The sequence below is a fragment of the Lampetra planeri genome, chromosome 30 (genome assembly GCF_965212315.1).
Source record: "Lampetra planeri chromosome 30, kcLamPlan1.2.h2, whole genome shotgun sequence".
Lineage (NCBI taxonomy): Eukaryota > Metazoa > Chordata > Hyperoartia > Petromyzontiformes > Petromyzontidae > Lampetra > Lampetra planeri.
In genome coordinates this window covers 4,943,143-5,087,321 of record NC_136136.1, presented here as the reverse complement: position 1 = coordinate 5,087,321, position 144,179 = coordinate 4,943,143, and the positions used below count along the sequence as shown (strand labels likewise).

The following is a 144,179-nucleotide window of genomic DNA, read 5'->3' as shown; positions in this document are numbered from 1 at the left end:
AACAAAAAATGTTTCTGGCCTGGACTTTTGCAGCTGTTTTAGACTAATTTCAGGGTGCTGATTCCAAATCTGATCTCAGATTTGCTCTATCACATCTCATTTTTATGCTATCGGCATACCCAATTTTCATTGATTTTACCCGAAATTAACTCTGTCACTTATGAGTGCAAGTTGTTGCGAGTCAGTGACTGCTTTAGTGTTAAAAGATGGTGCTGTATTTTTAGGATAGTGTGTTTATAATATCATTTTATGTAGATATCCACATTTATTTAATATTTTTCTTCTGCAGTTTTTATTGAAAATGCAATATTTGATAACTCAAAAACCTGATGTGATAGACAAAACTGATGCCAGATTTGGAATCAGCACCCCAAAATTACATTAAAACCGTTGGAATACCTTATGCCAGAAAAAGTGTGTTATTCGTCCTCAGCTGACAGAAAACAGGAATTTTAACGTCCCAGGAAGACGTGCAGATTTCCTAGTACGGCAGCTATCTCAAAAAAGAGGACAATGTTGGGAAAACCAGGGTAGATGGTGACCCCAGCAGCTGGGCTGTACTGTGCCATTAACGCTACTACCAAGCCTTTGCACTGTTTTATGTTTAGTGTCTTGCTGTCTGATGGAAAATCTCCTAATTGAAGTGCGTTTGGCTTTTGCCAGGGATAGAATTCCCAGTGGCGTCATAAAATATATTTTTATTGGCGGTACGATGGCCTTTAAGGTAAAGGATGAAGACATGATGGCATAGTGCAGGCCGTGTTTCGAAAGGGGCCCATTCCAGTAAACGTACACGATTGTCCCAACGTTGGCATAAATGTTGGAACCGTTGGACCAACGTTGACTCAATGTTGCATGTTTACTGGGAAAACGGCTGCAAGACAAAGATCCTCCGTATAACCTGAACATACTTTTGGGGCAAGTGCTGTTAGCGAGCACCGGTACGGCACACGAGGGGGTAGGTGGCCAACACCACGCCTGGCCGCCTTGGTCTCCCTAGCGGCAATGTTTTACATACCACACCAGGTACTCGTTTGAGGCTGAGTCGACCTAGTGGAGGCCCAGGACCGGTTCAGATAATCGTCACTGGTGTTGGCCGTGAGCGGGAATCGAACTCGGGTCGCCGGGTTCGGAGTGCAACGTGCTCACCGCTACACCACCGCTGCAAAAACACACGCACAGGGTAGCCGAGTATGGAATAGGTGAGGGCAGTCCGTCTTACGGATGGGATGATCTGACGCCAATCACTCTCCTGACCGTCACCAACTCACCTGACGCCCACCACGCTATTTGTCATACACTCACCTGACCCTAAATTACGAGAAGTTCTCTCGAGTCTACATTACTTGACTACTATATATTCCACAAATGATAAGCCACTTCGATGTTTGGCCAGGTCGCCCTTGAAAAACCAGTTAACAGCTCAATGAGCTTGACGTGATAAATAAAATAAATAATTTAGTTGACATTTTTTTTAGACAGATTAGTTACTTATTATATCGATGAGTTCATGTCTATAGTGTGATTGACTTTTCTAATCGGTCAAAATGAGAAATACATAAAGTTTGAAAATAATTAAAATCAGATGCTAATTTAATGCCAATATTTAAATTAATGTAAACAAATATGTTTAATTTTCAATATCATAATTGTAGCTTGATTCATGTAGAGTCCTTTGTTATTATTCTGTTGGACCAAATCCTTCCAACTCTGGTCATTGTGGGTTGGTGAAGGGTGGGACCAGGATCAGTTCCAGATATCCTCCACTGATATTGTTCTGTTGCCGTGGCTGGAATTGAAACTCATATTGCTGAGTCCATAGCCCAGCGCACAAGCCACTGTGCCACCACTCTCCCAGCTTGATTATATTAGTTAATACGGTAATTAAATTCTATTTTTGGCATGCAATCACACGCATGCTGTTTAACTCAGTATAAATAATTAACTCTGACTTAGCCAAATCAAGTCTGTAATTGTGCATAAACCCACACTGCATGGGGTGAAAGCTTTACTCTTGCCGTAATGATTTACGCGTAAAACCTTAAAGACCCCGTATGATAGATTATATGTGGTGCGTGCTTATGAGGACATTTTTTCCCGTAAACGAGCTGGCACTGTTCGTTTTTAACATCCTAACCATCACAACACATGTCTCTGGCTTGTAACATCAGATAATTTATGTCCATCAACCCAGAGTCAAAGGCGGCTCCCCAAACATTCTCAAATGATGTCGTTACACCACTGCCGCCCCGCTGAGACTGTTGTGACGTTGAGGCTTGGCAGTTGTGTTATTTGTGGAAACACCATCTCTAGGAAGGGCTATCGGCTCGGTGGGGTCTCTGTTGTTATATCGGATGTTGGTTTGGAGTTTCTCTCGCGTTTAGTATTCGTGCCCAAGCCACTTGGCCCTGTGGAAAAAATCTCGTGCTCGATGTGACTGCCGTCCTAAAACGAGAGGGTCTTTACCCCTGGGGGGCAGAGGGCAGGCAGTAATTTTCAACCACAGCAGCTGGCCACCGCAAACAGCTCCCGCTCATTTGAAAAGTGCGGAGTGGGTATACGCAGGCACGGCGAGCTTCTTTAATTTGCGAGATGAGGTGGCCACTCTGGAACCAAAAATAAAGCACTTCAAGCGTCTAGGCCAGGATCGAATTTTAATTAGCAGCCTTGCCACGTAATACTGACAAATATTACAGCGTTACTGGTGAGGGCTCAGTTTAGTTTTGAACTTATGAATTTTATTTGTACACCGGTGTCATCCTTATTGGGGATCGTCAGCGTAGTGTGGCACTGCTATATAGCAACCGTTGTCTGATTTCACTCTGAGTAAAGATCATTATCATCCACTGATGTATGGAACTCCCACCCCGACCCCCCCCCCCCCCTTAATTGTTCACATGTTTGACTCCGCTTATGTTGACTGGAGTACAGCTTTGGCAAAGTGGTTCGCGCACTGTACGATGAACCGTTCAACATTACATTAAATAGATTATCTAGCCACGGTATAGCATCATGGTGTTAACTGCACCGTCCAGCTTAGACCCCTCCCTCACTAATCCGCACTGACTAGTATGGCGAAGTATGGTCAAACAAGTTCAAGTTCAAGTTCATTTATTAGGTATAGCCCTGTGAGCCATTCGGCTCTTGAATCGGGTGCAACCGCAACAAACAAAAAACAAAAACATGAACAAGAAAACATCTTAAAGTGAATATGTGACTAAGTGCAAACAGAAAATCCAAGAAAAGACGGCAAAATATTGCAGAAGAAAAACCGTACACCAACGCTGTGTGCAAAAATCCCAGTGGGATGCAAGTCTAACAACAACAACCACAAGACAACTTAGATTAAGGCCATCAGTCTATCTCTGTACTACAACAAACAAACATTGCTAAACCAATACACTTTTCGAAATCACCAAAATAAAGCTATGAAACAACCCCCCCCCCAACGGTGGATTGGCAAAGAGCTGTAGATTTCTTGAGAGTATTACGATTATCCGCATTGCAAACCAATTGATTTTTTAAGTGCCACCTTACTTTAGCATAGACAAACATACAGAGAGGTACTTATGGTTGTCACGTCCCATCCTTATTCTGAGTCTACAAGAAAAATCTACGAATAATTGTTCCCATTACTTTAGTGATATATACCTTGTGCTTTCTGATAAAGGCTATGTGTGGTTGTATAGAATGTGCTATCTTTAAAAAAATTCCCATCTTTCTCGTTCACTGAACTCTTTAAAATATATCTGACTTGGATATGTATTATAATTGTCACGATGCGCTCAACTCCATTGCCACACCATTCAGCTTTACAAATCTGAATTAATAATAATAAATCTTCTTGGTTCTTTCGGTAAAGTCACGTAGAAGGGAAGTAATAAAATAATAAAAATAAAACATAATAAAACAATTCTCACGACGTTTCGGCCACAACGCAAGCAGCCGTCCTCAGGCGCCTGAGGACGGCTGCTTGCGTTGTGGCCGAAACGTCGTGAGAATTGTTTTATTATGTTTTATTTTTATTATTTTATCACTTCCCTTCTACGTGACTTTACCGAAAGAACCAAGAAGATGAATCCCTGCAGTCACGAAAGCTTTAAATCGAAATAATAATAAATGTCCATTATTTACAAAATAAATCCCTACCACGTGTCAGGACTCTTTTTTTCAGGAGGGTCCTGCGTTGGTATGTTTAGCTAATTCCACCAATGAACGTTTTGAACTGTGGGAGGCAACTGACGAACCTGCCACACACTCAACAACTCCACACGAAAGATGTAAGAGTATATTTCCCTGCGGGCTGCCATCGCCTGGCGATCACGTGGCCCAAGCCTGCAATATTTGGTATTCCCAGGCAGTTTCCAATCTATGCCGTCCTAAACACTGCATCGTTTCCGAAATCTGGCAAGATTCAAGCCCAGTAAACATGAAGCGTTGGCCCAACTTTTCCAACCACACGCCAACGCTGTTTGAGGTTTGTACCGACAGCTAAATTATTAATTGTACTATTATTTTATATTTTGTAATTGCATCATCATTTTGGTTAAACCCTCCTAGATGACGACCGCTATGATTAGTTTCACCATTAGTAGGGCTCGTGCCATGAGTCACGATGCTATTACATTATTCATAACGCCCCACTGCGTCCGTACAGCACGTTTGACTGCAGAGCGATCGACTGCAGGGCTACAGCACTGTCGCCCCCTAGTGTCTGGATGACTTCATCGTGCCAATGAAGGGCAACAAGTGGCGATTCAGCTCGAAGTGATTCGCCAATTGCTATGAGAGTCGGTGAATTCCAGATTCTAATCGGAGATTTCTACCCCTGACGGGGGCCTCATCTCCTAGCTCCTGCAGAGGGCTCGAGGGCCTAACCCACGAAGCCTCGGACATGTCGTCAATGTTTGTAGCTTTAAAAGAAAAAAATATATAGGCGACGTTTCAGTCAACGGCCCTTCTTCAGTTTAAATATGCAATGAAGAAGGGGCATGGCCCAAACCTATTATATATTTTCCTGTAAATGCAGGTAATATGCACAGATTGAAAAAAGCGCCGTGTGTTAATATGAAGTAGTTTTTTTCTTCAGGCACATTGGTAAAATGGAGTGGCCTTCATCCAGCAGTGGATGGATCATTGATGATGATAATTAAAGATTCAAGGTTCCAGTGGATTGAGCTGTTAAGGATTGGTTCCATTCCCCAAGTCCACTCGACAAGGATCGATTCCTATGTAAGTGAGCCGATAATTTCGATTCCACATTGCATTGAATTAACAGGTCACTTAGGAATCGAAATAAGCGATTCGATTAGACGATTTGACTCGTGCAGTGAGTACGTAGGAATCGAATGGTAGTTTGGAATCGGAAGTTCAATCTCCAACTCCAGCTGACTTCAATGGGACCGGTTCGAGGCCTTGTTCAGAGCAGCAGTAGAAAGGGAGACAATGGCTTAATTAGCACGACAATTATTCGTAATTAACAGTGGATGCGGCTACACTGCCTCGCAGTGAACACACATTAATGCAATAGATGAGCGGCGAAAGAGAAAGCAGCCCCTTCTTGGACTCGCGGTTAGTGGGGGGACACCGCGTGGTCTTACTCCGCCGTCGGCCCTTGGCAGCCTCATTCCGCGGCAGGGCCGTCAGGAAACAAAGGCTTTTAATTGGGACTCGCGGCCTGCCGTGTGGTGAAACGAATGGGACGGCATTGTTATTCCGTTATAATGGCCTTTTCTCATAAGTTATAGATTTGAATTGGTGGTTGTGGTGGTTTAGGTGTTTTTTAGAGGTGATCGTTGGGTTATTCAGATTTTAGTGGCAGCGTTACGTAATTAATGGTTCTAGAGGTGTTGGTGGTTTAGTGGTGGTGGTTTGTGCGCGTGTGTGGGGGGTTCGAGTGGTAGTTTTGTTTGTGCTGCTCTGGATATTTAAGTGGTGATAAAGCGGTCGTGTTGATGGTGCTTTAGATGCAGTTTTGGAAGTAGTGCCGATGGTTTAAATGGCTTAGGTGGTAGTTATGGTGGAGGTTTAGGTAGGAACTCGAGTGGGATTGGTGGTAGTTGTGGTTGTTCGTTTCGTGGGTGGTGATCCCCGTGTCATATTGGTGGCGGCAGTGCCTCCTCCTTCGGCCTCTGGGAGATCTCGCCTGCGTTATGGCCGGTGGCAAGGTTTGCCAGAACTGCGGCTGCAGTGACATCGAGACAGACTCGGCTCGCGGGGATGCTGTCTGCACGGCGTGTGGTTCGGTGCTTGAGGACAACATCATCGTGTCCGAGGTGCAATTCCAGGAGGGCGGTGGAGGAGCTTCGTCGGTTGTCGGGCAGTTCGTCTCATCGGAAGGTTTGCCACTCCAGTTTTAATTGCGTGTGTTTTGCCATAATCCTGTTTTGCATTTATAGCGCGCCTCTAATAGTTGCTGTAAATTTGCCCATGTTAAATCATCATCATCATCACCACCTCGCCTTCAGTGACATACACCTCCGAGGGCTGTGATGGCACCGTGAAACTTCAGCAGCGGGTAGCGTGGATGGGGAGTGGCACAAGAAAATGCATCTCAGTTAGAGAACTTGTTATGCGTATCGCTCCAATGCTCGTTTGGACAGGAGGAGGCACCTTGGCTTGGGCGCCGCGGTGGCGAGATGTTAACTGCCTCGCCTGTGTATACAGGAGGTCGTGGGTTCGATCCCAACCCTGTGACGCCTGCTGTTTATTTGGAGTTTGCATGTTCTCCCCATGGTCGCGTGGATTTTTCTTTGGGTCCTCCGGGTTTTCCCTCCACAATTTAGAGAGTATTCAGCTGAAATTTCCATTTTGTAAACAAGTTCGTTGAGTTATGATTTATGGTCAGGTCGCTTCTGAAAAAGAGATATATTGCTCCGTGGCCTTACCTGGTAAAAAAAAAAAAATGTAGTTTAATCTCAAATAAAACCAAACATCACAAATGCAAGACCTTTCTGAAAAAAAAAACAATAGATTTCGATCTCTAATGACCATCCTGTCAACTGATTGAATATTGTGACAGCAATGGGTCGGTGTCTGACAGTAGATTTAATAATTGTACTTAAATTTGTGGGTAAGGGGCCGTCCATAAATGACGTCACGCGATTTTGGACGATTTTTGACCCCCCCTTTCTTCACAGAAAGTCAGACCCCCCTCAAATATGACGTCACAAAGCTTTGCCCCCCCCCCCCCAAAAAAAAATATAAACATGCTTCAAATCGCTTTAAAATAGTTTCATTGTAGTGCATATTTAATGTGGCACTGCACTGATGTTGTAGGAGAAAACATTTATTAAAAAGTGTATTTCATTAAGTAGAACGTGTTGTCTATTTATTTAAAGTTGCGCATTTTCATGTGACGTCACATTTCTCAAACCCCCCCACTTGTCACACATCACAAATGTCTGACCCCCCCCCCCCCAGGTGTGTGACGTCATTTATGGACGGCCCCTAATATGTAGTGGCTTTGAAATAAAACAATTATTTCCGTAATAATGACCAGGGTTGTCAAACCCTTTGTATTAAGAAAAAAAAACAGTGAAACCAGCAGCCCCATATGTAGATATTTCTCTCAATGAACAACAACTTTACCGTGGTGTAATGGTTGGCACACTGAACTTGTAATGCAGAGGTGGCCGGTTCGTATCTATTTCATCGCGGCAGTTGAATTAATACGTAATTTTTTTTAAAAATAATTCCGCTGCCTCTGTCCACCCAACAGTATAAACGAGTGCACCGCAGTTGACTGGCAGGTTGCGTGTGGTGGGGTAAAGTATGGGTATTCGGCCTTCTAATACGTCTGGTCAGTGAGGAAGAGTAGACCATACACCCTCCAGCAGTTTCACGAGCAAGCAATTGCAGGGCTTCACTTTTAGCTTTCAACGGAGTCACAGCTTGTAGTTTCAAGCGTGCAAATTGGTGCATTACTGTACTAATATTTCACTGGAAGCGGTTACCGGTTGCCGACTATTAGAATCGTTAAATCCACTTTGACAATAGTTATGAGTTACTGTTGAACAACCCAAACCAACTCCCTCTTATTTTAGTGGAGTATCTATGAGTGGATCACCCTATTGGGTGTAAATGTCATCATGTCAATATACAAAATATAAAACTGTGCACCCAACAAGAAAGAAGGGTACTCGAGTTTTATCAACAAAACCAAAATTTTGATAAGATCATTGCACAATATACACTGTTTGAGTTGCAAGGGATACCATTTTATTTACTCTTGTGATTAAAGTGAACCCAGCAGATATTTTATTGACCCTGGGTGCATGTTTTAACCGCAACGCTTTGCTTTGTAGGTCCAGGCAAAGCACCCTCATTTGGCACAGGTCTCTACACTGGCCTTGGAAAAGAGTCTCGTGCACTTACGCTACAGAATGGTGAGCTCCCCACCCAGCTGACACCCTTGTGCAAATTTACTTGTATTGTGTAATGTATTAACAAACCCTGAATTTTATTATTTTTGGATAGGGTATTTGCTTTGTATGTGGTACGTGTCTAACATGCTCATTAATCTTACATATGCAAATCGCAAAGATGTGGAAAACTGATTGTGTATGTTGAAAAACTGTTGTGGATTTGTGCCAAGGCATCAATTTTTGTGATAATATCTCAAGGGTAATTAAGATTGGAACTGATGTTAAATAGATTCTGATGTAAGACTTTTTATTTAAAGCATACTAGTTTGGCATTTGAAGCTAACTTTGTACCATTCGATATAAATAGATTCTTAAGCGGTTTTACTTATTTGGTTTGGACTTTATTATTTTATAGTTATGAATACAAACCTTTGTGTAACTGGAATATGTTATCTGTGGGTACAAAGGTGTGCTAGAGACATGCAAACTTTTTTTTTATGTCTCATTGCTTGAAACATATTGCTAGATTCAGAATATATGACTAATGTAGTGTAATGAATAATCTGTTGAACAGGTCGGAGGCACATAACCCAGCTGGGTAGCCAGCTGCAGCTGAATCAACACTGCCTGGACACGGCGTTCAACTTCTTCAAGATGGCAGTGAGCAAGCGGCTTACGCGTGGTCGCAAGATGACCCACGTGGTGGCAGCTTGCTTGTATCTGGTGTGCCGCACAGAGAGCACACCACGTATCCTGGACAGCAGCTGCACGACAATGAGCATTGTTTCTATTTAAATTATTCTGGTTTTTGCAGATATTCATTTTGCACGGCAATGGTGTGTAGATCAGCGGTTCCCCAACCTTTTTGACACCAGGGACCGGTTTCGTGGAAGACAATTTTTTCACGGACCGGGGGGGTGGGGGCGGTTATCATTGGGTCTTTCCCCCTTTTCAGAGAAGCTCTCCAGCGACGTTTGTTTTTTACTCATTTTAGCTAGGATTAGCTTATAGGCTTCCCAAAACTGTCACTGAGACAAGTGCGCAATGCGGGAAAGACGCATGGACGGAAGTGGTCAATAATAAAATGGGCGAGCCACGCGCGGACTCACCGCTCTCACCTCCTGCTGCTGTGCGGCCCGGTTCCTAACAGGCCACGGACCGGTACCGATCCGCGGCTCGGGGGTTGGGGACCCCTGGAGTAGATGATGGACTGGTGGAAAATCATGAGCGTGATTTTTTACAGCCCTTTTGTCAATCTCCTGCTGGATGAAGGCCTCTGCATGCCGTATTGGTCAAGGGGGTCGTTTGACGATGCTTCCTGGCCATTGTGGTTTAGTGACAAGGATAGACCTTTTACAGGTATTTGAAGCATACTCGTTTGGCTTTTAAAGCTGACTTTGTTCCATTCGATATGAATAGATTCTTAAGCGGTTTTACTTACTTAGTTTGGACTTTATTATTTTATAGTTATGAATACGAACCTTTGTGTAACTGGCATATATTATCTGTGGGTACAAAGGTTTGCTAGAGACATAGAAACTTTTTTTAATGTCTCATTGCTTGAAAGATTGCTAGGCCTCTGCATGCAGTATTGGTCAAGGGGGTCGTTTGACGATACTTCACCATCCTGGCCATTGTGGTTTCGTGACAAGGATAAACCTTTTACAGGTATCGCCACTGGTATTCGCCACTGGTATTCGCCATCGCCGCAATTTCAGTTCGGGATTCCTGGTTCACAACGTAGTGCATGAAAATAATAATGGAGCTGGAACAAGGGGAGTTATTTTGTGAACATACTTGCATTAGGTTATTAAATCATTGGCAGTTTTATAGTCGGTAAAAAGTTGTAAACATCTGTGTTTTCATACGTAGAAATATAGTTGTGACTGCTAGAAACAGTCTATTGTAAGTTGAATTAAGTTCTGTTCACAGCCTTTTTCAGTTTTATATTGAGTCCAATAATTGACACCCTGCAAGAGTTTAATGTTTTAGCAAAGTCTACTTTGATGCACCAAAACATTTTTCCCGAAAGGTTTCCTTAATTCATGTGACTTCCAGATATGTTGCTGGATTTCAGTGACCTCTTACAAGTAAGTACCAATCATTTTTATCGATCGCATTGTGTTTTCATAAAATGTAACCTGTAACAGTGCTTGATGTAAATGTAATCACTTTCAATTTGTTTTTGTGCTTCAGGTAAATGTTTATGTACTTGGAAAAACATTCCTTCTTTTGGCAAGATCTCTGTGCATCAATGCCCCGGCGATAGGTATGGCTGTTATTGTATACATATTATTGTTGATAAATACATCTTTCCCTAATATCGCCTGTAATTACCTTTGCACTTACCATTGTGGGTGGCGACTATGCGGTGGCATAGCATTGTTGGCATCATCCCTGGTACAAGGAATGAAATGGTTTGCCCTGTGCTGCTATTTCCTTTCTCTTTGTACCCCAAGTGCCTGGTCTCCAGTGGCTCGTGGTCCCTGGAGCAGAACCACTGCCTGTACACTCAGTGGCTGCGCCGTGTAATGCCGGCAATATTGTGATTGCGATCCTCTTGCACAGATTGACTCTAAATATACGACTGCAGTGTTTCCCAGACTCCGGTCCTTGTAAGGCCCTCCACAGTGCAGCTGTTCGTTTTTGCTGATAATCTTAATTCATACGTAAATCAAGCCGCGTCACGGTGCATGCACCAGATTGTGATTGCAGGATGTTGCACCGTTAGGGGTCACAACTACTAGAGTTGGATAAGCACTGAACTTAAGTGTATTAATAAAATACCAGACTAATTCGGGGGTGGGATGCCCCAGTATATAATTTTTTTTACCAAAACCCTTATTTCCATTAGCATAATTTTTTTTTCCAATTCAAGCTTGTAATGGTATTTATGCTGGTTTTATATATATATGAAATACCACCACTGAAACCACCAAAAAACACGGAATAATTCTAGAACACACATTTCAATTCTACAGTAGTTTTTTTGCAGTATTAAACTCTCGACTGCCTGGCATGTGATGTTTTTTATCGCAGCGTGGAGACGCAGCTAAAAAGTTATCATTACTTTTCATACTCTTCAATAAAAACAATTCTTGCAATCGTTTTTCAAATATTTGATAGCGCTCCAGAAAGCCCCATTATATGTGGGACACGGTATATACCCACATTTATTACGAGTACGTGCTGCACTGCAAATCCGTGCTGATGAGTGTGTGTGCGTGTGCGTACTTGCAGACCCTTGCCTGTACATTCCGCGGTTTGCCCACATGCTGGAGTTTGGAGACAAGACGCACGAGGTGTCCATGACGGCCATGCGCCTGGTCGCGCGAATGAAACGCGACTGGATGCACACAGGACGCCGCCCCTCCGGCCTCTGCGGAGCCGGTATTGCCTCTCAGTCCTTGTCGTCCGATACTGCGCATACCGCATTGCAGGCAGCGTGCAAGCAAAGGCATAACAATGATACTTTTAATAATCAACGTTTTTGGGTTTAGATCGCGTTATTTATAAATGTGTCGTAACCCTCCACCACCCGACACGGCCAATCAGTAAAAAAGTGTCACGTTGACAAAATAACTATTTGTCTTTTGTCTACGTGACACTTTTTTACTGATGGGCCGTGTCGGGTGGTGGAGGGTTACGACACATTTATAAATAACGCGATCTAAACCCAAAAACGTTGATTATGAATAATATTGGTCGCGAAAGCCTACGTGTTAAATAATACTTTTATAATTTCCTGTTTTTGATATTTGATCTATGCTCCTCATCAGCCACGATCAATCCACTGCTAGATAACAGCCTCCCAAGTTGTTGCTGTCATGATCCCGCTACGTGATATTCCACCCAGCGCTTGCACGTGGGCTATTTTCACCGATCCATCTGCCCGGTGGATGTCCTGTCTTGGCTGCCACTCCGTTATTAGTCTCAACCACAGGCCATCATCCTTTATCGTGATGTACCTGGCCCAATCCCACTTAACAGGCAATGTGATATGACTTTTGTGTGTTTTATAATCCACGTGTTTCTGTTTTTTAGTGTGATTCTAAACATGTACACTTTTGAGTTTTTGTTCCATTTTTAATGTCCACATTTCTGATCTATATATATAATAGCAGGTTCGATGCACTGGTCTGCTTATCTATGAATTTATTATTTGATTTGCGTTTTGCTTTTGCAGCATTGCTGGTCGCATCACGCATGCATGACTTCAGACGGACCGTAAAGGAAGTAATTCGCGTGGTGAAAGTGTGCGAGTCGACCTTAAGGAAAAGGTAAACTTTGCTTATTAAGATTGATCTGCTCTTGTCCGTTGTGAAATGTTTGCCAGTGACCCCAAAGCTTTGCCCCTCGGTTGAACTTTGCATTGGCTTGGCAAACCGGCTCGATGTCAGGCACATACTTTTCTGACCCATAACATTTGCTCATCGGATGCAAGAATAAACACATTTATATAGTATTATACAGCTCCTATATAATTTGTTCTTTTTAGTTGTGATAAATCCTGTTACTATACGGTATATTTCCATTTATTCCATGTGTTGTAGACACGACCAAAAATCTACACCTTTTTCTTGTAACATCACCCAGTTTGTCCTGTATCCTGCCAAAAAGCTTTATCATACCACATGATCTCAGTGCATACCCAGCTTGGAAGAAGATATCACCACTTTGTATTGATTGGTGGCTGCTGCTGTTACTGTAGTCACCAAAGCGGGAGGAATCGAGGATGTGGTGTGCTGAGTGCAGGGACGTATATACGTGGTTATTTTCTGAGTCAATGACTCGAACCCTACTGAGATATTAAGCCGTCGTCGTTACCCTGCTTTGCAGGCTCACAGAGTTTGAGGATACGCCCACAAGCCAGCTGACGATCGATGAGTTCATGCGCATTGACTTGGAGGCGGAGTGCGACCCACCCTCATTCATCAGCGGCAAACGCAAGGCCAAAGTGCAGCAGGTATGGCCACCTCTCCACCCAGCCTTGCCCGGACGTGCCGGGAGAACACGGCTGCTATGGTCGCCGCTTGCAGTAAATCTTCACTCGCGGATAAAACCGACCCGAGGGCTGTTACGCGTCGCACCAAGTGCACGCTGCTTGCATGTAGAGTCCTGCATCGCGTTGGATACCCGCAAGAGTGAGTCGGAACGAATTAGTTTTTTTTACTGCTTCACGCGGGAGACGTGACCCGACAGGCACCCGAACGGCAAGCCGTAAATAAGACTTAGTTGTGTGACCCACTTTTGTACCTCTCGGTTCCCACCCACGGGTACCAAACTCGATGCAGGATTCTACTTGCATGCTCTTGCTCGGCTGAAATGTCTGTGGCTAATCGGAAATAAATCTTGGGGTGTTTTGCTTTGTTGGCAGACTGGTATAGTAAAAAAAAAGAGTTTAGCCTGTAGATGAAACTTTAAACACTGTGTGTGGTGATCTCTTGAACTTGTGAAAACTGAAAATATTAAAGTGTTCGCTTCTGTGTTGTGAGGTAGCGATTCACCCGCTCGGCGATTTGATGAATTGTCCTAATTCGTGACCATGATTCAATTCAAGAATGATTTGTTTAAAATATTGCAGTGAAGATAACGCCTCGAGTGGCTGCAGAGATCACGTAAATCATTGCAACAAATATAGATTAAAAAAAAACTATTATTATTGCATATGCAAGACGATGCAAATATCACGATAATTAATCATTCCTCATTGTTGCATCTTGGAGGTTAACTGTCAAGTTGCACTCGGTTATTACTTCTGCGTACATCTGCTTATTTTTTCTTATTTTTATAATCGGTGTATATAAATTACTAACAATCTTGATTTGAAGCTTTCGTGACTGCAGGAATCCATACTTTTTGGTTCTTTCGGTAAAGTCACGTAGGTAGAAAATAAATCTCGACGTTTCGGGCGCAACACAAGCGTCCGTCATCGGGTGGGAGAGCATGGCCTGCTGCTGAGGCAGTCTGCCCGAAACGTCGTGATTTATTTTATACCTTCGTGACTTTACCGAAAGAACCAAAGAGTACGAGTTACTAATATCTTTGAACCCTGTACTTTTAAAGATGGACCTGGAAGTATCAAAGCAAGAACTCGATGAATATGAAGGTGGGGCCTTATCCGATTCATCGTACCCTTCAACTATCTTGTCTTTGTTTTCGGTTTCATACAAGACATACTTAAATAATTCATCAAATACATACATTCATACACCATTAATCCTGTGTGTGTGACTTTACTCACAGAGGAGATCAGCTCTTTCCAGCAGGAGATTGAGACCGAGCTTGAATCGCGGAGGCCCAAGCTGAGAGGACTTTATGCGAGCTTGCTCAAGGAAGGTACAGCTGTCTGACCTGGTATTGGAATGAGCAGACTCCTTCACTTGTTACTTTCACTCTGTACATGTACAGCCCCTTTTGTCAATCCATGGCTGGATGAGGACATCTCCCCATCACGCACCTCCGATTAACACGGTTGGCTATGTACGGTGCGATAGAAGTTCAACATACATACATACGTACATATTCATAATCAACGTTTTTGGGTTTAGATCGCGTTATTTATAAATGTGTTGTAACCCTCCACCACCCGACACGGCCAATCAGTAAAAAAGTGTCACGTTGACAAAAGACAAATAGTTCACTGCTTTAGCCCACCGGTGTGTTGAAGCGTGAAACCACAACATTTACAATTTGAGTTCGACGTTTCGCTGGTAATTGCATCCAGCATCATCGGGCGAAGCCTACGTGTTAAACATACGTACATATATCAGAATCAGAATATTTATACTGGAGGACTCCGATGAGCTGTAAAGTTCTATTTCACAGATGTCCTTTTAGACGCGGGTAAAAACGTTACAACAACAAACAGTACAAAAACATAATATGTATGCCGTACGGGTCTCCATGGTTATTTTACTATTTCACCACGTTGGTCCGTGTGGGTTGGTGAAGGCCGGGAGCATAGATGTGGGTGCATTGGACTACACTAATACTGGTAGGAACCTCCTGGTTACACCAGCCCACAGGGGATTATTCTGTCCGTCCGTCGTGCATACAAAAATGGGAGGGGTGGGGCTGGGTGGGGAGGGGCTGGGTGGGGAGGGTGGGAGGGGTGGGGCTGGGTGGGGAGGGGCTGGTCACCCCATGGTGCCCTTATAAAACTCAACGTTTAACCTACTCACGCCGGCTTGTGCCCGCCCTCACAGTCGGCCATATTTGCAGAATACACCACGCTGCCGTTGACCCTGGCCATTGACAGAGCAACCCAACGTTCCTACCAGCTCCCTCCGCAGGAATGCGTTTTATTGTGCAGCATTGTCTTCTGCTTCCCAGTGAGTAGCTTCACAGCAGCCTACAACATCTGTTTGATACATGGTGGGAACACGTTTAAGGTCTATCCAAGCTTAAATTCTGAGATCTGATGAGATTGGCACATTTCCGTGTGATTTGGTCACTCTTGGAAATTAGATTATCTTGGAGTCTTCAGTTCTCAACTGGTTAAAACAATACATTTGAATTTGATAGGCATGTATTTCCTTTCGTCATCATCATCATCAATCGTGATCTGTCTAGTCTGGATGAAGGCCTCCCCAAGCCAACCCTCAGTCCCACAATGTAACAGTCCACCCATCGCCTTCAATCGAGCCAATCTCATTCCTCCATCTCTGTGACGGACATCTCTCCTGGGCATTTCTCCTCCTTTGGCTTCAACTCAGTAATTTTCTGCCCCCCCCCCCCCCCCTGGCCATCATGGCCAGGTTGCTTTTGAATACCTCAGTGGGCTTTGCCTGGTAGGATGGGTATGGTTAGTTTCATTTGAATGTGTTTGGGTGATTTGTTTATCTTTCTTGTACGTTGAACGACTATCATGTGTTTGTACTGTTTGATGTTGTAGCAATCTTACACGCCCCCACTGGACATCTGTTAAAGAGAGCTTTATAGCTCATCGAATTCCTCCAGTATAAATATTCTGATTATTAACCCGTAGCAATGTGCAAATCATGTTGTTACCAAGAAAAGCTTCACATGAATTTCAACGGTAAAAATGCTGTCCTCATCCTCCGAATACCGATCGCGATTCTCCTGCCAGTGTGCAGCGACGGCAAGGACGACTTGATGCCTGACCTCGAGGAGGACAAAGAGGGCGACGGCCAGGACGCCCAGGACGAGGACGATCTCATGCTGATGGGCGCCAACTTGCCGCTGGGCACGGACGACATCGAGTCGGAGATACGCAGCGACCGCGAGCCCTCGGAGCCGCCGAGAGACTCGCCGTGTCCACCGCGCAGTCCCGTGGTGTGGCGCTCGCCCGGCCTGGAGGTGGACAACAGCCTGCGTGCGGTGCTGGGGCCCTTGCCCACCGCTGCCAGCCTGGGCCTCAAGGAGTCCATCGAGGAGTGCATGGCCATCAATGAGGCTGAGCCACGTAGGTGACACTCTGAACCGCTTGCCTACACCAGGGTTGCCGTGGTGTGGCGGGATCCTAAGGTGTGTTGTGGGACACAAGGTCAATGGGGCGGTGCAGTGGTTAGCGTGCTGTGCTGTGAACCCGGCGATCTGGTTCAGTTCCCAGCCATGGTTAACATCGGTGGCAAGTGATATCGGAATTGGTCCTGCCCTTTACCCATTCAGAAACCCGTACTGACCAGTGAAGTGAAGTAGGCTCAAAAAGCTTATATGAACGACTTGCTGTAAGCAGACCATTGGTGGATTGAGGATGGCTTAATTTTTCTTTATGTATAAGAGGTCAATGAGAATGATATTTATCGTTTTGCAAATGATCAGTTATTGTTAATTTAAGCGTCTTAATATAATAAAATATAATAATTATGTTTAGACCTTTGTCAATTCGCTGCTGGATGAAAAGCTCCCCACTCCAAGGGGAGTTATTTGACTATTTTACAATGCACGTCAGTGAGGGTTGGTGAAGGTGGCACCCAGGACCGGTTCAGATGTCACTCGCCATTTATGTTAACTGTGGCCAGGCATCGAACATGAGTGGCCGAGTTCATTGCGCGGTGCCCCAACCACTGTGTCACTGCTACCATAAATTTGTCAAAATAATGTTTTTTAACGCTTATTCGGTTTAGTCACACGGCATGCTACAACAGTTCAATTTGTACAACTTTTATATATATTTAAAAAAAGAGTGTTCACCGCTTGCAAAGGGACAACAGAGCAAGTTGATTCTGTTGTTATTTTTGCACGTGCAGTTGCGGAGGAGGAAGATGGGGACCTGGACCTCACCGACATTGATGACTTGGAAATTGAAGCTGTGAGTGTCGTTGGCCTGAAATTCTGTACATTGAAAGTGCAGCCTTGTAGATGGTGGAAGGGATCGTCTGCTGCAAAAATAAACAATACCATGAGGTCTAATATGACCGTCATCCCTGGGAATAGAAGTGTGTTCATTAAGGTTGTATGAGGATAGGGAATGAACAGCAATTCTGTTTTGTTAAGAATGAGCATGCAGCCAGAGAAAGTACATCAGCACTTCAGACGTTTTATTTGTTTGGCTTTTAATCAATTCTAAATAATGTAAGCTATATACAATGATCACATTTACCCCACAATTTTATGAAAAATAAATGACAGCTCTTTGTTAAACAATCAATAGATGAAGGCATCCCCTTATGAAGGTGCATGACCATACTTCACCATGCTGGTCAGTGTGAGTTTGAAAGTTCAGATACCTCACCGATGTTAGCCATTGCCAGGAATGGAATTAGCTAGGAATAAACTGACCACTGCACCAACAATGCACCTCGCACTGTTAATATTGTCACAGAGAATTATAGGCCACGATCTACTCCACAATTTCAAGGTAATTGTTTTCGGCAATACGTTAACCTTGAGCGACTATGTCAACACGGGTGGGCAATGAAATAGAATGACAGTTCTCCCGTCCCCAATCGAAGCAGGCATTGATGAAGAGTGTGTATACTGGACAATGATTGGTCGACAAACTGGATGTAAACCTGTTGATTAGGGATGGGTTAGGACAGGAATGTTGCAATTTACCCCCTGGCGATTTGAGTTCATTATTACAATTCTGGGTTGCAATAATTTTTATTGTGGCGACTGTGGTGACCTCTAGTGGCTGCATGGGTTATGTGCATTTATGTATAAAACATGAAAACTTTGTCTTATTTGATGCAATTATCGTGAGCTTAAATTTATATGATTGGATGATGTCTAATTTCACCTTCAATACAAATGTATTTGCTATTTATACCTTAAAGATTTTTCAGACGGGTGTAATGTATCGTGTTTTTTTTGCAGTACCTTTTAAGCAAGCAAGAAATTGACATCAAAACAGAACTTTGGATGAAAGAGAATGCAGCATTTCTCCAGGAACAACAAGGTATATATTTTTCCCACGTGCAGCTTGAAGGGTGTCTGCGGAGGATTTGTAAAATAACCACTTTAATATAATAAGGAAACTGTTTTAGATCAGTGCGGTAACATTTTGTCTGTCTTGCTCCTTCAAGAAAAAGCTGACCGAGAAGCCAAAGAGAAGGAACTTGGCATATACAAGGAGAAGAAGGTAGGTGATCCACGCAAGATTCTGGTGGGATTAAAAAAAATAATTCTGGTGGGGGTCTCATGATACTCGTGTCTACTTCCCGGTGATTCAATGTGTTTTCACGAGTCAGGGTCGCCATTCCACAATGTGATCGTTTTTAACATTGTGTAGTGCATTCTGCGGACACGACTGGCTGTATAAGGGTGGCCACCTGAATCCATGACCTACAATACATAAGAAGTAAAAATACTGATTCTCACTCACGCAAATTGATGTATGTATCATGAGCTTAAGACTCGATTCATCGATTAATCAGTGCATCGTTATACCTTTTCGAAAATACGATTTTTCCAATAAAATACAATCGGCGCTATTTGTTGGCACACAGTTCTACCAAACTGGTTTTCTTCAATTTGTGGTGGTCGTTTTGGGATAGGAGACCTCATGTGACAGCATCTCATCTCAAGACACTAGAAGCAATGGGTATATTTTGTGTAGGGAGAGGTAGTCCGTCATAGGTAGAAGGAAAAAGGAATGTTTTGAGCCCCAGATTTTAACAGGGGCAGGGAATCGACAGCACGCATGACTGAGGGGAAAGAGTTCCAGACGTCCGGCGCAGTAGAGGAGAATGAGCGCAGTGCAAAGAGTTGGAGGGACATGTGAGATATCTTTTAGATTTGTTATTATTATTTCCCAATCGTGTAAATAGCAAATATAAAATATATCCATCTCGGAGGAGAATGAGCGCAGTGCACGAGTTGGAGGGACATTTGCGATGCATTTTATATTCTTGATTACATTTTTCCAATCTTCAAAGTCGGACTGAATGCCCATACGACGGTTAACTTCGCATCCTCAGCCCAAGAAGTCGGGCAAGAGGCGAGAGCCGATCCGGGCCAGCACGGCAGGAGAGGCCATCGAGAAGATGCTGGCCCAGAAGAGGATCTCCAGCAAGATCAACTACGAGGTGCTCAAGGACCTGAACAACAAAGGGGGCGGCTCTGCGGCTTCGACGCCGCGTCGCGATGACATTGCGGCCACCACGGCCGTACCGGCATCGCCGCGTCCCGAGTCCCGGGACCGCATGAGGCTGACCTCGATCAACTCGCTGGGCAAGAGGTGAGCAAACATCGCGGCCTCGCGTCCAGGCTGGTGACGTAGAGATTTCTAAGAGCTCCCTTCCTCCCGTCGTTGTGCCGCCCCCGTCGTTAGACAGCTGTGCAGTAGAGGGATAGCTTTATACAGGTAGGAACAACAGTTCCACACTGCCCACCAGGGATTATTTGTCTGTCGTGCATAGCCCCTCCCAAACATGTACGCTCCCGGATTGGTTGAAGTGCGTCACGTGACCGCGAGCTTTCTGTCGTGCACGAATGCGCTGTCCAACCAAGTTCCTACCTGCCCACTCCGAAGGAACGTGTTGTCTACCAGACCCAGCAGCATGCTGTTAACACTCATAAGACAGAGATGCCCCCAGTATAGCCTTAACAGATTGTAAGGCCGAGTGCTGACCAATTCACATTGGACCGATTCAGATAGTCGTCACTGGTGTTGGCCGTGAGTGGAAATCTAACTCTGTTTGCTGGGTTCGTAGGGCAGCAAAGCGCTAATCGCTACGCTACCGCTCCCCACAACAGTGTGCACAAACATTACGCGTGTGTAAATTACACATACACTTATATACAATATTCATACACATTACACACAGTATGCATACACATTACAGGCTCTCCAAAACACGTCTTGTGTTTTCTATACTTAAAAGTATTTCGTGATTTTGCTAACATATCTATATCGGTGCACATGTATTAATGTTGCTGCGGTCTTGTGTTTAGGATAAAGCCTCTATTGTCATCTCAGTCGGCCAAGAAGTTAGTCCTGGACAAGGTAAGTGATTTTCATTTGTCTGATTGGCTGACGCATTGCTCTTTTTTAAAAATATACTTTGCCGTATTCCTGAATGTGTAAGGAACATAACTCCCTTCAGGTTAGCATTTCCCAACCTCTACACTCATTTGGTTTTATTGATAATTGTCAATGTTCCATGAAGAACACGTGTGGTTGTAATAGTTGGGCTACAGTTTTCATTGGGGTGAAGTGTTCAACCCAAAATACAAACAGCTGTTATCTTGTAGATATAGAAGTAGTTAAGGTCACTAATCCAGAATATAAACAACCCAAGATAAGTCGCCCTAATGTTCTGGGCTGTCGGATTTTTTGGTCCCAAGAGAAAAGGATTTAGAATTTGGTGCTCCATTCTAGCATTCAACAACGGGTGTCACTTCCATGACCACTGCGGCTACCATTAATTTGAAAGTCGTTTTCTTATTCAGGAAGCTTAAAACACAGAACAACTACACACATCCTCCTCCTAAACACCTATCAAAAAGAAAATGACAATTATTTTGGTTTGCATCCTCCTTCAAGCCACTGGCTTCTCGTATACAAAATCAGGACTTTCTCATCACCACCACTGCCCTATATCTGATGTGTTTTTTTTACACGACACAAGACTGCCAGCGTGCGCAAAGAACCACCGGCCGTCCCAGCACTGGGAGGTCCTGCCCTGGCCCTGACGGAAGCGTCGGGACCGGCAAGAGTCGCGGATCCAGCCCACGTGGCGGCGGCGGTGGTGGTGGAGAGCGGGCCCGTTCGCTTCCAGGCTGACGAGGAGGCGGTGGCGGCGGCGGAGGAGGAAGAGGAGGATGAGGAGGATGAGCCGTGCGTCAGCGCGCTCGCGCTCATGGGACAGGCTGGTGAGTGTTCGTCGGCATTCGGAGAAACGCGTGTTTCGGCTATACACGGTTTGCTTAATGAGGTACGTTTTCCGGAACACTGGTGATGTAATTTAGATCTAAATTACAAAGGTAATGAAATTATATTTAAGTTACATGTAATTGAGAGTGCCTGTCGATGAAAGTAATTTTATATTTCGTTTATTCGGGCGGTCTCTCTCGGTAGATGCTAAACATGGGTTCCACATGAGCCGGATTGTGATCGTAAATCTGTGTGCGTTCGTGTTTTTTTTTTTGTTGCAGACTACGGTTGCGATGACGATGAAGAATTTGACGACGCCTACTGAAGGAGGATGAAGAACTAATTTATTTACAAATCATGTAGCGAGGACTTTTTTTAAACCTGAGGATGGCTCGAGCACTGACTTTGTCTCTTTACAAAGGCGAGTGCCTGCTTTGTTTTAAAAGCGATGAGGATTCATGAATTTCCATTTGAGAAAATGCCGTTTTGGATTGATATATGCGGCGCAGTGAAAACGCCGCACAAGTTGTGCTTTTTACGTGTATAATTACAATCAAATGTTGTAAAGTGCATCAAAACTACAATACATTTTTGTTTAAACCAAACGTCTGCTGACTGCTTAAGCGTGCACAATTGCCTTAACAGTTTAACATCACACGTAGGCTTTTGCGACCAATATCCATAATACAGGGTTTTTTGGGTTACATCGTGTAAATATAAATGTGCCGTTAAACCCGCCAACACCCGACACAGCCAATTAGTAAAGTTTGTCACGTAAACAGAACGTGCCAATTCGTTACTAATACAGCTCACCAGTGTGTTGGAGAGTAAATCCACGAAAAACTGGCTGTAGCCTGATGATGTTCGTTGTAATTACGGGTGAAACGTCCTACTCGGATTGTAAATGTTGTGGATTTACTCTCCAACACACCGGTGTGTGCTGTACTAGTAACGAATTGGCATGTTCTGATTACGTGACAAACCTTACAAATTGGCTGTGTCCAGGTGGTGGCGGGTTTAACGACACATTTACGCGATCTAACCCACAAAAACCTGTATTGTGGATGCCTTAGTGTATAGAGTACACACATTATCCTCATAGTGTTATTGCTAATTTCATCCTCCTGATAAACTTGCAGGAAGCTTCATCGATTTAAAATCATCTTTCAGAGAGAACAATGTTCTTGGGTTGCCAGTTCTCTGCAGAACCAGCTTCCACACAGTTGGTAATCTGCTCACAAGAGATATTTTTCGATCATTGCGAGCCGATGTTCGAACCACAACTCAGAATGCTTCGACTATTTGCAAATTAATCCGACGTAACAACAAGCCAATGATAGCAACAATTAAGCCGTTTGGCCAAATCGCCCAGAATGCACTGAATCTCATCAGCCGTCAGAATCTAAGCCAGGATAGAGCCTGGATCGTGTGATCACGGTGCACAAAATGTTGCTCTGATTGGCTCTGGGGCTACGTGGTTGGGCAGCAGAGGTCAGAGCAGCAACAACGTTGGACAAAACGTTTATGATCGCAAGTCTGTGCACCGCGTCGGCACCAACCCGCACTGACCAACGTGGTGAAGTATGCTCTAATAAGGCTCGCTTATCCGCAACGGCGCAGGGAAGTCTTTCACCCACCAACCATTGTAATGAAAAAATGGCCGTACGTGTACCAGTATAACAAGTAACTTGTACCCAGGTATGGTTTGTCGAGGATTCGTTTAAAATCTGAACTACAACTTGCATGGACCCTTACCTGGTCAAATAAAATACACTGTGTGTGTTTAAATCGGGGTATGCAGTATACCAAGGATCTGAACGTACATTCATTTCAATTATGAATTGCCCATAAATGTGTGAGTGGCAGTCATTTAAGCTGGACTTGCATTCATCTTTAACGAGTAAATGTCCGGGAGCAGTAAACGTTATGCACACCAAGATCTCGGGCGTGTACGCCGTTTGGGCTGCGCCCGCGCATTCTGCAGCATGTTGCCCCCGACATTCTTGCTTGCGCCACGCGCTGCGAGAATCCAAACGGGAAGTTTATTTCCCCGAGTCAAACCCATTGAGAGCCTGTGAAGCTGTTTTATTCTTCTTCCAAAAGTGACTCGGCCGCGTGGCAGACAACAACAACAACAGCAGCGGCAGCAGCATCGGTAGCTTCTTCAGGAACTGAATTCAAGAGACGTCCCAAACACGTTGAACGAAACGTCGGACATCGTGCCCCACCAGAACACGTGGTAACAACACGAACCCCATCGGAGAACTGCGCAGCGCTGCCGTAATAAGACCGACGCCCTCTGAGCTATTTAAGTCTGCCCTGGAAAGTCGTCCAATTTAAATTTGCCGTTACCAATCTTAGTTCTGGCCGTTTGCCGTGGCTCTATTTTGTCTTTCTTTTCCATCTACGACGACGCTTTAGGATTTACGGATGGAATGCGCCCGACAAGTGGAGATTGTACTGGTAGGAACCTGCTGGTTACACCAGCCCACGGGATTATTGTGTCCGTCGTGCAGGGAGGGGCTGGGTGGGGGGTGGGAGGGGTGGGGCTGGGTGTGGAGGGGGTGGTCACCCTGTGGTGCCCTTATAAAACTCAACGTTTAACCTCACGCCGGCTTGTGCCCGCCCTCAGTCGGGCATATTTGCGGAATACACCACGCTGCCGTTGACCCTGGTAATTGACCGAGCAACCCAACGTTCCTACCAGCTCCCTCCAGCAGGAATGTGTTTATTACTGAGATGTTTCGATTTAAAGCTTTCGTGACTGCAGGGAATCATCTTCTTGGTTCTTTCGGTAAAGTCACGTAGACACGTAGAAGGGAAATTATAAAATAATAAAAATTTAACTTTGTTATTTTATTACTTCCCTTCTACTGAGATGTTGTTTGATGGCGTGAGCAGTAGGCGGCAGTAGAACGCCCAATTTCAATCCGTGTCTCGCGTGCGGTGAACGAATGAGGCTTTCAACTGATTTCCGCAAGCATTAAGTTGATTACGAGACGGGGAACAGCTGAGTAAAGCTTAATTCCTGTGATACCACTGCACACTGGGCACGCCACCATTCACACAGACCAAACCCGTACATTTCTCAGTCGGAACTATTACTTTGCAAAACTCTGCGGTGTTCTGGAAGAAAGCGCATGACAATTCTACAAAGCAGTGAGCCACACTCATTTATACTGGTAGGAACCTCCTGGTTACACCAGCCCACAGGGGATTATTGTGTCCGTCCGTCCGTCGTGCATCCAAAAATGGGAGGGGTGGGGCTGGGTGGGGAGGGTGGGGCTGGGTGGGGGTGGGAGGGGTGGGGCTGGGTAGGGAGGGGCTGGTCACCCCGTGGTGCCCTTATAAAACTCAACGTTTAACCTACTCACGCCGGCTTGCGCCCGCCCTCACAGTCGGCCATATTTGCGGAATACACCACGCCGCCGTTGACCCTGGCCATTGACCGAGCAGGAATGTGTTTATATCGCATACTTCACCGTTATTGGCCACGTGAAGGAATTGAAACCACTAAAAGGTAAGTCACCTCAGACGGTACCAGCAAGTGGAATATTCGGTCTAGGCTCCATGGACCGAGCGAACCGAGTTTGATTCCATCGGCACAGCTAACCCCCTTCACGAAGTCGACCTGACCAGCGTGGTGAAGGATGCATAAACAACCCTCATAACAGGCATTTTGTGTCGGGTCCTTCGTTCAGTAGTAGATTGACGGGCATGTATGCATTATATTTTTTTGGGTTTAAAACTACTATCCATCCGCCTATGGACCTATGTCAATATATTCCGGGAGCGTTTAATCAAAGGAAGCAGTACCTTGGGCCGCTTTTGATTTTATTGCCTCGTCAGCAGAGAGTGGCCTGTTGAACTCGGAGGCACATAATGAGCTCCACGTTTCCGCTACTTGGCAAGTCCAGTCAAATCTAATCACTTCCTTTGTTCCGGGCCAATATTTCCTCAACTGCTTTTTCTAAGTGCCACTAATGCATTCTGCCACATCCCTTTACTTAATTGTGCATTAAATGAATGAACAATTATTGCCCTCCGAATGTAAACCTCCGTTTGGGCTAAGTATAATCACGTCGGTTTTTTTAATGTTTTTTTTTCCTCTTTATTCGAGGTGAAAGAAGAGCATGTGATCACTTGCAGAGCAATGCTTCTCTCCGATTCCCATTGAAAACCGAGAACGTTTTCACATTTAACCAGCAACGTTTGTGAAGTTAAATCGGTACGTAAAAAATATTTTAAAAAAAGCGTCAGAAATTACAGAAAGCATCTACCCAAAAATCCGAGTTAAACTGCAACGAACAACTTGCATGCACAGCCCTCTTGTCAATCCACTGCTGGATGAGTGTTCCCCGACGCGCCGTACGCCTGTGTGGGTCTATCGTGGGGAATTATTGCGCCATGCTGCACGCTGATCAGTATGTGTTTGTGAAGGAGGGAAGGGTTTCGCTGTGGAACATGTTAAAACTATTAAACGTGGTTTTTTTTTTGACCAGGTAAGGCCCTCTGAGCTATGTAGCTCTTTTTCAAAAGCGGCGTGGCCTCAAATGATAGCTCAACGAATTGGCTTATCGCGTGGAAAATTTATAGCAGCCAAATACTCTAAACGCGTGTTGAAAAATCCACGCGACCACGGGGAGGACATGAAAACTCCAAATATATAGCAGGCGTCAGGGTCGGGAACGAACCCACGGCCTCCAGTATACCAGGCGAGGTAGTTAACGTCTCGCCACTGTATCGCCCGTGTATGTTGAACTTCTTTCGTATCGTACCTTGCCAACCGTGCTAATCGGAGACGGCACAGCAACAGCGTTTGAAGCACGCATGGCCTTTCTGCTTGGCAAAAAAAAATCGTCTCGCAAACGTATTTACGTCTGCCACTGCAGACGATTTGTGATCGACTTTTCTTGTCCAGTTCAGCGAGCGGATCTTGCTGTTGTCCCTCGACGTCAGGCACACGCGGTATTTTGAAAGGGCCTTGGTTTTTTTGTTTTATTGCGTGGTTTGGCTCCGCTATTGCTCGGTGGAATGCCGGGAGGGCTTATCACGAACACGTGGCGTGAGTGAACGTGCAAGTGTGCTAACCCATCCCCCGGCTCCAATCACCATCTAGTTCCAATCCCAGCGACGTGGGTCTCATTCCAGCCGTCACACCTGGCGTCGGGGCGGGGGGTACTGGGGGGGGGGGACTCCCCCTCCCCCGGCAGGAAGACTTGGCCCGAAATGAAGGCCGCAAGGGATAGAGATGTCCCGGTGTGACGCTGGCCGCCTGCCACGCCACCTGCCAAGACAGCGCCACAAAGTGTCCGCTGGCAGCCGTCGCCTCCTCGTGGCTTGAGTCGGGGCTTTGTTTCTGTTTTTTTTATATTTGGGGCCGCTGGTAGATTGGAGTGGGAAAACCCCCGGGGGGGGGGGGGAGGCATTTAGCCACAGTTATATATTGAAAGGTATTCTGGATGTGGTGTTCCGGACGTGGAAGGATTTTCCGGGTCGCTATCCCATCCTGGCTCGTGTCGCAGAAACGTTTGAGCAATGATGGGCTAAGTTTACCACCCGAGCAGTGTCAGAATAGGCAACCTTTCGATTGAGCTGGGCTCTACAACCATAGCCTCTTCACCAATTCACCAGGAATGCACCCAAACTAAGCGGATATTGGAGCCTGGATGGTATGAAGAAAACTATGGCTGTTGTAGCTAAACACAGGTTGCGTCTCGGGATAATTTTACACAAGTTTGAAGCTTCGTTATTCGTTGTTTTGGTAGTGAGAAAGATTGCTTTTCATTACCTTCAAAGATGGGGCCTCATCATATTCGTAAGTCCGTTTATAAATGCGCAACTGTTATAACCGAGGTTAAAACGAGTGCGCAGTATATTCATTCTCGTTGTCATTCCACAACACGTGTGCCAGTGATCTCTGAATGCACGTGAAGTTGTTACACATTGCTACATGCGGTGGATTGAGACTGAGCGAGGTTGGGAAAACGTAACATTGGCTTTAGAGTTTCCCTATTTCACGCTTTTCAGATAGATGCAATGTGCACGACTATTAATGTTCAATTTTAAAACAGGTACCGTATTGAATAGCAACAAGAAATATCAGCACGGTGGTTTTTTCTTTTTATAAGTTTTATAAATTTTTTGACAAGTTCTACACTGCAGCTCTGACAGGCGAGGTGGTCATTTAATAACCTTAAATGCCATCCGTAGTCGTTATTTCACAGAAGTGTGAATTCTATTATGAGCCTTTTTTAATGATCAATGTGCACCTTGAAAGGTGTGTTGTTTATAATTTTACATGAAATTTTTGTAATTGGCAGTTGTGATTTTACATTTATATATTTCTTTATGATAAACCACCTTTGGATGAATTGTTAAAGGTGCTATATAAACTTTATTGTATCATTAACTTATTGGAGTGGTGGCGACACCAGAGTTTAATTCCAGACCATGGCTAAGATCAGCAGTGCAGTTATATCAGAAGCAATCCTGAGTCTCTCCTTCACCAAACCATACAGTGCCGGGAAACATTAATCAAAGCAGTGAGTGGATTTTCAAATCGATTTGAATAAATCATTCATTATTCACTCGTATAATTATCAGGAAAGTTTGGCCCCGAGAGAGCTTGGCGCAAACATGGCCATGAAATACAAAGCTACAGTCGGGAATTTTTTTGCGAAATTGTCACTCGGAAATTATCTTTGCCCATAATTGCAGGTGTTGTTTTTTTTACGTGAAGATGCAGTACGTGCACCTTTAACCGTTCGCAGTTTCCCAAATCTGAACAACTCTGATTGCTGCTCCACCCAGAGGGGCAACTTGAATTTCAACTTCCAATCGGATCGCGGGCGGGCGGGCGAGCACATTCCGCCACGCGTCGAGGTCGCGTGCTCTGCAGACCAATCATCATCCACCAACGCCGACTTTGCGCAACTAACTCAGTTTCCGTTGGCTTTGACGGAACTCAGTCGCCTGTGTGTGCGGGACACAGTCGCCACGGGTGATGATGTGGCAGAGGTCGCAAACGGGTTTTGATTCCTTACCCGTACCCGGCCGCACCAGTGTCGCAAATGGGTACCCGTACCGGGTACGGGTACTCGTTCCCTACCCGTTCCCTACCCGTACCCTACCCGAAATGAGTGACAAACGGTTACTCACCAGTGACTCACGGCCTACCCGTACCCGGCCACACCAGGGTCGCAAACGGCTACCCGTACCCGGCCGGGTACGGGTAGCCGGGTATCGGGTAGGGTACGGGTATCGGGTACCCGGTTGCGACCTCTGTGATGTGGATGTGCCGACCTCCACCCACCACCCACCACCCCCCACAAAAAAACGAAGCGATTGGCCTACCCAACGCCGCCGTCGTGTGGGCTTCAGAGTGAGTGCGAGCGGCAGTTCACGGTAGGGCTCCGAAACCTCCCAAAAAAAAAAAGTCGGTGGCAGATTCCTCTGGGCCATGTCGCACCGTCCCACGAACACCGGCTTCTCATTAACGCCGCGGTGTGAGCGTGCCTGGCGCGTGCGGGTGGTGGAGGGGGTGTGGATGGGGGGGGGGAGAGAAAAATCGAGTAAATATTTACACTAACTGGCTTTCGATGTGTTTTTGCGATTGCTTAAACGATTTGGCGCTGTGAATTTGCGAGCTTTTTTTTGGGGGGGGGGGGGGGGCTACGAGTGGGGATGCGAAGCGGCGCGTGCGAGTGTCGTATTTATTCGGCACCTGCACTCAAAACGAGTGGAGCAAATGTTACGTTTAGCTGACATGTAAGTCTGGCTATTTATCACTTCGTGGATTTAATTAAACGTTTTAAGTTGCCCAGATGCGACCAGGTGTCACAGGCATGACAGCACCGAGGACGGCGCCGCTGAGATTCGTGGTTTTGAATCTGGGTTTCGGCCACCTATCACAGATAAACTTCAGTCTTAAGTGTGATTATATTCATGTGTATGGCAATACAGTACCTATAGCCCATTGGCTAGTGTACATATCAGTGGCGAATATCCACACGGGTCTTTTGCCGGCGCAGATAGCATTGGGGAGACAAAGGCGGACGGGCGGGCGGGCATGGCGACCCACCCCCTCGTGATGTGCTGGAATTAATTGGTGCTCACTAACAGCACTTGCTCCAACAGTCTATTGAAGGTTATACGGGGGGAGGGGGGTGCATACATTGTCAATATCGAGGTGTACTCGCCAGAAGAAGACTTCAGGAGAGTTCGTTCGTAGAATTTAGCTATTCCTCCGTTAAGGGAGAGTAGGCTCCGTGTTGAACTTCTTTTGCGCCGTACGTAGCCAACCGTGCTAATCGGAGGTCTGGAGGATGGACAACGAACTAAACACAAAACGCAGTTACATGGAAATTAGTTTTGAATCTCGATTTAAAAGTGCATTGCTCCAGTGGCTTCCTGATCAGAAGGAAGAGCGTTCCAGACGGCCGCAGAAGCGCATCTGAAAGCGCACGATGCAGTGGCCGTCCCTGGTCGCTGGCCAGCCAAAAGCCGCTGCTAGCGAGGATGAGTTCGCGTGATGATGGTTTATGCTCTTTGACGAGATCAGCAAGGTGTTGTGGTTTACGATATTGTCAGTAGTGAAGAGTCCACTGCACGAAAAATCCATGACAGATTTGGTTTTTCACTTCATTTGGCTATTTCCAGCTCGTTAGAATTATGAGATTGCCATGACATTTGTCACGTGATAAATATATCTCGTAGCAGAATGTGTGCAAGTGTGGGCCCCCTCCTGTGAATAGCATCAAAAAGGGCTTTTGAAGTCCTGTGCAGTTTTTTTTTAGTTGAAGTCCGGTGAAAGATCTCTTAGGCCAATCTTCTACACACGAGTCACACTGCTCAGTGAGATTTCCAAAATGATTCTCGGTTTCGCGGCATGATGCCATTAGCACAAATGGAACGAATTTGGAGGAATTTATCTCAAGCAATACTCGTTTCGTGTGATTTATTCTTATCGTGCAGTGGTGCTGAAAGCGCGGTCCCTGTCACCACCAGTGGTCCACGAAGGTTCTCCAGGTGGGTCTGCGGGGCCGAGATTCGAATGCAGATTGATCCGACAAAACAACAATGACCTCTTGTTACGGACTATAATTATTTAAAATAAAAAATGAACTTAGGTAAGCTACCCTGATTAATTCACTCTATCCCTAAGATCTAAATACAACCCCCTGGCCCCCTAAAAAACCTTATAGATGCGTAAAAAAATAAATGCTTTTTCTATGTTCCGGTAATATGAATCATTTTGTATTCCTGGTGTTTATAGAGAAGTGTGATTGCGTTTAGTGGCCAGGGGTGTGGGAGTTGTGTGCTCCGCAGAAATATTTGCATCGGTTGAGTGGTCCACGAGCGAAAATAACAAAACCCACTTGTGGTGGTATCACGTGTGCTTCTTGGACCACGGGCAGAGCACACGTCTGCGCGTAACCAAACGTACAACGCTCAAAGAGTCGAATGTTATGCCGCGTGCATACGCTTTGTGCGCCTTGCATATTTCGTAAGAGCCCCACGCATGCCTCGAGTAGCACGCGCCTGTCTGGAGATAAACACCTCCAGGATTCAACAAGTTAACTCGTGCTCATTTCAAACCGGTACGCTACATCACAAGTGAGCGTAAAGCATTCCCAGGTGACTCCTAGGGGCTTTCACATTTTTGAATTATTCAATTTATTTCCAACGCTTTATTGTGAAAGCCAAATTCCAAATTAAAGCACGTTCAAGTGAAAATATTTTTATGAATCCCAGAGGAGCATTTATTAATCACTATATCAAATAAAATGGAAGAAAGAAACAGGCATTTTTCAAACGTTAAGTTCATTGATAATGACCAATTGTTTGATAGTTTTTCAGCATAGTTTATTTTCAAGCTTTTAGATAATTTATCCCGAACCCAGAGCTTAAAAGATGATCCAAAACACATACAAACAATGCGATGCCCATGAATGTCCTGCCACGCGTCATCCGTTATGCGCTCGCACTTTGAAGGAAATAAAAACAATCTAATATAAGACCTCAAAACAGAAACCAAATGGGTGCAAAAAAATACGTTTCAACCAAATGCAGTTTCTGATCAAAGTGAATAATGGACGATGGACACCTCCCGCTGTTAGCGAACGTGTGGTTTTAAATGTAGATTCTGCCCATCGCCTCTGCACTTGGTATTTATGAAGGCAGCCAGGCAAGCAAGCGAGCAGGTGGGCAGGTGGTAGATGGGTGGGCAGGCTGGTGGGCAGTGCTTGGCCTCTGTTCAGACGCTGAACCGCAGTTGTGTTCTCGCCCTGGCGCACGTTCCAAGGCAGACGCGCCGTTGCGTTGAAGCGCTCCGCTTATAGGGGAGGCACGACAACCCTAGTGAATTGCGCGTGAGCATGTGAATTCAACATTCGTGTAAAGTTGTGGTGCGATAAGCGCCTTGTCCTGTTCTGTCGCTCTGCGCTTGCTTGGGAGAGGTGGATTTTAGCAAAGCAACTGGAAGAGGTGCTTCTCGTCTTCAGAGTTCAAGTTCATTTATTAGGTATAGCCCTGTGAGCCATTCGGCTCTTGAATCGGGTGCAACCGCAACAAACAAAAAACAAAAGCATGAACAAGAAAACATCTTAAGAGTACAGGCGCATGCAGAGAATGCCGGGAATTTTATGGCAGAGTAGGGCAAGCAACTTGGAAGTGTGGAACAAATATGTCAACCTTGGAAATGGTTGTGGATGTTGTCAGCAAGAGGGGATTGTTGGTTCGTTGTGTTGAGACACGTGTGCAGCGGGGAGAAGGGGAGGTTACCGAGACAGGCCTTGGTGACACCCAGAGGTCGGCCACCGAATGTGAAGCCTGAAGTCAAGTGGTGGTGATGATGAGACTGTAAGAGAGGTCCTTGAAGGATGTGTCAACCGTGTCACAAGGAGGGAAAGTTTTAAAACCAGGTGGCGGTGATGACATTGCAAGAGCAGAAAGATATTGGATGTCACGTGTCGACTTTGTAAAGGATCTGGCAGGAGGGAGAGATCGTGAGATGCGGTGGCATCAAGGACATTGGTCATGATGACCTCTTGACCTTGCATTGACCTACCCCACTGCTGATGAGCGGCTCTACTTTGACCTCGTCGCACAAGAAAGGAGCTTGTTTGCGCGTTGTTATTGCTTCAACCTATTTCGATTTAAAGCTTTCGTGACTGCAGGGATTCATCTTCTTGGTTCTTTCGGTAAAGTCACGTAGAATGGAAATAATAAAATAATAAAAATAAAACATAATAAAATAATTCTCACGACGTTTCGGCCACAACGCAGGCAGCCGTCCTCAGGTGAAGACAGAGTCTGTCTTATCGACAGACCTGTTCTTCACCTGTCTTATCGACAGACCTGTTTTTCACCTGAGGACGGCTGCTTGCGTTGTGGCCGAAACGTCGTGAGAATTATTTTATTATGTTTTATTTTAATTATTTTATTATTTCCATTCTACGTGACTTTACCGAAAGAACCAAGAAGATGCTTCAACCTAATTCAAAGTTTAGTGACTGGCGTTTTTATTACACGCTTTTATTTAACTCTGTTGTCGTATCCTCAAATCTTATAACTCAATTTTAACCCACTTCCCAATGTGCTATCGACTGCAAACTTGGTATACTTATGTCATACTGATGACAAGACTATATTCTATCATAAAAACATAAAAAACACATTGTAAAACATTGTTATACACGATTTTGATAAACTCACTCTGTCTGTTGTCGTATCCTGAAATCTTGTAACTCAATTTTAACCCACTTCCCAATGTCGTATCGACTGCAAACTTGGTATACTTATGTCATACTGATGACAATACCATATTCTATCATTAAAATAAAAAATAGATTTCTAAACAATCTTTTTTATATGTTATGTTTCGGCTTGGGTCTAGTTGTCCACGCTCAACTCACGTTGGCTGTAAATCACCGCGGTCCCTTAGGTCGTGGCAAGCTTCGGGGCCACTTCCTGGAGTTCTGCCATTACTCGTACGGTACGTTTCATTAAAGCGTTTTTAAAAAAAACGTATTTTAAATATGACTTTTTTTATTCACGCCAATTCGCTGCGTGTGTTCGTTGAAAATTCTTTTTTACCCCGAGTGGTGATTTGTTGCTCATTCTGCTGTTACGATTTACAGCCATGATAAATCAGCAATGCGTCGCTTTGGTTCCCACGAACCCGCGTTCTGAGTTCGATTCATGGCCACGGTTCTTTGATGGAGTCAGTCGATCGAGATATATAACAGAGCCACCTCTCTCTTGGTCGATTTTGAAATCCCCCATACAAACCACGGCCAACGCGATGCGGCTGATGAGGTCAATAACACTGGTCAACAAAAAAAGCATTTTTTTCTGGCCTGGACTCTTGCAGCTGTTTTAGACTAATTTCAGGGTGCCGATTCCAAATCTGATCTCAGATTTGCTCTATCACATCTCATTTTTATGCTATCGGTATACCCAATTTTCATTGATTTTACCCGAAATTAACTCTGTCACTTATGATTGCAAGTTGTTGCGAGTCAGTGACTGCTTTATTGTTAAATTGTGCTGTATTTTTAGGATAGTGTGTTTATAATATCATGTTATGTAGATATCCACATTTATTTAATATTTTTCTTCTGCAGTTTTTATTGAAAATGCAATATTTGATATCTCAAAAAACCTGATGTGATAAACAAAAACTGATGCCAGATGTGGAATCAGCACCCCAAAATTACCTTAAAACAGTTGGAATACCTTATGTCAGAAAAAGTGTGTTGACCATTGTTATATTTGATGTAACCAAGCCCCGCCCATCACCTCCCGTCCAGTAGCATGTGCAGGAACAAAGGTGAAGCCTTTTTGTCCAATTATTTCCGCGTTCTATCCGATCCGTCGAGCAATCCAACCGATTATTTGGCAATCAAATCAATAGTCGGGACACCACAGCTCTGCTAATGATTAATGTTTATATATCGGGAATTTTATTTATTCTTTATGACTGAGTGAGAGCCCATCAAGGGGTACGGAACGTATCCTGCCAGGGAAACGATCACATTCATGAGAGAGTGAGACCCTGTGGCGTGACACCGTTGAGTACAACATTTACAATGTGCTCATAACAATTATTTATAAGTGGCCACAGCACAAACATGCAGCCTTTGTCAAACATCATTGTTGTACTGCGTTGGCAGCGGTGCACGAACAAAAATAACTAATTTGTCAATAGCACTGCTCTCGAAGGAAAACAACGTATTTATAAATTGTGAACAATATAAAACAACGTGTATAAATATATATTAGACAACATTCAAGATAATGGCCCTTTTTTTATATATAGCAGAGACATCGTAAAGAAGGGACATTGCCCGGACTGGTCACCGGTTATGTTGTTTTTTCTTGGTCTTATTAGAGCAGCTGTATTGAGGACTGTGTTCGTTTATCGTGATTTGTGCCCTGCTCGAGGCCACTGAAGCCTTGCCTCTTATTGAGCGAGGCAGCGTGACGTCCGGCTATGCAGGAATGGAGTTGCAGCGGACACATTTCTCGGCTTTGTTCGTGAACAGCTTTTGGCAGCTTAACAGAGATCAAAAGGTGCAAAAACCGGCCTGCATGTCCGGACCCGAGCTCGATTCTCGGCTGCGGCTAACACCATTAGTGAGCGATATCTGAACAGGCCCTGTGGTTCCCTTGCACGTGCCTTGACAGTGCTGGTAACGGTTGACCAGTTTGTACTTCTGGTTGATATAGGCGGCTGTGGAGATGGTGCCGTGAGGTGGTCAGCAGAGGGCAGCACAGCAACAATCCGTTGTTGTGCTGTACTGCTACGGTCCCACAACGCTTTGTTCCCTGCCTTCAACAGACCCGCATCTACCAGTGTGGTGAAGTATGCTCAAACAACTGCCCCTCCCCACCCCCCGCTTTTGATCTAGCGGGGAATCGAAAATGGTGTGCAAAGAAAGATTGCAATTAATCTTGTGAGAAAAGCACGACTTGAACATTGGTGTTCGTGAGCCACACGTCACGGGTTCGGGCGCTAATTGTTGCTTTACTTGAGGTCTCCCACAAAAGTGTCGCTCGGGGCGAGAGTTGACGATGCATTCCCACGTTTGGTTACCATCTGCCCGCCGTCGCATTACGGACTATCTGTGATCTTTGTAAGATGTTTTATCCGTGTACACGCGAAGCGGACACACGAATTAAGAAAAGAGCGTTGTAGTTGTTTTTACGTTTTGTTATCCCACCGCTGCTGCCGAGCCAATGACAAGGATGTTAAATCAAACTTATGAAAGCACTGGATGCTGTCCATCCTGTCCCTAACAAGCTGCAAAGCCTGTACAACATTACTGGCCGTGGCATCTGAGCAGCTCTGCAACTCCGGTTCTGGAGCTTCTCACGAAGTTAAGTCCAACACATGTGCGTCAACTTAAGGCGACCAGCTCAGTCAAATGGGCCAAGTAAGGGCCCGTTCTTGTTACGGACAATTTATTAGAAAACAGAACACCAAGCAAGTGGGATTGAAAACAATATGTCAACTCGTGCAATGTACAGTGTCCGTTGCGCGTAATACATTCGGTGGGAATTTGGGTGTTCAATAAAAGCATCCGTTGTGTTTAGGTTGCGTTAGCTTTGATTTATTGGTGTTAATATTGCGGGAATATCGAATGGTGGGGGGGGGGGGTGTTTGCATGTTGGCGCATTATGTAACTGTGGCTCTGTGTCGTGCACAGTCATAACACTTTACAGTAAAAGCCAAGGTGAGTTGCTCACAGAGGCACTTCTTGGGGCTATCAGAAGCAGGTGGGCATTGGCAGCTTGGGCAAGCACAGTCTGAAATTTTAACCGACCGGAGTTGCTTGCCAACACCATGAACTGACTCATTGCTGTGTCAGCTGGAGCTGCCTGGGGCTGAGCTCCAGAAAATATTTCCCCCCCCCCCCCGCCCCCTTTCCCCATGCCTTCTGTTCGAGAAAGTTCGAGCTTGGCTGGCCCGGAAAACATCTCATGAGAAATTAAGCTCTGGTTTATATTCTTAGGTTTTTTCCGTAAAGTCACGTGACTTGACCGAAAAAACCTAAGAATATGAATCCTTGCAGTCACGAAAGCTTCAAATCTAGAATTAAGCTCTGGTTATGTCAGTGAAGAACGACCGATACCATCGAGTGGCTGATGAAATGCCTTCTCGCGCGTCGGTTGTTGAGGTGGCAGTGAGTTGAGTGAATTATGGCGAAAGGGGCTTGCCGGCTCTCAGAAGCTGAGCAGATTTGCACTTGAATGGGAGAAGACTTCTTGTGAATGCCGGGTGCGGCAGGCTTGGCCTCTTCAAGGTGCCCAGGAGTTGGCAATACGGCAGTTATATCCTCGTGTGCTCGAGTTTTCTCCATGCACCGCAGTTTTCGTCGACATTAATCCGAACGCTCATCACTGCGTCCTAACGTCCCAATGCAGGACCCTCTTGAAGAAGATTCCTGAGACTCAGCGAGGCTTAAATATGTAAATAAGGCACATTTTATTATTATTATTATTATACTGACTGTGATGCGTGCCAATTGGAAGGATTGTGTCTTCAGGTGTTGGTCAACTCACGTTGGATCGGTGTTTTGCATTGAGGCTCCAATCCCATTCTGGGCCTTGCGAACGCCGTTCGAGACTTCTCCCCGTTGGGCCCTCACAGAAATCTCAGTTTACGTTGCGTCCCTTGGAACGCGCCACCGCTCGTGAAATGCAGGGGGGAGAGAAATACATTGGCATGGAGGGCCACCGCGGGGAATCGGTGGTCCATGTCATGACACGAATAAATCGGTGATGGTTCACATCCCGAGACTGACCCATTGATTATTACGGCCGCTTTTTGTATTTCTTGTCTTTGTGTGGGTGTGTGTGCGTGTGGGTGTGTCGAGTGCGATTCGAATAGACGGACAGCGCCACGGATGGATAGACGGATGAACGGACGGGGACGGATGAACGGACGGACGCACGCTCCAACCGTTCTTTTTGCGTGACGCACCAATCGCGCCCCGCAGTACATCAGAAACCCGATCCTTGCAGGTGGACTAACGAAAAGATTATTGCCCACCCCTCTTTTGGTCGTTTCCCAACATTGTGGGGGGATTGGGTCTCCTCTCTCGCCGGACTTTGTTTCATCGCGTCTCCAGTCGTAATGTGCATCAGCTGGCGGCATCCGATTGTGGCCGCAAACTCTCGTGCCACCGAGCCCATGCGGTCGCGCGGCATCTCGGCACGACTACAGATGAAGCGTTCGGCGCGATGCCACACGTCGCGATGGGGGGTCCCCCCGTGGTTCCCATTAGTCGTTAACGTGATGTGCCTGTACGCGGAGAAGAAAGGGATCCAGATCGCGCGGAACGCGTGGAGATGTTTTTGGTGCCCATCATCGCTCTTTCCCCGTCCGCGCGATGGTGGCCGAGATCCCACGCTTTTGATAGTGGCGAGGCCATCGTAAAGTTTGGAATGAAACATGAAACATCGTGTCCTCTGGTCGACGTAGACAAGGAGATCTATGTCGTGGATAACATATATATATATACACGCGCTGGCAAATGCACTTTTGCACGTTTTTTATTTTTCATTGTTGTGTTGGGGCGGCAGTGATGCGAAGTTTGCAAGCAGATTAAATCGAATTCCGGTTGGCCAACCGCGATTGAAATGTTTTAAAGTTTATTCTGTTCAGCCAGGTGTGAACTCGAACGACAAGAATGTCTTATTAGCAAAAGTGCCACGAGCGAGTGTTTCAGTTCGGTCGCCGATGATTGGACAAAAAAAGCCATCACACTCATTCTGGTTGTCCACTAGGATGAGCGACATTTCCAGCTTTGAAAAATCTAAAACTTTGGTTTGACTGCCAAGTGACGAACAGCGGTTTGGGGCCTGCCCACTACTATGTGGATCTCGGAGGCAACTCTGTGATATCCCCTTGTGTGGATAATTCCCGAAGACAAAGGAGTTGTGACCGCTCTGGAGAAGTCCGAATGGATTTGTCGTGTCTTGACACGGCGCCGAAAGCACAATCGGGATAAAAGTCGGGCAAAGAGGTTCAATAAATTAAAAGGCAACATTTCCTTTATGGATATCCAGCATGGGTAAGGTGGGGTGACAACGGTAGCTCTCAGGCAATCAACTATTGTTCATTTACATCAAACCCAATGCGTTTCAACATCTGATATGTTAGGACGTCAAATAAAGACCTTCGGAAGTTCAGACGTTCATTTTCCCGAGCTATACGATTCTTTCGCAGGGTCATAAAGAAGCAAAAAACGGTGGAAATATCTCAGACGACGGGTCCGATCCAAGACAGGAGATGGTGTAAGGCGTTCGTTGCCCTCGAGTTGACAAACAGACCAGAGGATGCACCCTCTTTACGATTAGGCATCGCCTCCCATGCTTCATTGTTGTGGCGTGTCCAGGAAGTGGGGTTGACTTGGAGGTGTTACAGGAGTTTGCGTTGTCTCGCCTCTCGAGATGCTGCTGATAACCCCCAATGAAGCCCTGTTATATCGCTCATAGGTAAAGAATAGCGATGTCGGCACGCATCTCCATTGGAACCGTGTTATAATGCCCTTCTACAGCGCTGTTTTATACAGCGCTCCGTTGACCAATAACGCATCCTGAGCACTGTAAGAGGCATGACTGCACTTAAATCAGCTTTTTTGTGTGCTTTTGTCATCACAGCGACCGAGCTCACTTGTGCCAATGATTCTCCCATCGTGGCCTCTTTAGTTCTCACCACCGGGTTCAACAAAATTAACTTGAATCTCACCCCATCATAATAAAATAAAATTATAAGAAATGAAAATAATTTAGTTATTTTCATTTATTATTATTTAATTGTATTATTGTTATTTAAGTAATAAAATAAAACACTAATAAATGAAAATAATTTAGTTATTTTCATTTATTATTATTATTATATTTTATTATAATTCTTTTTACCTACGTGACTTTACTGAAAGAACCTAAGAGTAAGGCACGAGTGCACCGATGCACGCATGTATCTCTGCATTATGTAAACGCCCCTCGACTGCGCCATCATCCAAAGAGTGTTTTGTTTTTCTGCTCTCGGATAGGAACTGAAAAGCATCGCACGTCCACTGCAACCTCAGCCACGGCTCCCGCTGGCAGTAAAATTGCACTGTTGCCATTCCAAACCTGCACCGTAGTCGGAGATTCACTCCAAAACGAGAGACCCGTCTGCTCCACAGTTTCTTTTTCATTCGCTTCCAAGCCGTCGCGGCGGCCCAAAACTCACGAGAGGATATCTTGCACATTTTACTACAATCAAAAAAAAAATTCCCTTTCCAAAACCTCACGGTTATCAGCCGCCTTCTAAAAAAAAATCTATTCCCTCCATCTCGCCTCTCTAAATTTCTTTTTACGTTTTTTGCTAAACCGTTTCACAACTCTCAGCCTAGAAAAAAGCAAAATGTACAGAAAGATTTTAATTCGCTGAAGAATGTTGCGTTGCGGTTTTGTGTTTGCTTAACAGTCAAAGCTCGTACATGGCTTTTGCTGCCATCTGGAATGCCCTTCCGATATTAGGAAGCCACAGATGCTATGCACTTTTACATCTAGATTGCAAACTAATTTAATTAGAACTGATGTTTGTGTTTAGTTTGTTGTCCTTCTCCCGCACCTCCGATTAGCGCGGTTGGCTACGTACGGTGCGAAGAAGTTCAACATGCAATGCATCGAAACCTCGATACCGAGGATGTAAGGGCGTTCCTCTGCTTACGTCCTTGGTGGCATCCCAACGTGGATCGGGCCTCTGTGCGAGTCCATTCTTGCGCACGGCACGACGTGACCACGTGACCACTCGCACACTTCGAAAACGTTTTGGTTTTAGCCATATTTGCTTGTTGTAGTACAGAGTTAGACTGATAACTGTAATCTAAGTTGTCTTATGGTTGTTAATGTTTGACTTGCATCCCACTGGGATTTTTGCACACAGCGTTGATATACGGTGCTTTTTCTGGAAGACTTTGCTGTTTTTTCCGGGATTTTTCTGTTGCGCGTAGTCACTTTAAGATGTTTCTTGTTCATGTTTTTGTTTGTTGCGGTTGCACCGGATTCAAGAGCCGAATGGCTCGCAGGGCTATACCTAATACATGAAACTGAAAACTGAAACACGTGACGTCAATAGGCACCAGCAACCAACGTGCACTGCGCGCACAGGTATGGCCCGTCCGTCAATCCACTGCTGGATGAGGGCCTCCCCATGCCGTGTGGGTCGTGGGTGGTGTTGGTGGGGGGGGGGGGGGGTGATTCACCGCACCTCACCGCCACGAGTCAGTGCGGGTCTGTGAAAGCGGGATACGTGTCGATGTGGGACCATAGAAATGCAGTACAAGAACGGATTTTACTTCACTGCCCTCCGCTGACCACCCTATGACAACTCTCCGTGCATGTTCGTCCGAACATGATCCAGGCTTAAGCTTGCTTAGCCCCCGAGAGTGGATGAGATTGGGTGCATTCCAGATGGTTTAGTCATAGGTGGAGCAATACGGTTTGCATTAAGTCTTAAAATCTGGGTCTTGCCTTGTGGCTGCAAGCGGTCACATTCACTGGCCCGAATTGGCATCGTGTTCTCACAGCGGAATATTCAGCTGTGCTGTTCACTTTGTTATTTTTAAAATGTTTTTGTTCCTCCATAATGTTGTCCCGCTTGGAGCTAATAGCGTCGTGTCATCAGAGGAAGTAACCCTCTGGATCCCTCGCAGAGGAGTGCGACTCTCTTCCTGTTACAGTACGGCCCACAGAACGGGATGTGAGAGAACTACTCCTGGAGATCTCTTCAAGTGACATTTCCGACTCGCTCTACCACTGAAAGTCATGTTCGTCGCATGAAAATCGAACAATATTAGTATTTAACAATATTTGTAGTTTTGTATTTTATAATATTTTTTATGAGCAATATTCGCAATTATCATAGCTGGGATTTAGCCAAATTTGTGGGAGAATCACATTTAACGTGAAGGTTTTTTTGTATGTTTGGCTAAAACATTTTTTGAGAGTTTGTGACTTCACGAGGGAGGACACGAATGGAAGATGACGTGCACGATACGAGAATTCACTGATGCACTTTGCAGCCCAAGACTACGACGCCTGGAATTTCCAGACAAGTTCTCCTCCTTCCAAACGCTATCCGGACTCAAACCCGCCTCGCTTCCGAGATCCGCACATTCCGGCTGATTTGGCCAGAAGCCACACGGTACGAATTTCACACCTTGCGCTCCGTTTGAGTGGTATTTTTTTATTCATGTAAAGGGGCACAACGCTGGTAAGTGGGTCTGCACTTCAGAGACAATCTCGCGATGTCCCTATAGCACGATATGACCCTGAGACATCGTCTCGACCGCGTCCGTTCTGCAGTGCTCGCCAAGCTGCATTGGCTTCCGCTTGCCGAACTAATCCAGCGGTCGTGCTCGTTACACACAAAGTGCTTGCCGCAAATGAACCACAGTACCTCGCTGATCTCGTTGAGCGGCATACACCATCACGCGAACTCGGGTCATCCTCGCAGCAACAGGAGCGGCGGCTTTTGGCTTGCCGTCGAACAAAGACGGTCTCCGCATCGCGCGCTTTCGGGCGCGCTTCTGTGGCCGTCTGGAACGCCCTGCCAATATCAGGAAGCCACTGGGGCAGTGCACTTTTGAATCGTCTAGATTGAAAACTCGTCTTTAGAACTGCTTTTTGCGTTTAGATTGCTGTCCTTCCTCGCACCTCCGATTAGCACGGTTGGCTACGCACGGTGCGAAAGAAGTTCAAAATACGTCCACGCAACTCTTATCGAGCGCAGCTTCAATAGTACTGTCGCTGGCCACTTGGCGTCTGTGCTCCGTAACCCGGGTGGATTGGGTGGTGGAAATACTACTAATACACCACTGGCCTAATAATGTGTGAGAATCATCTGCACGTGGACACAAATCTGTTGTTGCTTGTCCATGGATTTGAGCTCGTGAGCGATGGTGGCGGTAACGGCGGCCTGTTGCTCTGCCTGCAGTTCGGGAGGGCATCTTGACCGTGAGCGAGCTGATGTGCGTTCCATCTCACCGGCATCTGGGTTCGATTTTGGTTGCGCCCCCCCCCTCCACTCCCCCCCCACCAACTCTCACGTGGGAAGTTTGCAGCAGAATCAACGGCTTGCGCACATCGCCTGGGCCTCTACGCGGGGCGGTGACGAGCTGTCGCCACGGACAGACGGTGATCGTAGCCATGACTGTGGGAACCTCCTGGGACGCGTTGAGCTCGTTAGTGATCTTTATTGCGCAGAAATGTCATTGATTGCCAAGAGCACAAATTCTCTGGCTTGCTGCTACCGCGGCAGCTGCTGATGCTGCTGCTGCATCGGAGATGGATTGTGAATGCGAACGAATTCGTCTTGAGGCAAATTGAGGTTTTGCAAAGAGGAACTTCAGTGCACGTGCATCGTCTTCGTCACCTTCATCATCACGCGGCACTGAACGCGATTAATCATCAGCGCGTACTCAATCCACTGCTGGATGACGGCCTCCCTAAGGGTTATATATGCACTAATTCTAGATTTGAAGCTTTCGTGACTGCAAGGAATCATATTCTTAGGTTTTTTCGGTAAAGTCACGTAGGTAAAACATCAAAATTAATGAAAATAAAATAAAAACAAAAATCACGACGTTTCGGAGGCAACACAAGTCTCCGTCATCAGGTGGGACCGTCACAGCCAGATTAGCTGCATCAAGTGAGGCAATGATTCAAGATGTAATCCTCCCCCCTCAACTCGCTTTTAAGGGATTACATCTTGAATCATTGCCTCACTTGATGCAGCTAATCTGGCTGTGACGGTCCCACCTGATGACGGAGACTTGTGTTGCCTCCGAAACGTCGTGATTTTTGTTTTTATTTTATTTTATTTTCATTAATTTTGATGTTTTACCTACGTGACTTTACCGAAAAAACCTAAGAATATATATGCACTGTATGTTCAACTTCTTTCGCACCGTACGTAGCCAACCGTGCTGATCTGAGGTGCGGGGGAACGACAACACACAAAACACAAACAGCACTTCTAAAAAAAAAAATTTCAATTTAGATTTACAAGTGCGTATCTCCAGTAGCTTCCTAATAAAAAGAATGTGGTTAATGAGGGTTGTGCTTCGGCAGTATCCAGCTTTGCATCAGATTTACGGTAGTTACATATGTTGACCATTTCTTGCAATGCGTATTCGTGACTATTCATGACCCAGATCTCCCTTGTGAAACACGGACGTTCATCCTTGTGGGCTATCGTCTATTTGTAAGCGATTATTCGGTTGTAACTTTCTCCGCTGGCTATTGCACTGGACGGAGTCGAAGCGTCAACGCATTCACGCTTTTCAGACCTTGGTGGAAAGCGTTCATAACAAGGGCGACGTGACGAGCAACAGGCCCTTCATCATCATCACACTACGAGCAGAGAGGCCAGAAGTGAGCCGGAGTGGATACTCAAAGGGTTGGAAGACTGCACTTTAACATCATGAAGCCTGAATAATAATGACATGAAAAGTGTTGTTTTGAGGCTTTCGTGACTGCAGGAATCCATACTCTTTGGTTCTTTCGGTAAAGTCACTCTATTTATGCGCTATGAAGAAGAGCCATTGCCCGAAACGTCACGGCCACACAGTGTTATTGACGAACAAGTTGAGTTTATTTGTGTTATTTGGGCTTGTGCACCGCTGCTAATGCAGCAGCGGCATCACCGTCCTCCCCCAACACCTCCTATGAGCACGGTTGGTTATGTACGGTGCCAAAGAAGTTCAACATATCATGGGACCGTTTTTCCACTATCAAATTCGTTTCAAAGACAATGCATATTTAATTATCAGAGCATGTTTGTTTGCACGCTCACATGCATACACACGTAACCTGGTGAATAAAACGTGGTTAACGATCACCGTAGCTACGACACAGGGCCGATGCAACTGCGAGCGAGCGAGCGCCACGCTGAAGTGCACCGTTGTGGTGGCGAGAGAGTTGGCTGAGCTGGGAGAGAGGGCCTGGTGGTGGGGGTAACATTTCTCTTTGATCACGGCGGTCACTTCGGTGCCACTGCCATGGCTTTGTGATTTGCGGTGACCTGAGAGGGCCTCAACGCGCAGGGAGGGAAGCTGTCTGGGGTTAACAAGCGACAAATATACAACTTACCGCTCGCTGGAGGTTGTTATGGGTGACCTGGGAAGCTGCGTTAGGGGCTGGTAGCCCAGAGCCAATAATTATTCTTTCACTTGCTGCAAAAAGATTGTTACTTAAAAATATGTAATCATATTTATTTTGCCAAGATTCAATCCTGATAGGGCTACATGCGTCATGTCACGATACAGAGTTTCCATTTGGAGCTCTTGCAGGGCAGGGCAATAAGCCTTGTTAGAGAACAGCCCCTGTAACTGGACCTCACAAAACTACCTCTTGAGTTCCCAGAAGGCGACCACTGGTCCGCACAGTAAGGAGCAGCACTTTCCCACGCGCTCAGCCGTGTCACGTGACAGTATTGTTTTGCCGCATTGCAGTCAAACGATTATTGTTTATTTTGAGAGCTTGAGTTTAGCCACATTAAATGGTGACTGAGCTGAGAGCATTAGCTCACCACAGGTGAGAACACGCCTGAAACCTGCCTTATAACGTCACCTCAGCAATAGTATTCTTTAAAGACGTGGATATTTTTTATTTATTTATCCTGGTCCACCATAGGTATTCATTCTCTGCTATGCTTTTCTAGTTCTATCCAGTAAATAAAATATAATATCACTATAAGGATGGAGTAATGCTCGAATGATGAACTCAGCCACTTGTTCCAAGTCGTACACTTTCATTGAACATGAAACACCAAAAACTTTCGAGTCCAAACGCACCCGAGCGGCTCCCACGTCGCTCTGCGCGCGCGTTGGAAAACACCAGGAGTGGACGGGGTTGGACTTTCGCCAACTCTCCGATGCGTTTTTCTCGGGATTGTGTCGCTTATTTTTTTCTCCGCGATGTCCGACGTTTCGTTATGGGTGCCGGTGCGCTGCTTCGACAACCCAGGGAGCGGAAGAAGCTGGCAGCGCGGCGGAAGCGAAAGAGTCGGACGTCGCGACGAACCGCCCGCGGTGCAACTGCACACGGCACGTCGAATGCGCTGCAGAATCCACGCGCGTGCATCGGGTTTTCTTCCTCGTTTTTCGCCAAAATAGACCCTCGGTCCGATTCCGCTGCATCGCGCTCGACGCGCCAGCGGTGCTCCCCGCCCCCCACCCCCCCATCCGTGGCACGCCGAGCGAGGGCGGAGGTTGTGGCGTGCCGCGTCCTTTGCGGAGAATCCACGCTGAGCTTTGAACGTCGGGGAGGAAGACGTCGGCCCCGACGCGAGGGATTAATGAAAACCTCCGCCCACTTTGTCCCTCTCGCTCCGCTCTGCGCTACCGCGGCCGCGGTCTGCGCCATTGATTTCTCACCGCTTGCCCGTAATGGGTCCCCACAGACCTCATTAATTTTCCTGCCGGGGGGTCCTTTCATTTCTGCTGCCCCGTGTCTCGGCGCTCTCCGGGCGCGTCGTGGGGCGGGCACTACCCTCTCGGCCGGCTGAGGCACTGGAGGGGGGGTAGGGGTGGGGGTGGCTCGCAAATTTGAGTGCCACTCGAGGGGGGAGACGGTCGCGCGGCCTCTGCCTGACTCGGCGGCAAGGGCCCAAGTCGGATTGCACGCGGCCGGATGTTTTGCAGACCCTGGCTCGTGCGGCGCTCTGTTCAAGGCCCACTGCTCGCCAGTTTCCGCTCGTCCCCCCCCCTCCCTCCCCCACGGGTTTCAGCGCCGATTCATCGTCGAGTTCTGGTGGAATCAAGTCACGTGCGCGGCTCCCTCCGCCACTCCTGCCTCCCCCGACACCGGGATGAACCCTCGAGAGCAGATTTCACTTTGCGCGATCCGACGCGTTTTGTTTTATTTTCGCTGGACGTGTTCTGATTGCTTTTATGGAAGATTATAAGGTGTATTTCGCACCCCCCCGCTCCTGTATTTTAATGTAAAAGTTGAGGCATTTGTCAAAACATCCGTTCGGTGTGCAGGTGTGGTGTGCCAGACCAGACTTGTATGATTCTATTGACATTCGCCACTTGTCTTTGGGGTGCGTATTACTTTCCACGTTGTCTTATAATCCGGACGATAAGCTCAAGAAAGATTTTTCCTGGAAGTTTGAGTATATTCACACGTTCAGTTCTGCTTACGAGAAGCGGTTATTCATAGTTTATTGCAAAATACGCGTGGACGTTGACGATCGCCACGGAGAGCGAGCAAAGAAATTCACTCGTGTGGAGCTGCTGGGTGGATTGTCGCATGCTGACCGTGAGAGATGACGCCGGCTTGGGGAAACGTTCATCCAGCAGTGCTGCTGATGACGATGATGACGCAAACATCACATTTAGGTCAACGGAGTGGATGAAGCTGTTCGGCCAACCGAGTGAATTTGATTCATCCGAGTTCTTCATAATTCCACGTCCAGAGTGGAATGATTTCCCCAAGCGGAGTTCGTAAATGAGCGATGAACGACTCGCGGTTGATGATAAGAAAAACAAAATCTTTATTGAGACAACGCGTGTTTCACGGCTATAATAATCGTGGTATTACAAAAAAGACCTGTACAGTGACAAAAAAGGCCAACTCCACATTCCACTAAAGCAATGTACACCTGCAATAAATAAGTCTTTTTATAAAATAGGAATGCACGTGTATCGCAAAGTATCAGAAATTTCGCAATCCGTTACAAGGTGAGCTACGACCAGAGCCGTGTGTGTGATCTCCGTCGGAAGCCGGCGGTATTGATCTGCAGCGAATGTTTAAAATTCCGCGCACCGCGCGGATCCGAGGGAGCAAAGTCCGTAGCGGCTCCCGCGTCGCTCTGCGCGTCGGAAAGATTTTCACTAACTCTCCGATGTGTTCTTTTTTGGGTTGTATCGCGTGTTTTTTTTCTTTCGGGGATGACGTCCGACGTTTCGTTCTGCGCGCTGAGCACTGCTTCGGAAACCCAAGGAGCTGGAGAAGCTGCCAGCGGTGCGCGAAGTGAAACGTCGGACACGGTGCCGAACCGCGTGCGATGCAACTGCGTGTCGGTTCTTTTCGCGGCTTGCGCCGCTCGCTGCTCGGCACGACATCCGACGTTTCGCTTAATGCGCTGAGAGCCTCTTCGAGGAACTGAAGAAGCTCCCAGGCGAGTCGAAATCACAGACAAAATCGCATCGGAGAGCTCTGCGGCACGATCGGAAAAAAAAAAACTGCAGCGGGGATCTCACCAAAACGTTTCTAATTTTCTCCGCCTCTCTTTTCCTGCTCCTCCGTTCGCCGGAAGCGATCGGTGCCAACGACGATCGAACCAAGCCACGAAATGTTGCACGTTTACAGCGGCAGCAATAACGAAAGCGCGAGCAACGGGCGTGGAGGAGGAGGAGGCGCACGCTGTGCTAACGCGAGAGGCCTTCTCGTGGAGGTGCCACTCGGTGGTTTGCGTCCACGTCTCCGCTCTCCATGGAAAATCATCGCTCGCGTGGCGAAGCAACGACACCACTAAGGGGGCAGTTTTCGCGAAAGTGTTTCCAGAGTAAACAAATCTCAATTCCTCCCGGGGGGGGGGGGGGGGCGGTAGCGAATATTCGTTGCCACCAGGAAACGTTGCTTTCCTGCCCCCCCCCCGAGGTATTTTCACCCCCCCCCCCGGTTAGGTGGTTAGGCGATGTGTTATGGTTAGGCTACTTTCGGGTTAGGCACTACTTTGTCGAGGACAAAGTCGGGACCAAACGAATGGTGTGAAAAAGTACAGCGACTGAAAGCAAACTGTTTCACGAGTTAAGGGTGGAAAGTGGTGTTACATTTAAGGCTGTAGTTGAAAATGCACTGGTATAGATGCATAGGCAGAGAGAGAGAAAGAGAGTAATTACTTTGGAACTAAAAAAACAAGAGGGGCAAAAATATTCGGATGTGAATATTCGCGGGGGGGGGGGGGGGCGAGGGGTAACGTTCATTTACGTGCTATCAGGAATTGTTATTGGCAACGCATTTGCCACGGGCAGCTGTATCCAGCATTGGCATAGAGTGTTGGGGCTCTGCGCGGGCCAATGAAAACAGAATTGAATGCAAAGTGTGTGTTGATGAAGAATTTCCAGCGAGCACTGTGACCCCCTTTAAAACTGGTGGATCTAACTCGGTGCTCTCGTAGCAGCGTTTCATTGCTCAGAAGCACTTGGCAATCGGGTGACGGTCCGTTACAATGGGCAAATGGAAATTCCACGGATGTGCCCGGATCTTTATTGACGTTAAGAGTTATTTAAAAAAAAAAATAACCTTAATGCTCATAATGACGGTGCAAAAGCTCGATTGAAAGCGTCTCCCCGGCTCAAGCGCGAACTGGGCAATGCTCATCTCCATTGGTGGCTTTGAGCCAAGTCGTGGAAATTCTACATGTCTATGGCAAGAGCCAGCCTTTCTGTCTGGGACAACCACCATCGACTTCCCACCTAGTGGTACTAATTTTATATACTCCTGGCGGGGAGGGGATGATTAGCTCGGTCAATCCAGGATGTGAACTTGCGACCTTCCGATTGTGCGTCAAACACTATTCACAACACCACCCAGCCATACACAATAACAATAAAAAAAAATCAATACAATAACGATTGTTTAAATATCGGATCTTAACGCCAAATCCAGTGTGCGCACGTGACTGTTGCCAAAGTTCCACAAGCTGCTAAGATGAATGAGCTCTTGAACGTTAAAGTCTGCCTGCGGTTTCCAAAGGCCCTTTAGAGTTTTCCGCGGGGCACCAACTGCCAAGTCGGCAGCGTAGCCAGCGAAGGGAAGGCTGACGTGGCAACAAATGAGCAGAGGTGTTGGACTCGCCCAGGGGGTGGGCAATCTGAGGCTCCGGAGCCTCAGGCGTCTCTTGAAGCACTGCTTCGTGACGTTATTCACGTGGCTCTTGACATGAGTTTTTTTTTACCGATTTCTAAATAAATGCCTGTTCTTGTTATTTTGGTTGCCGACCCCTGGGCTAACCGGAGGACGTGCTCCGCTATCGCACGCACTCGGCTCGTAGGCAGAAGCCACAGCAGTGTCCAGGGGAAGGCCACTCATTGATATCGAAGATATGCATATCGTTGGCGCCAGACTTTTGCCGCAGTGCCCTTCGTCTCCGCACGAACAGCAGGGCCAAATCATTTGGGCGCCACGATGTGCTTGCATTTCGGCCGCGCCGTCGAGATGTGAATCCTCCGCTTTTTTGTCTTTAAGACAACATCAGCTGGAGGTCACCTGGCGGGGAGCGGTCCGGTGTTCAGATTGTGACGCATCACTGCATCAACGTTTAAGGAGCACAGCAGTACTGCGAGCCCTTTCTCGAGTCACAATTCCCATATTTCACTGCAAAACCACTCTCTCGCTCTCTCTCCCTCCTTCTCTGGCCGTGTTCCCATGAACTCCCAACGCTGAGGCCGACTGCTTCGCGAACTGCGCAAGTTGGCTCAGCCTCGGGACCCACAGTGGCCTTACTGCGAGCTGCGACCTGGGCCGCACGGCCAGCTGTCACCGGGCCGAGTGGCTCACTTTGCGAAAGGGAGCCACTCACTCTGAGGCAAGTGGCTCTCGGTGCAGTCGCGACGTTACGGTGGGGGCGGGGGGGAGGGGGCGGTGAGGAGCGCGGAAGAGCGATGCGGACCCCGTGTTCGGGTCGGCTGTGAGGCCGCTATAGCGCTTAAACAAAGGCCGGCGCAAACACTGCGAAAGTGATGGACGTTGCCGTCGCTTGCGTGGCTCACCGCTCGGGCCGTGTCGATTTTTACAACAAAACAGCGCGAAGAAAGAGTAGACGTTCGGCGCGGGATCGCGTGCGTGTAAAACGCACGGTCGCTTTCCTCCGGCTCGTGAGGGTGTGGAGCTGTGCTCTCGGCGTTTGCGCGGCCTCGGAGCGCTGGTGCAAGGAACCGAGGCACACTGGGCCACACTTGCCCATATTTGAAAGTCGACACAATCGTCAAAAACACCTTCTCACCTTGCATGGTAAAAATATGTATAAAAGGTGACGTTTCGGGGGAATGGCCCATCACGTTAACAGAGAGGCCAGCAGATAAATTGGGGAGAGGGCCTGACTCGATCTCTCTGGCCTCTATGGGCTTTGAAAAAGGACCATTTCCAGAAATATTGCCCATTACATATTTTTACTTTCAAGGCCAAATTGTTATTGATGAATGGGTTAATTTTTTTTTATTCGCAGCTGTGCAACCACTGCCAATGCAATTGCACACAATAATGTATCGATGCTCGGGGTGTGTTTTTGTTGATTTGAAGCTTTCGTGACTGCAGGAATCTATACTCTCTGGTTCTTTCGGTAAAGTCCCGTAGGTAGAAGAAAAAATCATAAAAGAACACGACGTTTCGGTCGCAACACAAGCGTCCGTCATCCGGACGCTTGTGTTGCGGCCGAAACGTCGTGTTCTTTTATGATTTTTTCTTCTACCTACGTGAGAGTATGTGTTCTTGTTACTGCCGAGGGAAAACTCTCGCCTGTTTTATAACGACCGTGCAAACAAGGCACAGCACCTCCGTCTCCCACGGGACGCTGACTGCGAGGGCGTGCGAGGCTTTGTGGACAAGGAGTGAAAGCCCTGAAAACGCGACCGGGCAAGTAACACGGCCTGTAGGTGCTTGTCCGCTTACACCATGAGAGAGCAAAAAGTGCAAAGTGTGAATTTTATTCAAACCGCTTCTGCTGAATATATATAAAAAAAACTAAACTGCACAGCTGATTGATTATGTTTTTTTTCTTGTTTCAAAATTCGGGCACGCTCACTGCGCTGTGCCCTGCGGTGAACTCCGCACATCCCCAAGCCCCGGCCACGCTCGCTTCAGCTCACAGGCGTTGTCCCTGCATCGCGATACAACCACTTTCGATAACAATCCCTCGATTTGAATTCCCCTACACTCGAGCGCGCAACAACTTTTGGCATGATTTTATAATCCCTCGCAATAAAAACAACAAAAACAAACGACCAACGTAAAAAAAAAAATACTGCTGCACGTTTAAAAAAAAAAATAACAACCGCGGAGGGAAAGATCACAACAGCGTTTTAATTGTTTTCAGTGAGTTTTAGCTTTCATCGAGTCCGCCCGCCCGCTGGGCATCATACGGTCACCTGCAGGATCTGGGGTTGGCCGCACGGCTGCACGTTGGGCCTCAGCGGCTCGCACTCCGCTTGGGCCGCTTGGGCCGCGGCGAGGCCGTTCCCGTCGCCGCTCTCCGCGTCCGCTTTGCCCGCCGGCCTCCGCAGCTTGTCGATCTCCACCTGCTCCAGCTCGGAGTTGTGAGTCCTGCACTTGAGCTTCATCTCCAGCTCCTTGTTGCTGACGGCGCGTGCGGGCGGGGCCGCGTGCGGGTGCCGCACGATGGGGTTGTGGATCTTGGCCGGCGGCTGCCCGCCGGCGGCCGGAGCGCCGGCGTTGTTTCGGCGGCCTGCCCCGTCCGGCGCTGCCACCGGCTCCTCGTCGTCGTCGTCGTCGTCGGACTTCTTCTTCCGCCGCCGCCGCTGTCGCCGTCGCTGCCGCCGACGGAGGCACCAGACGCAGAGCAGCACGGCTGTGGCGAGCAGCATGAGCAGCAGCGAAGCCACGACGGCCAGCAGCACGTGGTCTGATGCACAAGGGCGCCGCGGGGAGGGAGGGGTGGTTAACATGTCAGTCCGAACGTATCGTTCTGTCTATCCGTTAATTCTCGATTTGAAGCTTTCGTGACTGCAAGGATTAAATATTCTTAGGTTTTTTCGGTAAAGTCACGTGGGTAGAAAATTTAAATTAATAAAATCTTTTCGCACGGTCATGCTTCAATTTGTCCGTGCTTCTGTTTTTAAGTTCATTCGTCTATCCATTAGGTGTGCATGTGACCTTTAATCCATATATAATTCCATCCATCTTGTTCATCCCTTAGTCAACGTGTCTGTCCATCTGTTAGTCTGCCCGTGCGTACGTTCACGCTACAGTCTGCACGTGCTTCTGTGTGTGAATCCGTTCATCCATTCGTCGGCATAATTCCATCCATCTATCCATCAGTCTACCTGATCGACTGTTCTTCTGTCTGTAAGTTGACTCAAAGACCTGCCCATAAATTAGTCTACGTGGGTGCTTTGGTACGCGTCTGTGATCCAGCGCTTTGAATGCAACGCTCGGTGGATCGCTCAGGTTTGTGTTACTACTCCCAGTCCAGTGGGGAGCGAGGGGGACATGACCTGGCACTATAGCAATTGGCTTCATGTCCCTGTCCTTCAGGATCTCTTAAGTTAATCCCTCGTATGCATTGTGGGCCTTCTACCGAAAACACACGACATTCGGTTTTTCCCCTCTACGTTTAGAATCGACATATACGTTTAGAGAATTTGGCTACTAAAAATTTGCACGCGATAAGCCACTTCGTTGAGCTGTCATTTGTGGCCAGGTTGCTTTTGAAAAATAGCTAGATAGCATAGTGGGCCTTACCGGGTAAAATAAAAAAAATTGTTTAGTCTCAAATAAAACCAAACAGTTATGAATGGAATAGGCCAAACATCCCCAATGCAGGACCTTAAAAAATCATTCTTGAGACTTAGTGAGGCTTTCCTGGATAAGTAAATGTCATTACATAAGCATAAGTGACAACGTGAGCATTATTAGCATTCCCATGATTGTGATCTGCCTCTCAAACTGTGTGGCCATCTCATCCATTTTTAAAGTCTCTTCCACAGTAAGAGGACGCAAGGCAAATTAAAGTTTTTTTTGCCCCCCCCAGGCATCGTGTCAACGCTCACGGTTTGTCTGCCACTGGGATTATAGCGCTCACGTCCAAGCTGATTGCCCTATGGAGACCTCTACGCGATAGCGCCGGAGGCAGCGATCCACTTCTTCTTCTGTCGTACGGCTGATGATGCAGATGCCGAGACAACGACTACAATTTCACCTTCAGGTGGTCAAGTCCAGATAACCGCGTCAGCACCAGCGGAGTGTATCACCTGTGATGTCTCCTTCGTATTCGTGAATCGGGGCGTTGCGTCGTCATAGTTGTTACGGTCTGTTCTGGATGACCGCTGTCGCACACCACTGGAGAGTTTTTAATTCGCCATTTGTGCATCAGATATCCGCGTCTTCCATGGTTTGTGCAGCGGATGCGGTTTAGGGTGCCCCACGAGCTTCGTGGAAGATCAAAACTCAGGGATTCAGCAATCCAACAAACGTGGCCGATAAGCCAATCCGGGGCTCTCGTTCACTCACGCTGCCACGGTGAAAGTCGCTTGAGCTGAAATCTCTTGATCCTCGGAGCCATTGACTAAAAAAGGTTTTATCGGTACCGCACAGGGGAGCAAATGCTCACCCTGGTTTCCGATTATAATTTTATTGTATCACAAATATGTTAGATATGTTCGATAGCAAGGTCACCGTGGCAGCTATGTCCATGGAAGATGAAAAAAAATAGGAAGTAACTTATATAATATGGACAGTGGTACCGACAAATCCCCTTGGCTCAGAGGCTATCTTGCCAGAGATGGTGGCAGCCTCTGCCAGCTGATGACAGCTTCTCAAAGCTCCATTATCTCAGTGGCCACCAAAGACAAAGATCCCCCATATAGTGTTTAGCTGACTGTTGGGGCAAGCACTGTTAGTGAGCACCTATGAAGGCCGGCATGGCACACGAAGGGGTGGGTGGCCAGCACCACGCCCGGCTGCCTTTTTCTCCCGAGTGGCGATGTTTACACACGTACCAGGTACTAATGTTGAGGCTGATTCAACCTAGAGGAAGCCCAGGGCTAGTTTAGATAATCGTCACTGTTATTGCCCATGAGTGGAAATCGAACTCGGGTCGCCGGGTTCGTGGCGCGGCGCACTAACCACTACGATACCGCTCCCGACCAATGCTGCCTGTGGGATCGATTTGCCGATGACGTGACGGGGTAGTGAAGGGGGGCGGGGGGGGGAGCGACACCTGACCTGGCCGTTTGGAGTTGAGCTCCACGTCCGAGACGGCTGCCATGCGCTCCCCACTCCTCCGCCTCGCGGCCTCGGCGAGCACTGTGGCCGCTCCCCACACCGCCGCGTCCCCCTGGGACCCTGCCGAGAGGTCTGTGGACTGGAAGAACGCGACAATTTTCGATTTAAAGCTTGTAATATTACAATGTATAGTCGAAGGTATAGGGTGGTGTATAGTAATACAGTATATCATTTAATGTTGGGTTTGTCTATGGCAGTATATAGTACGGGGTATATCCGTGTGATGTAATAGAAACAAGTTTAGCTAGAAGCATATTATATTTTTTGCGACATAGAATTGTAATCTATTACTTACTGTTAGTAGCTCAGCTTATTGGAGAGTATATTTAGTATACTGATGATGCTATGTAGTTTATACTTTAGTTTTTTACGTGGTGGTTTAGTTACTGCAGCTACATACTATTATTAATGCTACCCCTATCCCTCCCTTTGATGCTGCTAATCCTGCATAATGCACGGGCATAATATGACTTTGAAACCCCCCGCCCACCTCCTATGCATTTCACAAGTAGTGACTAATCCCATATCTGCATTTCCCATAAATATGCTAAATTCCTATTGATATGCAAATTATTTTGTCAAGGCGCTCTTCACCTTCCAACTGAGCTTAAATAGATGCTTCAAGCTTGGTGCTGTTTCATTCAGACGCTGTGTTCCCGACAGACCTTTTCTTCACCTGAGGACGGCTGCTTGCGTTGTGGCCGAAACGTCGTGAGAATTATTTTATAATGTTTTATTTTTATTATTTTATTATTTCCCTTCTACGTGACTTTACCGAAAGAACCAAGAAGATGAACGCGACAATTTGTTTTTCATTTATTCATCGCCGTAGTCAGGCACCTTTGTTTTAGAAAGGAACGCTGCTGCGGTGGACTTGGGAACGCAGACGTCATCGGTGGGTGCTCCGGAACATCACTTACCCAAACAGTCTCTCAAAAAATTACGCGGGGAATCTCTGTCTTGTGTATCTATCTCTATCTGTGTGTATCTGTGTGTGTATCTATCTATCTCTATGTTTGTTTGTATCTGTGTATGTGTTTTAGAACACACACATTTAGAAACATGCATTTCGAGTATTTGGCTGCTATAACTTTAAACATGATAAGCCACTTCGTTGAGCTATCATTTGTGGCCAGGTTACTTTTGAAAAAGAGCTACAAAGCCCAGTGGACCTTACCTGGCAAAATAAAATAAAACACAGTAGGAGTAGTAGCAGTAGTAGTAGAGTCGCCTATTATAACGCAACTGGTGAAAGCGGAGACGTTTAACATCTCGTGAAGCATTCACAGGTGCCCACAGAACTGCCACCGCCTCTTCATCGAGAGGACGACACTGGGAAATCCAAAACAGGTGGGGCAAGCCTGTCGGTGTGACCCCGGGGTTTGGGGGGCAGCGTCGGGCGCGTGCGTGCGCGGAGCCCCCCGCCTGGCTTACTATCGCGACGACGACCGCGTCTTCGCGCCCTTCGGGTCGCTCGCAGAGCACGAAGAGCGAGTAGACCCAGGAGAAGTCCCGCACGCCCGGCAGGAGCCTAAGGTCCGCACAGATGTGCTCCACCGTTGTGCCCTGCGAGAGAATCGCGTTCGGTTTTGACGTTGGCGATTTACAGGCACCAGAGGTCGCAAACGGGTTTTGATTCCTTACCCGTACCCGTACCCGGCCGCACCAGGGTCGCAAATGGGTACCCGTACCCGGCCGGGTATGGGTACCCGTACGCTACCCGTACCCTATCCGAAATGAGTGACAAACGGTTACTCACCAGTGACTCACGGCCTACCCGTACCCATACCCGGCCGCACCAGGGTCGCAAACAGGTACCCGTACCCGTACCTGGCCGGGTACGGGTAGCCGGGTATCGGGTAGGGTACGGGTATCGGGTACCCGGTTGCGACCTCTGACGGGCAGTACCACGCATTAGGCGAGGTTGTCATCCCGATCGAAAGAAAAGCATTCGTGACGGCGGTTCCGATTTAGACTTTAAACGTCGAAACGTCCGTAGGTGATGACAGATCTCACCAAAGGAGATGCTTCTCCAGCTGTCGTAATTTCATCTCCGGATGTTTCGGGAGCCAATCACGAGACCTTCAATTCCTGCCAGTCCCCTTAACCCTTGGAAACTGGCGCGTGTCCTGGCAGGAATTAAAACTTTTCAAAATTGGCCGTCCATACGTCCGGAGATGAAATTACTACCCGTTGAGTTGGCGTCTCCGTGGTGAGATCCTCCGTTGCCAATAATCATTTAGGAATTAAATCATCACAACCATACAGAGGGGGGGGGGGGGGGGGGTGTCATTTTGAAGGTGATTATGTGCAGCTTTAGAAAATATTGAGTTTGTGGAATGCAGTTCAAGGTTTGACACGTACAGGTAAAATGAATGAAGGGAAGGGGCACGAGCGAATCACACTCCCTGGCTTCCGAAACCAGCCGCTAGAATCGCAATGAAGACATCGATGTATCGCTGCTGCTAGGTTAATAGCCATTGGAGATCAGTACGAAGACGAATGCAACATTTAGGAGTGCTTTTTTTTTGCTGCCCGCTCGGCACATGAAATCCTTGGGCCCTGTACTCAGCAACCGTGAAGAACAAAAAATAAAATAACCACGACCACCACCACCAGAATAAAAGCGTCGGCGGCCAATCAAGAAACAGCAGTGGATCGATCACGCCATTAAACAAACGAACGCGAAAGTTCCCACCGCACGTTACCGCAGGCAGTCGGGCGCGATCCACACGCAGCGTGAGCCGCACGCATCCCGGCCGCTCGGCCACCCCATCCGGCGGCGGGACGGGGCGGCAGTCGGCGGGCGGCGGCGGCAGCGGCGGCCCCACGCACTCGCCGGCCCCCTCCTGGCACGGCCCCGCCAGGCAGCCGTGCCGGCGTCGCGCCGGCCGACACGCGTGGGCCGGAGGGCAGCCGGGGTCGGACACCGCGGAGAGAGAGCACGAGCTCCGCCCGCACCACACCTGGGCGAGGGGCGGGGAGGGGGGTGGGAGGTGTGAGTGACGGGGGGGGGGGTTATGTATGTTGAACTTCTTTCGCAACTTACATAGCCAACCGTGGTAATTGGAGGTTTCGGGGGGTGCGGTTAGTGGTGGGACCATGGCGGTTTTGATGGTTGAATCTGCCGGGGTCATGTGGTTCATGATGTGGGGTCATGTGGATGATGGTGCGGGGTTACGTGGTTGATTCTTTGTGGTGGTGTGGTTTATTCTGTGCGGTTTTGTCGTTGATTCTTCTTGGATAATTCGTACGGTTTATCCTGTGGTGGTCGATGCTGTGTGGTTGATTGTGTGGAGTTGTGCGGTTGATTCTCTTTTGTGCTGTGGGCGATGCTTTGTGGTTGCGCGGTTGATGCTTTAAAGCCGTGCATTTGAATTTCCCAAAGCTCAATCTTCCTACGCTTCTAACATTCAGTAAAGTGTTTCCCTCTCTGCGCGATCCTAACGTTTAATTTTCTACCGGTTCACCGAATCCTTTATTCACATCCACCCAACTCTGATTATAATTCACACCAAGTCAAGTGGAAACAATCCAATGAGCATCAACATCCAAAGAAAGCATATCGATGAACTGGAACACGCGGTTTAATAAATGTCCCACATCACCGGTCTCGCTTTGAGAGTGAGCCGGTGAGCGAGCGGGGCGCAACACCCGATCCAATGTTAACATTAACTTCCGACCCAAACAAAACACCATTGCGTATTTCTATTTTTCTCATCTGAATAAGCAGACTTTGCACTCTCGATCACTGTGGGTCTTCAGACACCATCAAGGCAAAGGGGCGCGTGGCTGTGGGATAGGTGATGGTTAAGGCGCAGCCCTGAAATCACTCACTCACCCCACTGATGGCAGAAGGGCCTCCACTAAATTGCCCTAAAGAGAGCGCCCCTAGAGGGTTAATATTTGGCCTACTCTTCCATTCTGGTTCAGACGTCCGTGTCTATCTGAGCCGATCACCAAGAAAATCAGAATCAGAATATATATTTATCCGGCACATCACATCCAGGATACCGTGACTGGTGGATACAAGTCACTTGCCACAGATGGTGACGGCTTGGGGAGGCTTTCATCCCACAGTGGATTGGTCATGGCTTATGATAATGATGGATGGTGACGTGTAAATGGATGATGATGATGATGTTGGGCGAGGAGCGTTCGAACCTTGGTGCAGTTGCCCCAACCGTCGACGCACTGGCAGGTGTTGCACCCATCGGACCACGTGGAGCCATGTGCGCGGAACTCCCCGTGAGGCCAGCATGGCCTTGGCAACTCCATGGCTGCGTGAATTTATAATAATAATAATAATGACAATTATTATTGATGAACAAAACAACTCGCCACGTTCATCAGAAACACTTTCGGCGGACTTCTAATGGATTTATTTACAAGTGGATTTTAGAACCCAATCACCCGGAATGCGCCTGCCATTTGTTGCCGGCCGTTTGGCGCTTCGGGCCTGCGGGTCGGCATGTCCAATTTCCCCACCGTTCACAGCCCGGAGCCTGGGCCCCCATCCGACGCGTGGGCACCTGTGCAGTTGCACCGCCTGTACACTCCACAGGCTACAGGGGCACCCTTCGTCCCTGTGCAAGCGCCTGGCTGAGTACGGCGCAAATGCGCGCGCGTGGATTTGTTCGTGTTTTTTTTTTCTGTTCAGTTGTTCGCTCGCCGGGCGTTAGGGTCGGGGGGGGGGGGGGCGGTCGGATGATCTCACTCACCGGGTCGGTGGCAGCTGGAGTCGGGCTGTCCCGGAGGACACACGCACCTGTAGCCATTAATCTCATCGACGCAGGAGGCCCCGCGCGGGCACGGGGACGACTGGCACTCGTTCACGTCTGCACTCGGGGGCACAGCGGCAAACGCGGCAGACGGGGAGTGTGTTGTCGCGTGTATTCAATGTGTCACCGTGTGTATAAATGTATCGCTGCGTAACCGTGCGCTTGAGTGTGTTATCATTGGCGTGTTACACTGCACAACAACGGTAGCATTTACAGGGCATTCCGCCCCCCAGAAAAGACTCGGACAGTCTTTGCCGGATAAATAAAGGGCATTGCTATTGATTACAAACAGCACGTGATCTGTAATGTTGAGGCGCCCTTCTCGCATAAGTGCCGCGCTAAAAACCTCGGCTCTTTCGAGCTATTTCAGACCGCAGGAAAGAGCATTCATTCGTTCATTATAACAGCAACAGCTGACCGTTATAATGGGAACAAAAAAGAACGCGGACGTTTTTGTAACAAGTCACTCCAGGGGTCGTTGATAGAGTATTCCTCTCGTGCTCAGATTTTGCTGGACGCAAGTGAACCTTTTGCGCGCTGGAAAGAGCGCTGTTTATTTTCCTAGTTTACATGTTGGGATGGGGGAGAGGGTTCCCATTGGATGGAAGTGTTACACAAGTAGCAGCAGCAGCTGGGTGGTCTGGGGTTTTCAGTTTCATTTATCTGGTATAGCCCTGTGAGCCATTCGGCTCTTGAATCGGGTGCAACCGCAACAAACAAAAAACAAAAACATGAACAAGAAAAACATCTTAAAGTGATTATGAGCAAACAGAAAAATCCAGGAAAAAACTGCAAAGTCTTCCAGAAAAAAAGCACCGCACACCAACGCTGTGCAAAAATCCCAGTGGGATGCAAGTCAAACAACAACAACAACCACAAGGCAACATGAGCAGTCGAGCGGTGGTGCACTGCCTCTGAGCTTCCCACTCCTCTTGCCCTCTCCGACAAAGAGTTGCAGTCGGATTTACAGGTGAGCCGCAACGGGTCCCACGGAGTCGCGTGGCTACCGAGTGTGCGCAGGCCACACAAACTAAACTTTAATACTTTTTTTGTATTTTTTTGCATTTTTATTTTATTTTACCGGGTAAAGGCCCGCTGAGTTACGTAGCTCTTTAACCAGAAGCGACCTGGCCACAAATGATAGCTCAACAAAGCGGCTTATCGCGTGGAAATTTATAGCAGCCAAATATTCTAAACGCATGTTGATTATAAATGCGGAGGGAAAAACCTGAGGACCCGGATAAAGATCCACACGACCACAGGGGGAGAGAGAGAGAGAGAAACATGCAAACTCCACATATACAGCAGGCGTCAGGTTCAGGATCGAATCCACGACCTCCTGTATACCAAGCGAGGTAGTCAACATCTCCTAGCCACCGTGATGATGATGAGAGCGAGAGACACACAAACTCCAAATATACAGCAGGCGTCAGGGTCAGGATCCAATCCACGACCTCCTGTATACCAGGCGAGGTAGTTAACATCTCCTAGCCACCGTGATGATGATGAGAGCGAGAGACACACAAACTCCAAATATACAGCAGGCGTCAGGGTCAGGATCGAATCCACGACCTCCTGTATACCAGGCGAGGTAGTCAACATCTCCTAGCCACCGTGATGATGATGAGAGAGAGACACACAAACTCCAAATATACAGCAGGCGTCAGGGTCAAGATCGAATCCACGACCTCCTGTATACCAGGCGAGGTAGTTAACATCTCCTAGCCACTGTGATGATGATGAGAGCGAGAGACACACAAACTCCAAATATACAGCAGGCGTCAGGGTCAGGATCGAATCCACGACCTCTTGTATACCAGGCGAGGTAGTTAACATCTCCTAGCCACCATGATGATGAGAGCGAGAGACACACAAACTCCAAATATACAGCAGGCGTCAGGGTCGGGATCGATTCCACGACCTCCTGTATACCAGGCGAGGTAGTTAACATCTCCTAGCCACTGTGATGATGATGAGAGAGAGACACACAAACTCCAAATATACAGCAGGCGTCAGGGTCAGGATCGAATCCACGACCTCCTGTATACCAGGCGAGGTAGTCAACATCTCCTAGCCACCGTCACACCCAACTGCATTGGGGCCCCCAGGGGTGGCTGGGGCCTAGAAGCCAGCAAAGACGGGGGGTGGAATTGGACGGGGGGGGGTGCAGCGATTCCATTCTATTCCTTGCCTCAGGGCCAATGCCAACCGCACTACGCTACTTTGGTACCACGATGCTGCTCACGACACGGTGCGGAGCGGCGGCCAGGCAAACTTTCGAGCCGAATATTTCGACAACTTGCTTTGGTAACCAAAAGAAGCAGCTGCAAAACATTTGTCTGGAGAGCCCCTTTGGCCAACGGGCCTAATGCTTAATTTCGGCCAGGCCTGTCTGGGTTAGCGACAGACATCGATTGTATTTCTACACGCGGTTGAGGATACCTCTAGCTATGGTAGTGGCTGCTAATAGCCACGTGCCACCTACTCTAATATGCCGTTTTACATAGTTGTCAGAAAATATCCTGCGTGGATCTACGTGTTTTTTTATTTTATTTTAAGGGAACAAACCAGAATTGTGTGCGTTCATTTATGATTACAGTATATGTTACCCACAATCCACCAAGATTATAATATTGTAAAAAAAAAGCTGGCACGCTGTTAAGTTTCTCTGTATTGAGTTTTGTATTTTTGTAATGCACGTGGAGAGGTGTGGCGTTTTTTTAATGATCGGAGGTGCCTCTGGCAAGAGCACAGCGAGCCAACGCGGGCTGTACAATTCCCGTAACCTGACGAGAAACCCGAAGCGAAACAGGACCTGAGACTGACCCCTTGGCAGTCGGGCCCCGAGTTCCACAGTAAATTTGGCTGCACTGCAGCAGGGGGTGCTAAATCCTGGTGATGATTGATGCCGAGGTAGGCTTCGCGGAGCCTAAACGTTGCTGCTGCTGCTGTTGCCGCCGCTGTTGGGAATTAACTTCTCGTATAGTTTCTTGGCACAACAAAAAAACAACCGGGCAAACTGGCGTAGGGAAACGCAGTAGGGAACGATGCGCTTTTGGCAGGACTGCAATGGAGCAGTGAAGTTCAACCCAGGTCAAGGGTGACAGTAAGATGGGATGGTCACCGCGAATGGTGCCGGCCACAACACAGAGTCGAATTCAACCGCCCCTTCTCATGAACGAGGAGCGCCCAATGGCGAAGTGACTGTGAATTTGACACAATTACAATATGGAAAAATCTTCTTGGTTCTTTCCGTAAAGTCACGTAGAAGGGAAGTAATAAAATAATAAAATTAAACATAATAAAATAATTCTCACGACGTTTCGGCCACAACGCAAGCAGCCGTCCTTCTATGTGACTTTACCGAAAGAACCAAGAAGATGAATCCCTGCAGTCACAAAAGCTTTAAATCGAAAAATGGACAAATCTCTCAACCGTCGCTCAATTTTAGGCGATCTTACTCAAACTTAAGAACGTCGTAAAATAATCTGACAGTTTGACAATATAAATATATGTAATATGCCAGTTTAACAGCAGTAACCAGAACTAATATGAGCATCAATGAGAAATGTATACGCTTCTAGAATGAAATCCATAACTTCGATCAGGGTTTTGTTAATGTACATATGTTGAGTGTCCATTGCCAAGGTCCAGCCCGTCTGAGATCATCCCTCTCCCTGCTGGCCCAGGACACGCTGGCGGGACTGTGTCTCTCGGCTTGCCTGGGAATGCCTGGGAGAGCTAGAGTCTATGTATAGTAGTGTAGCGTATAGTAGTGTAGCGTATAGTAGTGTAGCGTATAGTAGTGTAGCGTATAGCAGTGTAGCGTATAGCAGTGTAGTGTATATATAGTAGTGTAGCGTATAGTAGTGTAGCGTATAGTAGTGTAGCGTACAGCAGTGTAGCGTATAGCAGTGTAGCGTATAGTAGTGTAGCGTATAGCAGTGTAGCGTATAGCAGTGTAGCGTATAGTAGTGTAGTGGATAGTGTCGTAGTGTATACTAATGACCAGGTTATCAGGACGATCGCTTGTGTTGCGATCGAAACGTCGTAGTTTTTTTTGTTATTTTCTTTGAACCTATCTACGTGACTTTACCAAAAGACCCAAAGAAGACAAATGAATCGTCGCAGAGCTGGCAGGGGGAGCAAAAGGGGGTGACGGGGGGGTGATAAGGGGGGGGGGGGCGGGGTGCAACGTCTTACTTATGCGGCAGTCGGGCCCCGAGAATCCTGGGGCGCACTCGCAGAGGTACCAGTCCCCTCCATCGACGCACGTGCCGCCGTTGTGGCTGCGCACGTCACGGCACGAGATGGGGGCGGCGGGAGGGGGGTGAAAAGAATGAAAACACGACTCTTCGAAACTGTGATTATTACAAAGCTGATGAACTTCAGACTTTGCGTCATGTGTAGCGCAGGAACTGCACGTACCACGGGCGGGAAGCGCAGTCGCTCGCACCTGCAAAGTGGAGAGATAACAGGGATTGAGAAGGTGGAAATCTCGTACAGCGCAAGAATGTAAACATAAAAACGTGCATCAATACGGCCGCCCATGCCAAGAACCGATAGCGTTCGCGCCGCTGGAATTAGCGTCTGCTTGCAGCGTGCCTTCTGACGCGCGTAAACATTTTAGCACGATTCGTACACAGAGTGCTGGGAAACAGCACGCCGCAGGGATCATCGTTTATTATTATATTCACTTGTTTCTAATAAGCGAGGATAGAAACAATATTTTACGCATAGCTGCCGTAATCCCCATTTCTTTTTTACCGAAGCACCCCAAGAGGCTTTGGTAAATTTGCTTTCTTAACTTTGGGAGCGATTTCCTTCACGCCGTTCGGTGCGCGCCAAGGAACACACTTCGCTCGATCAGATGTGCCGCTTTAGGTGCGACGGATTGACAGGGCGAAAGCCCCGAGTTTCGCCCGAGTTGAGGCAACCGGGCCTCGCACACCTTGACTCTAAGAGGCAATGTCGCTGGTGGCGAGATGTTATCTCCCTCGCCTGGTATGCAGGAGGTCGTGGGTTTGATCCCGACCCTGACGCCTGCTGCATATTTTGAGTTTGCGTGTTCTCCCTCCACGTGATCGTGTGGATTTTTCTTCGGGTCCTCTGGCTTTTCTCTCCAATTTCAGAAACATGCGCTTAGAGTATTTTGCTGCAATACATATTCCACACGATAAGCTACATAGCCCAGTGGGACTTAACTGCTGAAAAAAGTTTAGTTTTAGTTTTAACAGTCCGGGGCTCAGGCTTCGCCATGAGCTTGGCGCGCGACTAAACTAAGTGTCCACCCACCGCGGCCCCTCCGCCCGCCCGCGGACGCCACTTTGAGAAGCCGTGGCCCTCGCCGTTATTCGACGGCCGGGGCAAGGGAGCGGTTTAGGTCGAATTGCCGCCCGCCGTCGTGATCGCAACAACGCCCAAACGGAAATCGCCTCGTCCGCGCGTCACCGACGATTGCCGTAACGACGAAAAAAATCTGCGATCAGATTGATTTAGAAATGATGCCCCGCCACCGTGCCGAAAAAAGAACGTGACCCGATGACACATTGGAGAGTGATGCGGCGCAACCGCGAGGACCTGCATTGGAGTTTATCTGTGCATTTCTTCATCCTTCTTTGAGTGCGTCAGTTGCAGCACGTACTTAAATAAGTATTGTCATATAGATTTGAGCAAGGGCTCATGCTGACCAGAAGGAGGAGAAGGGACCCATGGTATTGATGATGAGAGCCATGTATAACTTACATTTGCCCTAGGCATAAACAAAAATGTGTGACTGCACTACGTTGCGTGTATGTCTCTCACGACATGTGTTAAGGACTCCCCAACATAGTTTAGCTTCGACACACTCATGGTTGGGTGGGTGAATGAATGAGTGATTGATCAGGCACGTGTGTGAGCATGTGGGCCAGTAAGCAGGTGACCTAATTGGCAAACAGGTGAGTCAGACGGTAATCGATTGGGCAGAGAGGCGAGCGTGTTGAGTTTGCGTACGAGCGGAAGAGTGAGCGATCGATTGGGCAGGGCACGGAGCAGACAAGCGAGCTCTTCTCCGCTACTGCCCTGTGATTGGAGCCCCAACTCATCCCTTTGTGGTGAGGTGCATCGCTTGCTGTGTGGTGCTTTCTTCGCGTTTGTGTCGCAATGCAGGCCTCACTGGAACCGCAGGTGCTGCCCGTCCACTCGCCCTCGCACTGGCACGAGAAGTCCCCAGCGAGGTCGCGGCACTGCCCGCCGTTCTGGCAGGGGTTCGGGTCGCAGCGGCTCACAGCTGAGAGTCGAGGAGGAAGAAAAAAGTCATGAATTCAGAATGCATTCTGGGACACCGATGGATTGCTTGTCTCACGGCATGAAGCCGATAACATCCTCTTGGTTCTTTCGGTAAAGTCACGTAGAATGGAAATCATAAAATAATAAAAATAAAACATACAATAATTCTCACGACGTTTCGGCCACAACGCAAGCAGCCGTCCTCAGGTGGAGGAGAACAGGTCTGTCGAGAAGACAGAGTCTGAATGACACACCCCAGGCTTGGAGCGACTCTGTCTTCTCGACAGACCTGTTCTCCACCTGAGGACGGCTGCTTGCGTTGTGGCTGAAACGTCGTAAGGATTATTTTATGTTTTATTTTTATTATTTTATTATTTTCATACTACGTGACTTTACCGAAAGAACCAAGAGGATGAATCCCTGCAGTCACGAAAGCTTTAAATCGAAATTTAAGCCGATAACAGTTTTAATTTTTTGTTGCAAAAAATATTAAGTTTCGATTTAAAGCTTTCGTGACTGCAGGGATGGCTGCTTGCGTTGTGGCCGAAACGTCGTGAGAATTATTTTATTATGTTTTGTTTTTATTATTTTATTATTTCCCTTCTACGTGACTTTACCGAAAGAACCAAGAAGAAAAAAATATTAAGTTTTAAAATCACCACTCACAGCAGGATAAGAGGTACACTTGAGTTTTGTTGTGATGTTTCTATGTCTGCCACTTGTGTGTGTGTGTGTGGTTTCTTTACTTTGTATACATTTCACTTGGGGAGCAGGAGTGCAGCGGTTGAACCGCACTTCGCTATGAACCCCGCGACCCCGAGTTTCGATCGGTGGCGAACGATGTCTGAACTGATCGTGATCACCCCTCCCACCCTCCCACCCCTCGCCACCCGCATGACAAAATATGGTGAAACAACTCCCACGAGTGACGCGGATGGCATGGGGAGGCCTGTTTATTATTGTAATACATTTGGAATTGATTTTTATTATTATTTTGGTCTCACCACCGATAAACACTCTCACAATGTACTTGCCATAAACGTGTAGAGTTACAGTGTGGTATTTATTTAACACGTAGTGAAAACTCGAATGGGTATTTGCACAAGTGTGCATATTTGAGGAGAGCTTTGGAAACTTTACGAATATTTTTTAGGATCGGAGATTTCTTATTCTTTTTTTCCTTCCGCCAAAAAAAATATATATTTTCGTAAAGGACTTTATGCTAATACTGTTGTGCTTATCACAGCCCCACACCCCCCCCCCTACAATTGTCCAAATGAATCGGCCCGTAAATTGATGTGCCCGTGCCGCGTCTGTCACGCTGAATCACAATTAAGGAGAAAAAAAATCTCGGCGGCCAGCAGCGCGTATCGACAGCGGAGATGAAAGCAACAACAAAAAAACCCCATAATTAATTGTGGGGCCCTAGCCAAATTTGTCCTTCTGGACAAAAGGCGAGCTTTCAAACACCGCGGCAGGGAGCCCTATTATTAGCGACGTGATGCTGAGACCGCTCTTTCTCATCTCCCGGTGACCTGCCGGTGTGTTTGAGCGCGACTTGGCTAAGCGCGAGGACGATCGCCAACAAACATTAAACGTTTGCTCCATTTACACGGCAATGCTTGCAAATTACGCCGAGGGACAGAAAGAGGAGACGTCCGGATGAGAGCGACCATTGGCGGGTTGAGAGACGTCGTACTGCTGAGAGACGTGGATCTGAGGGAGGAGGACGGCTGACGGTCGAGAGCAGTGACAGAGTGACAGCCGAAGGAGGGAAGATGCCTGAGAGGGCATCCAACCGAGGAGAGTGACGCATTGGTTCGCGTATTGCGCTATGAACCTGGTGCACTCTAAGTTCGATTCCCTGCCGTGGCCAACATCAGTGGAGATCGATGTATGCATCAGTTGTGGGCCCCCCCCCCTTCACCAACCCGCACTGACCAGAAAGGTGAAGTAAAACATCCCCCATGAACAATGTGGATTGTCAGAGGGGCTAATATTCACGTAAACTTTTGCGGCACGAACATTGAGAAACTTCAAAGGCAAAAATAATTGTTATGTTTTCACGTTGTGATTGGTAACTTCTGTGCCATTCCGTAATTCCGTCGCCACAGAATTGACCCAACCGCCGGCGGGCCTGCCCCGCGGAGCCGGAATCCGGCACTCACCGCGCTCACAAAGCTCCCCCTCCCAGCCGGCGGGACAGACGCAGCGGAGAGCGCCAGCCTGCCACACGCACGAGCCTCCGTTCCGGCAGGAGTCTCCGACGGCCACCGCCGGCACTGCCGCCGCACCCCCCGCCGTTCTGTTCGCCACGGCCGCTGTGCAGTTCTCAGGCCCTGCTCACGTGCGAGACGTCACGCGCACGGCACACACACGGCACACACACACACACACGGCACACACACACACACGGCACACACACACACACGGCACACACACGGCACACACACACACGGCACACACACACGCGCCCCCGAGGTCAGCGCCGTGGCTATCGAGTGCACAGGCAGTGCAACTGTGCCCAGGCCCAGAGTCCAGGTGGAGGGCCATGGAGATGGGCAACATTGTTTAACATGGGGGAGTCCCATATCATTTCTTGCACCACCAAGGGCCCGTGCCAACCACGTTATGCCACAAATAGAAAAAGACAAAAGATCCCTCGTATGGCCTTAACAGACTGTAGGGGCAAGTGCTGTTAGCGAGTAGCACCTAGGAAGGCCGTCAGGGCACACGAGGGGGTGGGTGGCCAACACCACGCCCGGCCGCCTTTGTCTCCCGAGTGGCGATGTTTACGCATCGCACCAGGTACTCATTTGAGGCTGAGTCGACTTAGGGGTGGCCCAGGACCGGTTCAGATAATCGCCACCGGTGTTGGCCGTGACTGGGAATCGAACCCCGGTAGCCAGGTTCGTAGCGCAGCACGCTGACCGCTACACTTCCGGGGCTAATATTCACTCGACAAAGACAAATATTCCACGTGTAGCCTTAACAGACTGTAGGGGCAAGTGCTGTTAGCGATCACCTATAAAGGCCGGCACGGCACACGAGGGGGTGGGTGGCCAACACCACGCCCGGCCGCCTTTGTCTCCCTAGCGACGATGCTTACACATCGCACCGGGTGCTCATTTGAGGCTGAGTCGGCGTGCATGCACTGTGCTGCATGAGACAAGCGACGGAAAGTGAACCAAATAACAGCGCAGCCCCCTTTGCCTGGCCCACTGCTATAGAGGAAGGTCTCCCAACGGCGTGTCGATCACGGGGATTGTGTGACCGTACTTCACTACGCCGGTCGGAGCGGGTAACCGTGAAGGGGGTTGGGAGGGGTTGGGGGAAGGGGGGCGGTGGCAGGGAGATCAAAAACCGGTTCAGATATTGCTCGGGCCCTTGGTTTGCGAATCGAACTCGGGGTTTCAGCAATTGCCAACCGATGAAATGAAACAGCGACGGCAGGTGCGGACGAAGCGGACGCGCGCCAGCACCCGCGGCAGGATCACGTTCGAAACTCGATTAGCCCCGCGCGGTTAGCGAGCCGGGTGCGGCACTTCGAGTTATGTCCATATTCCGTGCGTAAGGCGACGGCGTTCATTAGCGGACAATTTTGGGCTCCCGATCCAGGACTACCCACGGCGAGTAATCCCCACGCACTCACTTCGGTGGGCGGTGGGGGGGGGGGAACGGGCAACGAAAATACACGCGACGGCGACGCGATCATTAAGGGAACGCTATATTTGCACGACGGCGGCCCGCGAACCCTGAACCCGCTTCTGACGGCATCTCGAGGGCCTTTTCATAAAAAAAAAAACTAATTTTCTTCCAAAAATCACGTCGCTCCGCGCGGTTTGACACCTCGGGTCTCGGCGCATGGGGGCCGCCTCCGCCTTGCTGCCCGCGATGGCCCTGACGCAGGCAGATTTACGAGCGAGCGGCTTCGCTCCGTTGCTGGTGGGAGGACTCCGGGGGGGGGGGGGCAGCCCGCGGCTCTTTCCGCGCCGGGCACCGCCTTATTTGTGGCGGCAGGCGGCGGTGACCGAAGTGGTGAAGTGATGGAGACAAGATCACGTTGGACACAAAAAAACGTCCCCCCCCCCTCGCTCCCTCTGGAGTAAATAGTGGCCTCCGCTGGCAAGAGGCTCTGAGTGTGCACTCGAGCACGGATCGCATTAGCCGTCCTTAAGCTCGGTGTTTATTTCTGGGGGGGGGGTTATTTTTTCCGTTTGTTTTTATTTTGGGGGTGGCGGGCGGTGGGACGAGACGCAATTTGTTCCGCGCGCCTTCCCCTGGCGGCACCCCCCCACCGCCGCCGCCACCGCCGCCGCCTCATCGCCGCCGTTTCTGAAACGCTGGAATTTCCAAACAAGCGAGTGCACATTGAGCCACACAGCGCACCACCCTCCCCCCCACCACCACCGCCACTTCCCCGTCCTGTGTTGTTCAACAAATGCAGCACCGCCGCCAAAGGCAGACTTAAAGGTTGTTGCGAGCGTGGAAACGTTCACATCAACGCCGTCGCTCTTTACGAATTTGCGTCCTCCGAACCCGGCGGACGGCATCACAAAGACGGAACCATTGGGCTTTTTCCGGGGGGGGGGGGCAGGCGGACGGGGTGGGGGGGGGTGATGACACGGGCCGCGCAGTTACCGTGACTATCATACAACAAACAAAACATGATCGCGCATTTAAATCGGTCACCGCGAAACGTTCACGTTCCCCAAAAACGAGACGAAACGGCGTGTCGGTTAAAGGCAACAAGGAGGACTTGGGCCCCTCTAACTGACCGTGGCAATACCCACGCAGATTCTGTGCACTCGCTCTCTAACACACACAGACTAAATCACTAGTACAAGTCCTCTCACCGATCATAACCCTACTCCAAAATAATTCAGACAACTAGCCATCCGTACTAACCGTAGCCCTAATCAACTACCCAACAGGCCAATTGTATTTGACCTCTCACTCATCCCGATCCTAACCAATTAACGAAGCAGCCACTAGTCCGAGCTTTACCCCCCGACACCAACAACTTAGTTTAACACGTAGGCTTCCGCGACCAATATACTCCATAATAGAGTTTATTTTGGATCAGATCGCGTGAATAAAAATGTGACGTTAAACCCGCTACCACCCTACACAATCAATGAGTAAGGTTTGTCACGTAAACAGAACGTGCCAATTCGTCACTAGTACAGCAACACCGGTGTGTTGGAGAGCAAATCCGCAACATTTACAATCTGAGAACGACGTTTCGCCAGCAATTACAACCGGCATCATCAGGCGGCAGCCAGATTTCATTTGAGCAAAGTGAGTCCTCGCTCAAACGAACAACGCAATCGAGGCGGCTCGTAGCCCCGGCTTCCCCTCCAACGCTGCAACCCCCCCCCCCCCGGCTAAGCCAACGGGGGCCACTCGGCACAGTCATCCCGCCGACTCTCACCCCATCCACCCGGCACTTCGCAAGAGATCAGCCCCCCCCACCCCCCCGTTATGCTTCTCCTCTTCCAGCTGCGCGGCGGCGATTGCTGCCACCCGCTCCCCGTGACTCGGCTTTCCGCTCGGTGGAGTCTCGCGGAGGAGAAAACCGAGACGGAGGGCGAGAGATTTCCCGAGAGAGAGAGAGAGAGGGGGTTGGGGTGGGGGGTAGAAGACGCGTGGCCGAGGGTGAAGTTACCGTCGATAGGTTTCTCGCAGCGGCGCCCCGTGTAGCCGGGCCGGCACGAACACCGCGATCCCCTCTCCGCTTCCTGAAAGGAAGTTGAAAAAAAACGAGGACATCCATCACCGCGGAGCGGGCGCGCGGGGTTCGCGCGATCGCTCGTGTCGGTAATTCGTAGGACGATCGGGGAGTCTTCCACATGTTTTTGTTTCCGTCGTTCCGGAAACCGCTACTTTACTAGTTACAGTTACTTTACTACGCGGGGTCAATGATGAACCGATGTTTATTTAATGTGCCGAGCCAGCGAACAAAGACGGCCACCGCATCGCGCGCTCTCAAGATGTGCTTCTGAGGCCGTCTGGAACGCTCTCCCTTACGATATTAGGAAGCCACTGGAGCTGTGCAATTTTAAATAATCTCGATTGAAAACTGATTTCTTTAGAGCTGCTCTTTGTGTTCAGTTTCTTGTCCTTCCCCCACACCGACAATTAACACGGTTGGCTACGTACGCGCAAAATAAGTTCGATATACATACGAGACGGAATATCCGTTTGGATGTGTTGCAGATCGGCATAGTCCTTCGAGTGTGAAAGAACAGCCCTGGAAGCGGATGCTACATTTTTTTCTTCTTCTTTAAGTGCCGCTATTTGAAACGGAGATGCTCTCACGATACATTGGATTAACCTTCATCGACTTGTTCAATTTTCTTCATACAGTATGCATCGTACATGCTCCCCCACCCAACACCCCCACAATCATAGACTCGCTCACCATCTCTGTTCTTATCTCATATTTACGCTGACGACACACTTTGTCTGAATGTGCGTGTCTGTGTTCGTTTGCACCTTTCTCCGGTTGTGCCCTCGGAGTGTGATGTGCATTTGTGTGTTTGATTAAATATTGCTTCGATAGAACTAAGATTTAATCAACAGGGGCAAGCTGCCATTAGGGGTCCCCTAGGGTAACAATCTGAACTGTGGGACGTTCTGTTATGGGCGTAATATAAGTGTGATTATATGAATGCAAGAATGATTATACACTATGTAACACGATTTTTGTCCCTGGGTAGTAAGTGTTATTTTTTAATTGTTTATGCCTAAAAAGTGCAGAAGATGGCTATTATTCCCCAAAAACTTTGCTTTTGTGACTAGGACTTTACATGAAGGAAAGACACAAATGCTCACGACGTTTTCTCATTGGCAATAGCTAAATTTCAAAAAATCACTGTAATGGTCACAAAAGCAAAGTTTGTGGGGAATAATAGCCATCTTCTGCACTTTTGAGGCATAAGCAATTAGGAAATAACACTTACTACCCAGAAACACATTTTTTTGTTCCACAGTTAATTTTTATTACGATGATGGTGGTGGTGATAACGATGATGATGACGACGTTGATGACGACGATAACGATTATGACGACGATGGTGGTGACGATGACGACGATGATGACGACGATGATAACGATGACGACGATGATGATGACGGCGATGATGACGACGATAACGATTATGACGAGGATGGTGATGACGATGACGACGATGATGACGACGATGATAACGATGATGACGATGATGATGACGGTGATGATGACGACGATAACGATTATGACGACGATGGTTGTGACGATGACGACGATGATGACGACAACGATGATGGTGATGGTGGTGACGATGAAGCCCAAACGGGAGTCGTCTGGTCTCTCTTACCGCCGTGCACGTGCCGCCGTTTAAGCACCGTCCTTGGCAATCGTCGACACCTGCAGCGAGAGAAAAAAACAAACGACTAATGCGCACACAGCCGCCGACTCTAGCGGGGGGAAGAGTAGGCCAAATACCCCCTGGAGGGGGAAATCCCTTCCGTCAGGAGTGGCGTGAGCAAGCAGTTCCAGGGCAGCAAGCTTGACCTCATTTGTGAGTGGTGCAACATTCCTCGTAAAACATCTAAAAAAGCTGCTGGCTGAACGGGAACATCGTCCGTTGTAACAATTCAAACAAACTCAAAACCTTTAGCCGACTGGTTACGTTTTTTTTTTACTTTACAGCGTACCTGCCGAACACATGCGCGTAGTTTCGTGCATCGTGTTGTTACCCTCGTTACGTCACGGAATATTGTTGACACAAATACTTCGATACATGCCTACTCGCTTAGCAAACACGAGGATCGCGTGCTATTTTAATATCGATAAATTACACGGTCAAGTGCACGCTATTCTTTACCACAAATATGGGGAGGGTGTTGGTAGGGGGCGGGGGGGGTGGGGAAATATATTCTGGAACTCAGTCCTAGACAGCTGCAGCTGAAATCAAGCCCCGCTCACTGTGGGTGTAATGACCGTCATAGACTATGTTCTCCTATAACGCGGGAGCTGCGTTGCTGAAGAACACCGCTTTATGGAACCAAAAAATCACGTTACAACGTCTAATACTGGGTAAAGCAAAGTCCGCGATAAAACGTGAGATGCGTGCGCAGGCCGAACAATGAGTGAGCGCAGGTGGATAGCGTCTATAAGCATCCAGCAGCATCCCGCCTTGTGCGACGCAACGCCGAGGCAGACGCTCAATCGCTTACTCCGACCCGCGCGACGTCGTTCTGTTCACTCGATCGCGTTATATCCAATTCGCATCCGCGTTATGAACACATTCATCGCTTCGAAGTCAACTCGCGTTCTGTAAACTGCACGCGGCGCTATCGGAGAACGGAACCGTAATACCACGCGGCCGCTCGTGTCACGGTGGACGTTAAAGATCCCGTGACGTCATTGGCAAGAGGGGGCCGTTACGTGCCGGCGTCCGGGTTCACATTGGCCAAATCGAAGAACTTACACCACAGGATCCTACAACTGGGATTATGCAGCAGCAGCCAGCAGCCAGCATGCCCCCCCCCTAAGTTGGTGGTGCCGTGCGAGGTGGTGGTGCGGGGTGAGGTGGTGGTGCGGGGCGAGGTGGTGGTGTGGGGTGAGTTGGTGGTGTGGGGTGAGTTGGTGGTGAGTTGGTGGTGCGGGGTGAGTTGGTGGTGCGGTATGAGTTGGTGGTGTGGGGTGAGTTGGTGGTGTGGGGTGAGTTGGTGGTGAGTTGGTGGTGCGGGGTGAGTTGGTGGTGCGGGGCGAGGTGGTGGTGCGAGGTGGTGGTGGTGCCACTCACCGACGTCACAGTCGTGGCCCGTCCAGCCGGGCAGGCACTCGCAATAATAGCCGCCAAACAGGTTCTTGCAGAATTTGGCGTTGCCCTTGCACGGGTTGTCTTCACACTCGTCGGCGTCTGTCGAATTCACAGCGGGGGTGCGACATTCAGCGAAGAACCAGCGATCGCCGCGCTGGGCCACCTTGCCCAACTTATTGAAAGTTTTCTCGCCTTTTTTGGTGTGAATTGTATTTGTTTAACTACTATTTTATTTTATTTTATCCAAAAATAGCAATTTTTTTTATTTTACCAGGTAAGGCCCACTGAAATATGGAGTTATTTTTCAGAACGACGTGGTCACAAACGATAGCCCAACAAAGTGACTTATCGCGTGGAAATGTATAGCAGCCGAATACTCTAAACGCGTGTTTCTAAATGTAGAGGGGAAAACCCGGAGAATCCGATCACGGGAAGAGAGACACGCAAACTCCAAAATATACAGCAGATCGAACCCACGACCTCCTGTATACCAGGCGAGGTAGTTAACATCTCCTAGCCACCGTGGTGAGAAATGCCCCGGTCTGCGTCGGGGATGCGTTCCTGAAAGTTGCGACGACGAATATCAAAACGACGTCAATCAAAGCGATTTACGGGACAGGTGGTGGTGGAGGATGACGAGAAAAGACTGACGATGCTGTCACCGACGTAAGTGCGGGGTTGAGGCGACGCGAATAAGCTCGCGGTATTAAATACAGTGACGACGTATTTGCAAAACGATGTCAAAAAGAGGAGGAGGGGGAAGACGTCAATTTGGGGCATTACTGTACATCACAGTCTTGCTTAAAATGAAACGGAAAAAAGTGGTACTTTTTTCGATTTTTTTTTTATCTATGAAGGGGGTGAGTGTTGACGTGGCTTGAGGGGAAGCCACGTGTGGAGGAGGCCTGTCGCAGATTTACCGGAAGATCTGAACCCAGCAGCGGAGGCAGGCGCCAGGAATAGATACGTGAATGCCTTTGTCGAGCACGTGGGAGGAACGATCAGTCATTTGTGCGGATGGAGTAAAGGACGAGTTTTAAAGCAATCGAAACATCTAAGAAATTATAAATAACAATATCCTTTATAGACGCAGAATTTGTTTTAAATAAATAAAGCATACACTATCCGATAATTATAATTAGAAAACCCCCATACTGTATCTACGTCACCATGATACATGATCCATCTACTGCTTTACGAGGAGCTCCGCAAGCCATTGACCCCCTCCCGCGTGATTAATCTCACTCCTGCACTCGAGCTTCTTCTCATCGCTCCATCTCCGCAGAGGGGATCCTCTTGTAAGGGACGTCAGGGGAAGGATTCCCACCAAAAGGAGGGTGAGTGGGACGGTGACAGGGGAAGCGAGGAGATAAAAGAGAGAGAACGGGCGGTAAGAGGGGAGATCTTGACGGGAACGAGATTGAGGAGGCTGGGGACGAGTGTGGACTGAAGGAAAAAATAAAAGACGAACCGCCTGCAACCTCGTGTCGGCTCTCTTTCCCACTCTCTTGGATACGTTCCCCACCATTTGGTTTCTATTCCATCCATTCCATTGCTGAGAATTGCCCCGTGGCCACCATCCGATCTCGCGACCACTTTCCTCCTCTTGACAGTCAACGTGATGTTTGCGATTTGCGTTCGTTATCTGATGCGTGTGTTCCTCCTCTTTCTGTCTCGTCGTAATTCCCCGCGTGCCCCCCCCCCCCTGTCTCTGTCTCTCTCTCTCTCTCCACGCTTCCCGGCACACTTTTCAGCTCTCTCCACGCTGCACGAGAGAGTGCACGTCAACGACCTCGTTCAGGAGCTGGGGGAGTTGGGACCGGTCCTAGGTAAAACATTCACATCCCTAGAGAAAATAAACTAATGACATGGATGCGAGCAATACAAATAAAATAGTTAACGAGCATCGTACGGGACAGTTGCACTCAACGTGAGGGGAGGGGGGCGGTTAGGGGTAAAATTTAAACAGGAAAAGTCACCGTCTGTGTATCTATGTTGAACTTCTTTCGCACCGTATGTAGCCAACCGTGATAATCAGAGGTGCGGGGAAGGACAACAAACTAAACACAAGAAGCAGTACTGAAGAAATACATTTTCAATCTAGATTTAAAAGTTGCGTATGATAACACACGAAGTACATACAGTACATATCGAAGGAGAGGAGAGGTATGGAAAGGCATTGGGTTGCCAAAGGAAACATGGACGATGCATAGCTCCATAAACCCACAAGGAAAAAGGATGGGAAATTAATAAAACAAAAAAGTGGAATAGTGACGGTGTGCGTGATAAAATGCGAAAATAATTAATGTTCATAAACTGGATTAAAACTATAATTCGCTGCGAGGTGGCCGGAAGATGGCAGTACACCAGATGACTCTCGAATCCATCTGTGCAACAGCTTGTGAGTGCGAATCCCCTGACAATGCGTGGCCATCGTGTGGCACGTTGCGTCGTGGAGTTGCAATGGTCGAGATGTGATGGAGGTCAGGGCGAGGGTCTCCTCCCGCTACGAGAGTTGAGTGAATACAGTGCGGTGGCGCGTCACAAGGTGTAATCGTTCTCATTATTATCACCAATCTAATATTATGGGTTAAGGTTCACGGTGGATGCGGGAGCCGTCGCACAGATGCATCTACGTTGAACTTCTTCTTGGTTCTTTCGGTAAAGTCACGTAGAATGGAAATAATAAAATAATAAAAATCAAACATAAGAATTATTTTATTGGTTTATTATTATTTTATTATTTCCATTCTGCGTGACATTACCGAAAGAACCAAGAAGATGAATCCCTGCAGTCACGAAAGCTTTTAATCGAAATTTACGTTGAACTTCTTTCGCACCGTGCGTAGCCAACCGTGCTAATCGGAGGTGCCGATGGGAGGCATGAGCGAGGTCCTGCGGAGTGGACACGTGTGTGGGGAATAAGAACGACGACGACGGCTCGGGATCACTGATGCCTCCAGGGGTTGGGGGGGGTGGGGGGCTGGTGGCTTGCACTCTCTAACACATTCTCTCACACGCTTCTCTCTCCGTGCGTGCGTGCGCGTGAACGCGAGTGGTGGCAGACTCCAAGCACCCACCGACGAGGCACGTGCGTCCGGTCCACTGGGGAGGGCAGCTGCAGAGGAATCCGCCCGGCTGATTTGCGCACTCCCCTCCGTGGGCACAGGGGCTCTGCTCGCACTCGTCCTCGTCTGCGCGCACAGACATCACGCGGCGTCGGCGGTTACAGCCGTGGGAGAACGGCCGGAGCTCATCGCGTATTTCCCGAGTCGATCGTAGATGAGAGTAGGTGGCAAGAGACGAGTCAGAAGCGGAATATTTAGCTGTACCGGGATGAATCCGAAGCGCTATGAAGGTCCAGTCGTGGCCACGGTCATAGCGAGTGGTGGACTGGATGATGTGTGCCGTGCGCAGATATATTTTCTGGGTTGCTGACTCGGAGAGATCCGTCTGAAGTCCCTGGTCTCGCATAGAGAATTCGGACTCACAAAGCCCAAGGATCCATAGTCTTTGGTTCTTTCAAAAAAGACACGTAGGTGAAAATAAAAGAAAAATAAAAGTAACTAAATCACGACGTTTCGGAGGCAACACAAGCTTCCGTCATCAGGTGGAACAATCCCAGAAAAAATGTTTTACTGTAGTGGGCAGAGAGAGCTGTATGTGACAAGCGATTAGGACTTACAAACACTCACGTCGATACACATTGACTTCTAGATACCAATGGACTGCACGTAGGGACCCACAGTCTAAAACAGGGATGAATTCTCACTGAATATGTCGATGAAAATGTCGTTTTCCATAGCGAATCGAAGTTGCACTCTCTTGCCCGGGACAATCGTATCCATGTGACCTGCCATCACAGTAATATTTTTTAAATACAGAAACATGCACGTTATTATATGGCCAGCATTGGATAGACCGTGGTTCATGATGTTGATATGGCCCAGTCTATAGCCCTGGATAGGTCTTCCACTGTGCATGGTCCGTCTATGAGCTGGCAGAGCAATAGATGCTCCATGGTCTGTGGCTCACCGCAGCCACGTGGGTCGGTGTTGTTAGAGTAGCCTCACTTTCGCATGTTGACATTGGACCTGCCCGCTCCCGTTTGGTGTGTGACTGGGTGTCTAAATGTGTGAGTGGGTGTGGAAGTGAGTGGGTCAGTGGGTGTGTAAGTGGGTGAGTGGGTGTGTGAGTGGGTGAACAAGTGAGTGCGTGGATGTGTGAGAGGGTGAGTGTGTGAATGAGTGGGTCAGTGGGTGTGAAAGTGGATGAATGGGCGTGCGAGTGGGTAACAGCATTCTACCCAACAGTCTGTTAAAGGCTATACAGGGGATCTTTGAGTGAGTGAGTCACTCACTCATCCATTTACACACCCACTGACCCACTCACTCACCCACTTACCCACAAGCAGAGCGCCGGGCGACTAAAACGCAGAAAGTTGGGATATGAGGGGTGTACAGTCGGTCAACCCATGCGACCTGGGTCTGGTTCAGTGACCTCCTGCCAGCAGGCCTTCGATACTTCACGTGACCTCAAAGTGCACCTAGCATGGCACAAGCGCCGTGGTGACTTCACCACCACTTAGTGGCAAATAGGCGGTTGTTGTTGTTGGAACAGTCCCACTTCCGTATATTGACCTTTGACCTACCCACTGCCGTATAAACACATGCAGGTCGACCTGTGGTTCTCTGTGTCAGAGGCGACTTGGCAAAGCGGATGCAAAACATCGCCCCCCCCTCCCTTCAAATAATGTTTTGTCCGTGAGCAGGGGTCGGCAACCTTGGGCTACGGAGCCAATTGCGGCTCTTTAAGGAACTGCTTCGTCGCGTTATTCACAAGCGATCGCATGCCTGTCAACCTCTTATCAGTCCCCTACCTTATTACAGGCCAATTCAGACCTAATTGGTCACCCCGTGACCTTATATATCTCAACGTTCATCCTACAAAGTCCCATCGCAAGGGAGAAACATGAACAATAGACAAAAACATGTGCCGGTATTGCAACGGCTGTACGCCGTATGGACCTGAAAACTAAATTTATCTGTACAATAATATGGGTAAACCGTACGGGTTGACAAGTATGCGATTGTGGCCCTTGAAATACTGAGTTTATGACCAACTTCGAGAACAAAAAAACACGGATTTTCTTGTTACGTTGGTGTTGCCAACCCCTGTCCTAGAGGAATAAAAACAAATCAAATCCCTGATGCGTCGAACTTGGATCTACGAACTTGGCCGGAGTGCTTCGTGTGAACTTGAGAGGTCGTTAATTCATGGAAAGCTCCCCGTTGTTTAATGGTGCGTGCCAATGCCGCCGGAGATATTTGGCGCACAGTCGTGGGCTCTTCAGATAAAATACATATTTTTTGTATTGTATGCATTAACAGAAATGTGTGTTGGCTCACTTAAGATTTGTCACGCATTAAAATATTGCAATACTGTACACCTCAATCCACTGCTGGATGAAGATATCATTATCGCGTGTTGCTTTTCTTGCAGAATATTTGCAATTGGGATTTTCTTTATGTGATGCAGGTCTCCCTTGAGAAAGGGATGCATCATTTCAAAAGGCTATTAAAATAAAAACACATTCCTGCGGAGGGTGCTGATAGGAACGTTGGGTTGCTCGGTCAATGGCCAGGGTCAACGGCGGCGTGGTGTATTCCGCAAATATGGCCGACTGTGAGGGCGGGCACAAGCCGGCGTGAGTAGGTTAAACGTTGAGTTTTATAAGGGCACCACGGGGTGACCAGCCACTCCATGCAGATTTCCCAGGACGGTAGCGGCGGAAACCTCTTGAACAAGAAGACGACAATGCGAAAAACCAGCACAGGTGGGGCAGCCCTACTGGTGCCTGGCCCCCTGGTCACGTGGGCCCTGGTGCAGTTGCACTGCCTGTGCACCCAAGAGCTGCACCGCTAACACAGGACAAAGCCAAAGACCCCCCCCCCCGTATAGCCTGAATGGACTGTTGGGGCAAGTGCTTTCAGCGAGCACCATTGAAGGCTCGAACGGCACACGAGGGAGAGAGTGGCCAACAACTCGCCCGACCGCCTTTGTCTCCTCAGTGGCGTTGTTTTTACACATTGCACCAGCTACTCACTTCAGACCTGAGTCGACCTAGGGGAGGCCCAGAACCGGTCTCAGATTATTATCGTCGCTGGCGTTGGCCGTGAGCGGTAATTATCAAACCCAGGTCGCCGGGTTTCTCAGCGCCGCGTACTTCACCGCCCCTCTCGCCGTGCCACCGAGAAGGAGAGCGGGCGGATGGCTCGGAAGGAGCGGGGAGGGCTTGCGGTTGGGAGGGGGGGTGAGGGTGGCAATCACCGGCTGTGCCACCACGCGTCTTCAGTATCCTTCCTCCCTGGGTTCTATTAAAAGCACCTCCTGCCCGGCAACAGGCGGGGGGTGGGGGGGGGGCTGCGGTGGCAAGTGACACGGCTCACTGGGCAATCCCACGACTTACAGGGATGTACGTTGAGGAACACTCTTACAGACGCGGTCGATCGTTCGAATGGAAGAGCGGGTGGTTTAATACTTGGGCCCCGTGCGTCCACCGATTAGGACCGCAGCTCACTGAGAAGCAATGTGTCAATTTTGTTTCTAGATTTGAAGCTTTCGTGACTGCAAGGATTCATACTCTTAGTTTTTTCGGTAAAGTCACGTAGGTAAAAAAGTGAAATTAAAATTAATAAAAGTAATAATAGAAATAAAATAAAATAAAATCACTAAAAATATTATTCTTTTATTCATATTATTACTTTTATTAATTTTAATTTAATTTTTTTACCTACGTGACTTTACCGAAAAAACTAAGCGTATGTGTCCATTTTGCCTTCAAAGAGGCAGAGATGGTCATGAAATATCACAGTGTGGCGGGCGTACTCAGGACACGATCGCTTCCACTCCGGCACATTCACTGTCGTGTTCATGTGAATGCCTCCCGAGTGGCAGGGAGGAGATGCATCCAGTGTCTCACAACGCCGTGGCCGTAGCTGCCTCCGATTCAGAAACCAGCGAGCAGCAAGTGGCTGCCCAGCGCTGGAGCGAGCGGCTCGCAATTGGCAAGGCTTTGCGAGTTCAACTCCTCTCTGGGGGAGGTGGATTGATTCAGCCCATCAGTCCTCCAGGGTCACTAAAACGATGACCACGTCTGTGGGGAAGTCAACGGTGATTGTCCTGTGGATGGACTCTCACCCGCCATAGGAACGTGGGATTTCCACCACTGGCTTAGCGGCTGCGCAACCCGAGATGAGCATCGCCGCAATGCCAATCTTGGCAGGAAGTCCACTTCACCATCAGCGTGGTCATCATGAGCAATGTTTTAATCCACCGCTGGATGAAGGACTCCCCAAGCGAACCTGCGGATGTAATAATTCGCCCAGCACCTGCGTACGAATACCAAAAAAATTTAATTCGATCGAGCTCAATTAAATGTCTCCCCGCTCACGACTGGTTAGATGAGAGTGCGCGCACGCACGCCGCGTCGGCGGATGGGAATTCGAACGGCAGGCAGGAAATGCGGTGCAATTCGGTTGAACGTTTGTTGGCCAACGCGACCATCCTCCTAATCCCCCCTCCTCCTCCTCCCCCCTCCTCCTCCTCTCTCTCTCTCTCGCCGCGATTCTAAAGCTCGTCCACGCAAAAATCAGCACCAGCGGAGACACAGTCGTATTTTTTTGCCACCCCCCCTACCACTACCACCAGCCGCCAGCGTAAGTAATATTCCCTCGCCTGCGTCCCTAACGAGCACAACTGTGTTTTAGGGGAAACAATAATCGTAATCACAAAATAATTGAAAGAAATGCTGACTCTTACACCTCCGCAGAGCGAGCGGGCGAAACGCTTTGTTTGTTTGGAAAGATTGCTCATGGGAGACCCGTTGGGCTGTTTTTAGTGAGTGTGACAGACCCCCCCCCACGCTCCGCCCTCTGGGCCACGTTTCACAGGGCTGTGATCTGTGATGTGCCACAGGACGTGGGATAAGGGGTCACTTCTGCAAAGTGAACATGCGCTGTCTGTACAGTCACAGCTCAGATTCCCGTGACTGGCTACCAGCACACCGCAGGATGGCTCTGAAAGTCTACACAATCCTCCACGCACTCTCCTACCTCTCATCTCACTCTACTCCCCTCCACACACTCTCCTACATCTCATCTTACTCTACTCTCCTCCACGCACTCTCCTACCTCTCATCTCACTCTACTCCCCTCCACACACTCTCCTACCTCTCATCTCACTCTACTCCCCTCCACGCACTCTCCTACCTCTCATCTCACTCTACTCCCCTCCACACACTCTCCTACATCTCATCTCACTCTACTCCCCTCCACGCACTCTCCTACCTCTCATCTCACTCTACTCCCCTCCACGCACTCTCCTACCTCTCATCTCACTCTACTCCCCTCCACGCACTCTCCTACCTCTCATCTCACTCTACTCCCCTCCACGCATTCTCCTACCTCTCATCCCACTCTACTCCCCTCCACGCACTCTCCTACCTCTCATCTCACTCTACTCCCCTCCACGCATTCTCCTACCTCTCATCCCACTCTACTCTCCTCCACGCACTCTCCTACCTCTCATCTCACTCTACTCCCCTCCACGCACTCTCCTACCTCTCATCCCACTCTACTCCCCTCCATGCCCTCTCCTACCTCTCATCTCACTCTACTCCCCTCCACGCACTCTCCTACCTCTCATCCCACTCTACTCCCCTCCACGCACTCTCCTACCTCTCATCTCACTCTACTGGTAGCTTGGTAGGTAGGTCAGTAGATGGGTGGGTCAGTCAGTAGGTGGGTGGGGGGGTCTGCACGTGTGGGTGGCCACGCATGCCGCTTGCTGCCAGAGTCACAAACAGCTTCCAGTTTCAGCAACTGAATCCACGGCTCTCACTTCCCATAAAAGTTTGCAAAAAAAATAAAAATTATGAGCGCGCAAAACAACTTCTCGTGCGCATTCCAGCACCGCGCAACAACATGCGGGAAGCATTACAGCGCCTGGATCCATCGCCGCACGGTCCCCTCTCTCTCCGCCACCGCTCTCTCTGCGATCGACGCGTGAGTCACTTGGCGCGGCAAACATCTTCCACGCGGCGGAGTGAGGGTTTAAGGTAGCGGCGACGGCGGTGGTGGCAGTGTCGGCCTCGCAAGCTGCTCACCAACGCGAGTGTGTATGTACGTGCGTTGAACTTCTTTCGCACCGTACATAGCCAACCGTGCACAAACGGAGGCAGCGGGAACCGTGCTGCCGGGCCGTCCGCGAACGCACGTTTCACTCGCATGGTTTGAAAGAAATACGTAACGATGGGCTATGATGATGATGATGATTGAGAATGAAAGTGGTTTACCACTCGATGTGCGTGCGGCAATGCTCGTCTCGTGGGATAGTCGCTGTTTCATGCGCCATCCCAAGTTTTTTGCTCGGCGTGCTGATGTCCCGTATTTATTTTATTGCGTTATCACGCGTGTTGAGATGCTACGGCGTTGAAGCGCCAGTTAAAGACAAATCGTTATCGCCTTTACAAAGCCATCGGCCAGCGCTAAACATTCTACACTCCTATGGTGGGAATAAGTCCATCCAGAGCATAGCCATTCAGAGAGTGGTACACATTTCATTCACCCTGGAGCCCTGAAATGACCCCCACAGAGGAACGGAATTAACCACAGAGCTATAAATCCGCATTCGAATCCGGCATTGAATTCACAATGCCTCCCACCACGAGCCGTGTCCGGGAAGCGCAAACCCATTGCCGCCGCTGCCCCTCCATCGCCGCTAAACGGTGCAAACGAAACGCCAGGAATCTGGCCGGGTGCTTCGGGCCGGTTTTGGGCGATAGGAAGGAAGCAATCGGCACGTCGCTGGCGGTCTCGTGCGCGCGTGTGTGTGCGCGCATGTGTGTGTGTGCTTGTGTGTGTGTGTGCGCGTGTGTGTGTGCGCGTGTGTGCGCGCGTGTGTGTGCGCGCATGTGTGTGTGTGCTTGTGTGTGTGTGTGCGCGTGTGTGTGTGCGCGTGTGTGTGCGCGCGTGTGTGTGCGCGCATGTGTGTGTGTGCTTGTGTGTGTGTGTGCGCGTGTGTGTGTGCGCGTGTGTGTGCGCGCGTATGTGTGTGTGAACGTGTGTGCGTGTGTGCGTGCGTCTGTGTGCGCGCGTGTGTGTGCGCGCGTGTGTGTGTGCGCATATGTGTGTGCGCGCGTGTGTGTGTGCACATGGCCTGGCACAAGCGTCGTGGTGACGTCATCACCACTTAGTGGTGAATGGCGGTTGTGTTGTTGTGGGGGAAGCGGTGATGTAGCGGTTAGCGCGCTGCGTTACGAACCCGGCGACCCGAGTTCGATTCCCGCTCACGGCCAACATCAGTGACGATTATCTGAACCGGTCCTGGGCCTCCCCTAGGTCGACTCAGCCTCAAGTGAGTACCTGGTGCACTGTGTAAATATCGCCACTAGGGAGGCAAAGGCGACCAGGGCGTAAGACTGGCCACCCATCCCCTTGTGTGCCGTGCCGGCCCTCATAAGTGCTGCTCGCTAACGGCGCTTGCCCCAACAGTCTGCCAAAGCTACACGGGGTATCTTTATCTTTGTCTTTGTGTGTGTGTGTGTGCGCGTGCGTGCGAGACTCACCTTGCGCGCACGTCTTGCCACTCCAGCCCGCCGGGCACGCGCACTCAAACGCAGCGTCCGTCTCGGCGCAGGTGCCGCCGTTGAGGCACGGATCGGAGAGGCAGGCGCGCTCCACTGGACGCATACGAGCGTAGTTACACACACACACAAACAAAGACAGTGATCTATCTCCCTCATAGCCTGTGACAGACCGTTGGGGCAAGTGCTGTTTAGCGAGAATCTATGAAGGCCGGCACGGCACACGAGGGGGTGGGTGGCCCGGCCACCGTTTGACTCCCCAGTGGCGATGCTTACACATCGTACCAGGTACTCCTTTGAGGCTGAGTCGACCTAGGGGAGGCCCAGGACTGATTCAATTATTTTCCACTGTTATTGGTTTTGAGCGGGAATCGAACTCGGAGTCGCCGGGTTAGTAAGCGCATTGTCCTAACCAATGCGCTATCTTTTCCCACACGTACATACACGCATGCATATACAGCGCACACATGTACTCACAAAACATACACTGACAAATACGCATACAAGGCGAGCAACGCCTGAATTATAATCCGTGGAGGGGTGGCCAGGCAGCTCAGAGGGCAGTCAATATTTACGCCTGTATTGGAGCACTGAGCCAACGCAGATGACATCATGGGTTCAAATTCCAGGCTCCCAGCCGAGATGAAACCAGGTTCTCGTGTGTAGCGAGTTTGATGGTCTTAGTCCAATCACTAATGACTGCACACACAAACAACCACGTAATTACAATTTGGCTAAGCTGCTGATAATTTGGAATTTCCACCTTGACACTGGTACATGATGGAATTCGCTTGCAAATGCCCATTAAGGACCACCAAACGTCACGTGGCAGGAAGCTGAGAGCTCCCTCGGGAACTGACGACAGAGCCCCGGTGGTGTCGTTGCTTTAGCTTATGAGCGTTGACTTTCCAGGGCTGCGGAGACTTGGAAGCAAACTCCAAGTGGCGCCTCCATGGGAAGGCTCCTCGTGTTGGCAAAGCGTGTCGCCTTCTCCACGGTCGTTGGTCGTATTTTCATTTTAAAGCTGTTTATTTTAAAAATGTTTTTAAATATTTTACCAGGTAAGGCCCGTTGAACTGTATAACTCTTTTTCAGAAGCGACCAGACTACAAATGATAACTCAACGAAGTGGCTTGTTATCATGTGGACATTTACAGCGGCCAAATACTCTGAACGCATATAGACTCTAAATGTGGAGGGAAAATCGGAGGATCCAGAGAAAAATCCACACGACTACGGGGAGAACGTGCAAACTCCAAATATACAGCAGGCGTCAGGGTCGAGATCGAACCCACGTCCTCTTGTATACCAAGTGAGGTAGTTAACATCTCGCCTTCAGCCGTCTCTGAACCACCGTGGTGGTGGTGGTGATGGATTCGATGCCGCTGCTGCTCAAGCGTAGCGGGGATGGCAGTGCCAATTGACCGGAGCAGCCACGGAGAAACAGCGCTCTACCAGAACGATGCTCCAGTTCATGTGCTGTGAGCTTCTTCAGGAAGTGAAGGAAATAAAGAATCTTCGAAACAGTGGTTGCGTGGATTCTTCTCCGGGTCCTCCTGTGTTTCCCTCCATGTTTATAAACACGTGTTTAGAGTATTTGGCTGCTATAAATGTCCACGTAATAAGCCACTTTGTTGAGCTACCGTTTGTGGCCTGGTCGCTTTTGAAAAAGAGCTACATCGCTCAGTGAGCCTCACCTGGTAAAATAATGAATGATTTTAGCATCATTGTTAACCGTTTCGTTGAGCGTACGAGGGACCCCAAACCGGGCCACATGCCCTCGAGTCGCGACTGGGATTTTGACTTTCCGTGAAAATGTGCTTGTTATAAATAGATTTATTATTATTATTGTTGGACACCGTGCTGAAACAACGCGCCGAACTGCCCAGAGAAAAACATCGGAGAGCCACGCAGTGGCGCGACCGAAAAAAAATATGCGCGGCAGGTATCCAGGGGACGCGCCGGGAACGGTTTGGCGGAATGGTGCAAGCGGGGACGGCCGCGGCTCTCACCGATTTGGCACTCGGCGCCGGAGAATCCGTCGGGACACGCGCATTCGTAGCTGTCGGGCTGCGTGTTGGAGCACGTGCCGCCGTGCTGGCACGGCTGGTGCCGCCCGCAGTAGTTCAAGTCTGGCGCGAGAGACGGGCGGGAGTTGAATCGGTCGCACGCACGCACGCACGGTCGAGCCGGTCTCGTTATCTATTTATTGCAATAAACGCGTTCGTGATCCGTTGCCACAATTGACATTTTCCATAAAGTTACGGAGACTTGAGACGTTGTGAAAGGGGCCGAATATTCTTGATTCTTTCGGTAAAGTCACGTAGAAGGGAAGTAATAAAATAATAAAACGTAATAAAATTCTCACGACGTTTCGGCCACAACGCAAGCAGCCGTCCTCAGGTGAAGAACTTGCGTTGTTTATTATTTTATTATTTCCCTTCTACGTGACTTTACCGAAAGAACCAAGAATATGAATCCCTGCAGTCACGAAAGCTTTAAATCGAAACATTACACATTTGAAAGGGTGCATTTAACCTTCGAAAAATGGGTCTCACAGACCACAATGGCATATTATTTATTCCAAAATGAAGACGACAATACTCTGTACACGTGATAATTGTATTATCAAGACATTTTTTTGGACAAATATACAACCCCTTTGTCAATCCTGGAACAATCCAAGCAATCATCATCAGGTGTGAAATCCACGCACGCACACACACACACAACATTTTCTATCCGTGGATTTCACACCTGACGACGATTGCTTGTGTTGCAGTCGAAACGTCGTGAGAATTTGTATTAATTTCCATAAATATTATTTCATTATTTCCCTTCTACGTGACTTTACCGAAAGAAACAAGAATATGAATCCCTGCAAGTCACGAAAGCTTTAAATCACTTTACCTTTGTCACAGAGGAGACCTCCCCAGTTGGTCTGGCAGTGGCACTCCCAGGGCTTCGAGCAGCTGCCGTGCACGCAGCCCGGGTGCGGCACGCAGTGGTCGCACAGGGAGCCCTGCCAGCCGTACTGGCACCTACAGCAGCGAACAGCGGCAGCGCGGGGGACTCGGTTACCTCGCTCAGTGGTTCTCAGCCCAGGACGCACGCAGACCTCTGCCGGTGACGTGGCAATGCCCCGCGGGGGGAAAGGGGGTGATTTATAAACGTTTCGAAGGCCGTCCCGTTCATTTTGTGCTCAATGTGCTTTGGCACATCATTGGTGTTCGTTATCCGTGCATTTATTTCTCAGAACCACGGTGGGTCGATTGAAACAAAAATTCAACAAGCGCCAAGAAAGGTTGAGAACCACTGACATAGCAGTTGGGGCCACGCACTGGTCACCCGATTCGGTAATACACAAATAAATTAATTAAGCAAGTGTTCCTTTGTATACTTTTTACAAAATGATAACACAAAAATAAGAACAAAACAATTTGGGCTGAGTAAGCAGTGGTATAGACACTATTAAAATATGAATCTATAATGGTGATCCATTTATAGATACCACCAATTTCGAATGTCAATCCGACTTCCTTGTCAAAAGTTGCCTGGATTTTGCGAAAGCGATGGCTGCCTATCTCACAGAGAAGAGTGTTTAATGATCGCGCATTATTCACATGATCACTCTTGTTCCCAGTCCACATTTGTGACAGATGTGAAGATGCTGTGAAAAGAAGCGCTGTTGTTTTTTCCACGGTAATTGTTCCCGATACTGTACTGTACACATTTTAGTGGGGTATCTATACATGGATCGCACGGTACAACGAGCACACTTCTCAGAAATCGTAACGCTACGATCCCGAACGTTTACACAACAACAAAAACATTAAACCCACTACCCCCTCCGGGGGGGAACAAGCGACGAGCTGGCAAGGTAACTGCAAATGCACGCGAAATTAGAACGACTTGACTTGCATGGTGCGCGATGACGCAGATTAGCACGGCAATTACTTGATTGATATTTACCGTAATGAGCTCAGCTTTGAAAGAGCCACATTACACATGAATTATAACCAGAACGAATTTTCCAGGATGTGGCCAGCCAAAGCGTTTTGCGTTTTTTTTTTACACATCAGAAAGGAACCCCGCTCGCCAAATGCTTTTGCCTTCGTTCAAAGCGGTGTCACATTAAGAGGTGCGCCTTGGGCACGGATTTTGCCGGAAGGTTTATTTGCGTGCGCTTTGAAGCTGGCGGAGTCCTGGGTTCGATTCCCGGCCGCCGCCGCTACCCCCCCCCCCTACCCAACCCACCCAGCCAGCCAGCCAGCCTCGCCCGCCCGCTGCATTTCACAAACTCACCACCCTCACCGGCGTGGTGAAGTAAGGGGCCGTCCATAAATGACGTCACGCAATTTTGGACGATTTTTGACCCCCCCCTCCTCGTCACACGGCGTCACAAAAAGTCAGACTTCCCTCAAATATGACGTCACAAAGCTCTGCCCCCCCCCCCCCCGAAAAAAAAATAAAACATGCTTCAAATCGCTTTAAGCTATAGTCATTGTAGTGCGTATTTAATGTGGCGCTGTACTCTGATGTTGTAGGAGAAAACATTTATTAAAAAGTCTATCTAATTAAGTATAACGTGTTGTCTATATTTATTTAAAGTTGCGCATTTCCATATGACGTCACATTTCTCACCCCCCCCCCCCCCCATCGTCACACATCGTCACAAATGTCTGACCCCCCCTCCCCCCTAGGTGCGTGACGTCATTTATGGACGGCCCCTATGGTCAAACAACTCGACGTGGCCGACGCGGTGTGGTGGTGGTGGGGGGGCCTTTACATTATTATCATCAACTCGTACTGCTGTGGGTTAATGTTTTTAGGTTTTGTTTATTATATCGGGCAATGCGTCATGTTTGTTTATTGAACTTATTATTAAAATAAACGCGTGGCATTTGACATGTATTACTCAGGCCAACACTTGAAAAATAAGGATTTAAGCTTCAACGGGTCCTCACTTGCATTTAAATAAACGATATCTCATCATCATCATCGCCGTCATCATCTGACATCATCTATCCACTGCTGGATAAAGGCCATCCCTCATGGACGCTCCTGCGTTGCAGCGATCCAACTGGCACCCGCTCAACGATCTGACCTCAATCGCTCCATCTCCAATTACCGACGTTCTCCCTCCCGCTTTTGCCCAAGGAAAGTAGACCTACTTATCGATCCGTAGGTTATCGACATTTCCTGGGCGGTAACAATTTGTGGCGGCAAGTGGCAGAAGAGCATACACGGGGGCCACGTGGCCCTCTTCGTTTGGTTAAAGCCAAACGAGCACAACAGGAGCTTTCTATGAAAGAACAAGAATCGGTTTCGCCCTTTCTGGCAATAAAACCGTTCGCCTTTTGGCGTTGTTGTTCTCTGGCTTGACACTGGTGAGACAAGGCCCTGAAGAAGGCTGTCTCTGGTATAGACCCGTCAGTTTCAAAGTCAACGCATGTATACATTATCGGAGCATGTTTTGTTTGCATGTCCACCACAAGTCAGTGTGATTAATGCAAGATTTGAAGCTTTCGTGACTGCAAGGATTCATATTCTTATGTTTGTTCGGTAAAGTCACGTAGGTAAAAAAAATTAAAATTAATAAAAGTAAAATAAAAATAAAATAAAAATCACGACGTTTCGGAGACAACACAAACCTAAGAATGTGATTAATGCAGACATGATTCCTCGCAAAAGGTTTCTATTTGGTGTTCGAATATCTTAACACCTTCCTGTTATATTGCCAGAAAGTGTAAAACACATTCTCATTTTTTAAATCCTTTAAATTAAGTTCACTTGCTTGCTTGCTTGCGCGCTTACGACTGTGCAAATCTTTCGGTCGTTTTTTAACCCACTTCCCGTGATCCAATCGAGCTGACATTTTGCACACAGACTCGTTGTGCGTGACAATTTATTTTAGTGAAAATATTTTTCCAAAATGTTACACTTTTAAGGATTTTTTTTTATATTTAATTACCGATTGCTTAATAGTGGCAGGCAATCATCTGACCCATAGGTGGCAGCCATCTCAAGCCAGAGGACGAGAGGACTCTAGCCGCCACGCATATAAAGGATTTATAGTGAAAAACTTTGTTTTTACGGGTTAATTTTTTCATACTTTGATACTGACAAAAAAAAGTCCCACGTAGTCGCTTTTTACTCTGAACGTTTAATTTTCTTTTGTACGATTATATATAGAGAGAGCGAGAGAGGGACGCGGCCGCTATCACGTTGGGCTCATTCGCGTTTGCAATCGAGCGCTCGGCTCGATCGTGTTTGGCGTGGGTCCCCCCCCCCTGAGCCTCGCTTAGCGCAACGGCCTCGCGCGTGCCAAGACACGTGATCTAATTTACGGGCGAGATTTGTAAACACGAGGTCGCCGTGCTGCGTGGGCAAAGGGTTTTTAATGTGGGCCAGGGGAGGCGGGCAGCAGTTTGTAATATTTACTTGACGACAACGCCTCCCCCCTACACTGCCCAAGGGCACTGCGGTCTTGAGTGATGGGTAAAAGCGCAGCCCTGCAATTTCTTGCTCGCGTCGCTGCTGGCAGAAGAGCCCTGCCTCGAGAGGGCACTTTGGAGAGAGCCGCGCTCAGAGGGTGTTTGGCCTACTCCTCCGCATGTTGGAAGAGGTGGTAGTACCCGCGTTTTACCCCGCCACACGCGATCTGCCGATTGACTCCTGGTGGTGGACCAGTTTATAGCAGAACACACGGATTGTATATCAAGGGGTGCATTCTTGCCAACCCTATCGTTTTAACCGGTAGGTTGTAGATCAGGGGTCCTCAAACTTTTTAAACAGGGGGCCAGTTCACTGTCCCTCAGACCGTTGGAGGGCCGGACTATAGTTAAAAAAAAACTATGAACAAATTCCTATGCACACTGCATATATCTTATTTTGAAGTAAAGAAACAAAACGGGAACAAATACAATATTTAAAATGAAGAACAAGTAAAGTTAAATCAACAAACTTGCCAGTATTTCAATGGGAACTATGGGCCTGCTTTTGGCTAATGAGATGGTCAATGTCCGGTTCCATTTTGTCACTGCTAGTCGTAACAAGTGATGCAAGTGTGCATCCGTAAGTCTAGATCTGGTTGGAGATTTCAAATGTTTCATTCTGGAAAAAGTCTGTTCACAGACATAAGTGCTGCCAAAGATGGTTGCCATTTTGAGTGCATGGTTCCTGAGATGAGGATATGTCTCAGAGGGGAGAGATGCATAGAAATTATGAAGGCTGCTTGACTTGAATGCGTCTTTCAGAGAGTCACAATTCTGCAGTTTAGCCAGTTCCATTTGGTAAATTGTATCCACATTTTCAATGTCAATATAAAATGGGTTACGGAAAAGCTGTATGTCCTGTTCATGGAGATGAAGCTCTATAAATCTAAATTGGAACTCCTTTTGCAATTTTTGCAGTGAATCCACACATGTTTTATTTGGGAATTGCAACCAATGGTTTTTCCGCTAACAGATTTTGAGTTGTGGGGAGATGGCAGAAGTTTTACCCCTTAACTTGTTTGATGAGGAGGCCTAATTTTACTTCAAATGCTTTGACATGTGATTGCATATCACAGAGGAGCTTCCCCTTTCCTTGAAGTTGCACATTGAAACTGTTGAGTAGCTCTGTTACATCTGTCAGAAAGGCAAGGTGCCGTTTCCATTCTGAATCATTGAGCTCTGGTACTTCTTTGTTTTTTGAAAGCAGAAAAGCTGTAATCTGTGGAAGTAAGTCATAGAAACGTTTCAAAACTCTCCCTCGACTCAGCCAACGGACTTCTGTGTGGTACAGAACATCTTCATAGTCAACATTTAGTTCAGACAGAAATTCCTTAAATTGTCTGTGGTTTAGTGCATGAGCTCTAATGAAGTTAACACAAGAAACCACAATTTTCATAACAGAGTCCCACTTCAGTGATTTACTACACAGCGCTTGTTGGTGGATGAGGCAGTGTATGGCTATTGGATGAGAATGGTTATGTTTGTCCATCTCTTGGTTAATGCGAGCAATTACTCCTTTCTTAGACCCCACCATGCTAGGAGCACCATCAGTTGTCACACTGGCTAGTTTAGCCCAATTCAGCTCCAAACCATTCACAGTTTGGCAAACCTTTTCATAGATATCCTCTCCTGTAGTTGTTCCTTTGATGCTTTGCAGTGCAGCAAACTCTTCTGTGACTTCGAAATAGTCATTCGTTCCACGAATAAAAATTAGAAGTTGTGCAGAATCACGAACATCATTGCTTTCGTCGAGTGCCAAAGAAAAATAGGAAAGTTTTTTTGTGGAGTTTTGCAAATGCTGATGCAATTTGTCTCCCATTTCTTCAATCCTCCGTGTAATTGTAGGTCCTGAAAGATTCACTGTGCTAAATAAATCGGCCTTCTCTGGACACATCTCTTTGGCAACAGAAAGAAGGCATTCTTTAACAAATTCTCCCTCCACGAATGGTCTGCCAGTGCACACTATTAGCTTGGCAACTTAAAAACTTGCTCGCAGTGATGAAATATTTAGCTTCTTCTGCTTCACAAAAGTATTTTGCTGAGTTGTTAATGTATTTTTCAGTTTTAATATTTTATCTTTTCTCACTTCTCCGACCAAACAATCATATTTATCTTTATGTTGAGTTTCATAGTGTCGACGTAAATTGTATTCTTTGAACACAGACACTATATTCTGGCATATCAGACACACAGCTCTTCCCTAGTACTGCATGAAAAAGTAATCATAAGTCCACTTTTCTTTGAATATCCTACACTCCGAGTCAATTTTTCTCTTTCTTGACATCAGTTTCCTAGGGAGTCAAAATTTATATTAGTAAAATACCAATATATATACAGCGCTACAAAAACAATATACCAGCAATAACTTTGCCCACACAGAGACATACAGACTGCACTGCCCATCAATGCAGTCTGATTGAGGGAACTCCGCTTTTACCCCAGGCTCACACTGGTGCCGGTGCCATTAAAACGTTAATTACACCTGCAGTTTTGTTCACAGATCGCAGTACATCCCCAGCACACAGGAATATCACTGGGAGTGGAGCCGAGGGGCAAGTGAGGGAGCTGAGGGAGGGTTGAGCCAGTCAAGCGCAGCCAGGGGAGGGCTGGCAGCCTTAGGCCTGGGGGGCAAGTCCAGTCAATTGGCCCATTGAACCATTCACCAGCGCAGCCCAATGAGTGCCCACAGCCGCAGCTCAATCAGTGCCCACCGCCGCAGCTCAATCAGTGCTCACCAGCGCAGCCAAATCAGTGCTCGCCACCGCAGCCCAATCAGTGCCCACCACCGCAGCCCAATGAGTGTTCTCCAGCGCAGCCCAATTAGTGCTCACCAGCGCAGCCCAATTAGTGCTCACAAGCGCAGCCCAATTAGTGACCATGGGCCGGATAAATGTCCTCGGCGGGCCGCATGTGGCCCGCGGGCCGTAGTTTGAGGACCCCTGCTGTAGATGTTTGTAAAAATTACTAAACAGCTCTATAAAACTTGCAAACGGTTTTTTTCCTTCCCATTATTGGCACACAAAAATCAGTACGTTGTAATTTATGTTTTTTTTTCCAACTTGTTACCAAATTGCCCACCGTTTAAATCGTTGGGGTTGGCAAGCGCGGTTGGATGTGGAAGCGGCGGTGGTGTAGGGGTGGGTGGGATGAGAATGGGAAGGGATATAGGGGAGCCAGGCAATCATAAGGAATTTGGGGATTCAGCTTGGTGGGGGTTGGTGATGGAGGCGGGGGGGGGCAAAGAATAAATGAAAAATAACGAGGGGGGGGGGGAGGTGGTGGAGTGATTGAAAAACCGCTGGCCTAATAGCTCAATGAGAAAGCCGTGGCACCCGAACCGAACCGTATTGTTGCCGCGACAAAGCGGGAGGGTGCGACGGAACAAAAGCGACTTTATGCGGCGTGTGTGAGAATCGGGGAGCGCTCGCCCCGCGAGTCACGGGCCGGAGGACAGGGGCGAGGGTAACAGATGTCTGGTTTCAGTGACAAAAGGCATGAGAAAATGCACTGTACTCTACCCCCCCCCTCTACCCCCCCCCTTGTCCACCCCCTCCACAGCCCCCCCCTTCCATCTACCCCCCTCCACCACCCCCCCCGTCCACCCCTCCACCGCCCCCCCTTCCACAGCCCCCCCCCCCGTCCACCCCCTTCCACAGCCCGCCCCCACTCCACCACCCCCCCCGACCACCTCCCCCCTCCACCCCCCCCTCTACCGCCCCCCCGTCCACCCCCTCAACCGCCTCTCCCCCTCCACCGCCCCCCCCCCGTCCACCTCCCTCCCCCCCTTAACCGCCCCCCCCGTCCACCCACCCCCTTCACCGCCCCCCAATTCACTTCCCACAGCCCCCCCCGTCTCCTGTCGCTCTCACCAAGTCACCTCAATGAGTTTAACACGTCGGCGGCTTTCGCGACCAAAATAAAAACAAAACCTCGATTATGAAAACTCAACACAGTTCGCCACTGGCGCTGGCACGGCTCGAAACGTCGTCTATTTAGAATGCACACGCGTGCATAATATTTGGGAGCAGTGCTATTGACGTAAAGTGTTGAGATTCCGTTGAATGTACTTTGTCCACCACCGCCAATGCAGTATTACGAACTGCATTGATGTTTCGATTTAAAGCTTTCGTGACTGCAGGGAGTCATCTTATTGGTTCTTTCGGTAAAGTCACGTAGAAGGGAAATAATAAAATAAAAATGTTTTATTTTTATTATTTTATTATTTCCATTCTACGTGACTTTACCGAAAGAACCAAGAAGATGCATTGATGTTTGTTTGATGAGTGTAAGTCGCTCAGTTCCGTTCAGAATCAGAATATTTAAGATTTGCTGGAGCAATCCGATGAGCTATGAAGCTCTTTTTCACAGGTGGATAGTAGGGATGGGTCAGAAATAAGAGATGATTAAACTTGTTTAGATAGATGTGGTTGCGTTTACAGTGCGCCAATCAGTTTCAAAAACAATGCATGCATTATCAGAGCATGTTTGGTTTGCATGTTCAGCACAGGTACGTGTGCTTAATGCAGACTTGATTCCTTGCAAGAGATTTCTATTTGGTGTTCGAACATCTTAACACCTCCTGTTTGATTGTCAGAATGGGTAAAACGATTTATTATTTTTCATACATCTCTCAAGGTATTGTCCATTAAAAAAAAAATACACGCATGTATTATCCAGGCATTTACAAATGAGCCTAAGTTTCGGTTTGATACTGACATAATCATCATCATCGCTTACTGTGATTTGATCTTTAAATGATCCTGATTATTGTATCTACGTGATTGAACGTACAAGGGGGTATATAAACAAATCATCCGTTATTGAAGAATCGAAATTCGACGGCAGTTTAAACTGCACGGTTGAAATGCTGGCGGCATATTCCTTTAAATAATTACGATATCTTAAGCAAATATATCTTAAGCGATGTTCAGCAGCACATTTACAGAATAATTTGAAACAATGACAGCAGAGAGGTGCTGGGGAGAACCTGCCACGTGTGTGTGCGTGTATAAAAAAAATACTTTAATTGTATATAGCGTCATTCATGCTATCATCCCATAACGCTGTACATTAATTATATATATTTACCAAATCATCCTATATACAGCCACTACTACCAAGCAAATGAAAACCCCTTCTACTACCCAGCAAAAATGTAAAATGAATAAACAAGAAATGACACTGAAACAAAGAGCACAAATAACAACAACAAAAGTTATGAACAACAAAGATATGAGTCCATGGGGTCTAACTACACATCCCAGATTACAGTCACCAACTTCCCAACGAAGCCAGGGCACTTTCACGGGGGGGGGGGGGGGGCGGAGTGCCAAAAGAAGTTGCCACTCATTTACGTCAATCAACATTTCTATCGGACCTAACTGAAACTGCTGTCGAATGAAACTCCTTCATGAACCGATGACACTTCTGTGTATGCCCTACGCAGCACACGCATCTTACAAGTGTAAGCACCTACGGTCGCTCATCCGAACACTATCCAGGCTCGACCTTGCTTAGCTGCCGAGATCTGTCGGGAATGTGGCACTGCAATACAATAACATTTTGGACATGCAATGCCTATTTCCTTCCATATATGATGGCTGATCACGGATTGAGAGCTGATCTGTGATTTTTGTCGCATGTCCGATGTTGTCGTATCACAGAGCGCCCATTGTGATTTGGGAATGTGCAAACGTTTCCGAATAAAGAGTATGATTGTTATTAATTATTAAAATCAACGTTATTGTCAGGTGCACCGTGGGGTTCTGTGACAGATGGCGCGGGGCAAGAGAGAGGGCACTGCCCATGGGGTCTCCTGGCTCTGCACAGCGACTGTGAGAATGCCCTGCATGGGCACAACGCACATTCCACAGTGCCTCCCCCCCACCAACCCTCCAACTCTCCACCCCCCTCCTCCTCCTCCCCAGAGGGCCTGACCTATGTTGAGTCAGAAAGGACATTGAGATGGAGTTGGAGGTGATGGGTGGGTGGCGGCGGCGGCGGTGGCGGCGGTGGTGGTGCAGCGGTGCTGGGGGTATCATTGATGATGGTGGGGGGTGCAAGCTGGACTGGCGCGGTGAGGAGGGTGGTGGAGGAGTGGAGAGTGGAGGACGTCCCAACCGCCACCACCACCGTGGCAGGCATTCCTTCGATAGAAAGCAAAACCTCGGAGACAGGGAGGCCTTCAGAGCCCTCGGAGCTGCTGTCCGTCAGAGTCTTTGGCCTGAATAGTTTGTGGCCACGTCGCGTAGCGTCGCAACCACTCGAAGTGAGCCGGGGGGTGGGGGGGGCGGCTAGTATCCGCAGCGATGTGGCAGGGCGGCTGTCACGGTGGGATTGACATCACGTACAGCTGGAGCCAGGGCTTCAGTTCTCATTGAATATTTTCTGGGTCACCGGTAGACTGGGGGTTGGTGGCACGCAACTTGCGGCAGCAGCAGCAGCCATAGCGAGAGGTATGGTGGATGTGGTGAAATATTTTCTAGTGAGAGCCAGCTGCATTAACGCCATGACTGGGGAGCTAGCGGTTGACTGTGTGACTCAAAATCGGAGAGTTCTCAGTTCAGCTCCCAGTTAAAGCTACATGTTTGTCCTCTTAGGCTTTTTCGGTAAAGTCACGTAGGTAAAAAATAAAAAATAAAATTAATAGAAGTATTATTTTATATTTTTTACCTACGTGACTTTACCGAAAACGCCTAAGAGTACGAATCCTTGTAGTCACGAAAGCTTCAAATCTAGAATTACATGTTTGTCTTCTGTTTTTTTTTCTGGGCGCCTGTGCACAAATTGATGTCCATTCCAATGTCACTAAGTCCTGCAGCATGCGTCAAACACAATCCAACTCGACGTCCCAATGGAATACCACCCTAAAAAAAAACGTTGAGACTCAGCAATACTTGTTGCGCGTATTCGTAAAATTTGTATTGTTATAATTAACTACATAAGCAAATATGTTTTCACACACCGATGATTCTAGCCCTTTTTTTTATTAAAGAAAGACCAGCCAGTCTGCATTGGAGTTTGGCTGCCGCTTCGTAACCGATTGGGAATTTCAGGAGCGTGGACGTTTCCAAACGGGCGCGATGAGCTCTGAATCAGAGGTTAAAGACTCCGTAACATTATGGGGCAAAGAGGAAATCATTATGCGTGTGTGTCACAGCTAAAATCCCTAAGTTGTGAATGTTAGCTATGACCAAACTAAACGTTTCCTGCTGATCACGGTGAGAAGCCGTCTTTGTTTTCCCAGAGCCACAGTGCGTGGGCCCCTCGCTCAGCCGAACCTTTCGCTCAACATTCCCGGTCGGCCTTTTGCTCACTGGGAGAGGTCACTCCTACCACCTCTCCTGCATCCCGTCGTCAACAACTCCCTTACCCCCAGACATCTGTGCTGTCTACTCCCTGCCCCTGTTGAAATCCAGGCACAAGATTCTCCCCGTGAATGCCTGTTCCTTCTCTAACATGCAAAGTATATACTACGTGCCTACGATGTGATCGCATCGAGAGGCTGTGTACATTGAACGTGTTGCTGCTGCATTGGCATGCCTCCTCTCTTATCCATGATGTACAAGTGTCCCACTGTGTCCCTACAGCATCGCATTGCATCGTGAGTCGATTAATTTGGCATAGAAAACGAGGAGACGGGGATGAGCTCAGATGCAATAAGCACTTCTGCATTGGCAGTGGGTTTAAAAAAGTATCTATATACATTATTATTCCACACAACCGAAAATAAAAATCCGAGAGAAATGTTAAGCTACCTACTTGCACTCCCCGGGCACTTCACAGGCGCCGTGCTGTGCGCTGCATCCCTGCCGGCATATCGCTGCACGACACAGAGAGAGGAGGAGGCACAGAGGAAAAAGAGTCATTAGCCGCACGCCATCAATCATCAGTTCAACGCATTGACGTTAACATTGCAGATCATTTGTTCAAAAAAATCCATTCCTTCTTGAGGATTTTAACCGGCCACCCCTCCCCCCCCTCCCCCAATATCGAATCTTCGTCGATCTGGTTCATTCACAGGTGTCTGGTGACACGAGGACCAGGTCAGAATTCACCGCAAGCGACGGCCGCTGGTAAATACGAGAAGCCAGACCACCGCGGGGAAGGTAATGCACTCGGCTCAGAGTGGGGGAATCGATGATGGCAGTGAGGCGCTGTCTGATCAGCCAGGAGACGGCATCACCCTCTCGCGGCGATGCATACTAATTCTAGATTTGAAGCTTTCGTTACTGCAAGGATTCATATTCTTAGGTTTTTTCGGTAAAGTCACGTAGGTAAAAATTTTTAATTAATAAAAGTAAAATAAAAATAAAATAAAAATCACGACGTTTCGGAGGCATACTAAGTCATTAATAATCATAGACGGATGGATGGAGAGATATGGCAAGACAGAAACGAACGATATAAAGTTGTGTTTCTTACAATTCATGTTGAATATCCTTTAAAATGCAATATGTGCCCGTGACAAATGTCACGAATGAATGGATGTCAACATTTGCCCTAAAAGAAAAATTATATTAAGCAACGTTTCGGGTACTGCAGCACACATGAAGGGCCGTTGCTCAAAACGTCGACTATTTTAGGGCAGTGTTATTGCCGAGTGTTTAGCTTTTGCTCTTTGCGATCATACACCACTGCCAACGCAGTTTCGAGTATTAAAAAGCAATAGATGTTTTACATTATGCTAATATATTCAAGTAATTTAATACAAATAATCATCATCAGCCATTATCAAACCGCTGCTGGATGAAGGCCTCCCCAAAGCCGTTGGCATAAAAATCATGGTCTTGGGAAGCAACAAAATCATTATTATCCCTTTACTATCATGGAGCAAGTGTGGGTTTGTTACTCTGTTTACCTGTCCGGATTCTCTACTTTTTAAAAGCCCATTTTTCTAGCGCGTAACATTAACACGTGCCATAAAAATAACGGTTCATAAGTTGTTGTTTTTTTTTATTATCAAAAACATTCCTTCACCTTATTGTCTATTCATTTCTTACTTAAAGTAATTCAGATGTCACGAATTCTAACCGATGACGCCTGAACCTGACATTGAAGCCAGAAGTCCCACCGTGTCCTCCTCAGCACCGAGGAGGTGAGGTGCCGTGAGACGCGACATCTTCTCATCGTCGTAATAACAATAGCAACAACTCATCATGCAATCCATTGATCTAGGAGAGCCTCACCGAGTCTCGATATTTTGTTTCGTGAGCATATTGCATCGGGCGTCGTTGACAAAAGTGTTTTGTGAGGAGAACTTTTGCATATCAGGGGATATCGGCAAAACCCAGAGAAAAGCCTCGTGCATGGCGGAATAACACTTAAATAGGTTCATGATCCTTCGTTCAGCAGTGGAGTGACCATGGCTAAGCATGACGATTCAATACCATTTGGATAAACAGGGTGCTTCAAATTTTAGTTTTAACACTTCTGAGGATTTGCAACAATAACCACAAGAAATGTGTCTCCGGGCTCTGGAGACCACCTGGAGAAGATTCCAGCCGTGTGTTGACAACGATGGCGAACACGTGGAGACTCTTTGATTTTTTAAAGCTATTAACATACATTTGTTATCATGTTACAGTGTATTATGCGTTATTTCCCCATTAAAAACGATAGCCTCATTTAAGTATTAACATTTTTTTGAAGCACCATGTATATTCCATCTAAATACAATGCCATCTCAAGACACTGAAGAACCAGTAGTTTAGATCGGGAGGGGCTGCTGGTATCCATGGGTTACCATGGGAGATGTTATCTCCCTCGCCTGGTACGCAGGAGGTCATGGTTTTGATTCTGGGTCCTGACGATTGATGCCTGTACAGGATATTTGGAGTTTGCGTGATATTTCCCCGTGGCTGCATGGATTGTTCTCCGGGGTCCTCTGGTTTTTGCCGCCCACATTTATAAACGTGCCTTCAAATTACTTGGCTGCTACTCTCAATACCCCGACATGATGATGTAAGCCACTTCGGTGAACAATAATGTGTGGCCAGGTCGCCTCTGAAAAATAAATGCAGCAAATAGCTCAGCTGACTTTACCTAGCAAAACAAAACAGTTGAACGTATTACCAAAGAGGGTCGATAACCACAGTGGTACAGGGTCGCCCACTTCGGCATTCATTCCCCCACCCCACTCCTCCACACACACACACACACACCTGGCATCCCGTCTCACCTTTCTTGCAGTCGGGTCCGGCCCAGCCCTCGATGCACACCTTCCCGCCGAGCCCGTCGCACGAGTAGTGGCCGAAGTAGTCGTTGCGGGGCTTGCAGAGGCGCGTGCAGTTGGCGCTGTAGTAGTGCGGGTCGCAGAGGGCGCGCACGCGGTACTCAAGCTGTGCGCGTGGGCCCGAGTGCAACTCCGTGTGCCAGAGCTCCGTGGGCAGCAGCAGCCCCGAGTAGGTGGCACGCGCGATCAGCTGACCCCCTGCACGCACGCAAAGACAAAGATTCACCAAACCACCCAAAGAAGATTCACCAAAACACTGAACAAAGATTCAGCAAACCACCAACACCCCCCCCGCCCCCCGCGTTATAGCCTCAGCAGACTGTTGGGGCAAGGGCTGTTGGCGATCACCGATGAAGGCCGATACTAAACCATTTTGTTTTCTTTTAGCAGGTAAGGCCCGCTGACAGAAGCGACCTGGTCACAAATGATAAATCAACTAATTGGCTTATCGCGTAGAAATTTGTAGCAGCCAAATACTCTAAACGCGTGTTGATCCTAAATGTGGAGAGAAAACCCGGAAGACCCGGAGAAAAATCTACGCGACCACGGGGGAGAACACGCAAACTCGGGGAGACACACGGGGGGAGACACACGGGGGGAGACATACGGGGAGAGACACACGGGGGGACACACGGGAAAACACACGGGGAGAACACGCAAACTCCAACTGCACAGCAGGAGTGAGGGTCGAGGTTGAATCGCCCAACTTTTGTTTCCCCAGTGACGACGTTTACTGCACTTGATGGCAGTGAAAGTGGTGTATGATCAGCCAGCAGGCGTCATCATCAACATATGGAGAGACATAACAAATCATTTATCATTTAACATTACTTGATGCAGAAAATTGGCAAGACAAAAATCATCATTGCTAGGGTACTCATTAAATGCTAAGTTTACCTAGAAGAGGGCCTGGAATGGGTCAAATGTTTCTGACTGGTGTTAGCCATGAGATAGAATTGAACTCGGGTAACCAGGTTCATACGCCAGTGTGCTAACTGCTGTACTCAGCCATCCTTATGAATGCAAAAAAATCAATCTGACTTCAGCACTAATTCATTTGCGCAGATGGCCAAAGCCCCCACTGTGCGACCATCTGACAGAAAACAATAAAATCCACAGAATCAACTTTTTGGCAGAACATTTTAAAGAAAAAGAGCGTCATGAAATCAAAACCAAAAGTTTTAACAAACGCAAGCCTGGGTGGCTTATGTGGGAGTCATTTGCCGTTAAACAAACTAAAACTATTCTTCATTTGATTCTAAATTGACCTGAATAATGTATTGAAAAGACAGCCAGAAAATGTTGCTATTTAATGCAATTCAATTCCCTCATGACCCAGGGAAGTTTTATAACAAAGTATACTTCGCTGAAGCCAACCAGTTAAATAGAAACCAAAAACCTCAGGCCAAGCGATGGGTGCTCTAATCCAGAGGCTATTATGAGGAATTCTTGGAGGGCTTAGATATTCAAATAAATAAATAACTATACTTCATTTTTAAACTATGCTCCCCATCTTGCACTGATCATATTCCAAATAATAATATTATTTAATTTTCACTTGGTTGCTTATTGTTTTTATTATGCAAACATTAATATGGTTTAGAATTTTTAAAGGGAGCCACGCTGGGCCAGAGATTTTTTCTGCTGCTATTCTTTGATTTTCGATAGATTACCTTAACCACGAGCTTATTTCATTTTTTAAAGAAGCACTTTTTAAACAAAGTTTGTTTTATTTATTGAGCTGGCTGGGTGATTCAACTGACAATGATCAAACGAAGGTCTCAAATCAGGATGAGCAAGTTGATGGTCCAGGCCCTATCACTGAAGACTGAACAACAAAACGTCTCATCACAAATTGGTTCACTTCCATCTCTCAGAATTAAAATATCTTAGATTGATTGGCACGCAATGAACACTTTTCTTTCAAACGTAGTTCCATGATGTCTGTTTCAGCGTGCCATTCTCTAACGTGCAATTGATGCACTGCTCCGCAAGGGTTCCAAATGTAGACTTCATCTCTCTCGTGCCACGACGCCAAAGGCACAGCTGGAATAACATTCGGAAAACAGACAAACGAACTAAATGTCAACGCGTGCTTAGCATATTATTCGATTTTCCAAGAGGCACAACGAGATGTGCACTGGCTGCTGTTTGGTGCCACATTCACAGTACCAGGCCTTGTGCCCAAGGAGCATCTAACAATGCAGTACATATTTAATGCAGGTTTAATTACTTCACATTTCATGACTGCAGGCCCCTTTATCCCTTAGCAGGCAGCATTCTGATGCACAAGACGCACTTTCTCCCACTGTAATTTAAGGTAGAAGATATGGGTTTGTCTGACAATCCGGTAGATGCGTGTTTGTTTGTGGCCATATTTGTATAACTTTATTGACACCAGACACACCTTTGGGGTGTGCGTCTTACTTTATGGGGGTCCTAACAATCCAGAGAATATGGTATTTTGCGTGTGAACGGCTTTTCGAGACGGGAGTTGTTCTTGTTTAATTTCTAGCGAACCACGAATTCTGCATTTAAACATGTCCGGCTTGAAATGGTTATACTACACAGACGCCTCGCTCTAAATCAGCTCGAGCCTCCTGTAAATCACGTGACTTTTGTGCGAACCCTCCTACTCTGAACCCCTCCCCTCTCCCTGCTGCCGCCGACTGTGAAAACAGACGCCGCTTCCTTGAGCAGCAGCATTGAGGCCCTCTCACGTAGCCTCTTCCGCTCGATACTGATCTCTCCGGACCCCTTAACTCCCATTCCTCCACTCCCTTCCCATCCTTTTCCTCTAATTTCCCATTCTTGCTTTCCTCCCCTTCCCTATCCTGATTCTTCTTCTCCTCTCAATGCGTTACATCTTTGACTCTGCACCCCTTCTCCGTGGTGGTGTACAGCCACGGGTGTAAAGAAAAAAGTTTCCAGTTGAACACAAAAAGAGTGGCAATAAATATAACCGCCGTGAAAACAGCGCAGCGTTGCACCACAGTGGGCGCCAGCTGCGCGTGTGACAGACCTTCGCGGCGGCCCGAGACGGACAACCCAAGCTCGCCTTGCTCACAGCGAAGACAAAAAAAGCGTAAATCTGCAAGTTAATGAGAGGCGAAAGGCATCGGAGCCGCGGGGAACGCAAGCACCGACTTGCCGGGATTTTTGTGATGATTGGAACAGTTAACTGACTCAGGGTATTGTGAGAGCAAAGACAAAGATCCCCCGTAATAGCCTGAACAGACTGTTGGGAAAAGTGCTGTTAGCGAGCACCTATGAAGGCAGGCACACGGAGGCGGTGGGTGGTCAGCACCACGCCTGACCGCATTTGTCTTCCCCGTGGTGATGTTTTTTTTACACACCGCACCAAGTACTCAATTGAGACTGAGTCGACGTAGGGTGTGCCCAGGACCGGTTCAGATAATCGTCACCGGTGTTGGCCATGAGCGGGAATCGAACTCGGGGTGGCGGTTTCGTAGCGCAGCGCGCTAACCGCTATGCCACCGTTCCCCGCAAACAGACGCACACACACATCACACACGAGGTCTTTACTGTAGTCAGGCGAGGCAGCACTTTGACATTACGCTTTGCCTTGGCAGACATAAACCAGATGCAAAGTGTTACGGGCAGAAGCAATTATTGGCATCAGAAAACCAACATGGTGCCTTGGAGATTTCCTGAAAGAAATTGCTCGGCTTTGATCTGAGCGCACTAACTTGATCGACGAGTCAGCGGGGAGCAGCGGTAATGGCACGCGTACCGCGCCGCGCTTCTTGTCACATGCGTTGGATTGTTTGCGAAGCTGGTTTCTACCAAACAAGCCCGCTCGCTCGCTCGCTCGCCTATTCTGCGCACGAAATCGGCACGCAGGATCTGTTCGGACCTAATGGTGTAATTCACCGCAGGCTTTCTTACCAAATAATCTCCAACGTTGCCAGGTGCAGTTGAGAGGCAGAGAGTATCGCCGTGCGTTAGAGCCTCTTTAGGATCAACATGACATGTCCGATCTTGATTTGAAGCTTTCGTGACTGCGGGAATCCATACTATTTGGTTCTTTCGGTAAAGTCACGTAGGTAGGCAACATAATAGATCACGACGTTTCGATCGCCACACAAGCAATCGTCCTCAGGTGAGCAATCGTCCTCAGGTGAGGACGATTGCTTGTGTGGCGATCGAAACGTCGTGATCTATTGTTTTGTCTACCCACGTGACTTTACCGAAAGAACCAGAGTATGACACGTCCAGTTCTCCATGGGGCTGAAGCACAGATCCCAGCCTTCCCACCGCTCGATATTATTTTAACCGTCTATGTTCCAACATTTGTTTTTATGACTCGCACATTCGACTTGCAATGCAGAGGTTTGCCGGTCAGATTCCATCTCCCGGCACGGCAGTTGAAACGATGGTGCAAGTTTCTTAAAATCTCTCCCCGACCGCCTCTGTCCACCCAGCGGTGCAAATGGGTCCCACCACAGTTCGTCGGTCGACAGGTCACGCGCAGTGGGATAAAGTGTGGGTACTCCCACCTCTTCTAAGACGTCTGGCCAGCGTGGAAGAGTAGGCCAAATACCCTCCAGGTGGGTTATCTTGAGCTTCCCCTAGCGGAGGCGCTTCCACCAGCGATATTGCGAATAAACCTCAATAAAACCCATGCATACCTTCAGCCCTTCCAGCCCGCGGGGTGACACCCATCACTACCATATCCGGTCACGTCACGGCCTCCACGCCTACAACACCTGGCAAGCACTGGCCATCACCCATCCAACTACTAACCAGGCTTAAGCCCTGCTAGACGTCTACCCCCCCACACCTCCCCGATGGCATTGGCGTATTATTGGTCAAAAGTCACGGTCACACACTCACGCCAATACGTGTGGTCTTCTTTTTCTTCTTCAAAGCCAGAGGTCTCACTGTTGCATGGGGGTCGGCTGCTCAGATTGTATCTCTCCGCTTATGGTGGCTCCTACTCTGCGCCTCTTTTTCTCGTCACACGATGACTGCTGCGGGCGCATTCACCGCAATGCCACGCACCGTCTGCTTCACGAGGGACGTTAAAGGCCCCCCCCCCCCTGACGGCATCACCCAATAGTCGACCATCATCTGCCTGCGTCAGGGCCCGCTTTTGGCAAATTCGCAAATCACACCGCAAATGACTAAAATCGGGATTATGCACTGACCAACACCCCCCCCGCCACCCCTACTGGCAGACTGATGCCCCAAGGTCGCTCTTGCAAATGAGACTCACCCTCGTTTACTTGAGTTTTCACCATCCGATTAAACAAAATAAACCTGAATCTTGGATATCCATTGTCCTCACATCTCGTTCCACGGCCTCCTTCTATGCCACTACCCTCAGCTCGATCTGTCTTGCTCGGCAGGAAACTGGAGCTTAAGCACTTTTAAATCTACATTGAAAACTCATTTATTTAAAACAGAATTTTGCGTTTAGTTTGTCCTTCCCCCGCTCATCTCCGATTAGCGCGGTTGGCTCCGTACGGTGCGAAATTGTTCAACAAACATCCATTACTCTTTAGTTTTTTCGGTAAAGTCACGTAGGTAGACAAAATAATAGATCACGACGTTTCGATCGCTTGCATTGCGATCGAAACGTCGTGAACTATTATTATTTCTACCTATGTGACTTTACCGAAAGAACCAAGGAGAATGGATTCCTGCAGTCACGAAAGCTTCAAATCAAGATACATACATTACATTATTTTTATTTACGTTATTGATTCCATGAAAAAAAATCTAATTCCATCTCCTTGATTGACACATCCAACCCATCAAACCCCTTTTAAATTGTTGGCTTCCACTCGACAAAGATTCCAATTTTATTCATTTATGCTCCAACGGCATCACGTCATGCTGACCAACTGGCAGGCGCGACCCGAAAAACACATCTCGGTGCTCTACGGCAGGAGCATTGATATAAATGTGCTTCTAATGAACGTAAAATTCTAGACGACTCTTAAACGGACCGAGCCATTCACTTCACTGCGCCTCAAGCCAAAGCGCCGGTGCAGGCAGCGAGGAGACCAACCGGGCCCAAAAGTTGCAACCGTTCATGAAATTCAAGAAGCTGGCGAAGCCTCAACAGGCCAACTCCTACTATGTCGAGGCTGTCGGCCGATGACATCACCGCGCAGGTATCTATTTATACCCCCACCCCACCATCCCGAGGGAGAGGCGCGCGGAAAGCCACCCCTCCCCCACCTTCCCCAAAAATAAATAAGCGACGGGAGTTCGTCTCCTGCGGCGTGAGTGGCAACACTCACAGCCACCGAACCGCGAAGTTCGGCAACGGCTCCTTTGATTCGTCAATGCGCTCACGCTCACACACGCACACAAAAACAAACTCGCCCAACACATTCGTCAATAAGACTGGCCTCAACACACCCTCCCCCCCACCATAAAGTATATAATAAGGCGACTTATCTGGTAATGGCCCTTCTCTACAGAGATGCCAGGGAGGCAGAGTTTATTGATCAATGGGCGAGTGGCGTCGTGTCCGGTAGAAAAGCTGCGCCGCTGATCGTTCAATTGCAACGTTGGTGATAGCGGTCCGAGATGCACGGGCATTTCGAAGAAAATTGAGGGGAGCATTTGGAGGGGAGTGGTGGTTGGGTGATAAGTCAGCATTGGTGTGGTGTGTGTGAGCAGGAGTGTGGATAGCACTGTTCGCTACGTACGGTGCGAAATTGTTTCAACATACGGTACATACATAGTGTGGATTCTGCTCAAAGTGGGGCAAATCAGTACAAGTAGAAGACACACAATAGACACACAAATGAGAACACTTTCTACTACACTGCATGGTCTCTCGTCCTCGCCTTAATGGCATCCCGACCTGATCATTGCAACCCTCTCTTTTATGGCCCCCCAAATCCCTTGTCTCCAAACACCAGACGATGCAAAATCGTACTGTCTGACTTCTCACACCCACACGCGTAAATGAGAACACATCTCCCCAAAACGCTAATCGCTCTGCTGATGCCCAATAGATCCCTGGATCAATTTCAAGATTGGACTCACCACCTTCAAGACCATCCATTGACTCGTCCCTGACTATCTCTCCCCTCTCATAACACTCTACTCCCCTCCACGCACTCTCCTACCTCTCCCCCCTCATTTCACTCTACTCCCCTCCACGCACTCTCCTCCCTCTCCCCTCTTATCCCATTCTACTCCCCTCCACGCACTCTCCTACCTCTGCCCTCTCATCCCACTCTACTCCCCTCCACACACTCTGCTACCTCTCTCCTCTCATCGCAACCTGCTCCCCTCCATGCGCTCTCCTACCTCTCCCCTCTCATCTCACCCCACTACTCTCCACGCACTTTCCACTCCAGCATCCAATGCTTTTTGTCGAAGCCCCTATTCATCCTTCCCTCGGTTGGAGGTCACTCATTCTCCTCCGCCGCCCCCGTGGCTATCTGCACCCTCAGCTCCCTGTTCCTGTTCAAGTCCAGGCTCGAGACATTTCTCTCTACTCCTCTGCCTATGGTTGAGACTGCCTGATGCAACCCAAACCACGGACCGTATTACTAAACCATCGGAGTCTGCGCCGCTCTTTCAGCCGAAGGGGGGACAGCAAAACGACACGAACTCTATCACGAAGCCCTCTCTTTGGGGCCACGAGACCTCGACATTGGCATTTAACTCCTGCACATATTTCCATCATAGGCAAGAATAGAATATAGACTGCCTCTCTGTGTAAAGTAGATATTCTCACTGGGTGTTCTCCGAAACGTCTTGTTTTTTCTTCCGATAAACACTTCATGAAACGCCTCAACATTGAGCAACACAATTTGTCGGGAACGTGTCGAGAGCGTTCACTCGCATTTAAACCCACGGCTAAAATGTGTTCAGTCGTCGTTCACTGTGTCACAGAATGTTGGCACTGTAGCCGGTGAGATGGTAAAACACGGGATTTTTTGAGTGATAAAATAGGAACATTCTATAAACAAGGCAAAACCCCAAGTAGATATGTAATTTTATTAAATAAAATATCATTATACATTTTTATATAGCGTCGTTAATGCAGAACTGCGTCTCACAACGCTTCGCAAAACAACAGCAATCACATAAAACAAGAAACACATTTTGATTATTATGCATGTAGAGAACATGGACAAAATAATAACCCAATAATGCTCTGACAAAGCCACAATATGTCCACGTGTTTCTGTGGTTTTAGAGGCAGCGCCTTAAGTGGAATTAAGTAAAAAAACAATAATTTACAGCCCTTTGACAATACAACGCAGCGTGACGGTTCCCCCACGGCGTATCAGCAATGGGAGATGTTTGACTATACTTCACCACGCTGGTCGGTACAGTTGAGATATCACTCATCGTGCCAGCAGTATGAAGTTTGGTTCTAACAACACACCACGACCAACGCGCCCTGGGAAAAGGGTTTCAGGTATCGTTCGTCACTCATGACAGTCGTGGCTGAGAATCAATCTTAGCTCGCTGGGTTCATAGCACAGTGCGCTAACCACTGCGCCACCATTCCCCCCCCCATCCCCATTTTTTGGAGTTACGCAATTTGAAAATCCAGTTGACCTTGCTCAATACCATTGGGACGAGCGCATATGTTGGCTCAGGTTCTACGAGTGGTCTTTAAATACCCGGAGAATTTGCGGTTAAATGGAATAAGGTGGAATAAACGCGTGCGAATCTTACCAGAAGTGCCGTTGTCCTGATCCCAGGCCTCCAATATCAGGGTGATCGCTCTCTGAAAGAGAAGCGACGGAGTGAATTAACATGCGCAATGGGCAGAGCGAGAGAGCTGACACGAGAAGTCTAAAAGCGATGTTCATGAGTTCGCTATTTCACACAAAGTGAAACAACAACAAAAAACCACACACAGCAGCAGCAATAATAAGTCGGTTCTCCAACATGCTTTCTGGTTGTGCCGCGCGTTGTTTGGCGCAATGTCCGACGTTTCGCTCCCAGGTGCTGGGAGCTTCCTCGGGAAGTGCAGAGCAACACGCGGCACAACCCCGGGCCTAACAACACCGGAGAGCTTACGCAGCGCAAGCCGCGTTCAGTTCTTGTCCATGCCGGAGCGTCCATCGCCGAGCACTAAAACATTTCTGTGCTGAGACTGGACTGCAGCCAGGGGGAGTCGGGGGGAGGGTATTTGCAAGCTTAAGTAACAGCGTGCTTCATACGCGCGCACAAGTTCATAGCAACCGGCGTTGCCAAAGCAGCGTGCCTCGCGAATCGTATGTCATAATTTACAGTCGATTGTCAATCCAACGCTGCATGATGAAAGGCCTCTTTCAAGCCGTGTTGGCTCGTGGGAGACTGTTTGGCCATCGGGCCAATCATGCGAGAATAGATTTTAGTTTACACGGAGAGATAGATTTCATCCCTGTTCGTTATTTAGCCTCCGCCGTCAGCCTGTCTCCCTGGGGTCGCGACGCTCCTTTGGATGATGTCCAAAAAGTCTCAACGGGGGGAATGCGCACGAGAGGACGTACAGCAACACGTGCAAGGTGCTGCTCGACGTATCGTCGCATCGCGGAGACGACGTAGCGATGCACAGTGGAGGCATTCATCCAGCAGTGGATCGATCATCGCTGACGATGACGGTGACGATGTTAACAGGACTGGCAGTGTTTTGAGACTCCCCAATTTGTTGTCTTTCTTTCAACGTCGTCACGACCACGTGGGACATGTGGTAAGGCTAACGGCACGAACCTCTCCCCACACGCACGTGCCAACCAAACCCCGCACCTCCACCTCTTCGCTCCCCAACCCAGCCACGGGTGACCCCCAACGCCGCCGTCCTGCACCCCCCCCCCACCTCCGCTCACCGCCCGTTACCGCAATGACGTTCACAGAGCCAAAAACATAAGATGTGGCGAGAGAGGCGAGTGAAGATGTCGCGCGTTGCACGACCTCTGCTCTCGCGTGCACGTGGCGCGCGTGCACGTGGCGCGCGTGCACGTGGCGCGCGTGCACGTGGCGCGCGTGCACGTGGCGCGCGTGCAGTGGATTACGCGGCGAGGCTGCGACCTCTGGGTGACCCAGAGGTTGAGGTTCTCCTCGTGTTAGTAGCTGCCCTGGCCACGTCGCTTTTACTCGGGGCGGGGGTGGGGATGGTGACATGGGGGGTGGGGATGGTGACAAGATGCGAGGTATATTACAAAAAAAAAACCCGTGACATATCATGGGAAGAAAAATATGCGACAGTACCAGGACGAGAACTGCACGGTGTGAGCACTCTTGTTGTTGTTGTTGTGGTGGTTGTTATTAGGCAACTGACAATGCAGTCGGGACTGTTAATGTCCCAGGGAGAGTGAGATATATATAGTATATATATTTCAGGGCGGCCACTTAACAAAAAAAGGACCATCCTGGGAAAACCGGGACGGGTGGCAACCCCTGCACGTGGCTCAAAGATTGAACGCGTCGGATTCCGTCCTCTCCTGACGAGGTGGCCAGGAGATGACTGCATAGTGATGGATTGAATCCATCTGTGCGGAATTTTGAGTGTTACCCCCCCCCCCCCTCGTGCATGTGAGTGATATTCTCCTGGTCCTCCAGTATCCTCCCGCATGAAGCCAAACACTCATTTATGGAACTGGCCGTTTATCCCAATGCAAAACCCTGTTGTGTCTTGAGACTCGGTGAGCTTTTCCTGGACAAATAAAAGGTATTATTATTGCTGTTAAACATACATCTGGTGGCAGTGTTTCTGTATATTATTCAGGAGCCAAAGATATTTATTCTGTGTTATGTTAGTTGGTTTTATTGAAGGCAATAAATAAGTAAGCGGGGAAAATATATGCGACGATTTTGGTTTACAGCTTCCAAGACGTCAAATAAAGCCTGAGACTTAGTGGGTAGAGAATAGCAACTCTCAATCATGAGATCGCGGATTCAAATATGCGAGGTGGCCAGAAGATGTCAGTACAGCGATGGATCCTTGAATCTCTCTGTGCGGAACTTTGATGGGTGACCACCAAGGCGTGTCAGATGTTGTAGGTGTGGGCTACGAGGCGGCCAGGAAGTAGCAGTGCTGAGTGATTGCCCTTGGTATGTGTGCTGGGTTCTCTCTTGAGTTCTCTCACACGAAGCCACGGTTTGATTAATGGGATTGGCCAAACATCCCAATGCGGAACCCTCCCGAGAAATAGCCTTGGGCTCAATGAGGCTTTCCGCGTTAAAGGGAAGTATTAATCTTAAATACTAGGGAGGGTTGACTCAACTCCATAATTGTCTATTGACTCTAGCGGGGTCAGTAAAATGTATACCAGCTGGTTAGATCTTCGGTGACTAGGAGATGCTAACTCTCATTCCTGGTATCCAGGAGGTCCGGGGTTCGATCCCGACCCTGACGCTTGCTGAATATGTGGAGTTTGCATGTTCTCCCTGTGTTCGCGTGGATTTTGATCCGGGTCCTCAGGTTTTTCCCTCCATATTTAGGATCAACACGCTTTAGAGTATTTAACTGCTATACATTTCCACGTGATAAGCCACTTCGTTGAGCTACCATTTGTGGCCAGGTCGCTTCTGAAAAAGAGCAATATATCTCAGTAGGCCTTACCTGGTAAAATAAAATAGTTTATAGTTTACTTTGTGGGAGGCGAGCGGTGGTTATCTTTCAGACAAACTAGTCCCTGCCACAGGAACGTGGAATCTTCCCCCAACAGCTTTGAACTGTCAATAAAGCACCGCCCAAATGTTCACTTTGAGCGCAGTGACAATTTGATCAGACACGTTGGTGACACCCTGTAATCGTACCACATCGATTTAATTACATGACGTGGAACCACGCCCGGCTCACAAAACGCAAAACGCCAAACAATGCCCGAGTTTGTATCAACAGAGACAGATATTTAAGGATGCTCAAGGAGATGCTTACAGAGCGACTTGGTGACTCCCTATACTCAGAGGGGAGTGTTTAAAGTATCCTTCCACGCTGACCGCGTGAGTTTGAGGGATGGCCAGACGCGGTGCAGCAACAACTGTGAACACTCGAGATTGGGCACGGCGGCGTTCTTATTCTTTTCTCGTTCCGATGACGTCCGTTTTTCTTCTGATTCCGTACACGAATGTCATTGGACCGCAACCGATAAGGGAGGGCGTGAGGCACAGTTTTGGCACCAGCTATCATCGAGTGCGGTTGTGTCGCGACAGTTATCTGCGGTTAGAACAATGTCTTTAAAACAACGGCGCTATGCCTCGCTAAATAAAATTGACGCTGAACCACTTCCACGTTCGGAGATTCAGCCTGCAACTTGCAGTCATCTCTGAAGGGGACAAAGTTTAGCACCTCTGATTAGCACGGTTCACTACGTGTGGTGCGAAAGAAGTTCAACATACATACACGAGACCGGTTGTGGAATTAATGTTTTTCCGCCAATCCACATGTAACGGCAGGGGGCGGTGGGGGGACTCGAAAACACTCTTGAAGATGATCCAATCGGAACTAAACTTTGGTATAGAGTGGTGTTGCTATTAGGGACTTATCCTATTGAAAATCGGCCAAATTGCCCAGAAGGGTTCCCCAGAATTTCGAGACACAAACCAGAGCGATTTGTTACTGATTGGACGGACAGAAGTGACGCATGAACACGTTTGCACCTTAGAAAACGTCTAAAAGCAACTCCTTGATAGAATTCGTGAGGAGAGGTGCTCAACTCACGTCTACAGCCCTGAATCTGCAGGTGGAAAATTCCCATTTTTTTATGGCAGGGAAAAGTTCACCAATACCACATCCACATTTAACCCCCCAGCCTCCGCCCCCCGCCCCAACCATCTCGGAACAGCGAGATAAACGAGTCGACCCCAGATCCAAAGATTTGCATTTGAACTTGTCACCTCGCGAGCCGCACGTTCCTGCCGCCGCTCCCGCACACTGGGTCGCATCACCGACGGCTCAGCGACGCGACAGCGAGTACAGCGGCGTCGGCGTTCTCACGAAATAACAACGAGGAGGACCGAGTGGGGGATCGACTCCTCGCACGCGCGCTCGGCTCCAGCGCGTACCACTGTTGGGGGTAGTGAGCCCCTCTCTCCCTGCTCACCAGCCTCCTTGTGCTGCTGCGTTGCGTGCAGGCGCTGCACTGCACTGGGGCCCACGGGCCGAAGGGGCCCAGTAGGAGCCGGGCTATGAAGGGGTGGGGGGAGGGGGAAATTGGACCCCATTTCCCCCCCCCGCCCTCTGTTTAATTCCTTGCAAAAGGGCCCAGTGGCTATCACGCTAAGCCACTGCTCGTGTATATGTTGAACTTCTTTCGCACCGTACGTTGCCAATCGTGCTGATCGGAGTGACACACCGCTTGTGTGTCACTCGTTTCAAGAAGACGCACGCTTGCACACAGAAGCGCCGTGCTGCTATACATCGAACAATCCGGGCTTAGTTTTAGCGATTTCTCTTGGGATCGACGACCCAGGAAACATTTCCCCAGCCGTTCCACCACATTGTGTGCACCTATCGCCATAATAATGGTTGTGGCGGTTGTGCCGTGCGACTCGCCGGGGTGCTTTCGGATTACACGGTGTCCGACGTTTGATTCAGTTCCTGAAGAAGGTGACTGGCACGTGGCGCAAACAACGTCGGACGTCGTGCTAAAAGGCCAAACGGCACGACCCAGAAAATAAGTCTGAGGAATAAACGAAACAGATTTTTAAAAATTAATGTTACCATGTAACGCCCACTGAGCGATACAGCTCTTTTTCAGAAGTGACCTGGCCACAAATGATAGCTCATCGAAGTGGCTTATGATGTGGAAATGTACAGCAGCCAAACACTCTAAACGCGCGTTGATTCGAAATGTGGAGGGAAAAACCGGAGTCCACGTGACCACGGGGAGAGACACGCAAACTCCAAATATACAGCAGCAGGCGTCAGGATCAGGAACGAACCCACGACCTCCTGTATACCCGGCGAGGTAGTTAACAACAAGCCACCATTCCCGCGTTCTTGACGGGTGACAGGTAATGTAGTTAACGTGGCACTCGAAGCGTGACCTGCTGGGTACCGCCTCGGCAGTCGCTGAAGACGGACCGCAACTGCGCAACCGATAACAAAACCAGACTGAGCCTTGCCAGAGAAGTTTTGCTTGAGCGCGTATTATTATTATCAGATCGGAATTCTCAGAGGAGCTATAAATAAACCAGCGCCGGTGGTGTGCCGCGTGCCGTGTTCTCCAAGGATATGTTACGGTACGCGTATTTTACAGTGAAACACGCGCAGAGGATATGTATGCAACGCTTCACTCTACACATGCACTGTACCTGACAAATCAAGTGTACTGTATGTATTCTTTGGTTCGTGCCTACGACCAAATGGAAATTCCACATTTCTGTGGCAGGAGCGAGATACACGGACATGACAATCACATTTGAAAATTCGGTCACAGTTCCTATGACCACTGTTTCATTGCTTTTATGGCTTTATTTTGGTGATTTTCGAAAAGTTTTTTGCTTTGGCCATGTTTGTTTGTTGTAGTACAGAGTTAGACTGATGGCCTTAATCTAAGTTGTCTTGTGGTTGTTGTTGTTTGACTTGCATCCCACTGGGATTTTTGCACACAGTGTGGGTGTACGGTGCTTTTTCTGCAATATTTTGCCGTCTTTTCTTGGATTTTTTGTTTGCACATAGTCACTTTAAGATGTTTTCTTGTTCATGTTTTAGTTTTTTGTTTGTTGCGGTTGTACCCGATTCAAGAGCCGAATGGCTCACAGGGCTATACCTAATAAATGAAACTTGAAATGAAACTTGAAACATTTAACTTCTCATGGAAGGCCAAGACGACCCCAGACCTGCGCTTGAACTTATAACCTTCCACTCGCGAGCCACACATTCCACCCTATCTGTTCAGATCTCGGTAATTAAGAACAATGGAGCCTCCTGGACACTTGGATGAATGGCCACCGTGGCTTGCAAATGCGTTGTGGCTGTGTGGCTGTGACGTCGACTCAAACTCGGCAGTGCTAAGCAGTCACCCCCCCCCCCCCCCACGTACACGTAGCGGGGCTTCTACGGACTCTCCCGTTTCCTCCCGCACGAAGACAAAACTCTCAGTGGTGGAATTAGCCAAACATCCCGGTGCAGAACATCTCCTGAGAAATTGTCTTGAGGCTTTCGTGGCTCAATGATTTCCATTATTATTCAGAGTAAATATAACGAGCGGGTCACAATAGGTAATTTCGCCATCACTTGGGAGATAATAATTCACAATTGGCCGTGGGGAGCGGCGGTGCAGTGGTTAGCGCGCTGCACTCCGAACGACACGACCCGAGTTCGATTCCCGCACACGGCCACCATCGATGACGAACATCTGAACCAGCCCTGGACTTCCCCTAGGTCGACTCAGCCTAAAACTAGTACCTGGTACGATGTGTAAACATCGCCACTGGGGAGACTAAGGGCGGCCGGGCGTGGTGCTGGCCACCCACCCCATGGTGGGCCGTGCCGGCCTTAATAGGTGCTGCTTACTAACAGCAAATTAACCTTTTGGCGGGACCCCGGGGTCCCGAATAAACGGAAGTGAAAATCGTAATTAATTAATTTATTTTTGGCGACTCCGTCGCACCGCGCACATGAACGCCGCGACCCGCCTGGCGCAGATCATTCTGTTGTCGTGTCGTCCAAGCGCAGCGAGGACGAATGCGCAGAAGAAACAAAACTTTGAAACTTCGATTAGCACATCGTGTAGAGCTCGTCGAGAGGAACAGATCGCCGTGTCGTTCGCCTTCAACAAACGTAAAATGACGTCGCAACGCAGTTTATGCGAGAGCCGTGGGCTTATGGGAGCCCAGGGTCCCGCTATAAGGTTCAATTGCCCCAACAGTCTATTAAGGCTTTCGGGCGGATCTTTAGATCTTTGTGTTATGTGTACGCATTATGTGACAGCGAGAAGAGGGTTTGCATCCACCTAAAGGCAGTTTCCATCGCCATGCCATCATCCGACCGCACTTTGTGGAATTCAATACGGACAAGTAAGTACAGTACAGACAATCGGTTTGAAAAAAGAAGGCAGGTTATAATAACTTCGTCAAAATTGTAAAAAAAAAATCTTTTTTTTATCAAGAACCAAAAGTTGCTGGAGAACCAAAAATAAAATGCCCGTCCCCGTTTTTTTTTCTTGCTGCTGTTTTTGCCTCGAACCAAATTTTTACGATTAAAACAAATAGCGCGAATTGCTGCTGTGTGACACCACGAGGCAGGCGGGAGAGGGGCGAGGCTCAGCATCGCCAGCCATTCGCCTGGCCCCGGGGGGGTGTAGGCGCGCGAGAGAGCGAGACACGGCGGGCGCGGAATTGGCACACGGCGTGTTCATCAGATGCCGCGCATTCTGCAGGTGGGCAGGAATTTGAAGGTTATTAAGACAACTTCGTTCTGACGTCGTCCCTCATTCATCCGCTCCACCGAGCCACCCTTGCCACGTTAAAAATAAAAATACGCCCCCTGGGTGCCCCCAAGCAATGCCGTGGTTGGTGTAGCGGGCAGCCCCATCGCGTCACTGTGCTAATAGAGCCCCCCCCTTTCTAAATTCTTATATATATAAAAAGGTTAAAGGTGTATTCCTGTAATTACTTGCTCATACCACTGCTGGTAGAAGGGCCTTCATTCAAGGGAGTCTAAACGAGGGTAATTGGCCTTCTCTTCCACGAGTGGGAAAGGTGGGGCAATGCGCACACTTTGAGTCGAAACGAAGTTACGCTGCTTGCATCAACAGAGGCGGTGATGCGGAGGGATTTTTTTTAGAATCTCGCCCCAATTGTTGCAACCTCCACGCCCCGGGAGATCGAATCGAACCGGGCGACCTCTGCATCGCAAGTCTGGCGGCGCGCTGACGGCTCCAACAGGTTCTTATTATCGTCTCAAAGAACACAAAATGTTTGAGTCGCAGATTGGAGTAGGGGCAACACGCGTGCCTCGCAGCAAGAGGGACCCGGGTTCATTTCCCGATGGATCAAACCGATCACGTCGTTGTTAGCCGTTCTGTTTAGCGTTTAACATGTTTTGAAGTTTGTTTAATATTGACTATATACAAGGCCGTAGCCATGGAGTCAACATATGGGGGCTCCAAATCTTTCAGGGGGTCTGGGGTCCCCCCCCCAGAAAAAAAATCTAAATTTGAAAACGAATTTCCTGCCCAAAATATTTTTAAAAATTCACTAACACACAGGATGGACTTTTTATTTATTTTTTACAATAATGTCTAATAGTGTATTGTATTACATTGCTCTGTTTTTTTCTTTTTTACCTTTTCTTGTTTCATTGTATCTAATGGCAGAGATTAGGGATTAATAAAGTACAACCATAACCACAATCATATCAACAGAAATACATTTTATAACAATATATTGGGGGGAGGGGGACATTTTGAGCATGTTTGAATATCGGGGGGGGGATGTGTCTTGGGGGGGGGGTGTCCCTCCCAATATATATTATAATTACGGCCTTGACTGAATATATGTGTGCCCCCCTTCTCACCTCCCCTCCTTTAGAAAGGTCCGCGCTACAGGGCTGTGGAGCGAGAGGGTGGGGGGAGTGATTTACGTTCAGCGACGTTAACCGCCAGCCTGTCGGCGCGTAGCAGTCGCTTATTAATACCTCTGATATGCGGTCGGACCACCTGTTTCGCGAGTGACATTCAATGAAGCGTCAGACTGGTTATTAGGTCACTCGCAGCTTCTAAGCGACGCAGAATTTCGCCCGTCGAAGCGAACACGCGGTGGAGAAACGCACCCGGCGATGATTCGTGTCGCACCCGTGCTGACGCTAACCCACTCGTCTTCTTGGTTCTTTTGGTTAAAGTCACGTAGAAGGGAAATAATAAAATAACAAAATAAAACATAATAAAATAATTCTCACGACGTTTCGGCCACAACGCAAGCAGCCGTCCTGAGGACGCCCTGAGGACGGCTGCTTGCATTGTGGCCGAAACGTCGTGAGAATTATTTTATAATGTTTTATTTGCATTATTTTATTATTTCCCTTCTACATGACTTTACCGAAAGAACCAAGAAGATGAATCCCTGCAGTCACGAAAGCTTTACATCGAAATTTAAAAGCTAACTCCCTCGTTACACACAAAGTTCTTGCCACAAATGAATCACAAAACCTCGTTGATCTCGTCAAGGGGCATAAACCTTCATCACGTGAACTCCGGTCATCCTCGCAGCTCTGGATTTTGGCTGGACATCGAACAAAGACGGTCACCGCATCGCGCGCTTTCATATGCGCTTCAACGGCCGTCTGGAACGCTCTTCCTTCAGATATTCGGAAGCCACTGGAGCTATGCACGTTTAAATGTAGATTTTAAAAATGTATTTCTTTAAAATTGCTTTTTGTCTTTAGTTTGTTGTTCTTCCCACGTACCTCCGATTAGCACGGTTGGCTACGTACTGTGCGAAATTATTTCAACATCCTGTCCATTCAATCCCCATGTGTATGTACTACTCTGCTTCAAAGACAAAGTGATTTCCTCGCTCAAACGGTCATCAACGCATCGGTGCTCATCTCCTCTTTACAGCCCTGAGTCAGTGGTAGAAGTTCCACGTTCCTGTGGTGGGGACGAGTCCCTCCATTTTGACCCTGGAGGGACAATGGATGGGATGAGCCGACCTCGACCGTGTGGTGTGGATTTATAACCTTCCGATTGCGAGCCGCTCGCTCGACCGATGGAGACACCGGACTTTGATCCATTGGGCGTTGCTGTGGAGCGTCATGGGTAGCAGCATGCACTCTGTACGAGGAACTGCGTTCCGTGACCCTTCGTACAAAATAAATAAATAAAAGTCCATCTGCCAGCAGCATTTAACAAGACATGAAACTGCTGATAAAACCCAGACGTTCTTAACCAGTCCACAGTTTGCTTTCTTAAACAAATGCTGCCGCTTCATAACAATTGTGTGAAAAGCCGATGGTCTAAAACAGATTATTTAATATATGTGGAGACACACAACAGGGCTACTTTACGTGATTTAAGTCGAATAGATTGGTGACAGCCGACAATCATGTTTTGTTGCCAGTTATGTATTAGGGAAATCCCTTCCATCACCTATTTTCCCAAGTTCTTATAACCTTGCTAAATTTCAAGGGAAGTATTACCTATTACCTTATCACACCTCCAATGGGAGCTGTTCCTCGGGATACGGCGAACCTGGGAGACCGCCCGAGGCCCCGCGCTTTGGGGGGCCCCACGCTTCAACGTCACAGTGGCAGATGTAGTACTTCCGGTTTAGTTTAAAGGCGTCGGGGGGTCCACGGAGTGATTTGTGTAACTTTCTAACCCGCTCCTACTGGACATCTGTGAAAAAAAGCTTCATAGCTCATCGGATTCCTCCTGCAGTCTAAATAAAGATTATGATTGTGATTTGCACCGGGCACCCCCCCCCACCCCAACTATGGACGGCCCTGCCGGCAATAGGTGATATTAGTTGCTGGCCGCTTGGCATTTTAGGCATTTGTGTCCTGTGCTCAGAAACCCGCGATAATAAAAAAAACAAATCACCAAAAAACACCTGAACCCAGGCAAGGTCAACAGCGAAAACAGAAGCCAGACTCGAGTGGCTGCGGCTTAATTTCCACTTCTTCAAGAATTCCCCGTCTGACAAAACAAGGAGACAACGGGCCTTATTCATGCGGCTTCGTGAATCGATCGTCATCTCTCTCGAGTGGCCGGGACACTTCCCTGACCCCACCCAGCAGGGGGCCGTGGTCACTTCTCTCAGAGAAGCGACCTCTGCGAATGCCCTCGAACACAAACAGCCGACCCGGCAAAACAAACTCGACACACGTCGCCCCGGTCTTACAGAGGGCCTCTTGTTGTAGACCCTATTTATTTACTCTGTTAACTTTAGCATCCAGTCAATCGTTCATTTACTTCAGATTGCTGTTGTTGTTGTAATCAGTATTTAAGTGGTGTTGGGTAACCAGGAGTGCGGTGGGTTTTTGGCAAGCTGTTGCCCTGAACCCAGTGACCCGAATTCAATTCGGTTCAAATCAGTGGCGAGCGATACATGAACTGGTCTGGCACCTCGCCCCTCTCCCACTAACTCCACACTGACCGCTACTACGAACTCCACACTGACCAGTATCACCAACCTCGCACTGGCCAGTATCACGATGTACTCTATTGCCTCAGCCCTGAGCCGAACGTTGAATACATTTAATGAACTCATCAGGGGAGAAGACGTTGATGGGTAAATGAATTTGACGGACCATTACATTCCTCGCCTCCCAGTGAGTCGATCCCATGAAGTAAATATACAGGGGGGTTTCCATAGACCCATTGGCCATGTTTTCATCAATTATAATTAGACGGTGGTCTGAGGCCAGGTCTGTGGAGTCGAACGCCTCTCATCTGCCACGTGGCTGCGGGGGGCGTTCGAAGCTCGCAGCGCGTTGAGATTTGAGTCCCAGATGGTGCGCGGATAACTCTTTTCCGCGCCGTTGAAAATCTTATCTTGAAATAGCGCTTTTATGCGAAGCGCTTTACACGGGTTATGAGCGGTACAATTCGGGTGACTAAAAGTGATAGGGTTTTGGGGAGGGCGGTTAGTGGGTACCGGAATTACGGAGGTGTCAAGGGATGGAGGGATGAAGGATGGGGCCAGGCAGGAGCGGAAACTCGACAGGGGGAGGGGTGCTTCTCGCTTCGTGTGGAGGGGAAGTTTGTTCCAGTGCAAGGGGGCAAGTAGGGAAAATGAGCAGAAACGGTGATTGTGCACAAATATCATTCAAGATTCATGGGGAGAGCACATAAATAGAAATTATCTAAAGCGTGAGACAATTCGGGACGCGTTCACAACATTTCAACTGCACGGTTCAAACCGCCGTCTTCATGTTGAAGTCACCTTGATTGGGAATGAAGCCTGCCACTGAAATGTGATCCTCGTGTTTTTACCGAAAATGAATAAAAATAATACCCTACCATTAATAATTCTCAGCCTTTTGTCAATCCACTGCTGGATAAACCCCCTCCCATGCTGGTCAGTGCAGGTCTCTGAACAGCAGGGGAAGAAGATCCTAGAACCGGTTCAGATACTGATGTTAGCCGTGGGCAGGAATCAAACTTAGGTCATTGGGCTCATAGCGCAGCACGCTAACCACTGCACCACCGCTCCAGCCATTCTACTTACATGTTTTTTTCGGAATCTCCTATTTCGAATTGACTGTCTCAATTACATTTATACATATTAAGAAAGCAATTTAAGTGGGAAATGTAATTGGAATGAGCAGAGGACACTTCCAATTGAATGTGATGCGTGTTTCTCTTCTCATAATGCCTTTGCAAGGAAATACAAATCGCTAGAATGCAATCGGCGTCTCTGCGTAGCAGCGAAGGCACAGGAGAGGGCACGGGGTCTCCAGGTTAACTGCGATTGAGTCCTGATCTCGGAGCTCTGGGGTCTGCAAGTGGGATCTGGCAACTCACTTGGAGTGGAAATGGGGGGGAGTGAGCCTGTGTTAGGTGCAGTTTTTGATCCGTGCCACTGCACCAGCCAATAATACTACAAATTCAGCATGAGCATGTTTAAAGTAGCCAAGATATATATTAATATATATGAATCAGAATACGTATTTATACTGGAGAAATCCGATGAGCTATCAAGCTCTTCTTCACAGAAGCCCAGTAGGTGCAGGTCAGAACGTTACAACAACGAACAATAAATAAATACACGATAGGAGTTCAAAGTATCGGAAAGGTAAACAAATCACAAAAAAAATACTAAACTTTTATTTATTTTACCAGGTAAAGCCCACTCAGCTATTACCTGTATTTTCAGAAGCGACCTGGCCATACAATGATAGCTCAACGAAGTGGCTTATCACGTAAAAACTAAATGTAAAAACATCCCACAAAATGATTTGAGAATTATATTTCCTAGAAAAGCCTCACTGAACCTCAAAATTATTTTCAAGAGATCCTGGAGCGAACACCCACCCACTCCTGGCCATGTCTCAGCCACATGCCTCAAACGCCCCAGGCAGTCCACCATCCCAGTACTAACCAGGCTTAAACCTGCTTGGATCTGACAATATCAGGCACAATGAGGTGTGATTTGGCCGTGGGTAACGTGTCCAGTCAATTTTACGGCCGTAAACGCTTCAACGTTTCATGAAGAAAAAGAAAAGATTCGAATGTCACATCGGTTTTGTAAAAAAATACAAAAAAATTTCAAACGTCGTCAGCAAAGTTCACGCTTAAGTAGCAATTACAATCACGCTCGATTTGTGAGCGTGATTGTTGGACGCGGTCACCACCCCATTTGATGTCCGAGGGAGGAAGCGGGAGAGACTCATTCACGCACGCGTGCACCTCGCGGGTCCGTTCTCGTGCTTGCGTTCATATCCCGCCCATCAGAACTGACGCGCCTAATGTAATTACGGGCGCGAGCCGCTGAGGAATGCGGCTCTCGGCTCCAGGAGCACGGAGCTTTCAGATGAAGTCCACTTCCACTGAGACTCTGAGCTTTTGCAATTCCCCCTGACCAAATGCGTAATGCTTTTTTTTTTCCACCGCCCTCCACGTCCCATCCCACCGCGCCCTCGAACCCTCCTTTCCCCCCTCACCGCCACCCCCACCCCGCCATCAAAAACCACCCGCGGTGCAAACCAAAGTCCGGGCCTCTCTCGTTTGTCAAACAAGTCAAAAAGAGTCAAAAGTCAAAGTGATTTCCTGCTCAAATAAGCAGCATTGGTGCTCATCGCGCAGCTGCTCCGCAAAGCCAGCGGTGGACATTCCACACTCATTCTTATGGTGGAGGTGAAGTCCATCCATAGGACAACCATCGTTGACACGAAGTTGTACTCATTTTACCGATCCCCGCCCGAGGGATGATGGGCCGAGTCAAAAAGTCTCACCCAGCATCAAGGTGCGTTTTAAGATTAAATCACAGTTTCGAAAACCGTTGTCAAACCCTTTGCCTACATCCCGCCAATAAAGATAAATAAAGGCGCAACCCTGCAAGTGCTTGCAAGTGCCACTGCCAGCGGCAAGGCTTCCACTAGAGGGAGCACGGGAGAGCCCCTCTAGGCCAGTAGTTCTTACCCTTTACTGCATCCTTGCACCTCTTTAGTTATTAATCATTAGAACAAAGGTATACTATTTATAAATACAAAGTGTTTATTGAAACAAAATAGTTTTAGTTGCTTGCCCGTGCTCAATTTGTGTTTCGATTTTTTATCTTCCCAAAAAATATTACCAGAGGTGGGACAAAGTCATTGTTATGCAAGTCCAAGTCGAGTCGCAAGTCATCAAATTCATGACTCGAGTCTGACTCGAGTCCAAGTCACATGACTCGAGTCCACATCTCAGAGGTGGGACAAAGTCATTGTTATGCAAGTCCAAGTCGAGTCGCAAGTCATCAAATTCATGACTCGAGTCTGACTCGAGTCCAAGTCACATGACTCGAGTCCACATCTCAGAGGTGGGACAAAGTCATTGTTATGCAAGTCCAAGTCGAGTCGCAAGTCATCAAATTCATGACTCGAGTCTGACTCGAGTCCAAGTCACATGACTCGAGTCCACATCTCATAGGTGGGACAAAGTCATTGTTATGCAAGTCCAAGTCGAGTCGCAAGTCATCAAATTCATGACTCGAGTCTGACTCGAGTCCAAGTCACATGACTCGAGTCCACATCTCATAGGTGGGTCAAAGTCATTGTTATGCAAGTCCAAGTCGAGTCGCAAGTCATCAAATTCATGACTCGAGTCTGACTCGAGTCCAAGTCACATGACTCGAGTCCACATCTCATAGGTGGGACAAAGTCATTGTTATGCAAGTCCAAGTCGAGTCGCAAGTCATCAAATTCATGACTCGAGTCTGACTCGAGTCCAAGTCACATGACTCGAGTCCACATCTCATAGGTGGGTCAAAGTCATTGTTATGCAAGTCCAAGTCGAGTCGCAAGTCATCAAATTCATGACTCGAGTCTGACTCGAGTCCAAGTCACATGACTCGAGTCCACACCTCTGAATATTACCCATGTATCGCACCCCCAGAAAGGGCATCTCGCAACCCCAGGGGGTGCAGCGTGCACCCCCAGGTTAAGAAGAACCACTGCTCTAGTCGGTACTTGACCTCCTCATCGTCAGTGCTGGACAGATGCTTTGGACGACGTGGGAGTCCCTACGCCGTAAGGGTGTTGAATTTCCAGCGCTCGCTGTGAACCTGGAGATGAACACGGCCCGTGCACGCTTGAAAAGGAATCGCACCGTGATTCCATTATTCAACAATTTTTACAGTAACATTGGGGAGCGGTGGCGCAAAGTTTATCTCCATGTTCTGCGAACCTCGATTCAATTGCTGGCGAGTGATATTTAAACCGGCCGTGCACAGACACCAACTTGCACTGAGCGACGTGGTTAACTGTGGCTGACAACCTCCATGCCTGACAACGTTGTGGGGAGGTCTTCACCAGCAGCGGATTGAGAATGACCTGGACGTTGTGAATATTATACCGCAATAAATTACCGTACAGTTGTTTTTGTAATTTTTGTGTTGGTAGTGGAAACACCATACCTAACAGAAGACCCCTCCGGGTATTAATTAAACCGACAAGCAATTGGTCTGCGCTGAAACGCATGAGAACATCGCATCGCAGACGAACCAGTGGAAGAAAGAAAAACCCGAAGCTTATCCCACACACAGGGTCACCGATCCCAAAGCGCGGACCACACAGTGACCACCACTGCCCTCTTCGGTCGCTCGCGGGCAGAGTTTCAGACACATTCGCCCGGCTACTCCCTGAAGCTCACTCGCCAACCTCGATACGAACGTGGCCGATCGACCCCCCGTCATATGAAATGAGCTGAACCGCGATAGGTTCAACGCACGGCTGATACACGTGCCGTGGAGCAGCGACGTTATCAGTTCAGGGAGTGCGGCATTCGGTCAGGTGGGACCCCAATATTTGATTTGTCTCGCGCGGTCGTACCTAGGCTATGCATCGTGGCTCCTATTGCCCTAATCACATCGTTTCGCTTACAGTCTGGAACATGTGATGCTGTTGGGCCGCTCCGTCTTCACCAAATACGTGTTTTGTTCTGTTACACTGTTGTTAGAAACATTTCACGGTGGTTGTCAAGGGGGGCCTAACTCGTAGCTTTGGCCACCGGGAGAGGGGCATTGACCCCCCTGCCCCCATGTTCGTTACACGACTAGACCCATGGCGTTTCAATCGGTCTCTCCCATCTCCCAGGAAGGCTGGGGAGTGGGGAGGGGTTAGTGGTGGACTCAGGGCGCTAGGCAGTGAATCTCGTACAGCCGAACCGACGACCGAATTGCCCTTTGGCATCGCAGCATCTGCACAATGCAGAGAGAGAGAGAGGCGAGATGTGATCTTTACGGTTGCGAATGACTCAAACGCCAGGTATGAGCAGGCAGGACTCGCCACGCAACACACACGAAGAGCCCACACCCACGCATCCCGCTAAATTACACTGGCAGGTCACGGGAGAGATCATTTTCCAATTAACGTGCTCAATTTTTTGTGTTATTCCCCTTCCCCCCCCCCAACTATGCCGCATCATCCCAGGACCCAATCTAACCCTGCAACAAGTACATAAATCTACGAATTAACCAGTTAATTGGCAAATTAATCAGAGGCTGCCGGCATCCTGAAAAAAACCCGGGACGCACAATTGAATGCACATGCATGCGCCTTTAATTTTTTTTCCCCGGTCTCCACCCCCCCCCAACCCCCCTCCCCCCCACGGCTATATAACCTCCCCCTCTCCGCGTTTTCGGCTGTGCTCGGCGCACATCTACCGCGGGAAACCTTAACGCACTTTGATGAGGCCGGGTGGAAGGGGTCACGTCTGCAATTAGGGGCTGGCTGTGGCAGACGTCGGCCGGGGGAATCCCAGGGCGCTCGTAATTACGAGCGCTCCCACGAGGCAAAGAAATCACCGCGACCCCCTCCCGTGACTGCGCCGAGGAGAGGGTGGTGGGCGCGTGCGCGTTGTGCGAGTCAGCGCGCGTCCGCGTTGTGCGAGTTCTTGTTCGTGGGGAGTTGCGGAGGCTTCGCGCGCTGCACGACAAACGCGGCGAGCCGAGTTCGATTCCCGCTCAACGGCCAACAACAGTTGGACAATTATCTGAACCGGTCCTGGGCCTCCCCTAGGTCGACTCAGCCTCAAATGAGTAACTGGTGCGGCGTGTAAACATCGCCACTGGGGAGACAAAGGCGGCCGGGCGTGGTGCTGGCCATGCATCCCCTGGTGTGCCGTGCAGGTTTTCATAGGTGCTACTCGCTAACAGCACTTGCCCCAACAGTCTGTTAAGGCTATATGGAGGATATTGCCTTTGTTGTGAATGTACTCCCCTCATAGACACACACACAGCTCAAACTCACCACACGCTCACGTGCACTGCTCTCACACGCACACACACCACAACATACAAGAGAAGGATCCCCGTGTAGCCTTTAACATAATTTTGGGGCAAGTGCTATTAGTGACCACCTATAAAGGCGGACACGGCACAAGAGGGGGTGGGTGGCCAGCACCACGCCCGGCTGCCTTTGTCTCCCCAGTGGCGATGCTTACACTCAAAAGACAAAGATCCCCTGTATAGCCTTCATAGACTGTTGGGGCAAGTGCTGTTAGCGAGCACCTATTCAAGACCGACACGGCACACGAGAGGTTGGGTGACCAGTACCACGCCCGGCCACCTTTGTCTTCCCAGTGGCGATGATTACACACACACCTCACACAAAGTGCAGACACAGACACACACCTCACTCACACGCACACACCCGTAAATTGGCTTCAGATGCGAAGCGTGCTGCTTCGTTGAGAGGGGAACCCATTGCTCACGCTCTCTGTAAACTTACCGATTTGTAAACTTACTGATCCTCACTGCAAGTGACTTTAGCAACAGCAGGTGGACCAAATCGCAGCTTTGACATTCAAACCAAAAACTCTTATTCTTTAATTCTCAGAGACAGAATTGCATCCAGAGCTGAGCGAAAACCCAAATGGATTGTTCTGGCAATATTTTACAAAGTCGACCGCGCCAAGGCCATTAACTTTCCCAGTAAACACGCAAAGTTGGGATGTGGTTCGCACCGTTGGACCAACGTTGGCCCAACGCTAGCCCAACCTTTCATGTTTGCTGAGGTCACGACACTTTGGTTTTAAACCACAGGTGCCTGGAACCCAAATCGAAACCCAGGATCTCAGCATTGCCCGACGAGCACTCTAACCCCTTAGCGCCTGGTCCACTTCTACATAAATCACAATGATGCTGTGCTGTACGTTATTGGCTACGTAAACCCCTGATCCCTCTTCGAGTCAGCTGTGAGCTCCTTTCACTCTCCAAACGACAGCGCGGCGGATTGGCCCTGGGAAAGAAACACTTGGGACACACCGAAGTTGGCACCTGTGCCGTGAGTGCTCCGTTTCTTTAAAGCACTCACGCACGACAAAATCATCGTCACCGTCACTCAATTGTCAAACGCTGTGTGTGTGTGCTGTTTACGTTTGAAAATTGATTATTTGGGCTAAAATAATTAATTCATGCGAAAGGTCCGAGTTCAACCCTCAGGTTGTTCCAGTTCAAGTGTTTGTCGGCCTGTTTGCTACTTTGTTCATCGAGCAGCAAGTAGCAGAAGCAGCAGCAGAGACGCAGCAGAAGCAGCAGCAGCAGCAGCAAAGACGCAGCAGAGAGGCAGCAGCAGAGAAGCAGCAGCAGCAGCAGCAGCAGCAGAGAAGCAGCAACAACATAAAATCAGCAGCAACAGCAGCCGAGAAGCAGCAGTAGAGAACCAGCAGCAGCAGCATCAGAAAGGCAGCAGCAGCAGCAACAGCAGCAGCAGAGAAGCAGCAGAGAAGCAGCAGCAGCAGCAGAGAAGCAGCATAATCAGAGAAGCAGCAGCAGCAGGGTCACCCAGTCTGACCTGCCCTTTCAGAAAAATGTCTCTGGGCTGACGAATCCATTTCCTTCTCAGAGTTTGCATATTGCATTGAAATCAAAGCGCTGAGGCAGCAACCTTTATTCGCTCTAATCTTCGCGGTCTCGACGCAAGTCTCCACCGCGTGCTGCCTTTCCTGTGGGACGTTGGTGGTGGGTTGTGAGGGGGGGTCAGTGGGGGGCCGGGGGCTGAAGTGGGGAGCGGGCGGCAAAACGCGACGCCGTGATTAATCGCAGCCGCAGAGATTTCAAACAAAAAAAAACATCACTGTTGCGAATGCAATCACGGTAGGTGGCCTGGGGAGAGAGGCTGAGTCGGTGCCACTGGCACGGCGGCCTCCCCGCGATGTGGAAAACCCCGGGCGCATTTGGAGCGGTCGTGAAATCGCGGGGGCGGTGGAGGAGGGAGAGTCTGCGTCCGCTGCGAATCGCGGGGCCCTCGGTTCTCGCGCCGTGGCTCGCGTGGAAGTCCGCCTCCATATCGCTGCCGCCGCCGCGAAGGAGTCTTAGGTAATTCTAGATTTGAAGCTTTCGTGACTGCAAGGATTCATACTCTTAGTTCTTTCGGTAAAGTCACGTAGGTAAAAAATGAAATTAAAATTAATAAAAATAAAGCAATGAAATCACGACGTTTCGGAACGTCGTGATTTTATTGTTTTATTTTTACAATAAAATCACGACGTTTCAGAACGTCTTGATTTTATTGTTTTATTTTTACAATAAAATCACGACGTTCCGAAACGTCGTGATTTTATTGTTTTATTTTTATTAATTAAATTTCATTTTTTACCTACGTGACTTTTACCGAAAGAACTAAGAGTATGAGTCTTAGGTACCCCGTGGTCGTCGATTGAGTCCAGGGGGGGGTGGGGGGTTGGGGCAACTCCTGCGGCTCCGAAGCCGCATGCACCGCTCTTTAAGTGACTGCTTCCGTGACGTTGTTCATGAAGAACGTCGTGAGAATTATTTTATTATGTTTTATTTTATTATTTTATTATTTCCATTCTACGTGACTTTACCGAAAGAACCAAGAAGATGAGTCCCTGCAGTCACGAAAGCTTTCAATCGAAATTTGGACCACCGACCGTCTGGCATTCCACACGCAGTGCATTGGTGACTCGTGAAATTTTGAGCTTTTTTTTATTTTTAAGACCGAATTCTAAAAAAAATTCCTCTCCTTGTTTATTGTGGGTGCCGACCCCCTGGTTTAGTCCGTCAGGGCTGACACGTCAAGCCACTTGCTCGTTGAGAACCGCATCACACTCTGTGGGCGGCCGTGGGAATTGCTTGACCAAACTTTACCACGCTTGGTTGAGTACGAACCCGTACTGAACCAAGCATGTAGATAGCAGCATAGAAGTACAGCACAAAAATATCAGCTTTTTTTCTGCACCTCCGTCTGCTGCCGACCCACGGTACAGCCACGCAGTCGCCTTACAGCGAACCTGACATGCAACGGTGGTGGCCATGCACAGCGATATCCAGGCCCGGCCCACCTGCTTAGCTTGCGAGCTGCAAATAGCTCTGACAAGCACAGGTAGATAAATGAAGAAACATATTTTACATATCGTTGGCACATTAACTGTTGCGAGTTAACATGCCGTGACGTGTACAAGCTGGTTGCCGCCAGTGTTATTCGCCGTAAAGAATTTAAGAATACAATTTGAGCAAAGGACGCCGTGGCAGGCGTTTACATAAGCACCTACCACTGTGTTTCAACAACAACGTTTCAGGGAAGAGACCTTTTTCAGAATGGTGATAGGAATGAAAAAAAAACAGTCACAAAGAATAATTTGACTGGTTTATAGCTGGCGAATGTGCGTGCTATTTTACAATAACGATGTTGCAGAGTTGTGCGCCTTTTGGCGTCATCTGGTCCAACCCATGTGAGACTAGGCTCTAAGGAAAGCTGTCTCGGGTGTGGACCAATCAACTTCAAGGACAGTGCATACATTATCAGAGTTATGTTTTTTGTTTGCATTATGACTGCAGGTATTGTGGTCTATGCAAACATGACTCCTCGTAAAAAAAGGTGTCAGTTTAGTTGTCAGATAAAAGGGTAAAAAAACAATTATCATATTTTTTACTGGCAAATGAGGTACCAATGGTGTAAATGCTTACCCCGAGCTCTCATACTCTGATGGTGCATTGTCTTTGAGTTGTGCACCTTTTGGCGTCATCTGGTCCAACCCATGTGAGACTAGGCTCTAGGGAAAGCTGTCTCGGGTGTGGACCAATTAACTTCAAGGACAGTGCATACATTATCAGAGTTATGTTTTTTGTTTGCATTATGACTGCAGGTATTGTGGTCTATGCAAACATGACTCCTCGTAAAAAAAGGTGTCAGTTTAGTTGCCAGATAAAAGGGTAAAAAATCAATTATCATATTTTTTACTGGCAAATGAGGTACCAATGATGTTGCAGAGGTTATGGGAGGGTTCGGCTTACAGAATATAACCCGCTGAAATGTTTGTACGGCACGAACTCTCGCGTTCAGGCGCACAGCCTACAGAGGGAACCCTCTCACATCCAGACTCGGCCAGAGATCACCAGTTAACCGCGAACAGACACATGGTGGATTGATCCGATACATCGTGAACCCATTCATCAAGGGGGACTATCAGTCGACCACGTGCTATGCAAAGTGGCAACCTTGCACTCACTAATTTTTTTCTTTCAGAAATAACAATTTTTAAAATTCCGCACCATTTTTTTTTTAAATCAGCCCTCCCAAACATGTATTACAGCCGTCCTCAAAGCAAATTTCCACCCACCACATATGTAGATGTGGTGTATCCAGGTTACATTCTGCCAAAGCCAAAAAACAAAGCCATCGTAAGACATCACATCATCGCAGCCCCGGGCAGCTCAAAAGTTACAGTGCCCTGGGCCAGGCAGATAGATTGCTTGTGTGCGCAAGCAAACGCCACGTGTCACAGAAGCAGCAGAAGCGTTATGAATCACCGCATTAAAATGAGAAGCACTCATTTTAGGCAGGACGGGGACAAAACATTTTTTTAGACGCAACGAACATTCATTACCCAAACGGGTGCCGCACATGGCTTCGTGTTCATCCCATTCCGAAACCACGTTCTGCCTTTCTGCTTCCTCCTTCTCCGCCTCCACGTTACGAACTCGGTGAAACGTAAAAGCGACTCCCATTGCTATGCAAATTGCCGCGTCGCGGCAACACGAAGCGTACATTGCCCCCGGTTAGAGTCAACCTCATCGGCCGCGCAGAAAGTATCGGGTGCCGCATCTCGGCGGCGGCGCCGAATCTCATCCCATTCGCATGGCCGACACGTATTGCCACCAGGGCCTCTCCTCCCTCGGCCGATGTCTGGTGCCGAGCCAGAATCTGCGAGCGAATGGGAGTAAATAATTGCGCCTGTCCCTGACCAAATACGGACTTGCCAAATGCACATCCGACACCGTTTGAAGTACTGGCCTGAGCTAAACTCTTTTTTTTAACCTTTGTTGTTGTAAAATAAATAAACACACGTTAAATGTGCAAACCTCCTCCTTGAGTTGCACGGCGCAAGGATCGCGAGCTAGAAGCGTGTCGCAAACCGCCCCAATTAAATCTCGGCAACAGGTAAGTGTTAATAGGTGTCTCCCTGCCCAAACCAGCGTGGGACATTGGTCATCTACATTCGTCGTGGCACTGAGCCAAAGTTTGAAATGCCACGTTCCTATGGCGGGCGAGTGCTTTGTATCCTACAGGTCGAGCACATTTTTAGTGCGTGTGTTTAAATATGTCGGCTTCGTGGGGGGGGGGGGGGGACGCCCAGGAATGATTCAAATATTCGTCACCGATGTTGTTTTGGCTGTGAGTGGGAATCCAACTCGGGTGGCGGGGGTTCGTAGCACGGTGCGCAAACCACTACACTGCCGCTCCCCTGTGGGACACACGTGAACACGCGCACGCCTGCACGCAATCTTAGCCTCGTTTAAAATCAGCGCGTTCTACAAATCTCGCGGTGGGGGTGGGGGGGGAGGCGTTTGACAATCATCGGGCAAGTGCGGCGTGCAACGATGCAAGATAAAATTTGCATTTGAACGGCGGCAAACTGTTTTTCGGAGGAGCAATAAGCAGAAGAAACGAGTTTTTGCATGGGAACTGGGGAACTTGGTAAAATCCCCGCGCAAGACACTCGGTGGAACAAACGCGGCCGTGGCTTTTTGGCTTTTTTTTATGCACAGGAGGTGTGTGTTTACACCGGGCGGACAAAGCGCTGGGCGGAGCGGGACACGGAGAACATGACCAGTGCGGAGAGGGCGCCTCAATAGACTCATTGTAGCAGCATAATGACGCAGCGACAGATGGGCGCTATTCTCCCCAGAGAGAGAGAGAGAGAAAAAGCCACCCACGGACCATCTCATGACACAATTTACTGCCCCCCCCCACCACCTCAGTCTTCCTCTTTCCCAATGTGTGCATGTGCAACAAAGACAAAGATCCCCCGTGTAGCCTTTTAACAGACTGTTTGTGGGGGCAAGTGCTGTTCGCGAGCACCTATGAAGGCCGCGGGGTGGACGTACGTACACACACACGACGCACACAAACGCACACAAACGCGTATTGTGTTTCGATTATGGCAGGGTCATTGTGTCTTGTGAGAACGGAGTTTGAATGGCCAAGACGTGTGTAAAGCAATGCTTCTCGTGTGTAATAGCCTACAACGGTATTAGCGCAGATTAAGCAATGATTGAATTAATGAATACAAAAAAAACAATTACGTTCGGAGTCAATTCGCCAGAAAACAGGGAAATATACAATAGGATAACGTTTCGAGCCATGACCCTTATGCCTTTGCCTTAATGTTTTGATTCAAGGGGGCAAGAGATTCATATAGGAGTTCTGGATGGAATGGTGGCAAATTGGTTAGCGCACTGCGCCATGAACCTCCCCCCCACCCTTGGGTTAAATTCCCATCCACGGCCAACATCAGCGGCGAGTGATATCTAAAACTAAACTCTTTTTTATTTTACCAGGTAATGCTCACTGAGCTACAAAGCTCTCTTTTTTTATAAGCGATCTGGCCACAAATTGTATCTCATCGAAACGGCTTATCACGTGGAGATCTATAACAACCAAATACTCTAAACGCATTTTACAAAATGTGGAGGGGAAAACCTGGAGAGAAATCCACGCGATCACAGAGACATGCAAACTCCAAATATACAGCAGCAGGCGTCAGGGTCGGGATCGAACCCACGACTTCCTGTATACCAGGCGAGGTAGTTAACAACTCGCCTGGAGCAGTCCTGGGCATCCACAACTCCAGCAAGCCGCACTGACCATAGAGTTGAAATATGGTCAAACATGCATCGTAAGAACAGGAGTATTAATCCCGTTAACATATATATGTGGAGTGTCATAACAAGTAACGATACATTGTCCAACGTGCCGTAGGCGACAGCCAGGGCTACATATCAGCCGCGTCTGTCCGATTCAACAACACCCGGGACACCACATCAAGTATACCCTCTCGCTATGGCTTGTGAACTCGTGAGTCACGTTGCCTCCTGCTCCATTCTTTACCAGCCACCCGGAGAATAGTCGGTGAGAAATCAAGCCCCTGGCAACCGCAATACACACACACACACTCGCACACACACACACTCGCACACACACACTCGCACACACACACTCGCACACACACACGCACAATGATACAATGCATCAAAGGCTGCCCATAATGACTGGTGTGCCATTGTACTTGCTATACAGGCTTGTGGGCAGTTGCAGCGGTGGTGGAGATTGGCGGTGGTGTTGTTGTTGGGGGTGTGGTGGTGGCGGCTGTCCCTTTGTTTTACGAGATGTATTCGGTAACGGGGACGGGGTCAAAGTGGTGACATCTTATTCCTGGGGAATTCCACCCCCGCCGCCACCACCCCACCACCCTCCTCCCCTACCTCCTTCACCCCTCAGAATTAATTATCGAATCCTCCGGAATATAAGACGCACTCCCCTGTGTTATTTAAAGGAAACGTTTGTTGGAACGTTCTCACATGCCCCTACTGGACACGTGTGAAAAAATAATTTTATAGCTCATCGGATTCCTCCAGTATTAATGAATATTCTCATTCTGATCTGGTTAGGTAGATGTGTGTGTGAGTGTGTGAGTGTGTCCAACTTTCATTGACACCGGGCACAATGTTGGAAGTGCGTCTTACTTTCCGGAGAATACTAATTCTATCTCAATGACATCGTCACAGGTGAGATCTCTGGCATGTCTCACTCTCACCGTCTCCTCCTCCCCGTGGGTTCGTGTCCCGATGCGCGTGGGACAGGGTTGAAAGCAGCGGCTTCTATGAAATGTGAGACCCGAGGTTTCTTGTTGACGTGAGAAAATGGGCCGCCGAGCGAGCGGCAATAACAACACCGATGCCGTAGTAAGTCCGGTGGCCATGGCCGAGCGGGGGGGGGGGGCAGACGCCAACTTATAAAGAGGGGGGGGGGGTTCAACGGAGGAGGGATTTAGTAGAGTGGCGATGATGGGGGGGGGGGGGGTCTTTCAGTGCCCGTTACAACCACACCACCATGGTTGAGTTTGATTTCAGTAGAACTTAATTAAGCTCTGCTGAAATCAACCTCGACGCACATAAAATACTGTGTGTGTGTTGAGTTTTTGTTTTGTTTTGCGTTGACCCGGAAAATATGGCCGCACACAGGCGCACCAAGTCCAGTTGACCTGTCGCTATGACCGTGGCTACCTGTCACGTGCCGCCCACTTCGTCAGTCTAACTCGAAACCCGAACGATATTCAGCGAGAGATTGCTGCAGTAATCCTCGCACGCAGCCAATGGCGTTGGACACAAAGGCAAATACTCCTCTAATAGCCTCAACAGACTTTCAGGACAAGTGCTGTTAGCGAGCACCTATGAAGGTTCGGCAAGGTACGCGAGGGAGGGGGGGGGCACCACGCCTGACACACACACACACACGCACGTGTAACGTTCGCTTTCCGTTCGCATGTTTTGTCAGGTAGATAGAAAATAAAAATAAATTAAAATTAAAAATAAATTAGAATAAATGTTACTTTTTTATTTTACTTTTATTTTCTATCTACGTGACTTTACGGAAAGAACCAAGAACATGAATTCCTGCAGTCACGAAAGTTTCAAGTCAAAGTTTTTGCTTTGTCAGCTGTGCAGCTCATGGGCTCGCCTCGTGCACGGGGCCACGTACCGGCCACGCGAACCTGAAGGGGATGCTCACGCGTCCGATGTTGGGGCCGCTGAGACTATTGAGGTCAAAGTTGTTTCCTCCGATCACCGGGGTCGAGGCGTTCCCCAGGACGCACGGAGTGGGACGGCCGGGCGAGGAGGCAGCCTGATACTGACGGACGCACACCGTGAAGAATGTGTCGCATTGCTCCGCGCACGCTCGGCCGCCTTTGTCTCTCTCGCCGTCGCAACACTCGCCGCTGAGCAGCTCCCCGCGGGGGCTTCTGAAGGTGCCGATTTGCAACTCGAAGATGCCCGATGGAGAAGCGACCTGCAAGAGGGGGTGGGTGGAGGGGAGGGGGGTCGGAGGTTTTGGAGGAGATGGAGGTCATTGTGGGATGTGGGAGAAGGTGAGTGCAGGCGGTGAGTGTAGGCGGTGAGCGGTCTCAGAGATACGCGTGGCACGTGCAGACAGCGGATGAGAGATTCTTTGAGCGACACGGAGAGACATTGAGAGGGACGAGACGAGAGAAGGAGGTGGAGGGAGACGCACAGAGGCGTAGAGATGCAGACAGACACGCGGGAGAGACACGGCGACGTGCAGATACAGAGAGGCTGGAAGGAACACACACAATATAGAGGAAGATATCGAGAGAAATAAAAGTCCGACATACAGGAAGACAAGGAGAGAGAGAGAGACACAGAGTAACGCGAGACAAAAACAAGGACAGAGACACGGAGATCAATAAAGAGATGGACAGACACCGAGAGACACACACACACAGACGCGAGACAGATGCGGAGACAGAGACTCACACACAGAGAGAAAGAGACACAGAGACAGACACTGGGAAACGGGGAGGGAAAGACAGAAACGACGGTAAAAAGAGACATGCACGGATAATGACTCGGATAGACGCAACGACTCGGAGGGAGACATGGAGACAGACACAGGGACACGGGTGGTCGATACTGACACATGGGGAGGGCCAGCCACAGATACACAGACATCGACAGACACGGAGATAGTCATGTAGGGAGAAAGACACGGACTCAATGAGAGACAGAGACACGGAGAAAGGCGAAGAGACACAGATATAGACACAAATACACGACAACACGGAGACACGCACATAGGAAAAAACTGATTCTTGCATATAGTGATCAGAGAATCGACACAGAGACATCTGGGAGAGATACGGAACATTTATTCTGGGGGCACGTTTACATGAATTGCATATAACGTGCAACATGTTACACACGTGTATACGGTGTATGACCAAGGGGACATGTGGTGCTGCTTATCTGAACCCTGAAATGATTGTGACTGCCTGTGTGTCCGTGCCTGTTAGGGAGCCGAGTTCAATTCCTGCTCACGGCCAACACCAGTGACGATTATCTGAACCGGTGCTGCGCCTCCCCTAGGTCGACTCAGCCTCAAATGAGTACCCTGTGCGGTGTGCAAACATCGCCAATAGGGAGACAAAGGCGGCCGGGGGTGTTGCTGGCAAACCACGCCCTCGCGTGCCATGCCGGCCTTCATAGGTGCTCGCAAACTGCACTTGCCCCAGCAGTTCGTTAAGGCTATACGGGGGATCTTTGTCAGTGTCTGTGTGTTAGTGTCGCGCAGTGAACCCGGCGACTGGAGTTCGATTGCCGGCCACGGTTAACATCAGTGGCGAGTGATATCTGACCCGCAATGACCGGCGTAGTGAAGTATGCACGACGCGGTGTGTGTGTGTGTGTGGGGGGGGGACTTCATCCAGCAGTGGATTGACAAAACGTCTGTAAATGTAGAACGATGTAGTCGGTGTCGCGTGTGACAGCTGTGCGCGTTTTCTTAGCTCGTGTTTTTGTATCATTTGCGATGTCTTAACGATCAGTAATTATAATTTCAAGTTTTAACGGTGAGGCAACATTTGATAGGTTCACCGCTGGGGCGGATCATACGGAGCATTTGTAAGCGGATTCTTCTTAAAGCAAAGTAAGAAGGCCGGAATGCGCGTGACAGGAGGTGGGCAACCCGCGGGTCCGGTCCTTTAAAGTGACCGCTTCGTGAGCGTTATTCATGAAGGGCCCACCACCGTCTCGCGTTCACCACCACCACCCACCACCTACAACCACAGTGCATTGCCGCTCTTGAAATATTGAGCTGTCGTTTTTTCTGTAACCGAATTTCGGGTGAGTAAAAAACAAATAAACGGCTCATGTTGTTATTTTGCGTTGGCGATCCGTGCGCGTGCCCTCACGAGCGAAAGCAAACAAGTTTCGGTTTCATTCATTTGGTATAGCCCTGTGAGCCATTCGGCTCTTGAATCGGGTGCAACCGCAACAAACAAAAAACAAAAACATGAACAAGAAAAGATCTTAAAGTGACATTGGTCGAGTCATGAACACAGATTCGACCCTACTGCCCGTTTAACACGTAGGCTTTCGCGACGAATATTATTCATAATCACCGTTTTTGGGTTTAGATCGCGTTATTTATAAATGTGTCGTAACCCTCCACCACCCGACACGGCCAATCAGTAAAAACGTGTCACGTTGACAAAAGACAAATAGTTCACTGCGTTAGCCCACCGGTGTGTTGAAGCGTGAAACCACAACATTTACAATTTGAGTAGCACGACGTTTCGCTGGTAATTGCATCCAGTATCATCGTGCAATTCGCCCGTGATCTCGATTTCGGCTCTCGAACCTATCGAGAGCATCAACCCCTGGAACCGACTCCAGGCGAAACGAATCGACATTCCGGGCAGTAAAGGTTATTTTTGCACGTGTTTTTTTTAAATTTCCGATTTGGTTATTCATATTTATACACTCGACTATATATATGAGTGTGTGTATTTTTGTTAAATGTCAGCTCTCTGTTCATTAGAGGATTTCGTGAGAATGCGTGTCCGTCGTTCGGACAATCAATATTGTCCGAAGACTTTGGAGTGATAATGAACCTCTAAACACAGTCGCCTCTAACTTAACATTCAGCGTAACCTGTTCGTCTTTGTAATCTATAAACACAACCTAATTCTGCCACAGAACAAGTTGGAGATGCCGTGGTTAACCGTGGGCTGATATATACAAGAATTGTAGATAAGCAAGTAATACATCTCTCCATCCCTACACGTAAATATATATCTTGTCACTTATATTCTCCACGAACACGCTCATGGTTATCCTGTATGAATATTATGTTTTGTATGTTATTCTCTGTAGTGTGCATGTGTCAGCCTTGCGACTAACCATACAATAACCCGTCCATTGCCAGGGCTATGTGCAAGCTAGTGCCTTGCCCAGTGTGTGTGTGTTAAGCATGTATCCTAGTTTCCTACTTGACGGAATTGAAAAGTTTCTAAATGATTGTGAGTGTCTGTCGGGTGTCTGAGTGAGCGGCTGACTTTGGAGACAACTCTTACCTGGGTCCAACCGAACATGAATGCGGCTCCCACAGCGGCGAGTAGCACAGCACGGACGTAATCCATATCCGAGGCCGTGCTCCAGCTTCAAACCACCAGGAGTGACCGCCGTCAGCAACGAGATGTTTTTATTTTAGAACAAGGACCGTAGCGACGGTGGATGGCACATCAAGCGGGTGAACGGCGCTTCACGGCACCTCCTGCAGCAGCAGTCAGCCGCTTCGCATGAACGACCGTCTTGCGAGAAGGGAGTAAGAGACGGAAACCATCCATGTGGAACGCAGTTGGCAGACAAGGCGAGTCGAGGAGTCTCTGTGCGAATCACTCGCTAGGATCGCTCCACTGAAGGTCGGCACCATGCACGGTTGCACATATGGAGCAAGCAGGTATACATACGGCCACACGCACACACACACACGTGCGTGTACACGTGACCACGGGTTACACGTGTGTGTGTGTGGTGTAGAGTTATTGAAGAAAGCAAGTTCGACACGAGCTCACAGGCAGACACACAACTCTGCACTTGGCTACTCCGTGCGCATGTCCGCTATCCCCGTGTTATTAATGAACCAGGGGTAAGAGTTGGGGTGACGTGGGGGGGAGGGAGGAGGAGGTGGTGGCTGCTGCTGGTTGTGGTGGCTGGTTGGATGAGTGGCTGAGTGGATGGGTGGTGGGTGGGTGAGTTGCGAAGCTGCGGCGGAGTGCTATTTATGTCGGGGTAATTTGGGCTGCGGTGGCATTTGGAATGCGCACTGCGCTTGAAAAAAGGTAAACATCACTCAACTGCCCTGGCTGTAACTCTTATCCGAGGCTCCGCAGATGCGTGAGGGGGATCCGAGTTAAGTTTGAGTGGCGAAGATAACGAGGTAGATAAATCGGAGTGTTGGTTTGTTGAAATATTCAGCGGTTAGCTTAAATGCAACGAGCTCAAATCGCGATTCATCAAACCGCTGAACTGTTGTCCAGAATACATCATGGATCATCATAAACTGTCCGTCGATCACATCCAGAATCAGAACATTTATTTATACTGGAGGAATTCGATGAGCCATAAAGCTCCTTTTTCACAAATGTCCAGTAGGCGGGTCACATAACGTTATAACAACACAATCCATCTCGCTCCTGAACATGAACTGATCTTCTTAGGTTGTTTCGGTAAAGTCACGTAGGTAAAAAAAATAAAATTAATAAAAGTAAAATTAAAATAAAATAAAAATCACGACGTTTCGGAGGCAACACAAGCTTCCGTCTTCAGGTGGGACCGTCACAGCACGACTGCTGTATCTTACTTGATGCATCTTACTTGATGCATCTTACTTGATGCAGCAGTCGTGCTGTGACGGTTCCACCTGAAGACGGAAGCTTGTGTTGCCTCCGAAACGTCGTGATTTTTATTTTATTTTTTATTTTACTTTTATTAATTTTAATTTTTTACCTACGTGACTTTACCGAAAAAACCTAAGAATATGAATCCTTGCAGTCACGAAAGCTTCAAATCTAGAATGAACTGATCTCATTGCTCATCCGCGGCTGTCGACCCGACATGTCGGGCGTCTTCGCTTATTTGGCTGTCATTCCGCCACAAAATCTCGACAATTGGCCATCGCCTTTGCGGTAATGTGGCCCCACCTCAAGCCTCGACAGTAAATATGAATACTCTTAGTTTTTTCGGTAAAGTCACGTAGGTAAAAAATGAAATTTAAATTAATAAAAAAATAAATGAATATATATCTTTTTTTACATTAAAATTAATAAAAAAAATATATGTTTTTATTTATTTAATTTTTTACCTACGTGACTTTACTGAACAACTAAGAGTATGAATCCTTGCAGTCACGAAAGCTTCAAATCTAGAAGTAAATATGAAGTCTGATTTACGTTCGTTTCGATTCATGCGTTCTTCGTCTTTCCTGTCGGTGCAATTCCCAAGCGTGTCCCTGCGATTAGAACAGGTTGGCCACGTACGGTGCAAAAGAAGTTCTACACACGTACCTCTCCAAGCCCAGCTCCTTGCAATGCATGAACTTGACACTTCGCTCCTGTAATTATTTTTTAGAGAAGTTTGTCAACCCCCGTTAGAATTTTGCATGCAGATTAGATATTTTAAATGTTTATTTTATGGGAAATGTATTTCAAACGTGTTCATTGAATTTTAGACTGTCTCAGGTACAATTCAAGAATCAGCACAAAGACGCCAAAGATAAAGGTCCCCCGTATAGCCTTAACATGCTGTTGGGGCAAGTGCTCTTAGCGAGCACCTTTGAAGGCCTGTCACACATCCTCTCCTGGATGTGATTATCGCCGCCTAGCGACCAAAAGCAGAATCACAATTTCACGCCACCCATTTCAAAGTCACGCTGAAGCCTACTTTTTCAACATTTACTTTGCATATTCAAGCTCGCATTTTCATTTGACTCCCGTTAAGGCCTTTTTGCAGCCCTTGAATGGTGTTGTCCACGTCGACAAAATGCTGAAATAGTTAACTTTTCTCGTGGATTTTGAACATTGGGTAGAGTAATGGCCAAGAACAGTGCGTTCACTGGCTACGGAGGTTCATGGTTCGAATTTTAGCGTCCGTCCCAATTAACACGTTCCTTTGGAGTGGGTAGGTAGGAACTTGGTTGGACAGCGCATTCGTGCACGACAGACATACAAATAATCCCTGGTGGGCAGTGTGGAACCTGTTGTTCCTACCTGTATTAGTGTATCGTGTATAGTGTGTAGGTTAAACGTTGAGTTTTATAAGGGCACCACGGGGTGACCAGCCCCTCCCCACCCAGCCTCTCCCCACCCAGCCCCTCCCCACCCCTCCCACCCACCCCTCCCACCCAAACCCTCCCCACCCCTCCCACCCAAACCCTCCCCACCCCTCCCACCCAAACCCTCCCCACCCCTCCCACCCAAACCCTCCCCACCCCTCCCACCCAAACCCTCCCCACCCCTCCCACCCAGCCCCTCCCTCCCCACCCAGTCCCACCCTCCCCTCCCCATATGCACGACAGACAAATAATCCCTGGTGGGCAGTGTGGTACCTGTTGTTCTTACCTGTATTACTGCCGGTATAATAACCACATGTGTTGTCCGCTTTGCAGTAGACGTTAGACCCGGGGTGTCATTCGCCAGAGTAGGCCATTGCGTGCCAGTGTCGGGGTCCAACTTTGATTTCCCACTATAACTCCAATTGTGATTATACATGGAAATCGTCGCCCTCTACTGGCAAACTAATGCCCGCTCATAGGCAAAGTGCGGAGTTACTGTATGCCCCACAGGGATAGCTGCCACTGGGGGGTGCCCTTTCAAAATGTGAGATGCGATGTAATGCAGAGCCATTAAAAAGATAAGTATAACCCGTAAAAACAAAGTTTTTCACTATAAATCCTTTATATGCGTGGCAGCGAACTTAATATAAAGGATTTAAAAATATATTCGCCTGTGGAGGACGCGGGGATCGATCCCGCGACATTTGGCATGGGAAGCGAGGGCGCTACCAACTGCGCTACTCCGCCACGGCCTGTGGAGGGGTTACGCTCTGGGCTCTTATACTGTGACGTTCAGCCAAAGCCATGAATGAGTTCTATTAGAATATATGTAAAATAAAAAATGCCTAAAAAGTGTAAAATTTTGGGAATTTTTTTCACGAACATTAATTGTCTCGCACAACGAGTCTGTGTGGAAAATGTCAGCTCGATTGGATCACGGGAAGTGGGTTAAAAAACGACCGAAAGATTTGCACGGTCGTAAGCAAGCATGCAAGCACGCAAGCAAGCGAAAA

At 48.4% G+C, this 144,179-nt stretch overlaps 2 protein-coding genes across 3 annotated transcripts; one reads left to right on the top strand and one right to left on the bottom strand.

Moving 5' to 3' along the window:
• Positions 1–5,379: 5,379 nt before the first annotated feature.
• Positions 5,380–22,256, top strand: BRF1 (BRF1 general transcription factor IIIB subunit). Of its 2 annotated transcripts, XM_078608512.1 has the most exons (19): positions 5,385–5,571; positions 6,114–6,339; positions 8,307–8,387; positions 8,941–9,114; positions 10,425–10,456; positions 10,563–10,635; positions 11,607–11,756; positions 12,553–12,646; positions 13,206–13,332; positions 14,433–14,475; positions 14,613–14,705; positions 16,459–16,794; positions 17,582–17,643; positions 18,651–18,732; positions 18,860–18,915; positions 19,754–20,013; positions 20,730–20,781; positions 21,407–21,650; positions 21,933–22,256. In XM_078608512.1, exons 2-19 carry the CDS (start codon positions 6,153–6,155, stop codon positions 21,974–21,976), a joined length of 2,190 nt encoding a protein of 729 aa, XP_078464638.1. In that variant the 5' UTR covers positions 5,385–5,571; positions 6,114–6,152; the 3' UTR covers positions 21,977–22,256. The 2 variants fall into 2 exon arrangements, with proteins under 2 accessions (XP_078464637.1, XP_078464638.1); XM_078608511.1 differs by having other exon boundaries at positions 5,380–6,339.
• A 28,887-nt stretch (positions 22,257–51,143) lies between these two features.
• LOC144728739 (uncharacterized) lies at positions 51,144–138,525 on the bottom strand. The gene is made up of 22 exons (XM_078608346.1): positions 138,508–138,525; positions 137,017–137,325; positions 110,610–110,661; positions 101,874–102,125; positions 99,455–99,515; positions 88,107–88,237; positions 87,209–87,328; positions 85,179–85,292; positions 77,632–77,745; positions 74,534–74,650; positions 73,100–73,149; positions 71,407–71,479; positions 67,907–68,077; positions 65,626–65,739; positions 63,897–63,924; positions 63,672–63,757; positions 59,409–59,525; positions 58,852–58,967; positions 57,396–57,653; positions 56,122–56,253; positions 54,628–54,766; positions 51,144–52,306 (listed from the first exon to the last, which is right to left on the bottom strand). The coding sequence occupies exons 1-22, from the start codon at positions 138,523–138,525 to the stop codon at positions 51,801–51,803; spliced, it is 3,078 nt and encodes a 1,025-aa protein (XP_078464472.1). The 3' UTR covers positions 51,144–51,800.
• Between the last annotated feature and the right edge of the window lie 5,654 nt (positions 138,526–144,179).

What these genes read in the sequence shown, in the direction of transcription:
- LOC144728739 (XM_078608346.1), bottom strand. An exon ending in GGGCCACGACTGTGACGTCG is followed by an intron (nt 73,150 to 74,533) that starts GTGAGTGGCACC and finishes CTCTCGCTGCAG; the next exon opens with GTGTCGACGATTGCCAAGGA. An exon ending in GGGGGAGCTTTGTGAGCGCG is followed by an intron (nt 65,740 to 67,906) that starts GTGAGTGCCGGA and finishes CTCGACTCTCAG; the next exon opens with CTGTGAGCCGCTGCGACCCG.
- BRF1 (XM_078608511.1), top strand. Translation starts at nt 6,153, where the DNA reads ATGGCCGGTGGCAAGGTTTGCCAGAACTGCGGCTGCAGTGACATCGAG. An exon ending in GCAGTTCGTCTCATCGGAAG is followed by an intron (nt 6,340 to 8,306) that starts GTTTGCCACTCC and finishes TTTGCTTTGTAG; the next exon opens with GTCCAGGCAAAGCACCCTCA. An exon ending in ATTTCTCCAGGAACAACAAG is followed by an intron (nt 18,733 to 18,859) that starts GTATATATTTTT and finishes TGCTCCTTCAAG; the next exon opens with AAAAAGCTGACCGAGAAGCC.